Source organism: Haemaphysalis longicornis, unplaced genomic scaffold (genome assembly GCF_048455015.1).
Source record: "Haemaphysalis longicornis isolate Haplotype H1 unplaced genomic scaffold, Haemaphysalis longicornis Haplotype H1 scaffold_4, whole genome shotgun sequence".
In the NCBI taxonomy this organism is placed as follows: Eukaryota; Metazoa; Arthropoda; class Arachnida; order Ixodida; family Ixodidae; genus Haemaphysalis; species Haemaphysalis longicornis.
In genome coordinates this window covers 182,221,762-182,337,542 of record NW_027526361.1, presented here as the reverse complement: position 1 = coordinate 182,337,542, position 115,781 = coordinate 182,221,762, and the positions used below count along the sequence as shown (strand labels likewise).

Sequence of the window (115,781 nt, the reverse complement as noted above, 5' to 3'; positions counted from 1 at the left end):
TTGCCTCAGTTGAATGCCGTTTGCCCGTTGGTCTCGTGCATGCCAATAGCTGCTGCCCGTTTCCTTTTAGGTAAACTCCTATTCTGAAAACGCTACTTCGGTGATGATCCTCAACTTAATAAACGGTTCTACCTTTTCTTGATAAAGCTTCGCTGTTTCTTCGAGTTGAACAGCAGTGACGAGCAGCGGTTGTTGAGATTTGCAAGATGTACCCACTTATTTTGCCGCACGGGTGCAATCACACATTTCAGCGATTGAAGTTAGTTGGGTTTCCGGAATTCTCGTTGAGGATTTGTCGTTCGTGAAGTATGGAGCAAAGATGTACTCGAACTCCCATGATGTCGTTTCAATGTGTGATTCTTGAGGAGATCCTAGTGCTTTTGATGGGATAAGGGACGTTTGAGATTTTCCTAGCTCCATGGTTGATGAAAAGTCCTCGCCGTGTTTAATGACAGTCTTGGGGGTAACCTTTCAGAGAGCGATTGCAAGACGTCTCCGGGTGTTTCTAGAAAGATGGCCATTTCGGAAGAGCCTCTACATTTCATATTTAAGAGCTCATTGTTCTCGAGGCATTGTATCAAGTTGATGAGTCAAGCGCTCGCTCGTAAAAAGAAAATCATTTAGCGATCCTCCCCATGAACTTTCTGCTCATTTTTATCTTCGATTAATTCAAAAATATCAGAGTCCAGTTCTGTGAGATCGTTTCTGATTTGCCGAAGGTTCTTTAGGTTAGCTTTCAGCTTTGATACGGAGCGAGATGCTGAAATTAACAGTCGGTCGCTTGTAGTCAAAATTCTCCTAAAGTCGGTACGGATATGGTTCGGCAACGTACGGAGAGTGTCCAGACCACCAGCTTGCTCCTCGATAGATGTAGCGTTTGCGCCAAGCATGGAGGGCTGGACTGGTCGTGGCTTGTCTGCGAAGGTAAAACGTTCTGGTTAATCTTCGCTGTCGGTGTTGGTCGAGTGTACGTAGTCATTCGTCCCTTAAGGCCTATGGTAGGAATGTCAGTGTTGGCGTCGGTGCCTTAGAGGGAGTCGGTGGTCAGTATGCAGTCGCTATCAGCCATGGTAACTGGTGTCTCAGGGCGAGTCGGTGGGGAATGGTTCTGGATCTCATTTGCCGGCAGCCGCTGGCATCCCTGCTCGTTTCCCCGTTGGTCACTGGCCTCCTTCCCGTGTTTGTCTGCAACAAACGTTAAGGCAAAAGGAGAGAAGCAGCCGGATGCGGGGTCATGGCTTGATCCTCGGTAGCAATACTGTATGTGCCAAGCATGAAGGGCTGGGCGGGACGTGGCGTGTCTGCGTCGGTTGAAGAGTTTCGGCCGGTTTTCGCTGCTGCACCGGGAATGGCCAAGCACGGTGTCGGTCGAGCCTGGTCAGTCGCCCGTACCCAGAGGCCGGCGTATGGAACGCCAGTGTTGATGTCGGTGCCTTCGAAGGAGTCGGTGTTCAGTATGCGGTCACTGTCAGCCGTGGTGGCAGGTGGCTCAAGGTGAGTGGGCGGTGAACGGTTCTCTGTCTCACATGTCGGCAGCCATTGGCATCCCTCCTCCTCTCCACGTCGGTGCGTGGTCTTCTTCGTGGGTTTATCGGCGCTAAATGTTAAGGCAAGAGGAGACAGGCAGCAGGATTCGGGATTATGGCTGAAGGGAACGTGGTCTGCTGCTTTATTAACTGTGTTGTTTTCAAGACGACGGTGAATGGGAGGTTAATAAAACATACCCCACATGGGGGATTAAACAAAGGTATTGTGGCCGCGAAGAAGAAGCAAATCGGTTCCAATCGTATCCTTAAACATTCATGATCGTCGTGAAGGTTGCTTACACCTTCGCTATCTCAAGTCGTATTAGGTTAGTGCGAGCTTCCTTCATTTTTAGTGCACTCAGGGGTTCCCGAGTAATTCAAATTTACTGATACTACTTCGCACGTCCAGGCACGACATCCTTTTTATAAACTGGTATGCACACGAGGTTCATTACGTATTGATGAACTTGTTTACAGTTTTTCCCCATCCTAACCTAGTGTCCGATGCTAGGGAAAGTCTTTCCGAGCTTTTCCAACAATCTTTAACCCCTGCGTACCGGATAATATTATTTTATTTCATAAATAACCACGACGGTTAGGTAGGTTAGGAATGGCGTTATTGCGATTTGGTTATATCGTGTTTCAAACAGCGCTGTTATTATTTCGCCATGCCTTGTTTTGAAATGCATTTCCAATACAGAAGGAGCATATTTAACCCGTTTCAACTGTTTAAATTCCCTACCGGCTGGGGTACTTGCTTATGCCTTTATTTGTACCAGCGGTTTTGGCGATTAGGGCTACGGCGGCTGTGGTTGTTTACATTTGCGCGTGTGGCTGTAACTTTACTCACATTGTACCCAGCGAGCTGATGAAATTTCTATAGTATCCTGGCAGCCCAGCGATAACGCGAGTTCGTCTTTTAGGAGGCCACCCTCTTGCGAAGTTAGCTAGGTTTGTTTTTCTTGTCCTAAAAACTAACTAAACGCAGCCACCTACACAACAGAAAAGGAGAAGGTTATATCTATAATATAATAAATTCTTAAATTCATTCATATAATAAATTCATAACTTGGTGTAAAGACGTCCTACAATGTTATTTATGGGGAATGGGACATCATTCGAACGTAAATGATCGATTTCCTGACGAAAGTTTGAAACCTCGTGCCGCCCCATGTAAAGACGTCCGACATGGCAGGAAGCTTCTAGAAGCTGAACTTGCTATGTGCCACAAGAAACTAAAGAGGAGGCAGGTACGATTATCACAGGAACGGATAAAAGGAAAACCTGAAGGCGACGGTGGCAGAACCTTAGATATTTTGAAGGAGGAAAAATATATTCTACTGGAAGCTTGCTGTACTGTTTCTGAAATGCTTGAAGGCTCAAAAAGTACAAATAGCTTGGAAAAACACCGAAATATTTCCCATCCATAAGAAGGGAGATACCAAGAACCTCAATAATTACAGACCCATCAGCCTACACACAGTTGTTAACAAGTTGCTAAACAAAGTTATAGTTAGCCACATAGGTGAGAGCTTCAATTTCAGTCAATCCAGAAAGCAGGCAGGGTTAGGAATGGGTACTGAACTATTGATTAAATCTATGTTGTCAATGAAGTGATAGAAAAATCCGCATCATACACTAAACTCATTTACATGGCATTTACAGACTATGATGAGCTAACAGTAAGACGTAAAGCAGAAGAATTCAGGATCGCGCTGCAGAAGCAATATTCAGCTCTAACGATGAAGCCGAGCTTACGACACAGGAAGCCAGCGACAACCTTACACGAATTATCACGGAGTGTGCAGTAGAAGTCGGGGGCACTATGGATAGACAGGGTACTGGTAAACTTTCACAGGAGACGAAAGATCTAATTAGGAAACGGCAAACCATGACAATCTCTACCGCAGCTGACAGAATAGAACTAGCGGAGCTTTCGAAGTTAATCAATAAGCTTAAGACAGCTGACATACGGAAGTATATTATGGAGGGGATCGAATACGCTGTAAAGAACGGAGGTAGCCTGAAAGCAGTGAAGAGGTGTCTTGGCGCGGGGAAAAATCAGATGTATGCACTTAAAGATAAGCAAGGCAATGTCATCACAAATGGGGATAAAATAGTAACAGTGGCCGAGGAGTTCTATAGGAACCTGTACAGTAGCCGGGACATCCAGGATAATGCCGAACGAGACAGTACTTCAGAGGAGATAGACATCCAACCAGTAACGACCGAAGAAGTAAGGAAGGCTTTGAAAGAAATGAAAGGGGGCAAAGCACCTTGAGAGGATCAGATAACAGCAGACCTCTTGAAGGATGGCGGAGAAATTGTACTTGAAAAATTGGCAAACCTGTACACGCAATGTTTAACAACCGCAAGTGTACCGGAATCTTGGAAGAACGCGAACATCATCCTAATCCATAAGAAAGGCGATATGAAGCACTTGAAAAATTACAGGCCGATCAGGTTACTGTAAGTCGTCAACAAGTTACTTACCAAGGTAATCGCTAACAGAATTTCTGCAACCTTATATTTCAGTCAACCTAAAGAACAAGCAGGGTTCCGTAAAGGTTATTCAACAAAGACCATATTCACACGATCAATCAGGTGATACAGAAGTGCGCTGAGTATACTGAACCCCTATATATAGCCTTCATAGATTATGAGAAAGCATTTGACTCGGTCGAAACCCTAGCAGTCATTCAGGCATTACGGAACCGGGGGGTAGATGAGCATTAAGTAAGAATACTAGAGGATATCTACAATGGGTCCACAGCTACCATCATCCTCCATAAGGAGAGCAGTAAAATACCTATAAGGAAGGGTGTCAGACAAGGAGACACAATCTCTCCAATGTTATTCACAGCATTTTTACAAGAAGTATTCAGAACGTTGGATTGCGAGCAGGTGGGAGTAAGGGTTAATGGAGAATACCTCAGTAACCTCAAATTTGCTGATGACGTTGTCTTGCTAAGTAACTCGGGGGACGAATTGCAAAGCATGCTTTCCGCACTGGACGAACACAGTAGAACCGTGGGCCTGAAAATTAATATGCAGAAAACCAAAGTAATGATCAATAACTTCGGGACAGCACAGCGGTTTGAGATAGGTGGCGAGGCAGTGGAAGTGGTAAGCGAATATATCTACTTAGGCCAAGTTGTGACCCCATATCCCAACCATGAGGCAGAGGTAATTAGAAGGATAAGAATGGGGTGGGTGCATATGGCAGACATTCTCAGATAATGAATAGCAGCCTACCATTATCCCTGAAGAAGAAAGTGTATGACAGCTGCATCTTACCTGTACTCACCTACGGGGCAGAAACCTGAAGACTCACTAAGAGGGTTCAACTTAAATTGAGAACGACTCAGTGGGCAATGGAGCGGAAAATGATAGGTGTAACATTAAGGGACAAAAAGAGAGCGGAGTGGGTCAGGGAACAAACGCGTGTTAAGGACATATTAGTAGAGATTAAGAAGAAGAAATGGATGTGGGCAGGGCATGTAATGCGAAGGCAAGATAACCGGTGGTCAATAAGGGTAATAGAGTGGATCCCTAGAGAAGGCAAGCGTTGAAGAGGGCGGCAGAAAGTTAGATGGGCAGATGAGATCAAGAAGTTTGCGGAGATAAATTGGCCACAGTTGGCACAGGATCGAGGTAATTGGAAAATAATGGGAGAGGCCTTTGCTCTGCAGTGGACGTAGATAGGCTGATGATGATGATGATGACCGAATATGAGAAAACGTTTGATTACATACTCAACGCAGCTGTGCTAGAAGCACTAAGAGCAAATGGAACAGAGGAGACATACATAATACTTCTACAAGACATGTATAAGAAATTAACGGGAAGAATTCCCCCCACAAGCAAAGCGATAATTTCCCGATCCGAAAGGGAGTAAGCCAGGGCGACACCATATCGTCAAGGCTATAAACAGCTTGTAGGGATGGTGTATATAGAAATCTGGTGTGGGAAAACATAGTATTATCAGAGTCCTTCAACGCTTCTCTGGTCATGAAACTACCGGCCAAGTTTTGTACGTGGACAAAGGCTACCGCGTGTGGCGCAACCGCAGATCGGAGGGCATTGGGCGGCCGCCGCTGCTCTGTAACCAGACCGGCAGGCAGGAACGCAGTAGCAGCATGCCCGTTCGCACCAAATTTTTTCGCCACTCACAACAAAATGATAAGTCTATTGTTGCGGCCAACGACGCGTAAAGCGAAAGCGCACTGCTGATACGGCGGCGAGCTTCTGTTTTATCTTACTCCGTGGTCCGTTCCCTGCCAAACGCGCTCTGACCACGCCCCCGGCTGCCCTCCGATCGACACCAGCGCCGCGGCGCGGCAGCGAACGAAGCTCTCCCATATCGTGACAGCGAAGTTTCATGACCAGGAAGGCATTAAAGGACTCTGGTATTATTGTTCAAGGGGAGATATGTGAGCCACTTGATGTTTGAGACGACATAGTCCTGTAGAACCCCTGAAAACAATTATTGAGGAACTACGATAAGAAAAGAAGGGCCACGGGGTTAAACCTAGTTTGAATAACTATAAAGTAATCGGGAATAAGCGTGCCAGAAATGTCGTCTTTAGCAAAGGAAAGGAATTCCGGAAGCCGTGAAAGAATATCACTACCTTCGATAGATGGTAATGCTGACCCTACCCACGAGAGAGAAATCCGGCGCAGAATAGGTACTAGTTTGGGAGAACTCGGCAAGAACTCCCAAGTAGTAAAATATTTAACAGCTTTGTCACTTACCACGACACCCACAATAATTGCCCATGCGACTCATTTGAATTTACACGCGTGGCTCTAAATGAATCAAACCAGAGATTCGGCCTGCGGTTACCTAGAATTCGCAGGGCGGCGTCCCGAACGCAGAGGCGCCAGCAGCAGCCGGGCTAGAGCGGCGTACGCCGCCGCTGTGGCCTAGACGTCCATCGGCAGAACGAAAAGAGTGAGAAGTGTCATTCGAAGGGTGAGACAGCGGAGCCTAGCCAACCTGATTTGCTAGCTCGGGGCTACACCATCGCGCGAGACAAGCGCGGACACCGAAACAATTATGCATGTCAGCTTAGTCATTACTATTTATAGCGATTTAAATTTGTTTGTTTAGAAAGGGTGAGAATTCCGACAAAGCTGAACGAACTCGTATAACCGCTATTTATCAGAACCAGTTGCTCCTTATGCCTTTTGTAATAGCTGTTAAAACACAACCGAAATGTTATTCCCCAATTTAGAGAATGGAGTCGCATTCGTGGCAAACAGTGCGCAAAAGATAATGTTTGTCCAGTGGTCAGATGTCTGTATGTGGTCTATACGTTTTCTTTTCCCTCCCTGAAAACCAATCTTTAACGTATCTTTGCCGTACGACCACTCAATTCCGTCGTGCCAGGGTTACCCAGGGGGTTCTGCCGAACAATTTAATCAAGTCGTGTGAAGGAAATGCGCAATGGACGCAAAGCTGCGCCTAAACCGGTCCAAATCAACCGTCTATAAAGCTGACAACAAAGCAGGGTCGCGCCGATGTGCCCGCCGGCGTGAGGCATTTCAAAAGTAAGAAACGTAAATGGGTATGCGTAAAGCTTCCCAAGAATTTCAACCCGAAAGCACAGCTTGACCTTCTAATGATTTGGTGCTAAACTTTGTGTTGAATTTGTATGTCGCTGTCGTCGGGCAGCTGTCAAAGCTTTCATTCGCAACCGCTTCCTTCCTAGAGTGGAGATTCTGAGCTATTCTTGTCTGTTCCACTGTGGCGTAATTGCACTGCAGTTCTTGCTGACGATTAGTGCCTGGTCCACCGTAACGCCAAGCTCAGTGGGATGATGCACCCACCTCACACGGTGAAATACTCTAGGCGCGTCTAGCTCGTGCTATTTCCTTTCGCCCTTCCCCAGATCCCCCCCCGCACCGCCCCCCCCCCCCCCCGTCACTGCTCTTTCTTTTTCGCTGCGTGCCTCCCTAGCTCAAGTTTTAATTTTCTCTACAGCCAGTTTGTTGTATGTTTCCTGCAGCTGACGCATTTTGTAATACAAACAGTTTTTGGGCTTTCTACTTGGAAGTTTTGTGACCCTAGAAGAGCAACTTCGTTCCTCTCAGGAAATAACAACAAGCATGCCTACATAAACAGCGGATGGCTCTGTCCTTCCACCATGGCATTTAAGGCTCTGTCCTTCCGCCATGGTATTTAAGGCTCATTCCTACGCCCGAGGCATGATTTCGATTACTGCAATGAGGGCTCATCCCGAACCAATAATCAAATACTGATATCAGACCCGGGACAGAAATTCGATAATAGCGTTCCCAATGCTATGGTAAAACATTTAAGATAAATGGCAGTGATTTGTGTATCAGGCATGCACTGTCTGCCTATACCTTATCACGACAGTGCGAACACACGCAGTGCGCTTAACTGTTATCGTGCTCTTGCCCATATAACGGCATACCAATAAGCCGTTATTTTATTCTTATTTCCGCCATCATGTAGTTGCCTAGATTATTTACGACACAGATTGTGCTAACATTCCATGGTGTCAGAAGTTGACCCAGCGTTTCGGTTGCAGTGCGGTTCGATCATCAAGAACAACGATGTAACTGCTGAATGCTGAAGGCTACGCCACGGTTGCAACTGAGCGGCAACCTTTCCGTCCAATGGAAGCGCTTCAAACAGTTGGTTAATCTGTTCGTCGTGGCGACGACAACGAAAGAGCAACCTGGGTGTGAAGGTGAAAAAGCACCGCTTTTCGTCAGCGTGCGGGTGACGGCACCCTCGACGATTTTAAGAAGTCCAAGTTTGAAGCACAGGAACCCAAAGAAAACTGCGTGACCATCGTTGGGAAGTTCAAAACCTACAGCTCCGAGGTGAGAGAGAGAGAGTGAGAACAACTTCATTTAGCCACACAAAACTGCGGCGACTACGTGCCGGATGGAGTGGTTCCCTCTTCACGGGACCCATATGCTTCCACGGCTGTCTAGCCCCTGGAGGTCAGGACGAGCTGGTCTTCCAAGGCGGAGCTGGTTAGAAAGGTCTCCCATCGCTCGTTAAGGGGTGTGGAAAGGGTGATGGACGGTTGGGTAAGGGGTGGGGGGATTGCCTCGGTGAAATCGCACTCTCCGATGACGTGCCGGAGCGTGCCCAATTGCCCGCAGAATCTACACTCTTTCTCGTATATCTCGGGGTACATTCTGCTTTGGAGATAGGGGTGTGGCGAAGGGCACGAAAAATGTGTGTTCCGATCGACTTAGCAGGCAGAAAAAGATCTGTTCGAAAAATTTGTTCGAGACCTCAAGAAGCAAGCTGCACAGTGAAATTTTGCGGAACAGCGTGATTCAATGATAAGAGATTAAATAATGTACCGCAAGAGTAACGCGAAGTTGTGCGAAAAATTTGTTCTTGAACGGAAGTAAACGTTAAGGAGGGAAGAAGCATTTAGCAAGCTTCCCTAATCTGTGGAGCAGTGAAATGTTCTTGGAAGCTACGCACAGCAACATCGATGCTGTTGCAGGAGGCTCATCCATATCAAAAAGCGAAACGCCCAGGATAGCAATACTCAGTACCACCACAAAAACTGCGACCGGCGGCACAGACCACGACAGTGCTCGGCATACGGAAAGAAATGCAACTTGTGCCACTTCTTCCACCTACTTGCTGTGTGCAGTCAAGGCACGTCTGAAATTTCGGTTGCCCCCAAAGACCGCTTTGATGACGAAGGAAGGAAGGAAACACTAGATGGTAGAAGCTGAGGTTGCGGGCAAAACGATCTCTTTCAAAGAAGACACCGGGTCACAGGCCCGCCTTCTGCCATTGCAGCTTACGGCGGAACAATCCGCAGCTGGCACCTCGGTACTACGGACCTGCAAAAGAGGCGTCATGGCACACTTCGGATCAACGTCACAGAAAGTACCATCGGCAATGCTTTCCTCACAGAGGGATTCTTTCATGTCAGACGTGATCGCCAAGCCATAACAAGACTGCATGCGAGAGAAGCCTTGAACATTTTTGTATATGTGTACAGTCGCGGCCACTGATACAGGGAACGCGGAGTGGCTGGCCCCGTTCCGCGGAGCGCCACGACGGGCGCCACAGGAAGTATTTTGGCGCAAGCAAAATCACGGCCAGCGGCGCAGGTAGCTGAGCTTTTTCTGCTGCGGCTCCTCCCATTTCGCCAGGAGCGGCGAAACCTAGACAACCTGGCTAAAGTTATTTGTACCAGAGCATGTGCGGAAAAGTGGAAGGAGCAGTGGCAGAACACGAGCACCCGGGTATCGCCTCTGGCTCTGATTGCGCTTGCACAGCAATACTTCGCGCGGCACCCGCTTGGTGGTCCGAGAAGCGCGTCCAGGTGTGCCGTCTGTACATCGATGGTCTTCTGGTGTGGGAACAAAGAAGACGAAAATGTCCAGGTCTTGATGCCGGCCGGAAAGGCACGGTTAACGTAACGCCAAAAAGTGCAAGTTTTAATTACGGAAATATTACCTTGGCGATATCATTGGACCTGATTGTCTATCGCAAGGCCCAAAGCTTCTAAAGGGTTGCTTGGAACCCCGGAACCGAAAAAATACCACCTTCAGGGTGTGCTCGGTGGGCTCAGTTACTTAAGCCAAGTACGTACCGCGGTTGTCTGAGAGGACTGTGTTCCTGCCAGTGCCTATCAAACATCGTGCGGTTTGATAACCGCACCCAATATTGACGATATCTAACCATACGCCTGTGCTCGCTATTTTCGATCCTCGGAAGCAGTCCAAATTGACATGCGATGCATCAAATACGGCGTGAGTGCAGCGCTTCTCCAGTGTCGCAATGGTAACGAGTTGCGACGAGTTGGCGCTTTGCTTCCCGTGCGCTAGTGCAAACGTAGCGCCGCTACGCCCAGGTTGAGACGTCCATCATATAATTGGGTTGCGAGAATTTTCATCCAGTCGTGTACGAGTACAAGGTCTTTGTGTATACCGACCACAAACCACTCCTATAAATTCCTGCGAAAGGGATTTGTAGCATGCGTCCCCGCCTTCAGAAGTTTTGCGAAAAAGCTTTGGTATTGAAATACGTAACAATAAAAACACCTCATCTTCGCTGAAATGCTGCCTAAGTCGTCGACGGCTTGTCTGTACAACAGCTCCACCGCAACGGGCGACGGGACGGTGCGCTCTGTGCAAAACCTGGCCTGCTTGGTCACGGATGCTACACGTCAGAAGCTGGTGCATGAAACTGCCCGTGACTGCTACATAAGCACCATGATATCCAGACTGTATATTTGGCGAGAGAATACAGGAAAACTAAAGCCGTTAACGCCAGAGCTTTCCGTAGTGACCGAAATACTGCTAACGGGAACAAAACTGGTCATACCAAAAAACACGTGGTTTGAATCGTTAGGACACACGCATGCTGGGTATCTGAGATTGCAGAAATACAAAGATCACGACATCTTCTTTTCTGTACTGGGCTCAGAAACGACGTCTCCCTGCTGTTTCAGAGTTTCTATACCTGTCGGCAGTATTCCTACAAGCAACTGAAGGATTCAATAATGATGCGCCCAGTCAACTTCTGCGCATGGTTTCTCTTGGTATGAACATTTTTTTTGTTTGGGGGAAGTTCGTACATCGCAGCGTATGACGCGCATTCAAACCCTCTGAAGTCCGGAAACTACGGGACACCACTGCGAACACATCCATTGTGGCACTCAGCACTATGCTTTCCACGTATGGCGTACCTTTAGAGGGGTTGACCGACAAGGAACCGCAGTTCTGAAGCCGACAATTTGCAAAATTCGCAGAATTGTGAATACTCGAGCGGAGACATGTGGCTGGGCTTCCAGGCCTACCTGTCTACACTGCTTGATACCTCGAGAAAACGTCCACCGTAGAACTTCCCCCGAGGATATTCTCCCTGGCAGAAGATCCTTGGAAGAACTTCTTTAAGGCATGCATTTCACATCTAATCTGCCAGACTGGCTACGTGCAATCTACGGAGGTCAAGAAGCATCTGCAGAACAGCGGCGGAAAGCCATTATTGCCCTTGGATAAGGGGTCGATCGTACGGCTGAGGGACACAACATGGTCACCGAAAGGAGCTGTGGGTGGAACAATTTCTCCGGGATTTTACGAATTGGAAACAGATGTTCAAGTGTTTAGACGTAAAAGACGGCACCTCCTTCAGGCTCGCGAACAGTATGCAGCAGGCGTAAGTCATGATGAGGAATACGGTTGTTTAAAAATACCGCAGAAGAGGGGACTGAGGAAGGAACAGTCTGATTGATTGTAGGGTTTAACGGGCCGACGCAACGCAGGCGATGAGGCGCGCCGTACTTGAGGGCTTCGGATCAAATTTGACCACCTGTGGATCTTTAACGTGCGCCGAAATCTCGCATACACGGGTGTTTTTGGTTTTTGCCTCCATCAGAGTAGCAGCCACCGAGGCTGAGGAACGAACAGACGACACAAGCATGGCGGTTCGTCCCGCTGCGGGTGGCCCGACAGCACGTCCGTTGACACTAGTGCATCCGCATCGATCACCGCCGTTGGTGTCACAGCGCGCGGGCCTAAACAGTCGCAACAAAAGCGAGTCGTCCACCGGTGTCCGGGACCCTTCAACGGCAGCGCAGCCCGTGCTGGCAACTCCTCTAAACCGATGCTGTTCCCGAAGAGGTCAAGTCAAACAGTCAAGCCTCCAAAGCAGCTTCGTTAGGATAAGACCTTAACCAAGTAACCTAAAATGTTGTGCATATTTATTACCCCGCAGAGGATTTATCGGTCATGCGCTGCCTGCCTATACCTATCATGGCAGCGCAAACTCGCGCAGTGCTATTGACTGTTATCGCGCTCTTGCCTATATAACGGCATACCAAAAAAAACCCTTTCTTTCTTGTTTCCGTCATCATGTAGCTACCTCAATCTTTTAAGAGCCGCACGTCGCTAACAGTACAACCTGTATAAGTGACGCTTTTTGCGGCATGTTTCCATTGTGATAAGAGTGTTCATGCAACCATCACATTTGTCAGATCCTACGACCGAGAGTTGGTACAGTGGAATACCACAAGGCTGCAACCACTCATTTGCCCATCAATGTCCATATGATTGGGCTTCGAAATATTAGACTCTTTAGAAAGCCTGAATCATACCCTGCACACTAACGGCATTACTGCTTCCTTCACTCCCCTAATGGTAGCAAACACAACACGCCATGCTTGAAACGAAGGCGTCTAGCATTGTTGCCAAAAAAAACGAGAGCGTTTGCTTTATCGCCCAACTCTGTGGTTTTGCAATGTCGAAACCCCAGTTTTATGAATGGCAAACTAACGCTTACTATAGAATACGTACCGGCCCTGGCTTCAAAGTTCTCGTGGAAAAGTGGACTTCTGAAACTGTCATGCTTTATGACGTCTTGCATGATAACCAATAGACAACAAGGAATGAAGGAGAACAACTACTCCAAACTAATGTAATCTATACCATACTTTACACGTTTCTCGGGGCACATCGTGTACGAAAACACCAAAAGTAGGACCATCTTGGAAAGATCACTAATAAAAGCTTTAGGCATACTCATTACGGTGCCGACCAAACATTTCAAGGCAGAAGACATCCACAATACCTTAGACAAACTCACTGGGACGCAAAGCCCTGCGGAGATCGCGATTCTGGAAGAAACTTCGATGACCATCACTTTTAGGCATCTGGTACTGGCCACAAATCAGCGGCAACACAATATTTGTCGGGAAGTACGAGAACCTGCGCGCGTTCTCCTAACAACAGACGAACAATTACCCCGACCTTAATGGAGAAAGAAAATGAGACAGAGTGGAAACAATACACACTAGATTCTGAAAGAGCAAGGGTGCGGTCTACAGATTAGCTGCGGAGTACGCGGCCCCCAAAGACACAACGAAGATGTCCGCAAATTGTCAATGCTTCTCCTAAACTAGAGGCAAGATATTTATGTTGTCGCTGACGGCTGCTTTTGTGTTAGCGATGTCTTTTTCGAAAGTGACATTCACTGTTAACGGATAAAAAGCTACAACGAGGCACTTTGTGAAAAACAGGTCTCATGCGATGAGCTAAGCATTTGGGTGGGCTCGAAAGTACACAAGGAAGTATAAATCTTAAGCGCACGTGCACACTACTCTGTTCCCATGAACGAAAATGCTGATTTGACGGTCGTATGTGTGCCCCGGCTATTCCGAACCAGATGGAAGAACTTTGGCCGCAGGAAGTTACCCGTGGGAACGAGCGGTCGCTTCGCTAAGGACACATGATTCGTCTTTGCCTCGGGGCGAGCCAGGCTTCCTCCTGCTCGACCCGCCATTGGCGGGTGGTGTTGCGACCGGGCGGGGGAACCCGATCCGATCTCCGTGGCCTCCGACATACGAGTGGTAGCGTGTATGATGCGAGCGGCCAGCCGCTGTTGGAGCCGTGAAGAAGTCCAGAAGCCGTAGGCTAACGTAACTGTTTACTTCATAGCGAGAGGTGAGCCGAAGCCAAAGAACAATGCCCCGACGGGCGAGGTTACAATACAGGACTCGAGCAGAGCGACAACATCGATTCGCTGCTCTAACAGGAATGGTTTACAACGCTTTGGCAGCTCTATTTATACCCAAAAGCGATAACGGTCAAACGCAACAGGCTGGAACACGCACAACACTCTTTCCAGAGTTCGTAAGCCGTTCATAGCCTCGGGCACGTTGAGTCCGAGAGAGGGGAGAGGAGGACTCCGTTGCGATCGACGGGGCCTCTGTGTCCTTGAAGAGCGTGGAGACGAGCCACGCAGGCAGCCGCCGAAGTTCAGCCGCCGCAGGCAGCCGCCGAATGCGCAGAGAACGAAGCGTCTGACGCGGCTTGTCGCTACTTGTCACCGACATGATTCGGCCTGTTTTCTAAGGCGCACGAGTGGCTTCGCCGCACAGCCGAGGAGTGATGCGGGGAAGTACTGCGGCGCTGGCCGATTCGTAACAGTGGACAGACAGCCACATCGTCCACAGCAGCTTGAAGCGGGCCCTTCTACCCCTTTTCCAATCAGCTTTTCGGACGTTGGAGGACGATGAGATAAAGATGAGCGAACAGAGAAGGTGAGGGTTAGACTTGGGGCGACCCTCGTACCATTCGGACGCTGCCATAGGAACAATCCCAAAGTACGTTCCACCCAAGAGCCTGCATGCTGCCTGCGTTTCCTGCCCCCTCTACTTCTCGAGCCCGCCAAGATACCGGTACTGTGCGGCCTCCCCTCGCTGACCGCGGCCTGCACACCGAGCTCGCCGAACTACCGGTCCGGTACTGCCCCCCGTTCCTGCCCTCGGGTTTACCGCACAAACCTTTCGAGCCACCGGCCCCGCACTGCCTCCATCTCCTGGCCCCGAGACCCACTTGGCCCGTCGGCGTCCCGTCTTCGATTGACCACCCCTGCAACCCGAACGATTACTCCACACCTGGTGAGGAAGCCGGCACCACTGAGGCACCCTATTATAAACTAATTGTTAATGTTTTTCGCCCGCCTCAGTGTGTCTCCTTTCCTCCAAGCTCTGCCTGGACCCACCTTAATATCGTGGGTGCAGGTACCATTTCAAGTGTTACAGAAGCGATGATCGTTTCTTGTTGCTGCTGCCGGACCCCTTGCCTTGCACATGTGTTGTGAATTCATTGCTGTGTTGGCTAAGAATGTTACTCTTATCTCTGGAGACATTGAGTCTAATCCTGGACCACCGCAGATTGAAGATATGCTAAAGGAATTGCTTGCCGGTCAGCAAAAAATTAGCCAGGACATTGCCAGCCTCACTACTACAGTAGCGTCTCTCGATTGTAGGTTACAAACCGTGGAGGCAATGACATCTGCTGCTGCGGACCTGGTTCCCCGAATGAGCGAGCTCGAAAGCACTGTTAGGGACCTAAAAAGCACGGTTGAAATTCTTGACCGCCGTAACGACGATTTGGAAAATCGCCTTCGCAGGAACAACCTGATCATTTAGGGACTAACAGAAACGGTGAAAGAGACTCCGGAGCAGCTACTGGAAACTGTGCACGAACTCATAAATGTCAAACTGGGTGTCACATGCGAAAACATTTAGCGGTGGCACAGGCTAGGAATGCAAAAAAAATGGTAGTCCACGTCCTGTTATTATTAAGCTCATTGATTTTCGCACGAAAACACAAATTTTAAGCAACGCACGAAAGCTTAAAGGGAAGGTGAAGCGGTTTTAGAATTAAAAGAAAAGTTGACTAGCAGCAAGTACACATTGAATAGTTCCCGTGTACGAGATATATTCGCAATACATGCAATAGAAGTGGCGCAATGCGCAAACAAATGTGGCCCGATGCCCCGCCCCCATTTCCGTGCGCGATGCCGGAAGACCGAAGAGCGCGGGCGAAAACCGGCTGAAAAATGTCATACCTGGACTTCCGGCCGGATCGGCCGCCTCTGCCATACTCTTTTCGCCGTGTTTCCTTGTGAATGATAAACGAGGCGTACAGTCGGTAAAACGCTTGTCTACAACAGCGATTTCAACTTCAACCAGCCACATCCGAAAACTGCCGAAACATACTCGTTCCAAACATGTCGGAGGCAAAAGCGAAGGGCTAAGACTTCAGAATTCCGCAGTAGTTTTATTCAAATCCCGCACCGGCAGGGCAGGATAAGGCTGAGAGTACGAAAGCTGTGTTATAGACAAGCCTTTTATAGGCTGTACGTTACCATGCCGTATTCTTAAGCAGGATAATGTCATGCCGGGATGTTTGATAACATACGGAAGCGACAACCGAGATGGCTGTGCTTGATGACAGAGAATATACTACGCCATGTTAGATACTTTGTAAAACGCTCCAGTGCGTTTTTCTTATTTTTTTCTCTTTTTTAATGTGACGACGTGAATTTTCAAATTAGATGCTAGATTTATGAAGGATGGTGAATACTGCTGTACTTTGGCCCGGGATGTTTCTGTTTCGTTCAGTTCCAGAACCAAAGTCACATTTGTTCAGGAAATACCTGTTTCGTTACACGCGTTAGTTTTCTTTCCCCATGGGCTTAGAACAGTGTTCAAAAACCCAAGCCAGTAATGCTGCGGAGGCACCGGTATGCTACAATGTTTTCAGAATAAATGAACTCAAGCAGTAAGACGCCACTCATCGAAGTGCAGCTAGCGATCGCGGAGGCGAATTAGCGCCCTACCCAAATGGCGCACGCACGCGCGCGCACGCATGTGGGTCTGTGTCGACGTTACTAAAATAGTAACGTTGGGTCTGTGTATGGGGATGAGTAACGGGGCTGGGGTAAGCGACAAAGAACAAAGGAAATTAGGAAGCAGAGTCCGCTTGTTGGTTTATGCGTGTACTGGCAACGTATGTCTCGCATATACGTTTACAGCACATGAACACTATTTTTCGCGCAGTACACGTCCGTGCGTTTTGCTGGTAGATTGTTTATAAAACGCCGCTTAATCTCCGGCATAAATAGTTTCGTATATAGTAACAAACACTACAGGCAGTACCTAATATTAACATAAGGAATAGAAACCCCCTATGCTGGTTGCCTAATTCATAAATATTTTACGGAACCCTCTAGCCAACGCCACAGTCACTGCTTTGGGGTTCTCGGTCGTATAAAGCAAATTTAAGCTCCAAGATAATTGAACTAACAGCACGGGAAGGTATAAAATAAACTTGCAGTCATGTGCTAACAATAAACTGCAAGCTAAATTGCCAAAAAGGCAAGCGCCGCTGCCGTGCGATCGTTCCCAATGCTTCCGACAACCCGCGCGGCCGAAGTGTGTCCTCCTTTGATGTCATGACGGACGCAACCAATCAGGGGCGTCAAAAGGCAAAAAGCGTGCGTCTTTCAAACGGGACCCCACGTTTTGCAAAATAAATGCTGGTTGACTCGTGTGCGATAAAATTCAATTTGATGTTCGGATTCAGCGCGCAAGAAACTATATAAACGTGCCTCTACCTCAATTTTTTTGGAAAGCGCTTCAGCTTCCCTTTAATATATACATAAACGAAGACTTCTCGGCATGTGTTGGACAAATACGCAAGTCTTTGTGGCAGCACTCGGCTGACCTCAGAAAAAATGCAGATAAAGTTCGACTTCGCCACGATACTCTTATCGTTGACAGCGTTCGTTATAGCTGGTACGAAGCCAGCGGTACCCTTGTTAAACATTCTGAACCCGCGCCTGAGAGCCCACCCGCGCATGCGCTTTAACTTTCATCTCAACGACAGCTTCCAGAATGACTGCGTACTGATGAAAATTTGGTCATTTTGAATATTAATGCACGTAGCTTCCTAAGCAAGATTGATAGCTTCAGTTGGCTTATTGAATGCCACCAGTCCTCAATTATTTGCGTCACGGAAAGCTGGTTAGATGATTCGGTCTTAGAGCTTGAAATTTTGCCCCCTTGTTACGTTGTTTTACGCAAAGACCGACGAAGTGGTCGTGGAGGGGGTGTAGCACTTTTTATCAAAATTCAGATTGAATTTTCTTTGCTTCCTGATCTGCCAAACACCGAATCTATCTGGTGCAAGTTAAAAATTTGTGGCCAGGCTATTGCTGTAGGAGCTATTTATCGCCCTCCAAACGAAACTTCTGACGTTTTTTCTGATATTACCAACTTGGTTGTGGATCGCAAGCTTCACCTAGGTAAATTAATTTTGGCTGGCGATTTCAATGCCCCGTGCATTGACTGGAACAATTTTGCATCCTGTGGTCATGACAAAAAGCTTTGTGACTCGCTCGTTAATATGGCACTATCATTTGACCTCTCTCAAATCGTCACTTCTGCCACCCGTGAAAATGCAATACTTGACCTTGTCTTCATAAGCGAGGAATTTTGCAAAAAGGGATATCATAGTGAGGTGGTCACAGGTTTGTCTGATCACAATGCTGTAATAATGTGCGTAAATGTAGTGTGCCCGCCAAATCGACCAGCATTTAAGCGTGCGCTTGATTTTAGTCATGCCGATGACAACTCTATTATTGATACGCTGGCATCTAGTTTTGATGATTTTTTCCTAGCTGTGAACACAGTGATGTAAATGGACTCCTTGGTCATTTTCTTGGCATTGTGCAGGAGTGCATATCAAAGTTTGTGCCTCAAAAGTGTATAAAGCGCAATCGAAAACATCCGTGGTACACACGGGAAATCATCCAACTGACTTGCCGTATTAAGCGACTTCGCAAAAGTCGTCCTCTTTTTTCAGCTGCGCGATCATCAATGCTTATTTCTTTGAAGTGTACTTTGAAGACCAAAATGCAGGAAGCGAGAAATTTCTATTTCAACAATACATTGGCACAGTTTATGGTAGAAAACCCGACCAAATTCTGGAAGTCTATCAATCCCAAGTCATGTGTTCAGTCTTGTTTCCTTATGAATGACCAATCATGTTCCGATCCTAAAACTATTGCAGAAAGCTTCAACAGTTATTTCAAGTCTGTCTTCTCTCGTGATAATGGCACTATCCCAGATTATGCTTGCAACTTCGCTCAGTCTACAATTCCAGACATCACAATCTCTTGTTCAGGGGTTCACAATTTGATACTAAAATTAGACGTGACTAAAAGATCCGGTCCTGATGGCATTCCTAATATGTTCTTGAGGCGGCACTCCGAATGGTGCGCTCGTTACTTGACTGTCATTTTTGAGAAATCGCTAGCGTCGGCCACTGTTCTCATATTTTGGAAGACAGCTGATGTTGTCCCGTTATTGAAATCTGGCAATAAGCAGCTCATTGCAAATTATAGGCCAATTTTCTTAGTTTCAGCAAGCTGCAAACTCCTGGAACATATTATTCATAAACATATTGTTGAGTATTTGGACGCAATCAACTTTCTGTCCCGGTGTCAGCATGGCTTCCGAGCAGGGTTTTGTACAACAACGCAGCTTCTAGAATTCACTCATGACATCGCTACATCACTTAACAAAACACGTCAGACGGACGCAATTTTCATAGACTACTCCAAAGCTTTCGATAATGTATGCCATAAAAAACTTCTTCTGAAACTTAGTTCTTTTCTCAAAGACCCTAAATTACTCGGTTGGATTGCGGATTACTTGCGTTCTCGATCACAATTTGTTACTTTCAACCAGGTGCAATCATCCCCTGTTGAAATCACATCTGGTGTGCCGCAAGCAGGGTGTCGGATCGAAATGTTTTTCATTCCGGTTTCTGTTTCGTTCCATAAATAAAAGTTCCGTTCCTTTTCATCTGCGGAACAAAAAATAATAATGGTCGTAACGGTTCATAACGGTTCGGGTTGGCGCGAAAAAAATTTATATTTGTGAAATTGTTGAAAAGATCGATGATTATGAAATTTCGTTAAAAAAGGTGAAGTCATGCCCACTAGTATGTTATTTGAAAATATAATTTCTGAGGACCTCATACAGTTGTGATGTTATTGCTAAAAGTATAAAATTGTCTGTCTCTTGGAACACTGTAAAACTCCTGTTTTTATTCTTAAAAAGATTGTATAAGAATATGTAGCAATGGATAAACATCAGTACCTCACGCAACCCCCCCCCCCGATAAATATCCAGACGAAGGCATAACAGTACAAAAATTGGTGAATATTAATGGCACACATCCGCATTGGAAGCGTATTTTTCGAAGAACCTTAGAGATAATACTGCCCTGCCCAAAACTGTTGCTACCGCTGCTTATGAAATGCTTTCTGCTGCACTCTCGCAGCACTTGCGCACAAGTGCAACATGAGCTGTAGCTGTTTGCATTGAGTGCGGCTGTAATCTGCTGTTCGCGCTGGTAGTGGTGTATGTTCCAACCAAAAGGTTGTATTTTTACTCATTGTTTTTATGTCTTGTTTTAGAATATTAGTGTTTATTATACACGTATCACACCCTCTAAACAATGCGGTTAATGTAGGTATTTTTATTAAACTAACCAAATAAATAAATAAATAAGGCCGCGACGTCTGCATCAGATGACCGCGGCCATCACGCGTGGAGCTCAGCACTGCGAATATCGGAACAAACGGGGAGAGTATGGGAGCAGGCAGCAAGCCTTCCGAAGGAGAGTTGGTGCCAGAAAGACGAAAGACGATGTTATGCCAGAGAATCAACGCAATTTTCCACCTCGCTGAATGGAAATTGAAATGATTCCTGAAATACCTGAAATCGCCACTCAAACCGAAAACCGAAACGAAATTTTATCGGTTTCGCTCCGGAACGAAATAATTAATATTGTTAAGTTTTCGTTTTTGTTCCAGTCAAAAGATATGGATGTTTTCGTTTTTCATTTCCGGTTTTCGTTTCGTTCCGCCACCATGGCCGCAAGGCTCTGTGCTGGGGCTCTCTTGTTTATTATATTAATAATGATGTTGTTAATGTCATCTCTAGAACTACTGTAAATATGCGTCTGTATGCCGATGATTGCGTACTGTATAACTGCAAATCTACTTCTCAAGACCAGTTAATGCTCAACGACGTATTCTCATTATTCTGCGATTGCAGTTTCACGTGGCAAATGCCCATAAATTACAAGAAAACTGTAGCTATGACTTTCTCAAATAAAAAACAGCCTCTCAGTTTCAGTTATAACTACAGTGGGTTCACCATAGCGCATGTGAGCGAATTCAAGTATCTCAGTGTCACCTTTTCACCTGACCTTAAATGGGGCAAACATGCTGACCAGATAAGCTCTCAAGCTCTAAGGAAACTTGGGTACTTAAAGCGTAGATTGAAAAACTCGACTAAAGATTGCAAGTTAACTGCCTACAAGACTTTAGTGAGACCGATGCTTGAGTACGCCTCTGTGGTTTGGTCGCCTCATCTTGAACAAGATAAAAACAGGTTAGAATCTGTGCAGAAAAAGGCTATACGGTTCATTTTTAATCATTATGATCGAGACTTCTCACCGTCTTCACATGCACACTTGTTGTTACTTCCTGCACTAGAACACCGCCGTACGCGTGAGAGTGTTATCTTGTTGCACAAGATTGTACACAATACAACCCGCGTTCACGCACCCTTATCTTTCGCTGATTTACCAGCCGGCACAACATGTAGTACAGATGCTTTGAACCTTGTACCCTTCAGGTCTCCTTTGGATTGTTTCAAATTCTCTTTTTTTTTCGCGCGTGGTGGAACTGTGGAACAAGCTTGATGGTGCTTTGCGTAGACTGAACACGGTAGAGCTCGGGAAGAACTTTAGGTGTTAGCCACAAAATTTGTGCGCACTATTCTTTGCTTCTGTATTATTGTTGGATTTTTTCCTTACCCGCTCCTGCAATGTCCCAGGCATGAGACAGCAGTATTTATAAATAAATAAATAAGTAAATATTAAGGGTGGGTCTCACTATAGTATGTAATTTGTTTCCGCATGATCTCCAATTTTTTTGCGGCGCAGTGAACTAAACCGTCGCTCCCGCTTAATCCCGGCATGGCGTTGCTTTTTCTGGTGCATTCTAAGTGGCGTGGTTTGCGAATCGGTTTCGCGGATCCAAAACAAAACTTTTTGGTTTAACTCTTGAACTACCATAACTAGCGTCAATGCATCGTTCTAGTCATCGGCACGATTTCTTCAGATTCAAACTGATGCTTGTATACATAGAATGGCAATTGTACTTTCGCAGAACTAAATACTGATGTGTGTATTTTGGAAAACTAGTATGTCTTTACAAAGAGTAGACATAGTGTTTTCGAACCCTAATAAACAACACAGAAGCAAGGCTTGACGGGGGAGGGAGGATATAGGGTTGCACACGACAACCCAACCCTCCACACGTCGCAGTTGGCAGCAATGAGTGCGTACAAAATAAAAGGACAGCCTTTATAGATAGAAAAGGGGCTGCGGGCCATCAGGGGAAAAATCTAGGGTGGTATAACGGTTTTGGGTAATCATATGCACAGTTGAACATGCAGGCGTGCACAGCCCCGAAACTCACACTACCCTTCCGAGACCCCTCGTAATTTCGATTACGGTGTACTTGTCTAGTAGTTGGAAAATACAGGGTCGCGAGACGTTTTCCGGAAATTAAGTGGGTGGGGAGTGGAAAATGGAATACAGGATGCACGCTAAAAGAAGTGCCTCTTGCATGCCGTACAATTCTTCGGCTGCTTTTTGTTACGGTTATAAATGTTTAGAATGTAATTATTTACAAATGTTTAGAACCGTTCGGAATAATGGAATGGAATAGGCTACAGCTGCCTGTGTATGCTTGTGAATGGCCTAACCACAACACGACCAAGCTCGAAATTGGTGCGAACGAGCGGCCACTCAAGCAATAATGGCATGACGCCAAAGATTTACGCAGTTGTCTTGAAGGAAAAACAAGCTTATTGGAGCGAAATTGTGCTCTCCTAACAACTAAAAAAATACGCAGGTGGCGAAGCAGCAGTCAACAAAGTGACGTGGGTAAGCGAGTATCGGCGAGTCGAATACCGCGGCGTCTGCTCTGCGGGCATTTATCTCTCGGCGACAGTGTTTCTCGAACCGTCGAGTTGTAACCAGATCACTGCAGACCAAAGAGGATTATTCTAGGCTGGTGACGTTAGTTCGAAACACTCTCCCTATCAAAGGAGATAACACATACGGCATAAAAAATAAAGAATGGAGACGCGCTTCGCTTGGCCCACGGATAATGCAAATAACACTGCCCGGCGCAGCCGGTCGGCAAAAACAAAACATAAATATACAAACCCGATGCATGGATCGCGGAAATATAAACCGAAACCGGTTAGAAACGCATGTACATGCTCCCTCTAACCAATGGTGAGGCGATTCTTCAGTAATTGGCTCACATATTTTAGACTCCCTTATCTTTTCGCGTGAGTTTTCGGCATGGTGTGGAAACGCAGAAGTCCCGCCCCCATTCCTTCCATCAGTTTTTCCTGCCGTAAGCGGAGTGCAGGATTGATAGGCAAAATAATAAACGGCGCAAACGAACGCATAAAGACGGCTCCGTCCCAAAGCGATTCTGCGGATGAGGATTTCGCATTAGCAGACGACACGTGCCACTGGATGTTCTTGCAGACGTCACCGAGAAGCGAGGCATCGTGTGCAACCGCGCTCGCGTGGGGCGGAAAGGTGGACGAAACGAGGGAGAATCGTGGCGCGGGCGAAAATGCGATGGTTTGATTTTCATTCACTCCACTAATACTCGTCACCTTAACAAAATTATTCAGGGAGGTTATTACTATCACATTTATTTACCTAAAAATGTGAACACCTATGCATCGGTAAAACCTCTTTCAAGGCCCCTTGAACAAAGCTATCGAAGATGCAGTAAAAGGGCATCTTTGGACGCCTCTCTGCTGCTGACATTATGTTACCCGCGTTATCATTGGTTCGCATTCGGAACTACGTCAGTCACGCGCAGCCACAGAGTAGGGAGGAGAAGCTAAGCCTAGCAAAGTTCACCGACTAAAACGCATAATCAACAAAATGGCGGCGCCCTTGAACAGTCGCAGTGTAAACAAATGTCACGTAATGTGAACTGACGAATGATCACGGTGGCGGCACGGGACAATAGGAGAAAATAGTGCGGATCTTCTGTACCTTTATTGAGTGACACTATCCGAGTGCGACCGAAAAACCCGCCTAGACGTCCAGAGAGATTTTATACCCTCCTCCATCGCCATTTTCAGTGGTTCACAACAGCTTTGCTGCAAATCCACTTTCACTGTGGGAGATGGATACGATGCTTTCTGTCTCTGTTTAGCAACCAGCTAGAATTTATGTTCAGCTGTATTGGTTTCGATACGTGGATAAGTTAATGCCTTCGCAATATTACCTTCAGTGGAATACGTTTTTTGCGAACGTGAAGTGACTAAATGATGGTCCGCAGTATGTCGCGCAACGTTGACGCGTCGGGCAGAATGATTTTATTTGGTTTGAAAGCACTGGCGCACTGCTACCCTACGAAAGAGAGAAAAGCGAGAAGTAAGCTCTCCAGGATGTCTTAATTGCTACGAGCCAACTTATCCACTCGGCCTTAGCCGAAGGAGGACAGATGGGGCATTAGCTCGACACTCTGTGTATCGCTCGTGCCTAGAAGCAGCCGACCATTACGAAGTTGGCTGCGTAGGCTGACCGTGTGGCTGCATCATGGCAACGCCGAAAAATTGCGAGGTCATGTTCTACGGTGTGAGAAAAGAGACATTGCTCCGAGAGCTGGTAAGCGGAGGCTCTGGTTATCAACGAAGTAACACGACGGGAGTTCCGCCTTCGTACAACGTCGGGTTTATCATAATGCCCGCCGGGGTGAGAGCGCTCCTCTTGGGATGCAGATTAGCGCCTGGGAATTACGAAAACTTCCGTGTAGGACGGGTCAGCTTGCTTTGGTGCTTCCTCCAATGTTGGGACAAGAAACCTTGATATTCTTAGGGTTATTTTGAAGTTGTTTGTGCTCCGAAAGACCGTATCGTCGGGCTCCAGCGTAATCTCTGCCTTAAGGCTGTTTGACAAGCCCACTGTAAACCGTCTTCAAGGAAGTAAGCTTCAGTTATCCGCATATTTGTTTTTGTTTTTCTTGTCTGGATAAATCAAGCACTCCTTACCTTACCCATAGTTAGGTGGCCTCGCGCACGGCTTACGCGTAACTTAAAGTGGTGCATTTTTTCCATTTAAATGCGTAAACCAAAGTATGCCGTACGATCTTGTGCAATATAAAATTTCTGAGTACTCGCACCCTACAAAACCTATGTTCAGTAATTGTTAAAAACGAGACGTTTCTACTGCCCTTTTTAGGGTAAAATGGTATATAACTACACCGGGAAGCCGCGGCATTTGCCAAGAGACAGAAACTTTCGTTTAACTAATTAAGCAATGGTAAAAAATCTATGCTGACAGAATTCGGGTGAAAATTTCCAATTCTAAAGATACCCTTAAGGTACTCAATTATCTTTAAACAACCTACTCCGCCATTCGAGTTTGTTCGACGGAACACCAATATTGAAACTTCAAGCTGCATTCACCAACAGGAGGTTGATGACAAAAAGAGACCACGGTGTTTAAAACAAAAAAAAAATTACCCACAGGATGCCACCGAGGAAAGGTACCACGAGAAACACGGAGAATCGCTTTAAGGATGCTTAGGCATCACGCATAACAATTTCCGTGCTATTTGTTGGGTGCTTGGCGCGTAAAACCATTTTCCCGCCGCAACATGTAGCAGGAGCGATTTACTGTACAAGCCAGGTCAACCTCCCAAGCGTTCAAGTAGCACGCAATGGCCGAGCACCAGGCCATGGAGTCGCTTGTACTGATTTTTCCGGTTGTTGCGCGGCGTCACCATGGCACGCGAATGCAGATGGTGACTTTCACAGCCATGGTAGACGCTCCACTCGGTAACCGCCTGTGGCAGGACAAACCGCCATACGCACCTCCTGAAAAAGTGGGTCAGCGTAATGCAGTGCAAGACGCCATCGCGGCTCGCAACAAGTTGCGTTCTGTATGTTGCAGGTGAAGCGTGGCAAGGGATCGCTTGCTGTGGTGAGCATGAGTACGTTGCGTGTGCAACGGATGTTGTGTATACATAGCAGTCCTTTACCCTGTGGCCGAACAGCCTTGAGGTTGATTCAATGTGCGTTTGAGAGAGCATGAATTGTCATTAAGAGGCCGCCCATCTTCCAATATTTCTATTGTAATTAGTGTACCGGCTGTAAACCCAATTTTTCTGCCCCACACATTTCATTTAGGCAACGACGACAAATTCCCCGCGAAATTATGGACGCATTTCACATTATAGAAAGAAGTAGCAAGTGTGTTACCCAGGTGAGTACACGTCTCCACCCAAAAAGATTGCCTATCTTCGTGGGTCTTGATTGTGGCCGGTTTTTATCTAGATGACCCCTCACCGTGGTTTTGTCAACTAATTGTTTCAACCATGCGCAATGTTTTTCGTGGCTTTGTTTTGTGCATTTTTATTTACACTTCTTGATATTAAACTTTATTTCTGAGACGAGCGGTTGTCCTTGTTGAGCTATCTAATGATGATGATTTATTTTTAATGGCGCAAGGCCAGCTAAGGCAAAGACCGCCAAAGACAAAGGTATTTGATGAGACAGTTGTAAATTGGAATACTAACTTATATCCGTAAAATGAAAGTGAAGGGAAATAAAATCCAATGGAGGCGGCTTCTGTATAGGTACAGAATAAGCATGCAAGATATGCAAGGAGCTGTAACAATTTTACATCGATTAAAAACTGAAAAACTACTTGATAGAAAACACTGGGTTGTCCACTATAAAGTATTGGTGTAGCGCGATGCGTTGTCTATAAAGTTCAGGAAAATGTCGGTGTCGTGTTGTGTCGAGTGCTTTTATTATAATTAAAATGTGAAGTACGGATAGGGTATCTGCACACCTGCTACACAGGGGTCTTGAAGATCCCGTGAGAATATACGAGTGTATTGCATGTGTGTGCCTTATATGAAGCCTAGCCAAGGTGACTTCTCCGTAGCTGTTGCTCATGTCATTGGTATATGGTCCCAAGTGTGGTTTTATTACGTGTAATTTGTTGTGTGTTTGCTCCCTCTAGTGTGTTTGCCATGTTTTATTTAATTATTTATTTATTTATTTATTTATTCACAATACTGTAAGCCCTGTCGGGCTGTTACAGAGTGGGAACTACATCATACAATGACAATTCTAATTTACCAACAAAAGATTCAACTGTGTCTACATTTTCAAAGAAATCAGCGGCAAGGCAGTTCCAGTCGACAATCGTTCTGACAAGAAAAGTGTTTTTAAATGTGTCAATTCTTGGTGTATAGGGCATAATAGCGTGTGGGTGATTGGTTCGTGATGAGACTCTTCCTGGGGGACGCAAATAGAGATTAGGGTTTAAATTGAGCTTATTGTTGTAAAGCTGATATAAAAATTTAAGTCGAGCGATTTTTCGGCGAATGGCAAGTTGAGGGAGTTTAACCTCAGTGAGCAGGGTTGTTATTGACTGCCTCCTCTCATAAACGGAAAAAATAAATCGCGCTGCTAGCCTCTGAACACGCTCCAGTTTATTTATTTGATATTGGTGATGCGGGTCCCAAATTACACTAGCGTATTCTAAGGTAGGCCGAACAATAGTTTTGTACGCTTGAAGTTTAACCTCAGGAGGAGCACCTCTTAATTTACGTCTCAGTAGACCAAGTTTGCCCTGAGCTGATCCGCAGATATTGTCGATATGTGCATTCCAATTTAGTGTATCTGTAATTGTCATACCAAGATATTTAATTTGGGTGGATCTTTTGATTTGGTTCATGTTCACTGCATAGTCAAACATTAAAGGCGTTTTCTTGTTTGAGACTGTCATGCAGGCAGACTTCTTAGGGTTGATTTCCATATCCCATTTTGCGCACCAATTGTGAATAATGTTTAAGGCATCATTTAAACAAGTTTGGTCAGACACAGTCTTGACGCGTGTAAACAAAAGACAATCGTCGGCAAACAATCGCACTTAAATGTTGGGATGTACACCACTTGCAATGTCATTAAAGTACAGCAGAAACAAAATTGGGCCTAAAACCGACCCTTGCGGCACACCAGAAGGGATGGACAAAAAAGATTAATGTTCTCCGGCTATTTCCACAAAATGTTGACGATTCGTCAGGTAGGCTTGAATCCACCTAATTATTTGTAAATTAACACCGTAACCATGTAATTTATTTAGAAGTTTCGCATGACATACCCTGTCAAAAGCCTTTGATAAATCTAATGAAATAACATCTATTTGTTCTTTCGAATTCATAGCTGCAGCAAAGTGATGAACTGTTTCAAATAACTGTGTCACAGTTGAAAGGCGTCGGCGAAAACAATGTTGTTTGTTGTAAAAGAGGTTGTTATTTTCAAAGTACGCAACAAGATGTTTACCAATTATATGCTCTAAAAGTTTACACACTGTACATGTAATGGAAATGGGACGATAGTTTTCAACCATCAGCTTGTCTCCAACTTTGGGCAGGGGCACAACCCTTGCTAGCAGCCAATCACTCGGTACAACACCAGTTTCCAATGAGGAGGCAAACATTTCGACTAAGAATAATGCAACCCATTCGCAAAAGCGCTTTAAAAACTCGTTCGGTATTTTATCAGGCCCTGAAGACCTCTTGACATCTAATTTTAAAAGCAATTCAATTATACCTTCCCTAGAGATAACAATGTCATCTTCATAGTGCCTACCATGTTCTTCACTTATCGAGGCCATGTCCGTCGGGCTAGTATATGTACTGTTAAAGAAATTGTTAAAAGCTTCAGCAACTGTAGCTGGATCACTGCAAATATTTCCATTTAAAAGTACACTGGTTGTAGCCGGCTTTGACCCAACCAAGTATCTCCAAAACTTCTGAGGTGAATTTTTCAAATAATCAGCCAACGTTGTTGAAAAGAAATGCTTTTTAGCAGTTTTTAACTCCTTCCGTACGTCGGTACTAAGCGTAGCGATGGCAACAGAGTTTCTCGGTCTTTTTTGTCGTGCCCGGCGCAGTCGTCGTTTCAAATGAATTATATGTCGATTAATCCACGGGTTTGTTTTTTGTAAGCATTTCTTTCTTTTCGGCACAAAACGAGATAAGCATTCACTCACAGTACGTGTAAAGTATTCCCAAAGTTCATGAACGTTATTCCCTCTGGGCATCTTATCAAAAGAAGTTTCTAGTAAATCAAGAATGGATGTGTCATCGGCTCGTTTGAAATTGTAAACCTTCACGATCGGATTCTTTACTACGCCCTTATTGGCAATTTGAACCGTGGCCACGACAATCTTATGGTCGAAGGTGTACTCTTTACTTTTACGAAGGTGTACTCTTATGTGTAGTTTCAAGTCAGTGTACAGTACAGTTATTATGCCTACTATATTTCATAGTCCCGCAGCAGTGACTTTTTCATCTGCCACCTGATTTCAAATATTTCCAGCCTGTCCCTGGACCCAGCACAGGACCAGTTTATGTTTGTGCATACACACACACGATGCCGATAAAAACCAGATGAACTACGTGTTGTTTTCTGGGCTTTTGTTATGACCGTGCGCGAACAACACTTAATGAATCTGTATAGATGATGGACTTCAGAATTTGGTGTTGAAGCATGTGTTGTGCAATGAGTAAAATTTCACATGATTCTGCCTATAAAATGTTGGTGTCTACGCTCATGATTCTGCCCGCCTAAAAGTTCCGACCATGAGCAGCACAACAGAACATAGTAGAGGTTTTAGAAATATCACTGTCAAATTATGCACATGTGTAGTTATAATGCAGAGACAGAAAGTGCCGCAACATTGCAGTTCTTCATACCATATTTTATCAAGTTTGATAAAATATAGATCACAAAATACTGCACGAACTTTCTAAGTTCGAATACCGAAAGCGATAATTCAGTCAGAATCGCCGGAGGAAAAAGATCAAGTACCTCAAGACATACGGATGTACTTCACCTTTAGAGATGAACTCACCGTTGAAGACGACGTGATCTTCAAGGCAATGCGAGTAGTCATCCCAACGTCACTGCGAGCCTTCATCAAGCAAAAGCTCCATGCGTCCCACATGGGAATAGAAAGCTGCTTGCGACGGGCCAGAGAATGCGTCTTCCGGCCAGTACTCAATCCAGAACTGGAACACTTCATCTCAAGATGTGAGATATGCACACAGCATGCTATCTCTCAACAGCGAGAAACTCTGATTATGCACCCGCAACCAAGCTACCCATGGGAACGAGTAGGATGCGACATCTTCGAGTACACGTACAAGAACTTTTTAGTCACCGCGGACTATTATAGCAATTTCTGTGAAGTAGATGAACTGAAATCTTTGACTCGAAGCTAAGTGATTCTGAAATTGAAAGCTCACTTCGCCAGACACGTTATTCCGCAAGTACTCATCACGGATAATGGACCACAGTTTTTATCTGAAGAATTTCAGAACTTTGCTAAGACCTGGAGCTTCAAAACGTCGAGTCCCGCCTATCCACGTTCCAACGGCAAGGCCGCATCACCAGTGAAAGGGGAACAAATGCTGCTAAAGATTAAAAAATGCTCAAGATAGCACATCAGACTAGCAGATGGCAATCTTGGACTTCAGAAACACCCCTTTGCAAGGCCTGAATGCGAGCTCAGCGCAACTGCTGATTGGTCGTCGTACAAGAACAACCATACCGACAAAATCCCAAATGCTGCAACCAAGGGGAGTCGATGTAAAGGACAAGATGAAATATAAAGAAGAAGAAAGGTTATCATGACAAACAAGCTAAGGATCTGTCAATGCTCCGTACTACCGGCTCAAGCAAAGTATTCTAGACCGAACCACGGCGTCCGAGAGTGTGCGCCTCCGGCACCTGCTCGCCCACGAAGAGCTCGGAGATCGCCGCCCTTCCCAGCTGCTCAATATCATGCGACAGCTCGTGGGCGCGAGCAACGTGGACTCGAACGATGTGCTTTTAAAGGAGCTCTTTCTGTAGCGCTTGCCATAGTCCACTCGCATCGTTTTAGCTGCTGCAGGGGACTTGACCCTGGACCGCACCGCCGAGCCTGCTGATAGAGTTCACGACGCGACTTCACTTCCCTCAGCCGCCTGCTTGCCCCTAAACACTGCCGCACCATGTTCACGGCATACCATCCCTGTACCAACGGCATCGTTGAGCGGATCCATTGCCAGATAAAAAGTGCTCTCACTGCGCGCCTGGATTGAGAGTACTCTGTCCATCACCTTCCTGTAGTGCTCCTTGGCCTGCGTGCCGTCCTTCGTCGTGACCTCGGCTGTTCAACAGCTGAACTTGTCTATAGCGCACCCCCGCGGCTTCCTGGTGACTTGTTCGTCCCTTCTGCCTCCTCGACCCACCTCCAATGCCTGTAGGACTGCATGCAGCACCTGCGACCGGTCCTGCCTCGGTCTTCTCACCACCGCATCTTTGTGCATCCCGACCTTGCTTCTTCGACACACGTTTTCCGCAGGCGAGATGCTGTAAAGGCGCCTCTTACCCCCTCCTACGATGGGCCGTACCATGCCCTTAACAAGACGCAGAAGTCCGCCACCATCCTGTTGAATGGCCGCGAAGAAGTCACCTCGTTGGACCGCCTCAAACCGGCCTACCTCGAGACGCCACCCAGCGAACTCCGCTCAGACATCGCAGCCCTCAACACTCAACTGCTCGCCCCCAACACCACCGCCCATCTGGCTTGCCGTCGAGTGAAGTTCGACATTCCGTCTGGGCGGGGGGCCCTATAGCCCCCTTTGGTCGGTGCTCTTAGCCGGCGCCTTGGCGCTGGCTATGAAAGACGAGGAGAATAAAGAAGGAGTTGCGCGTGCTTGGTGCGTCAGCACGGCACGGGTAGTTTGATTCCGAGAGGCTGCTACGCTGGTACTCTTCCTCTTGCGCTGCTCTGCGACCCCGCGGTTCCCGACAGGCAAAACGTGGGAGGAAGCAAGTGTGACTGAACGGCAGGGCGACAGATCATACAAGGTGAAAACTGGTGACAGCATCCTGCGGAGAACTAGTGTCTTCATTAGAAGTACACTCAAGCCTTCCGATGAGAGCCAGCCGGGATACACCCCACCTGACCCGCCTGCGAGTACGTCGAACAACGAAGCATCGACAAGCCGAGCATTACCCAACTCCTTGCCTACGCAAGTAAACGGATCCATTAGCCTAAACAGGGAGAACATCAGACCAGGGAGGCAGTCCGGTTAGACCAAGAAGAACAAGGATGCTCTCAAAGAGGTTGCAAGACTTCGTCGTCGGATAAAGCAGACAGCTCTTTCAAAGTAGAAAAGATGTTACGTGAGAAACTAACAGCTGGCGCCACGCAGTCAATCGAAGAGCGTAGATGGCGGGAGCCAACCCAAGGTGTGTGAAAGCCGCCGGCGGGAGCATTCCTTAAAGGAGTACTGACACTAAATTTCTCGCTTTTGGTTTTTATGCTGCAAGGGATACCTAGTGGTCCAGTAATAACAAAAATCGAAACAAAAGAGGTCGGCCGCCAGCGAAGGATTAATTATAGCGCATTTATTCTAATCACTTTCGAATTCGGTCGTCGCGCGCAAAATGGCCGTTCAAATGCAGGACGGCGAATCTTACGTCACGGTTTCCTTGACGTCAGGGACGTTTGCCGCATCCTCTCCTAGGATTGCACATCGTCCGCACTCTCCTACGCAGTCGACATGTCGTCTGAATCGTCAGACTCAGATGAGTCGCTGCCACCCGACAGACAGACACACAGACAGGCAGACAGACAGACAGAGAGGCAGACAGAACAACCTTATTTGGCCAGGCGATTAGGCCGGCGACGTCTTCACCGTCTCGAACCGGCGCAGACCGCGATAGCAACAGTTTGTCGCCACTCTTCTAAACAATCTTCTTGCGAAAAAGAAGTTCCACATGCGAGAAAGTAGATGTTACTGTGGTGAAAAATTGTGCTAGACGTTGTTATCAGCGCTGAATTTAAAAGCGGCGTTCAGATATTTGCCGCGATGTTAAGCCTACGCTGACCAGCAGCGGAGGTTCGGCGCTATGACCCAGCACTGCCGGCACCGCGGTGCGGCGAGCGGCAGAAAGATGGCGCCACCGGCGCGCTAGAATCAAAACAGGCCACGGCAGATGTCTTGGTCACCGGTCGCTGAAACGGCAATTATCGCCAAAATAAAGCTCCACATGCGAAAAAGGGGATGATAGTGTGGTGAAAAGTTGTGTAAGGGAGGGTCATTCGCAGTTGTACAGATATCGGTGATCAAATATTCGCCATGCTACTATGCCTAAAGTTCCCAACACCCAAGCTGACCGGAGAAACGCCAAGCCCGCTGGCTTGGGCAACAGTTCTTGCGGCCGCCGCAGCGCCCGAACTCAGTCCACGTTTCACGCTGCATGTCGTCGCGTGGAAAATAATGCATCTTGGCGTCATCGTCGATTTGCTCGGACAGGCTACCACGAGCAGTACTTCGCAGTCCGCGAGCTTGCCATAGCACCACTTGGGCGAGCTCGGCGTCGCGCACAAGCCGCTCAGATAAGACAGCGTGCAGTTTTCGGCACCAGTGCAACAGAACACCATGCGCCAGCCAAGAACTGAAGAGCAAAGACGTCGAACGCGCAAAGTGCGCAAAGTTTACAAGCATTGTTCGCAGAGGTACACCCACGTCTCCTGCCCAAACGAATACCACTGACAACAGCAGCGCAGGCTATCGTTCCCGGTTCCGAAAACGACTATATGACGTCACCCTGAACCCAGCAGACACGCCGGCCAATGTGTCGTCACGCCGAAAGCGATTTCGCTAGTGCTGCCGATTTGTGGAAGCTCGCGGCCGGGACAATCAAAATCGATTTAGGTGTCATTCCGGTCTCGAATCGCTTGAAAACTTTCTGTTAGGCATCGTACAAACTACTGAAACCAATTACATCATTTTTAGGCGTGAAAATTTGGTATCAGTACTCCTTTAACACGAGGCCCCACGAGTTTGACTCCTCTCTATCTCCCTGTGGCGGAGCGCAGTAAGAGCCTTCGATGCGGCCCCTTTGCACGGGCTGATCATGTTTGGGGAGTGGAGGTTAGAAAATACCATATGCTATAGGATAAAGCAAGAGACGGGGGTACTTTATTCGCTCGGTTTACCCTGATGCCGAGAAAGGTCCTGGAGCTCTCTGCCTGCTAAACAGACAGGGCGCCCTCATGCCGGAGCTTTACCACGACTCGACTGTCCGCATTTGTGGTTTTTAACCCTCCACCTTTAAGCACATCGTAACGGTTGGCTGCATTTTATATTACTGGGCTCGGGGCCCGCGGTGTCACAAATGCCGCCACCATGAATACTTAAGGTGCCCCGTGCGGGGTTGTTAAACTTTCTCTGTGTTCGTTTAAGTACGCGATGGTTCCATTCACGAATAAATCTTTCCATCTATCCCAATTTTGCAACGCTTTTGGGTTTTGGTAAGTTAACCAGAAATGAACTAGGTATCGCAGGCAAGCCCTTCTGTACAGCTTTATCGTAGAACAACCACCGCAATCCCGTCTCCACATGGAAGCGGAAGTGTCTCCGCAAATTTGGAAGATTTAATCCATTGCTGGGGAAAGTTCTGTGTAAGGTGCTTGTGCGGTGGCAACATTTTCTCGCGACGCTTCGGTTTTCCTGAAGCTTTCTAGTCATGTTTGCGTGTTGCGGCATTCAGGCGATTTGATTGGTGTTCGCCCTTTCTCCATGCATAGTGCAAAGTACGAATGTGCTTAACTGTGCTCGCCTGGCATTTTTGAAAAGCGTCTTGCGAGCTTCGGCTGTCGTAGAAAATTGGCTAAGCTGCACAGAGGATGACCGGAATTTCCAGACCACGAACCATTGAGGTGTTGTCTACCTCAACCGACTTCGGTTGCTCCTCGTACAGATTGTGTCAGGCCATGGTGGCGCGAGATCTTCATGTGAGATAAGCGACACTCGCTGACATGAAGATCCTTCGACGCAACATCCACCTTCTCGAGGCTGCCGAATTTCCCTTCTGCGTTACGCCTCAAACATTTCTTATTTTCTGATGTACAATTTGTTTGTGGGATACTTCTACAATTTAATATGAATAAATGTTTTCACCTAGTCTTACTTATTGTACACCTACAAATCGGTGCAGGGCCTTACCCAAATGCTTGTGTTACGTCTCGAAATCTAGATTGTTGTTTAGTTGATCATTTTTCTCGGTCATAACAACATAACCTTTAGAGCGCGCAGACGGTTTTACGACGCTCATGCCCTGTGTTCGAAGCGAAACTGCGGCCCAGTAATCAGCGCGCCGCGCGGCGAGGACGTATTCTTCACTATGCTACCCATGTGTCTTCGTTCCCGTCAGCGTTTGTGTCTTCATCTGCATTTCGACCAACCCAAATGCTGAATTTAAGGCAACGTAACTGCACCCACCCCGTTTGTTGACATGCAGAAATGTAAAAACAGTGGAACGCGCTTCAATACGCTCCAAGACGTTAAAAGAACAAAGATACAAAAAAAGCTCGCTTCACACAACTCGTACATGCTTTGTGGCTTAACCAACATTATATCAACCATTTCAACTAAACCACGCAATCTCCTCACTTCACAACCTTTCATATTCACAATACGGCACTCTTCGTGCCGGAACGCCATGTTTCTGGCCGTTTCCCCCCCTCGGAAGCGGCGTGCGAAAAATTCAACAGATAACGCTGAAGTTCTCTCCCGCTGACACGCCGGCGACAACTGGCGTATCAGACCTCCGCAGCAGACATTGGTCGCCTAATCCCCTACCCGGCTTGAGGCTGCCCAATCACAAACGACGAAAGCAAGACGACTGATTGCATCTTGGTTGGCGGTTTCAGTTTCGGGAGGGGTGGCTTAAAAAAGCCGTTTCCCGGCGAGAAACTCGGAGTGCTCTCGACGCTCACTCAACCAAGCTCACTAGGCTGGAACTTGGTCGCGGCTTCGTCGACGGCTGACGAAGTAGGTAAGTAGGCTGGAACAGAATTTATTGCCTGACACTGTTACGTAGAGTTCGGAACTGCACTGTTAAAACAAAACCTCCCGAAAGGTTTTATTTTAAAACTCTCCACCTACTTTTAATCTCTCTGAGTCGAAGGTTGGTGAGAACACGAAGAGCAGGGAGAAGGCGCGCCACATAGGGTACTTTTTTGTCTTTTAGAATAAAAGCCAGGGTACGCAGTTTTGTTGTACGTCTATTCCTCTGGTCAAAACGTATGCGCAGAGGATGCAAAACTGATGAAGGCAGAAATTCGTTTCTGTTGTTTGTTTCTCGAACGAAAGAGACTTGTGCTAAAATTGATATGCCAAAGTAAAACATTGGTTTATATTCAATTTTTAGCATTTTTTCTGCACACTGACGGGCAGTGGCGTCTAGCATAGACCAGTGCATACAAAGACATCTTTACTATTTGTCGGGAAGCTTTAATTGGTCAGAGAGCAGTATGTCATTCGAAATGCTTTGTTTAATATCCATGATTCCAGTCATTTCTGTTTTAAACGAAACAGTGAAGAGCAAAGAAATAAATGATACGTTGCGTAGAAAGGCAGTTGAATTTATATCTGGCAAATTCTTACTGACTGGATTATCAGTGGAAGTTAATGCAATTAAATGACATTTGTAATTTTCTAGCCCGCACAAACTACAGTCGCCAGTTATTTCTTTATAATTTTTTGACATATAGTGGTGGTGGTGAAACTAATTTATTAGCCTTTGGTAGAGGAGGGGGATCGGAAGAGGGGGCTCGAACTCTGGCTCAGAGGAATCCGAGTGCCATGGATGCGGCCTCTGCTCTGCCGACCAACAGGAGCTGATCCTCGAGGTAGGGGCTGCTCAGGATAAGCCTTCAAGGCCTAGGGGCGAGGCAGAAGGGAAAGGGGATACATCTGGGTGTGGTAGCTTGTTGTGGTGCCGGCTGTCGCCTGTGCTGAGAGCCCGGAATGACGAGATCCGGTCGGAGGAACCGAGAGAAGGGCATCCTTGTTTCAGTCATCCTTGTTTCAGTCGTTCAAAGTCCTTGTTTCAGTCCTTCAAAGGGCATCCTTGTTTCAGTCCCCAATGGGTGTTGACCTGCTGTGGGCATTCCTGCCCCTCGCATGTCAGGTGCACTCTATTATCTTTATAAGGAACTGTATTAACTCGTTATCTAATCCTTGTAGCTTCAGCATTCTCCACAAGATTTTCTGTTTTCTTTGTCATATGCCTCTTTAATGTCCAAGAACGTAATCCATAAATGTCTATTATGAGCTATCGCAATTTCAATGCATTGTCTTATCCCAAACAAATTATCATCCAATCGCCTGCCTTGTCTACATCCATTCATCAATTCCCCAAACATTGTATTTTCTTCCATCCGTGCTTGAATTTCTAAATTTATCGCCCGCATTATGAATCTATACACCACTGACGTTACTCTGAGTGATCTGTATGAATCAATACTGGCTTTGTTGCCTCTGCCTTTAGATGTTAAATCCATCCTACTTTCTAGCCAATCATCCGTTATTTGTTTGTTTTGTATCACCTTATCTATTTCCTTCATAAACGATGACTTACTTTTAGGTCCCAGCAGGTTTATCAGCTGCATTGGTATTCCGTCCGCACCCACTGCGGTTTGGGGGTAAACCTTGTGCTCTGCCTTTTTACAAGCAAGCTTGCTCAAACTTATTTCCTTTTCTGCAGTCTTCTGTGGCGCTGATGTTTTCACTGCAGGCTTCCCAGCCTCTATTTCCCTAAAATTCTGTCTAATCACTGGATGAATATGCGCGAACGACTGCTCTCCTTCGAAATGTTTCTCGTCCTCATCAATCAAGAATTTTTTACGGAGGTTGTTTTTCAGCTTAGTGATTTTACATGCTTCCAAAAACTCCTTAGATGCGTTTTTCTCGTTCTTCCGTATTTCGGCCGCCTATTGTAACTTTTTTATAATCTTTGCTTGCACTATTTTCTTCACCTCTAGTTTTTTCTCCTAGTAGCTATCTCATTTTCCTTCACTACCTCCGGTTCCATACCGTTTCTCTTTGTCTCTCTATGTTCTCTGTACGCATTTTACGCCGGTCAAAAGCCCCTCCTATTTCCTTATTCCGCCAGCTTCGCGGCTTTCTCTTTCCTTTCCATCGGTTTCGTTGCTTGGCTTTATCCATCTTCTGCTTTATGAATCCGACCATTTCGCCGTAATCCCAATTTTGTCTTGGTACTTCTTTATTTGGTCTCCCATCATATCAGCGATATTCTTTCAGTGTTCATTGCTGAAATTAGATACTCCGGCTCTACGGCTTTCTAAATTTGTCAGGGTTGCGACTCCAAAGTGCAAGGTAAGCCGCTTCTGGTCGCTTCCTATGCTGTCTGTCCGGTTTTCATCTATCCTCGTTTCCCGCAACCTTTCGTATAATGTCCCGAAGACTAGACTATAGTCTATGCTGGATTGTCTGTTACCGCTCTCCCACGTTATATGTCCGTCACACTTGTTTTCTTTGTTTACTAGCAAATATTTCATTCGAACTGAATAGTTCCGGTAGCAAAGTTGCTCGTTTCCAAAAGCGTTTGGCCAAATCCCGAAGTGGAGAAATTTGCCTTTAACAATTGAAGACTTGTTAATATGTATTCCTTCGCTACGTGCTTGCTTCTCAAGACGAACGTTGTCTCATATGACGTAATGCTAGCGTTTTTTTATCCGAAGCCGGAAGTATTTTGTGCAGTGTTAGCCTTTCGTTTAGCGCCTATAAAAAGCTCCTACTCGTGAATCCCAATAACATCTCTGTCCTTGTTGTGGGTTTTGAGAAATAAGTGGATGCTACGGTAAATCTCTGGCCAGAAGGCAGGGTAGATCTCAAGACGTGAAATAAAAGACAGCCTTTTTGTCCTGATTTTCGTATGCGATGCATGCAGTGAGCCTACCGTTTAAAAATGCCTAGGTTTACTGCACAAGAGCACTTTACACCATTTGCGCTTGCTGAAAAGTTATAATAATTGCTGAGCTGTCGTGTGAAGCCTCGTAATCTTTGTACGTGGCATAAAGACGTGCACACCGACAAGCAAAAAGATTAATAGGTGATGATATGAGCTTCTCAGAGTGGAGCAAGTTTGCAGCGTGTGAATGGGCATGTCAGAAAAAGCAAAGCTTTCGGCTCCTTTTTCGACTTACATTTTTTCCACTCACTCGACTTTTTCGGACTTCGGGTTCTACTCTCATATACAAAGTCAAAACACTTTCATAGGAAGCATTTCGCATGCGTTAGGCCGTACTTTGCCTTACCATGAACTTAGCTTTAAACTTAGTTAGCCTTGAACGCGTTAGCCTTGAACTGAGTAAGACAACTTTGCAAAAGTATTGATGTTTTCTGTGTAATTAGTCGCCGAAGTTGCTGCCCTTGCAGTAACGCTTGATGACACCTGGGAGAGTCTTACCGTCATGTGACTGTAAATACGCTTTCACTTTCAATGTCAGCCTTTACAGAGAAATGCGAAGACAGTCGGAGACATTGCGACAGTTAATAAATTTATTAACCCGTTCAGCCTGGATTTTTTATTTCAAGCAAGACTCTTTTTTTTTCTGTGTTTTCGTACGGCTTTGGACCCCAGAAGCACAGAAATAAAAGTTGTGCTAATAGTGCAAGTATTTATTAATTTACAGGCGCGACAATTAATTAGTTCATCAGGCAATTAAAAATTTTCTTTCGTGTAAAAAGATTTTTTTCTTTTTGTTGTGAAACCTAGAAGACTCCTATCGCCCAGAAAAAAGTATAAAGCTGTTTATACAGGTATATACAGATTTATAGACATTTTGACAAACCGAACTTTCTGTTACCTTACCCGCCCAGTCGTCATAACCTCTTTTGTTTCGTATCGTCTAGCCCCGAGAAAACGCAACAATGGTGATGTCTATTGCAAGAGGGACCCTTGAACAACCCTCGCCCAGAAACCAGCAGTTTTCGGGTTGTTCTTAAAGAGACACTGAAGTGATATGTAAACATTGCGGGATTACTAGCGCAAATTTTATTCCGGAGTTCCCAGGCCATGTTTCGGACACTCTGGGCGCGTTTACGCGATTTTATTTTGTAGAAAAATTAATTCAAAAATCCTGTCCTCCTCTCTTTACGCTCGCCCATTTTCTGCGGCGTTTTCGTGTCACGTCGGGAGGAGCCGAGCTCGCAATTGGCTGCGCTACTGCACGGCTCCCCGGCCTTCAGACAGAGTCAGTCGGCCCAGCGTTTCGTCCGCCGGCCGCCGACGGGTGGTCGCAATTCGTTCGCTCAGTGGAAACGAAGCCAGGACACGTTTGTGAATGGAAGAAGGTGCCTGTCTTTACTTGGTTAGTTTGTACTCTGTATCTAGCTCCAAGTCAAGGTCGCGTCACACACGCGCTGCACAAGCGCACATGCGACGCTTCGCTGACTGGTACGCCAGTAGGAAAAGATAAGGCCTCTTGAAGGCGGGAGAAGAGTCAGCGAAGTCAATATAGGTACTAAGGAAATAAAATCAACTGATATTTTTACCGTACAGCGTAAAACTACGGTGCGGGAAGCACTTTTTTGCGCTGGACGAACAAGCACAGCGGCCAGCAGCACGACTACGCATCTGCGAACGCTTTTCCGTCTAAGAAATGCAATTGCTAGACGTGAGATATTGTGGAAACTTGGGGGATGCTTACTGCACGAGCGCAAAACAACAAATAGTCACCTAAGCTGCTTGGAATGCTAAAATAAATAAAAGTGTAAACTGGTTATACATTATATACCTTATATTTCCAAAGTCGGCAGCGCGCGCCCGTGGCCGAGTTGTTTGGAGCGCTAGGTATGTCAGCGGAAGTGTTTTGCAAGTCATAAGTTTGAATCCCCACGGGGACGTGCTTTTGTTTTTATAAGTTAACTTTTTCGTTTTCCGCCGATGTTTTCTATACTGAGTTCACCTTTTTTTGGGCCGCAACGTTGATTGCCTTCACGAACTAGTTCACAGAACGCGCGCAGGCTGGCACTGGAGCGTTAGGGAGTTCTCGTCGGCGTGCTGTTTCCATAAACACCGACGGCTTGCGGGCAGTGGGCACAGGACAGAATCAACAGACCCTTGGCCTGGTGCGAACACGTTTTTTACTATACAGGCATGAGTGAGGCAAGCTCCAAATATAGGGAAAAAGCGCATGGCATTTGAGTGTCTGCGGGGACGCGGAGGGCGTTCATGCACTGCGTAGGCCTCGGCTAGTGAAGGCTACGACTCCAAGCCGTCCTGGGAGGCTTATCTTATGCCTTTTACAGCCGAAAACATGGCAGAAGCGCGGTACGATGATTACTGAGATATTGAGAATGCCCATCCAACAACGCCATCGGTTGTGTTTTACAGAACCGAAACCGAAACTTCTTTGATTGCTAACCTTGTGCATCGTCCAATCACGGTGCCCCCTCCTCCCGACGTCACAGCCTTAGTTGGTGCGGCCGCCGCAAACCGCGCATGGTAGTTTTTCTTTCGCGCTTTGTAAAATAATTACCGATTTTTCAACCGGATAAACGATGAAAAGTGTGCTAATTTGAGCCACTCTACGCAGTCCAAGCAAAAACGGGAGCTTGACAAATTCACTTCAGTGTTCCTTTAAGGTGCTAGAGGATATCATGTGTTGTGTCGTCAAATGACGACGCCAGGGCCGAACGGGTTAAGTTCCCAAACCGCGGTGCCCCACAAAGCAGCACATGATCTCGTAAAGAAACTCCTAGAAAATATAAAATTCCGTTTTACTTGGCAATATGTACAAAGACATTATGGGTTTTTTGTATTTTGAAGCCTCAGGATATGCACTCCGACTTGCCTGCCGTTCATTTTTTTCACTTTGCAGAACCAGCCATGAAGTTTCAGGCGGACGGGATAAGAGGGCTGGTTGTCGTCCTGCTTGCGATGGCCTTACACGCTGCCAGAGCCCGTCTGGTGCCAAGAAGCGAGCGCGAGAATGCTGAAGAATGTGAGAGCAGGTATTTGCGCTTCAGTCCTAATCACGTAATGTGCAAACAGAACACCGGCGCGTGCCATCTCATGGTGACCGGACTCGCCGACAACGACAAGGAGGCCATTCTCGCTGCTCACAACCAGTACCGCAATCAGATCGCTCTTGGAAACACGTCGGGGCTCCCTCCGGCCTCGGACATGCTCGAAATGGTGAGTGTCTAAATTTAAACTGCGTCTCCGGCCAAGGCATGAAGCCACCCACCAAGCTTCATGTATCCCACGCCGTTTTCAAGATATTTAGTGGCTGTCGTCAATGCATGCAGCCCCGCCTTTCAAGATGGATTACTACTACAGCACTAACTCTTTACGCTGATGAGGTGTCTCCACGAGCTTCATAAAAGCTGAAGTAGATATAATTGCTAGAAGAATATTTTCAAAAATCAAGAATTAAAAAAAATGAATGCTCTAGTATTGCACAGAAGCTAAAAAAACCAGAAATACGTATCTCATTTACCGCTACAACAAAACCAAATAAAAATCCCGGAATACGACGATGGGAACACAAGAGTGATTATTAAAAGAGACCAACTAGGTTACGCCCAGTTTTTGCAAAAAAAAAATAAGCTTAATTTGCTGGGTTCTCCCTTTTATTCCCTGCGATAGCCCGAAAAAAGTTTAAAGCCCTAAAACACCAAATACAATTTAAAATTCTACTATTAACCAGGGTGTCGAACCGGAACCGGAACCGAACCGAAAACCGGAACTGAACACGAATTTTCAACCGGAACCGGAGCTGAACCGGAACCGTATTTTTTCCGCCATTTTGGAACTGAACCCGAACCGGAACGAATTGAAGGAACCGTTCCGAACCGCTTCTGGGGCTTCAAAACTGTAATTTCTAGTTTTCGATTATGGTGCCCCACCTTGTGTTTGAAGATATTTTTACCACTCGCCCGACAGCACCACAAAATATTTTGCATAGTCTGCAGTACCACAATAACCCACTAGGTTCTCTGCTTATTATTACCATCATTTAATGTAAAGTTGACCGTATATTCTATCAGTTTGCTTTAGATACTGCTTATCTCCCTCAGTTTGCTTTTTCATTCAGAGAAATTTAAGCTATAACGCATATTCCGAAGCAGCACATCATGAATTGTTCCTCATGATTTCAATCGACATGGTGTTTAATATTCTGTAAACTTGTTAATGTGTTGTTAATTTGAGTGCATTCCTGCCCCTTTGTGAAGGCATTCAGAACCATTATCAACAATGAATCCATATCTTCCACTCATTTTAGTTTGAATAGGCAGTTATATAAAAAAAGTGGTGAGACACAAACACTCCCAGTTCTCTAAGTCATCGGTACCTTTTCTTGTACAGGGCTGTTGTGTACCTTCTGCTCTGAGAGAGCATGAGAACTGAAAAAAAATTGGGGGGCTTTTTAATTTCCACTTTCAAAGTAGATGCGCCCGAATTTCTGTATTATCTTGAATCTTCTCTACTTTTAAGTTAAGGGTAGCATGAAAATAAAAGTCGAATAATGTGGATTAGCAGGTAGACTGGAGTGGATTTCCGAGATGAGTGGATGAGCTAATGTGATTTAGTAGGATTGGTTTGTTGAGTAATTTGGATTAGAGTAATTAGCGGGTCGGTTAACGTGGACTAGAAGGTCGTACCAACCAACCTTTGGGGTCCTTGGCATTTGTAAATATTGCGGCGGTCTCCTTCTCGACCAATCAGGCAATTTAGTTTCGCAGAAAATGGCCGGAAAGTTATGTGACAACCACCTGAATGCTATAAAATGCCTTTCTTTATGCATGTTTTGCGCTGTTACGTTGTTTCTGGTGCAAGAGCTTGAACTGAAGTTAGTAAATAATTACCTAACGCATATTTTATGCTCATCTAAGGATTTTCAAAACAAATATAGGGGGTGTTACGACGATAATTAAAGCATTTTACAAAATTTCATGAGCGAACCGCTGCTCTGTTCGGGCTCAAACTTCACACAAACGTCGCATTTTGTGGAATATTTTGTTTTACTCCGGGAACAACGACGACACTTGCCTGCTTATTGTGAAAATAAGTAAAAACGATTTTGGCCTATGGGAAAATCGCTGCCGAGGAAAATGGTGGTCTCAGAGTCCCAAGCTGTGGGGCGTGCCTGGGACCCTGAGACACTTATATAAGGCCAGCTGCAACAAATCTACCCTAGACCCCACCCCCTTAAAACCTCCACCTTTCTACGGAGCTTTGGGAGAGACCTTTGGGCAGCTCAAGCCTCGAAGATCAACTGCGCCTGATCGAAAGGGCTGTCGACTCGGCACGAGCTCACGGCGTCCTTGAATGAGGACGCCTCTCTGAAACTTTTCTTCGATTTAATTAAAGTTCATTCTCTCTCTCTCTCTCTCTCTCTCTACAAGCGACCATTACCCCAGCTAGCGACCTCACTAAGCTCTTATCTTTCCTAGAACCCAATCGCCGCCAACTAAGGCTGAAGTGTCATTAGCAAGTTGTGATCGCTGATCAGTGAGCCCTTATCCTTCCTTCTAAGCGGCATGTTAGCAGATGGAAGGTGTGGAGAATGACATCCCTTCAAACGCGGGAGGTTCCCGTTTGAACCCATTCCCATTTCACCCTTCCCGCTTGTTCCGTCCCGTTTCAACTGGCGCAAAACGACCTTCCCGTTTCGCCCTTTCCCACTTGACCCGTTCCCGTTTGTTCCTTCCCATTTCAACCCGGGGCGAAAGAACCTTCCCGTTTCGTATTTTCCTATTTAGCCCGTTCCCAGAATAACGTACCCAGTTTCTGAAACGTTATAAAAAATATTTTCATACTATTTTTCATTTATTTCCGTTTCTTCACAGCCGCTGCGATAGCATGCTCAGTACATCCAGAGCACTTTACTGCTTTTCAAACCTTGGCTTCACTTTTTGAATCTAGAGACGACGACATTTGGTTACAATTAGTCCTACCAATTAACAAATCTTTTAAATATTTTTTGAGGTGAGGTATCTTTTATTTATATTTATCGTTATATTCATCGAAGGCTGACGATATAAGCTGCATAGAAGCAGCTTTTATAACAATATAACAAAGCCTAACAAATAAATTAACAAATAACAAATTATTAAACAAATCTTTCAAATTAACAAACAAGTCTTTCAAATTAAGAAACCGAAAAAGGATAAAATTTAAAAGCCCTTTTAGAAACGCGCCGCGGAAGCACAAATAAAAAATCGCAAAAATACCCTCACTTTGAAAGAAATCGTATTTGGCGGACTAACACATTTAATCGTTATAATAGCGCGTGTACATCAATGTCGAAAAGAAAGAGATGAAAACTACAAAAGATAAAAAGATGTATAAAAATAAAGTAACCCTATGTATCTGGATACATATGCCACATCTGGCTATAAAAAATCGCAGTAATGAGAAGCGGCGAAAATTATAAACTTAGCTTTGCGTTTTATTGATTCTGTTTATTCCCGTCACTCTAGCGTACTCAATTTGCATAATAGGGCAAACCTTCAAAAACTTAAGCAGCGCAGGATCGTCTCTAGCCTAAATTTTCTTTACTACAGAAACTTAAAATTCTCGCGGGAATACTACCTCCAAGGGCCTTTCAGACGTTCAGCGAGAAGACATCATAGTAAGACTATTAGGCAGCCAATCAGCTGAATTACTAATCGAAAGTTCTCTTTGTTTCCTCATGCAATTTCTTACTGGAATACGTTAACTGAACGAACAGTGATCTCGGTATCGTTAGAAGAATTTCCCTTACGTATTGTAAATATGTGTTCTGGTTGAATCGTCGTATTTTAAAATTGGAATACATTACGAATGCATATCCTTGTTCGGACCCCTTTGCGTGTATTACATATTTATGTATTTTACTTATTTGTGTGGGGCGTTTTTAAACTACGCCAACCAATACTGATGTGTTTTTATGTTCACTCCTGCATGAGCCCGACCAGGCCGTGAAGTATCAGTAAATAAATAAAAATATCTGGCCATCACTCACGTAGGAAAGGCATTTGTAGCCAATTCTCAGATTTCTACACATGTATGTGTAGAAATGTAAGCAAAAACATATATGTTCTTCCTTTTTTTAAAGTCTCTCCTACGGACATCTTTGATCTACAGATCTCTCGAACCCGAAGACAAAACTAGGCTCCAAACAATGTGCATAAGAACGGCTGATAAATAAATTTCAGCCGCACGTACGAACACCAACTGCAGAAAAATCCAATGCGTGCATTCCTCAAGATATTGGGTATCTTTATAGTACACTTTCGCCACTACAAATTTTGTGTCAAGAGAGCAGTATCAGCCTAAGGCATTCGGAAACTTTTATCGGCCGGAAATATCGGTCGATTCCGGAAAATTTGGTGCATACGTTTTTAGTGCAGGACCAGTTGCTTGTTAGCACATTTTGGGGAACAGTTTCGAAGACGGTAATGCATACTTTCAGAAATTCAAATGGGTTGCAACGATACGGGTTCAAATGAGAGGGCGCTTTGGGAGTGGGTTGAAACGGGAAGGGCGTTTTGGGAACGGGCTGAAACAGGAAGCGCCCAAACGGGAAGGTCGTTTCGGGAACGGGCGCACACGGGACGGGTCAAGCGGGAAGGGCGTTTCGGGAATGGGTTCAAACGGGTAGGGGTTAAACGGGAATGGGTTCTTTCGGGCTACACCCTCAAACGCCACCTGCAACGGTTTACAGTGGAGGCTGACGCCGACGCGGGACAGTTTTTTATTTCTAGCATTGCTAATGATCGCATGTTAAAGCTAAAACGCCATTGAAACTATGGGTAAGTAAAAAGCGTAACAGACCAACCAATTAATTTTAAATGCGAAAATACGTGTGCGTGCGCGCGTGCGCGCATGCATGCGTCGACATCTGATGACAGCCTCTCTGCTACCCAGATAAGTTTCCTTCCCAAAAAGAGGCTTCCCGCTTGCCGGTAAGCTACCTGTCTGCCTGCCGGCCGGCCGGTCGGCCAGAAGATTCCGGTGAGGTTGCGAGATTTGGAGACGAGGGGCGGCCCGCCGGCCAGTGGGGGAAGGGGGGGTGGGTGGAGGGGCGCGAAGCCGCTTTACGGAGACACTCGAGGGTACCAAAAAGCGATGGTGGACGGACGGGTCGCCTGCTTAGTTGACGGACGGGGCAATGGACATCCTGAAGGGAGGCTCTCCGGAAGGTTCTGGCGAGGATGCCGCACCGAGGAAGATGAGGAGGAGAGGAGGAGGCACAGGGGCGCTTCCAACTGATCAGAAGGCTAGCTTGCGTTCCAGAAGACTGAGGCAAGGATACATCATTTGGAAACGAGGCGCGGCCTGTCACTCGTCGGCGAGGGGATTGGATCACAAGGCAGTACAGCCGGTACAGCGACGGCTACGTGGAGCCACGTTTTAGAGCGCAGCTCTTAAGAGCCCGCTCCTGTGGTTTCGCCTACTGTTTTAGCGTTGCCGTCGTTGTAACCGAGAGAACGAAAAGGCCACCGAAAATAGAGTAAGCAGCAAAGCGGGAGATGGAAGTACGGCGTAAGTGTGAGGGGAAGGGACACGCTCACCGGTCGAGACGCGCAACGAGATAACGACAGAGTATAGCGTGTGCAATCCTGCGTTCGCTGATGACGCGGTAGGCTTCCTGAGACGCAGCAGCTATGCGCCGTCGCCGAAAGTATCGTAATTGTCAGCCATTTTTTTGTTTCCTCCAGAAAACTTCAGGATATGAAATTGCAGGTTTCTGAGCCAAGACAAAAGTTAGAATAAGTTCTACAAATGAATAAAACAGAATAAATAACAATAGTCTTGCGGCCATAAAGACTACTGATTTCACCTACATATATGCAGCCTTAAGTGTACCAGCGAACCCTTTATTTCGTTTCAGTTAGTGTTTTAATCGATGACCTACGATAGAAAACGTTTTGTAGTGGATTGTACAGTTAACAGGACTCTTGAACACTGTCTATAAACGTTTTCACTCTTTACGTCGCTTCTGGAAGCGCTGAGAAATCTATAGCCATTGCCAGCATGGGGCGGCACTGCGTGATTTGCACGTCGCAGCGGATACGCCTTCGTTTCTGCTTTGATTTTGCGACCTTCTTTTTAAATTGGCTATCAAGTGCGTTCTTTGCTGTAATTTAGGGAAAGCCGGAAAATAGCCGCTTCACCCAACGTAATTCCATGGGCCGAAGAACGCGAGACTGGGAAGAAGAGATAAATATTTTGAGCAAGTTTTTAAGTTCTCTGATGGGCATAGAGCAGTAATTTTTGGTCGAGGTACTTCGCGACCCCGTAATATAAGTAGAGGATGTATTGGTTGGCTACGTTCTGCAAGCATTCAAGATTTAGAAAAAAGTTGACAAAAGTGTTTACGGCCCTTTAAAGAGTGACAAAGCAAACCATTTCCACAAACAATCCTATATTATGATTTCGTTTTTTATACCGACGTCACAGAGAAACGAAAACCAAGCACACAAAATAGCAAAAAAAAAACTCATGCCTTTTCTTTCCGAACCCGTTTGAACCCGTTTGAACTGGTTTGAACCGGTTAGAACCGGAACGGAATGGTGCTCCGGAACGGAACCCGAACCGAACCCGAAAGGCTTGAACCCGAACCCAAACCGAACCTAAAAAAATACCGGTTCGACAACCTGCTATTAACAATTCAAATAAAGATATGTATTAAAGATATGGTCGGCAGATGCCTTTGTATATATGCTATGTTCGAACCCCCCCCCCCCCCCCCCCCGTTAAGTAATACCCCGTCAGGGGCCCTTAAGGGCAAATAAATGATGAGCATAGTGATGTACCATACACACCTCCTTTACAACATCACAACAAGGAAAATGCCAGAAAAAAGAAGGAAACTCATAAAGGAGTCATGTGGACGGATAAATTGCGTGACGTACTATACTTGCACAGAAATTCGCAATCGGTGGAGATAACACAGTTATTTGTTAGAATATCTGAAACGGAGACAATTGATCGAACCAAATTTAACAAGCCAAAAATACTAAAACAAAGACATCTAGAAAGAAATAACAAAATAAAAATGAATCCTATATACCACCCTAAGAAAACAAAGGCAGAAACAAGAACGCCGCTAAAACAACACAAACCTAAACAAAGTTCGTTAAATTCTGCCTACCGTGCTACGCCCTCCACTTACACAAAGTGCGTAATTGGTGGCGTTAGGCGTTTATTTGCAACTTAAATGGAGGTAAATAACTGAAGAAGCATTAAAAAACATTAAAGGCAAACCTGCAAGAAGAAACCCACTTTTTGCAGTCGACAAAAGTCGGCTAAAATACCACCAAAAATACAAGAGGCATATCCCCCCCCCCTCCAAGAGAGACAAGCACAAAACATTTATAGGGGTAATAACTGTTGACCTGCTTTAAAGGCGAAAGCGTAATTGCTTCGACAGGCGTTTTTACTGCTATATCGTGTTTCTGTCTTCAATTTTGTAGCTTCGCCGTACGGTGCGATCGAGTTCAGCAAGAACGCGTGCACAACCCAGTACATCATAGAATTAGATTTTTTCGCGGCTCGTATGCAATTGTTCTGTTCACGTACCCTCACCCTCAAGTCTCCCACGGCATGCATTACTCTAGTATTTTTACGTTTCGAAATATAGTTTTGTAAAGCGGGCGATTTTTTATCTGTGCAAACACCATTTTGTAAAGTGGGCGGGTCGACCCTTCAAACCTCTGGAATACAGATTAATCCCTCAAGTGAGTGTGAGTACCGAAAAAAGGAACAGCAACGACCACAACCTTTATTCCGCCCCTGGCAGCGTGCGTAACTAGCGCAGCGGTAGCGCACCTTGCTTCTGCTTTGGACACATGGGAATAAATCCGTGCGAACTAGAATGCGTGTACAGTTAATCTGCCCACGGCGAGGACAAACCGTCTGCATCTTGTCGGGCTTATACCTCTTTTTTCTGAAAAGTCTTCCATTTTCAGGTGTAGGTTACAGTTTCATTTCTAGGCTGTTATGCTCCAACAGCCATTACTGATTGCGATTATCAATATTAGGTCATCATTCACGACTTGCACGCCATCTTCCCTCTTCCCTGCTAAAAGCGCTATCGTTTTATACCCTTTATCGGGGAAGACTCAGGCTCATTCTTTGGCTCAGTTTCGTTTTGTTTTCTTTTTAGGGCTAGCCTTATCCATCTTCTCACTATACTGTGGTCACTGCTCTTGATGCAGCCTAGCACCTGAACATCCTGCAGTATACCTGAATCGTCGAAAAGAATGAATTTGACTTAGTTTTCCGTTTCCTCATTTGGGCTTCTCTATGTCGCGTTTCTACAGTTTCGTTTCAAGAAAAATGGATTTATAACCTTCAGGTTGTAGCTATCCACAAATACGGGGATGAGGACGGGGGGGTCTCGTCTCGGCTGTTACTGCTACCCATACAAAATTTCCTACTGCAAGTTGGCCTATTCAGTTCTTTCAAAATATATTGCTTCCAGCTTCAGACAAAAATTCACGGCTGCCTCTGTCAACTTGACCAACATTATTGATACGGCAGTTGCCTATTTGCAGGATATTAACCATTAGAGGCTATCTTCTTCTGCTGCGAAAGCCCAGCATTTAAAATTGTGACCATTCTTCACTGTTACAACACTTAGGTCTGATTTGCCTTTTCGGACTGTAACACTGGAACGAAACTCGGAGCAAAATATTTTCTCCAGATATTTAGAAAACCACCTGAAGCACCTGTGCAATCAAGGACTTTTCATAGTTCAAGCGGGTCCTTGCTTTGCAAGCCGTCGCGAGCTAACTTTCCATTCAGAAATCTTCACTTTCGCATTTGGTTCCAACTACGACTGATGTAGTTGTACACCTGCTTTATTTACATGACCGTTCATTCAAACATTCCGATGAACATACACGGAAAAGTGTCAGAGGCACTTCATATTTGTAAATATACTGCCTCGTGCGTCCGCCAATCTTCCTTACGTTGAACAAAAGTGCAGTTTATTTTATAGCTGAGAGTGTAACTGAAGGAGAAGCGGGACTCTAAATTCCTCTTATGAAGTTGACCTCGCTAGATATGCGAGGTTTCCTCAAAGAAAACGGTGGTTGTGATTGCAGCACTGGGTTTGTTTTACTCCCGAGTTGTCCCTGCATTTCGTGCGATGTTTTTTTTTATATGAATCGCATTGTGTTATTGTACAATTACTATGCTAGGAGTTACTCCGGCATGCTTCGATACAAGTCTCCAACACAAGGTTGTTGGCTGTGTGTTTGGCTCCCTTGTTTTCGCATTGCTTTATCGCCAAACGTAATTTCTTAGTGTAGAGGGAGAAAATGAATGAATTTATTTTCTGTAAGGGGAATTAATGCCCCTGGTGAAGAAGGAAAAGCTTAAAACGGTGCGATGAAAGGATGGCAAAAGCGTCACAGTTGAAAGTTTTATGGTCCATACAAGTTTGGTGAAATGATCAGTGACTTTAAGCTGCCGTGATTTGTTAGTTTATTAGTTGAAAATTTAAAAGCGCACAAATAACGGGGACAGTCGCTTCCCTACACACACAAGCGCTGTCTAGGGAAGCAGGTACGCGTGGACTTTTATGAGGTCGGTCCTCAATATAACACCAAGTTGTACATACCACTAGTTCATGTAAATTTTATGACTGCCTTTTTAAAGAAGGGTTGTGCGAACGCGTAACGTTCGAGGGATACTAAAGACTGAATACCTTTTTGTTTTAACTATAATATCACGCCTTTTCTACCTCTCTCGGCTTTTGTTTCACGAACAACTATGACGTCCTTGCTTGGACCCATAGAAAAAGCCTGCGATTCTGTCAGTTGTTTTCCTTGCATTTTGTGGCGTTGAAGGGAACGTCTCAAAGCACCCAGAGGGAAGCAGATTTATTGCTTGATCCCGCTAATCTTTACTTCATCCTCATCATCCAGCTGTTCTAATTAGCTTTCTGAAAGCCTGTTCTAAAAGCCTGTTCTAATAAGCTTTTGCCTTCGTTGCAAAGATTTGAAAAGCAATAAGACATGGTCTTGTTTGAAGCCACCGTGGTATGCTGATGTTCAGGAAACCTGTCCTGAAGCTCCGCCTTTAATAGTCGGAGTCTCAGGAACTTCTCACGGCCGCAACCGTCAAAGCAAGACAGTGCCAACTCTGTGGCGTTGTTGTGCAATGTTTGCGAAGACAACGTGACGCTTGCTGAGATGAAAGCAGATGTTCTCACACGAAGGAGGAATTTAAGGCAAGAAACCATGCGCGACTCCTTCAGTCTTATTTAAATAAAATAAAGTTCGTTTTTAGCGACTCACGGTAGTTTCGAACTGCTCTTTTATTCACCTCGAAGTCAGAATAATCGACCGGCTACTACACAGGGAAATTAACTTTCTTATTCAGTGTGGGATAAATATACCATGCTGAAAATTGGAAACAACCGAGCGTAACATAAGATTCCGAGGCTATCCCTGTTAGCTAAGGTCTACTGCACGGAATGATTACACAGTAACGAAGACATTGTAAGACAAACCTGCATTCTACCCGTAGCCATTTTAGCCTTCTACAGGTAATGCGTGCTGTTTTTTCGCGGTGCTTTTGTATGGCAGTACTGCTTTCTCGTTTTAGCTGTGTTGTCGCCGTGCTGTTTCGTTGTGTGCTGTTGTGGCGCAACCGTGTTTTTTCTCGGTGCAGTTTTCTCACGTGGTGTTCTGTCATGGTGTAGTTTATTTTACTTTCAACGATATTGCACCTCTACGTCTATTTTCGTAACCACATGCACACCTGTATAACCGGTGATATGAAGAACTTTAGTGATTGGTCTGGTTTGATTAGCACGAGTAACGCTTCTTCAATTTCTCTGTTTGTGGTGATCAATTTGTATGCCCGGCGTTGGACGTCGGACAGTCTTTGTCAACATTTTGTGGGCCACGGCGACCGTGGCCGGAGCAGGCGCGCGGCCGAGCAGGGGCGCTGCGCCTGTTGCTGTCGGCTGGTTGCGCGGCTAAAGAGAGTGAGGGGAACTTTCGCGCTTCCTTTCGTACTATGGCAGGCGCGATCAGTGCAGCGGGGTCGGTTTCTCAGAGCAGGTGAAGGTCGCTTCAGCGCAGGCACTTTGAGAAGCACTTGTCGCGCCGGACACACTACAAAGGCAAGAGAAAAAGTTCCCCTCCCTCTTTTTAGCTGCGCAACCAGCCGACAGCAACAAGCGCAGCGCCCCTGCTCGTCCTCTCGCCTACTCCGGCCACGGTCGCTGTGGCCCACAAAATTTTGACAAAGACTGTACATGGACAAACACACCGCACACTGGGGAAGGTTTAGCAACACAGCTACTGCCATAAAAAGACTGTCACGTGGTCTTGTACTGCGACATGCACAAGTTTTCCGGAAATTCAAATTTTACTTTCCGAAAGCACACCGGGGGCATGGCGGTGCGTAGTATTGGAGTAACTTAGACAACCTGGTACTTATTACGTGCGCGGAAACCTCGGCATATCGGTGCTTTTGTTTTAGCCTCCATCACAAGAGCGCCCCACTGAGGATGGTATTAATCTTAAGTTTGGTGTCGGGCTGCGTTGTCGAATGTACTTTGAAAGGGTTATGCTCGAAAATTAAAAATACAGACATGGAAAAGCGTACATATATATATAAGACATAGCTACTGTAGATCGGTCCTTTTCGTCCGCCTGCTATGGTTAATGCTTTACGCTGGGGAAGGAGCAGGTTCCCCGACCTGCCGGCGGCGTCTATGAGTGGGTCTGGGAACCTCCTCTCTGGCGGCTTCCAGACCCACCGATAGAGGGCTCAGTGGTCCCGCAGGTAAGGTTTCCTCTCCCTCCCGCTACTGGAGGAAAAGGGCGGGGGGTCTCCTGCCGCTGACGTTTAGCTGCCACCATCTTTGCGCGAACCGTAGCATTTGCGCGGTGACGGTGCTGACATTCGATCCGACACGCGAGCACCCCATCTCCGCTGTTTAGGCAGATTTCACACTGTGTGTAACTCCGTTTATTCTTTGATGTGTCTTTCTCTCCAAAAAGTACCCACGGTACAACCGTATCAACCCATGGGTTTTATACAACGGTATCAAACCCACGTTCTTAGGTGCAGCAACATGACGGCATAGCCAACGAGAGACCGCGGCTAATTTATGTGCGCATCTTCAGGTATTCTCTTCTTCCAACAGTGATTGTGTAGAATACGTTTATGGGTATGAAGCTGCATGATTGTCCCTGGTGTGTATAATATTGCCGCTATTTGTAAGAAATGCATGAAGTTGTGGGCCATACCTTCATTACATAAACCACAGGCATTTTTGCAAATACTCACACTTATGATCACTTGGGTATATGGCATTAAGACGATGGTGATGATGATGATGAATAAACTTTTTTTGAGTCGAGGTGCTGATGTTAGGGCACCCGCCCGGTGGGAGGCTTCCTTAGCCCGGGATGCTTAGGTCCTTGCAGGCCATCCGTGCCCTTTCCACCAATTATCGCTGATCTGAGAGGTCGGAGCTGGTCAGCAGCTCCACCCTGTGCTCATAAGTAGGGTTGGGGCTCCAGAAATAAAAAAAAAAACTTAGTGTTCTGGCTTACCGCAAAACGCTGTAAATTTAATTCTCTTTATTGTATTTTGCATCACTATTTTCTTTGGGTAAGCGGGATGATTCCACTGTAGAACTGGCGTGCTCAAATATCATCATTATCACCACGACCACCAGCCTAGCTACGCCCATTGCAGTGCAAAGGCCTCTCGCAATATTCACCAATTACCCCGGTCCTGTTCTAACTGCGACCAATTCATCCCCGCAAACATCTTGATCTCATATGCCCATCTAACTTTCTGCCGCACCCTGCAACGAACACCTTCTCTAGGGATCCACTCTGTTACCCTTAATGACCAACGGTTATCTTGCCTTCGCACTACATGCCCTGCCCACGTCCATTTCTTCTTCTTAATTTCTACTAATATGTTCCTAACACGCGTCTGTTCTCTGACCCACTCCGCTCTCTTCTTGTCCCTTAATGTTACACCTATCATCTTCCGCTCCATTGCCGCTGAGTCATTCTCAATTTAAGTTGAACCCTCTTAGTGAGCCTCCAAGTTTCTGCCCCGTAGGTAAGTGCCGGTAAGATGCAGCTGTCATACACTTTCTTCTTCAGGGACAATGGTAGGCTGCCATTCATTATCTGAGAATGTCTGCCGTATGCACTCCACCCCGTTCTTATCTTTTTAATTATCTCTGCCTCATGGCTGTGATCGGGGTCACAACTTGGCCTAAGTAGATATATTCGCTTTCCACTTCCACTGCCTCGCCACCTATCTCAAACCGCTGTGCTGTCCCGAGGTTATTGAGTATTGCTTTGGTTTTCTGCATATTAATTTTCAGGCCCATGGTTCTACTCTGTTTGTCCAGTGCGGAAAGCATCCTTTGCAATTCGTCCCCTATGCAAGGCAACGTCATCAGCAAATCTGAGGTTACTGAGGCGTTCTTCATTAACCCTTACTCCCACCTGGTCCCAATCCAACGTTCTGAATACTTCTTGTAAACATGCAGTGAATAACATTGGAGAGATTGTGTCTCCTTGTCTGACACCCTTCCTTATAGGTATTTTACTGCTCTCCTTATGAAGGATGGTGGTGGCTGCGGACCCATTGTAGATACCCTCTAGTATTCTTACATAATGCTCATCTGCCCCCTGGTTCCGTAATGCCTGAATGACTGCTGAGGTTTCGACCGAGTCAAATGCTTTCTCATAATCTATGAAGGCTATATATAGGGGTTGAGTATACTCAGCGCACTTCTCTATCACCTGATTGATCGTGTGAATATGGTGCATTGTTGAATAGCCTTTACGGAACCATGCGTGTTATTTAGGCTGACTTAAATGTAAGGCTGCAGAAATTCTGTTAGCGCTTACCTTGGTAAGTACCTTGTAATCCTCTGACAGTACGCTGATCGGCCTGTAATTTTTCAAGTCCTTCATGTCACCTTTCTTATGGATTAGGATGATGCTCGCGTTCTTGCAAGATTCCGGTATACTTGCGGTCATTCGGCATTGCGTATACAGGTATGCCAGTTTTTCAAGTACAATTTCTCCGCCATCCTTCAGGAGGTCTGCTGTTATCTGATCTTCTCCAGGTGCTTTGCCCCCTTTCATTTTTTTCAAAGCCTTACTTACTTCTTCGCTCGTTACTGGTGGGATGTCTATCTCCTCAGAACTGCTTTATCGTTCGGCATTATCCTGAATGTCCCGTTTACTGTACAGATCCCTACTGAACTCTTCGGCTACTGTGACTATTTTATCCCTCTTTGTGATGACATTGCCTTGTGGGTCTTTAAGTGCATACATCTGATTTTTCCCCACGCCAAGACGCCTCTTCACTACTTTCAGGCTACCTCCGTTCTTTACAGCGTATTCGATCCTCTTCATATTATACTGCCGTATGTCAGCTGTCTTACGCTTATTGGTTAACTTCGAAAGCTCCGCTAGTTTCATTCTGTCAGCTGGGGTGGAGATTGTCATGGTTTGCCGTTTCCTAATGAGATCTTTCGTCTCCTGGGAAAGTTTACCAGTATCATGTCTAGCCATCGTGCCCCCTACTTCTACTGCACACTCAGTGATAATGCGTGTAGGTTTATCGCTTGCTTCCTGTGTCGTAAACTGTGCTTACTCGGTAAGAGCTGAGTATCGGTTCTGCAGCGCGATCCTGACTTCTTCTACTTTACGTCGTACTGTTAGCTCATTAACCGGCTTCTTTCAGACTATCTTGTTGCGCTCCCTGCCCATATCTAGCCTAATTTGAGATCTTACCATACGGTGGTCACTACACCTTACTCTTCCGAGCACTTCCACATCCTTCACGATGCCAGGGTTATCGCATAATATTGTCACAAGACGACGTCGAGGATGAGAACAAGAAGTAAGGCAGGCGCGCAGCCAGCGCCGGTTCGGTCTCATGGCCGACATCTTGTAAATAGTTAGAATACATTGTTTGCCCATCTCATGGTTCCTTTGTCCTGCAACCACGTAACATGTTTGGTGGAGTGTGCGGGGCAATCACCTTCATCCTGGCCCACAGCATCTCGCCGTCTTGACTCCTGAAGCGATCTTCTGCAGGCTCTTGGAACGCGTCGGCATGCCCCAGCCCCGGTGAGCCACCACGGCATCTGTTCCCCAGCCCGAGCACCAGCCTTTGACGAGCCGAAATCAGCCGAGACGTGAGAAGCCGCGACCAGACAAGACGACGATGCCATCCCCCTGCCCCGTTCACCGGCGCGTCTTCTCAAGGGCTTTGAACATTGTTTCATGACGTCGGCGGGCATGGGTGTTCTGGGGCCGGTGTTCACCAAGCTCTTCATCCTCATCGTGGTTGCAACGACGTATTCACTGTATAATATAATTTCATCGTTCGTACTCACTACACCCGCTTATCTACTAAGGCCTCGACCGGGACGGTCTCCCTCGACGGCGGGGTATTGTTACAAGACGACGACGAGGATGAGAACAAGAAGAAGTAGGGCAGGCGCGCAGCCAGCACCGGTTCGGTCTCATGGCCGAGATCTTGTAAATAGTGAGAATATATAGTTCGCCGATCTCATGGTTCACGTCTTTGTCCTGCAACCACGTAACAATATGAAGTCTATTTCATTTTTACGCTCCCCATTCGGGCTCCTCCCCGTCCACTTCCGGCTCTCCCGTTTGCAGAAGAAGGTATTCATTATGCGTAGGTTATTCCGTTCTGCGAACTCGGCTAGGGGGACCCTGCTATTTCTACAGCCCAGACCATAGTTCCTAACTGCCTTGTCTCCAGCCGGATTCTTGCCTACTTTGGCATTGAACTCCCTCATAACAATGGTATACTGTGTTTTTACTTTAGCCATTGCCGATTCTACATCTTCATAGAAGCGTTCCACTTCCTGGTCGTCGTGGCTGGATGTGGGCGCGTAACCCTGTACCACCTTGTGTTTGTACCTCTTATTGAGCCTTATTACAAGACCTACTGCCATATCGTTAATGTTATAGTATTCTCCTATGTTCCCAGCTATGCTTTTATTGACTGGAAATCCCACTCCCAGTTCTCTTCTGTCCACTAGACCACGGTAACATTAGACGTGGCCATTTTTCAGCACCGTAAAGGCTTATCCCATTTAATGCCCTTTCATTTCTGGAACAAAACCTCTAGACTCGCTTCACTAGATAAGGTTCGCGCGTTAAACGTTGCCAGGTCCAGATTCCATTGGTGACCTATCCGGGTCCAGGTATTCTTAGCACCCTTTGCTGCGTCACAGGTCTGACCGCCGCCCGTGTCAGTTGCTTCGCAGCCACTGGAGACTGAGGGCCGTGGGTTAGTTGGCGTATTCATGGGAGGTTGTGGCCGTTACTACACCAGGGTGGCCAATCCTGCTCTTGTGAGGGATTGCGTTACCAACAATGGTCGCCGGGTTCAGGCCGCACCCCAAGTCCCATTCTGCAATTCCATCAATACGCGGATTTTTTTTATTCCGGTGAGAATTGCCTGGCACCGGGATTCGAACCACGGTCCTTCTGCACGCGAGGCGAATGCCCTGCCTCTACGCCACCGCTGCTCAAATATACATGTAGCCATTTTGTATGGTCCCGCTGCAATTCAGCGCGTGTAAACTTTCTTCATCTGGCCTGTGCTGTGCATGCGCTGCTAGCAGTCCCTGCCGGGTGCAAGCATATATTATACTCCAGAGCATATTTCTCAGTCGTATCCGGCAGTCGTAAGACTGTAGTAAATCAATCAATCAATCAATCAATCACTCAATCAAACAATCAATCAATCAATCAATCAATCAAAAATTCTTTATTCGAGAAACAAACTGGAAAAGCTTACATGGCTAAAAGCTGCGTTACGCAGCTTGACGGGGCACGATAGGCCTTTACAAGGGATGTAGGCGACGATAGACAGTGATATATCTTCGAACACAGGAGTTAATACTGGCACTGTAGTTGAACCAGCCACATTGTAACAATACAAAACATTTTGAAAGTACTAACAATTTTACACGACTAATATACACACGACCCATTTGTACTAACAGGATAGCAGAGGTCTCAACGAATGGAGTCCTGGAAGTTCACAAAGCATTCGAGCAGACTCCTAAGTGTGAAATTATTAACGCACCTGTATGTATTTAAAATCAGTGGAAGATTATACTGAAGCATTTGCAATTTATAATTCGTTCGAAAGCGAGGTATTATCCAGAAATATGTGTTTCGTGTGTGTACGGGATGAGTGTGTTGTTTTAAGGATGCCACAGTTACAAAATCCCGCATTATGCCAGATGAGAAATAGTACAAATTCGAGGCGCAGGTACCGTAAAAATACATATTATAATAGACTGCGCCTCGGAGACTCGGACAGTAGCCGGAAAGTCTGATACTCGCAAGTTACGAGTACAGTTGAGGCATTGATCTTTTCTTTGTTTATATTTTTCCAGGAATGGGACGATGAGCTTGCAGTAGTGGCTCAAGCTCACGCAAACCTCTGCAGCAGCATCTTTGCGGACATGGTATCCATGAACATCGGTAGGTGAAAGCAAGTGTTAATGACTGTGGTTTCGCATTATTTAAAGCTTCGAATCTTGTATCACCAAATGACTTTGGGACGGCAATATATAGTTTACGGGCTGCTGAACGAGTGCTTATTTGGTATAGAAGAGCGTCTGTTTATACACATACGTTTGCCGCTTATTAGTTTCTGCGTACCACCAGCTTTGAAATATCGTGGTCTCAATTTGAGTGCTGTGTTTTACTCTTCCTTGCTCGTTATTAGTTCAGGCAATAACGACAAATGTTTGCGGAAGATATCTGTCGCTCGGGGCGCATAATACCGCACAGGGCTCGTCCTTTTAAGACAGTTCAAGCACCACTGCTTTGATGTTTTATTACGTTTTTTTTTTTTGTTGCCGATATGAAATAACTTTTTTCCTAGCTACCTGTGACTGAAAATTGAAAACAAAATTTTGCGCCCTGGCCAATGAATCGCTATTGCCCTATCACCACCTTCTAACGCTAATTTGTACTTGCTTCCGCGATTGTTCTGTGTTAAATAATCCAATTTAAAATACTTACCCACTACAAGCAGTTCCGTTCCAACAAAAGTGTTGTGCACGAAGAAATACCTGTGGGGGAAGCTCAAGAATGGAATGTGTGTTTAGCTGCCATAACATTTTCTGCGTGATAATTTTTTTTTCTGTGCGGCTGCTGTGGTGAAAAGCGAAATCGAACTTTTTTTTATTGCACTTTTTGGCCCTTCTGACTTTCAGAGAAATTTCCATTTGTCGGCGCCCGGACCTACCAGACACGTACGGATTCAGAGAACATCAACCGTTACTGGGACAGATACACCCGAGACATGTACGAGGAGACTAAAAATATATCAAGGGCCTCACCTGATGCCCAAGTCACAACAACAGCTGACGTCGGCGGTTTCTACCACGTAAGCCATTCCTGTCAATGCAGCGCAATGAAGAAAAAACTTCGTTGCAACTGCTTATGTGAATGTTGAAACTCTAGCCGCAGGTTTTAATGCGAACACGCCACATTACATTAGTTGAGGTCATCATTAAAGGCCAATAATTAATATATAAACACCAAAATTAGCGTTCCAGTTTGCCTTGGCATTCTGAACGTAACTAAACAAAAAGTCGATTATATATGCCTATGCGAGAAACGACGGCTGCTGAACCCGGTACTCGCACGGAGGAGGCTGAATAAATGTCACCTCTCTCTCTCTCTCTCTCTCTCTCTCTCTCTCTCTCTCTCTCTCTCTCGCCTCCTCGCGTACCACGCGGCTGCACGTCAGCCTTCGCGCGTAGGCTGTCGGGCCAAATGGCCGAGGCGAGGGTGTCGGTTGCGTCGAAGGGATGGTAGAGTGTTTGTACAATGGTGGAATGGTTTGTACAAGCGGTGCCGTTACGAAATCGATGGAGATTTGGGGGTGTAGAGAGGGGGACACGTCTCTCTCTCCTTCCTTGCCGGTGCCGTCAGACCACAGTGTAAGAATGAATGGGTGACCGAGAAAATCACGAATTCGCGAAACCACAATTTCGACCTTTTCTTTGGTTAGGAGGGCAATTTCTGAAAGAAAGTGCTACGAGTTGTGCCGCGCCTCCGCCAGATGGCGCCACGGGTCCCGCGACCAAGAGAAGACGCAGTGAAACATCCCCCTCGCGAGGGGCACGATCAAATGCAGAGCATTTCTGGGGGCGCACGACATTAAGTAGTTTGCGTTAAGTTAATCTTGTTGCACTTGTGGCAACTGCTGACGAGAGAGCGCTCGTCAGCAGTAATTTGAATGAGTCAACGATATAAGGCGCGATCGTAGCGTCCCATTCTTTGTCGGCTTTGTGGCGCAGTGGGTAGAGCACCATGTACATTGCGCTCCGCCCACAGGGTCGAGGGATTGAAACCGGGCGCCGGATATTATTTTTTTTATAGTAGGGAGGGGTGCGGTGCGGACTACGGACGTCAACGCGGGTGACTTCGTGAGTTACTGAAATGCTCTGCATTTAAAACAGGACAGAAATTTGAGTTGAGAGACAGATGCATGAAAAGAGGATTTATTTAGGAGCAATGTGCTCTTGTTGCAAACTTCTCACGCCTTTAAAGGGGCCCTGAGAGTCGTTTTGAGCACACTAAATAAACTAGTGTTACGTTGGGTGACCAACGTCATTTGTGCCAAGTATAACATTTTTACGTGCAGCGGAAAGAGTACACTTTCATCGCAAAGTTTGTTGCCTCGTTCTTCCCCCCCCCCCCTTTCCTGCGTGTTTTTGGGCTCCGCCATCTTTCCACATGCACGTCATCCATTTTCCCACGTGCGTCACGAAGCATGAATCCTGAAATTGGGCGGCTTTTTCTCTCTCTACCGGTGAAGAGAAGCGTCGTTTGCGCACGGTCGACGGGTCGCCGTGGCGCCCTTGGTTAATTAGCGCTTCCTGCAGCCCCTCCGTTTAGATCTTTTTTATTCTATTAAAGACGATAGTCTTTCTTGGGCTACTTAAACCCAGAAATTTTGGTCTGTCTGCCTGTCTGTCTGTCTGTCTGTCCGTTTGTCTGTCTGTGACTCGATTCAGCCACCCGGCCAAAGTAATACAATGCTTGCGCAATAGTCTTATATAGTCGCAGCTAAATCTACCCGCCTAAGTCCGGTGGCGATCTTCATACTTGTCAATATTGTTGAAGAAGAACGGGACATTACGCAAATATAAGACAGGAAATTAGTGCACAAGAGATATTTGCAGTATTCCTTTATTAAACGAATTCATGGATGCTTGATTTTTTTAATAGAAAATGATTTTCTACATCTACTGGAGAAAACCGCCGCCTGCTGTTGCCCTTGCAACCTACTGGCGGCATATAAGAAATCACGCGGTAACAGCAACGAAAGGTTTGACTAGCTAGGTTCCACGTTCTGCTTGGAACGCACGTGGAGCACGGCAACGCGGTTCTATAAAAGTTGAAGTCGGCCGCCTGGATTCACGCGCGTCTCCGCCGTACTGCAGCGCTGGCAACAGCCTGTAGCAGTGGAACGCGGTAAATTCTAATCGCCTTGAGCAAACCTTTAGCGTGTTTACCTTGGGATGAGCGTGGCGAAACAGAACAGCATGAGAGGCGAGTGGGAAAGCAAAGGGGGGCATTTCCTTGGCAAATGTCTATCGTCTTTTGACGACATTTGCAACGAAAGGAGCGGATACGCGGCCAATTTTTACCTCGCTTCCCGTTAAGCCCCTTTGGCTTGGCCGACACGACTATGACACGACGGCGACTCTGACTTCCCAGTTGTTGGCATACCGCCTTGTCACACGACGCTGACGGCGACACGAACGCGTCGGCCGATCGAAAGTCCGTGGTGATGTGACTGGCTCGCTGACCGAAGAAGCCGAGAATGCAGAATGAATGGCTGTCGGGAATTGATCGAGAGGCGAAAACTGCACCCCGACAGCATTCATACCGTAATGAATGCGCTTAGCATGAATAAGCATAGTAAGGTTCATGAAGTCCATGCAGCTCAATTCACACATTCTGTATTTCCGCTTAGGACGCCCCGTCCGTTCACTTCGGCGACAATTCGTTCCTCGGAGTAGCAAACTGCTTATTCGTGCGCGCCTAGCAAAGCTTGTAGACAATACAGGCGCACTTACGCAACGCTTGTAGACAATACAGGCTCACTAAAGAACGCTTGTAGACAATATAGGCTCACTTAGGAGCACAAAAAGAGTTACGGAATGTGTATTAGGTAATGAGGAATCAATAGAGATTAAAGTTTTTACCGTAAAGCATGAAACAAAAGCACGGCGGCCACTATTCCCGCCGGGTGAAATCGCTGTCGCAGCTGAAACAGTGCGGTTGCTGCAGAGTTCAGTCATAGTGGTCCTTTATAGAACGTTACTGAGCAACTGTTATTCAATAAATGTTCAGTTAACCAGCCAGGAATTCTTTAAATCAGGCAGAAAATATTCATGCGACACAAAGGGTGGGTCTCGTTGTAGTATACAGGTTATTTCTGCTCAATCTCTTATTTCAGGACGCGGTGGACCAAAGCCTTGCGCCCGCTCCTTCAAAGTCTCGGGTTCAACGCCCCGCAGATTGTTGCTTTTTCTCTTTTTTTCTGCCTTCTAAGTAGCATGGTTTGCGAATCGTATTCGCGAACGCAAAACAAAGCGTTTTGGTAGAACTGTAGAACTACCAAAGCAAACGTCAACGCATCGTTTAAGCCATAGGCAAGATTTCTTCAGTTTTCCACTCGTGCTTTGTATATGTATACACGCAATTGTACTTCCACAGGACAAAATACTGACGTTATTATTGGTATTATCATTTTGCCCGTACTGCTAGCCTAAGAAAGGCATTGGCAGGGAAAGGGTACAGTAGTGAAAGGGCAACAACACACATGATCATTCACATAGCATGAAGGTTTGGCCTCGGGTCAAGCACTCGTGACGATAAGACCCGTGCAGTGACATACGCAATGCAACATCTTCAAGAGAACAAAATTTAGAAGCAAAAAAGCAAGGGTACTTTATTACGTAGTAACAAAGTATTGACTAGACAACCGAGACAGAAAAGAGGCAAGGGACATACAATCAACAATATCTTGGGGTAACATACTCCATTTTCTGATGGCTTGCAGAAACTAGGAAGACCTGAAGGTGTCACTGTGAAATCTGTATTAGAGTAATTGATTTCATGTTGTTCTATAATTCCTAGAATCAGAACTTGTTAGAAGCGGTGTTTGTCTATTTTTAGGGGATTGCTCTGGAGAAGAAACAGAAATTAAAGCAATTCTTTCTACCTCTACCACCCAATTGTTCTTTCGTGGTGTGTGGGACAAGAAAATCCCAAAGCTGCTGCGGTGGGAAGGGCGGTTTTCACTCACGGAGCACATTGTAGAAGGCGCGGCTAATTTTACCCAGAGTTCGCCGCGCGCTCACGCCGGCGGACGCATGGGCGCGACCCGGCTTCGTCGCCTGATTTAGCGACGGTGGTTTTGGGCCTGTTTTGGTGCACCTTCGCGTCCATTGCGCGCTTCCTTCGCATGGCTTGAATAACTTGATCGAGAGCACCTCTTGGGTAACCCGGACACGACGGAATTAAGTGCTAGTACGGCAAAGATACGTTAAAGATTGGTTTGCAGGGCACGAAAACAAAATGCAGAGACCACACACAGACACCTGGCCGCTAAACAAACACTACCTTTCGAGCACTGCTTGCCACGAATGGGACTCCGTTTTCTAAATTAGCGAATACCGGTTCGGTTGTGTTTTAAGAGGAAGATTATGGAGTAACAGGCGAATGGAGTAACTAGTTTTGATAAATAGCGATTATAAGAGTTCTCTCAGCTTTCTCGAAATTTTCAAACTAACTAGTTTAGATCAGTATAACTGGGAATCACTAAGCTCACATGCCGAATTGCTTCGGTGCCCGCGCTTGTGTCGCGCGGTGATGTAGCCCCGTGTTAGCACATCGGGACGGCTAGGTTTCGCTGCCTCACACTTCGAGTGACACTCCTGGCCGTTTTTTTTCTGCCGACGCACGTCCGGGCTACAGCACCCGCCGCTCTAGCCCGGGTTGCCGACGCTCCTGTGTTCGGGACACCGCCCCCGGAAATTCTAGGTAACGGCAGGCAGAATCTCTGGTTTCCCTCTCTGTAGAGCTACGTGTGTGAATTCAAGTGACGTCGCATGGACAATTGTTGTAGTTGCCGTGTACAGCTTTTTTTTCCAAATACATTCACCGCGTGAATTGGAGCCAAGTTTTTTTTTCCACGTAGGTACCTTGCGCGATCGCTGATTGTTGGCTGCCCGGCTAATCGTAACAATTCAGTTTGTGTATTGTCACGACGGTATTTGTTATAGATCAATCTTGCTGCTGTCCTTTGTACACCCTCTAACTTTGCTATTGCGCACTTAGTGTATAGGAACCAGCATACGATGCCATATTCGATTATAGATCGAACGAGTGACGTGTATGCAAGTAGTTTGGTTGTGGTCAAAGTGTATCAGAGGGACCGTTTGAGGGAAAGAAGCGCTGAGAGAGATTTAGTTGGAATGTATGATTCTGTTATGATGTACGATGTACGAGTTGTGGTACATTTTGAAAAATTGCTATGTCTTTATGAAGAGTAAACATAGTTTCCTCCAATCCAATTAAACAAGGTACAAGGTAGGCTTGTGGGGGGGGGGCATAGGACCACGGCCGGCGGCCGAGCCCTCCACATATCGCAAGTGACAGCACTGAGCACGCGAAAAAATCAGCGAACAGCCTCTATAGAGAGAAAGGCGGATCCAGGCCATCAGGGGAAAAAGCGAGGGTGGAATAATTGTTTTGTGCAATGGTGTGCACAGCCGAACAAAGAGGTAGGCGCGCACAGCCTCCAAACTTACGCTGCTACTCCGAGACCGCTCGTAATGTCTGTTACGGTGTGCTTGTCCAGTAGTTGGTAAAAGCAAGGTAGCGAAGGAATTTCCCGGAAAGTAAAGGGGGAGAGGGGGAAGAGAATGCCCGACGCACTCTAAAACATCGCTGTGGCGTACCGTGCAAATTTTCGGCTGCTCTTTGTTACGGTTAAAAACGTTTAAAACCGATCGAAACAATGGAATGGAATGCTACAACTGCTAGCGTACGTGCGTGTATGGCGCCATGACATCATGACCAAGCTCGATTGGGGCACGAACGGGCCGCGAATTAGGCTATCTATAAACGCACGTCTGTTCGGAACGCATGTACGTGCTCACACTAACAAATTTTGAGGCCTTCTTTAGTAATTCGCTCACATATTTTAGACTCCCATATGTACTAAGACATGCTGTCGCCACGAACGCGTGGTGACTGGGTCGTCGTTTTTCGCGTGATCGTTCGGCGGAGTGTGGTGTGGAAGCCTAAAACTCCGGCCCCATTCCTTCCGTCAGCGTTTCCAGCCACGAGCGGAGTGCAGGGTTCATAAGCAAAATGACAAAGTAACGGCCCAGACGGCCCCGTCCCAGCGTGATTCTGCGGCGCTGAATATTGCAATTAAAAGACGAAACGCACACCCAGATTTTCTCGCAGTCATCACCGAGAAGCGAGGCATCATGAGCAGCCACGCTCGCGCTGCGCGAGGAGGTGGAAGAAACGAAGGAGAATCCCGCCGCGTGCGGAAATGCGATGTTTTGATTTGCAATAATTCCACTAATTCTCATCGCTTCAACACAATTATTGTAAGAGGTGATTACTAGGACATTGATTTACCTGAAAATGCGAACACCCGTGTATCGGCAAAACCTTTTTCAGGGCCCATTTAAATAAATAACGACAGCGTAGCATTACATAAGCTTTTTACTCATTGTGAAAGCGTGGAATGACGTTGAAGGTCGGAAACCCAGCTTCATGGTTGAAATATTGCCGACGAAATGTTTCACGGCACAGAGAAAACAAAGGTAAAGCGATTCAGTAAAAACGAAATTGAGAAATGCGGGCGTAGATGGCCACAGAGCACAGGTAGTCTGAAATCAGCGCGCATTCTTAACGTTGCCAGGCCTCGAAGGCACTAGCCGAATGCTAGCTGACCTTCAACTTGGAAATGTGTTGAGACATTGACATGGGTAATCTGAGCATGCGAATCAGGGAAGTAGTGGATATGAGAGGAGGAGAGCGTATCTACGGCTTTATTGCCGGTGCGAATGCGGCTATTTACAAAAGCGGCGATAGGCTTAACTTTGCGCTTTGCGTACTTGTGTTTGCACCTGGAGGTACATCCAGGTACGGAAGCCAGCATCTGTAGCTTCGCGTACAGTGAGTTTGATGACACTTGACACGCCGCATTGTTCAGCGTTACTGGAAAACTCCGGAAATCTTCATTCGCCGATTTAATAAGAAGGCTTTCTGTTGCCGTAACCGAGCGATGTATATATATAGAGAGGCAGAAAACTCATGGTAGGACGGTGAATATAAGGGAAAAACTGATTTTATCACGTGCAGCGCCTGACCTTGCACTCACGTCGCTGCCGCACCCAGCGCAGCCGCAGCCACCAGGTATCAAGCCCGCTGTGATGGCGGCCGCAGTACGGTCCGCACCTGGAAACTCACTTTTTTTGTCCCCAATATATCACGAGGAGTACCTTGCTGTCGGTATTTTAATTAATATGTGAGCATTTCCTGGAGCCCCCTGTGCAGTGATCGAGGCCAATGTAACTATTTATTAATAAATTAATAGGAAAGCATAGCTTTTTGGCAGCGTTTCATCGTTCAATAAATAGCGTATCATTATGTCCAGCCTCCTTTAATGGTGTTATTGTTCTGTGTAGCTTGCGTCTGCGCAAACCTGGAGAGTCGGCTGTGGATTTGCGAAGTACCTGTCGCAGCGCCGTGGTCGGGGCCTTGAGAAGCTGTACACCTGTGCCTACGCTCCCGGGTAAGCGGATTTTTATATGTTATAAAATGTATTTCTACAAGTGCAGTTCTCTTCCGCAGCCAGTGTGACGTCGGTTGGTTGTTAGGCTCGTTAGCCTTGTTAGAGGCAATCCATCGATTCCACGTAAATAAATATTGCAGTTACATTGCGCGATTTCGGAAATATAAAGACGGAAATTTGTCAAGTGGCCGGCGGCGCCTTTTGTACATTATGATTGCTGGTGACGTGACAAAAGGCGTCATTTATGCAGGTAATTTGAATGTCCTGTCATTATTTAACAAAACGCAAAACCTTTTATCTTCACCTCCTATTTTCGCTTTCACATTATTGAAAAGGAATTTAAATTCACGGCTTCAGCGTGAATGCCTCCAATTGAAATATGGATACTGTTATAAAGTTCAGGTTTAAACCGTATAACGCAATATCGCCTCCATTTGCCATTGTGCCACTTAGAGGCGGTGACAAAACAATCAGTGTCAAACAGCACGCGTTTACCAGCACAGCGACAAAACAGAGCAGTGAAAACACAGCTCAAATCAAATGGGCACGCTAACATAGAGCAGAGTTACAAAAGGTGGAACGGCCAAACAGTACAACGTGAAAACATCGTGTTGGCGGTATCACCTTAGAGAGCATATCTCTCTAGTTTAAATGAGTTTACAAACGTTTTCAACAGCCATATGCATTTTATTAGTTCCTTACGCTTGATTTTTCTTACTGTAAAAAAAGAAATAATTTTATTAGATGCAGCGAACACTGCGTATGACCAAGGCCACTGTGTCACATTTGTGGCACACAATTGAGCAAACATACAGTTTTGCTTTTTCCATATTATTCAAGCGCAGTTCTACTTTTGCCACGTAAAGCTTTTGCACACTTGTCGTTGGACCACAAAATACGTGCTCTTTGGTTTTATGCTTGGCGTCGTAACGGTGCACCAATTTTTCTCATCTGCAATGTATTTCAACAACAGTACTTAGGTTTTCCAATAACTTTTGTAAGTCCTCAAATATTTAAACGTAAACAAATAAAGCTCTGTTCTAGAACAATTGATCGTATACCTAGCATGTCCCACTTGCGCCCTCTTGATGTTGGAGTTTTGTTTTTGAATGCCGATGAATGCCAGTCCGACCCGAAAGAATTGTAATTTCTTCGACAATACAATCCTGGCTTCAATAATACAAGTGACACGTCCTACTACTAGGGTCACTTCTGCGGCCACTACGGCTTCTAAAAGCATCAATGAAGCCTGCTCTTCCCAAATCTACATTGTTATTTCAGCATACGGCCCTCCTAGAATACGGGTAATGCCACAAACCATGTCTTCTGACTTGGCTATTTGTGGTGTTAACAGCGCCTGGCCGCAGCCGGCTCTCTTATCTTTTGTTCTAAGCGAAGTGCTTGTTAAAGTGCTCGCACCGACGACGACTGCAACGCGAAAACGCCCTGTAGAAAAGCCAACTTTCTCTGACGGCGATTTTGTACGGTCGTGGGTGAGTGAAAGAAAAAGTTGTGGTTGAGTCCTCTGCCATAGGAATCGGTAAAACGCGAAAGTGAAATGTGTAGCGAAATCTGCAGCGGAACATGATTTGAGGGTCAGCGGCTGTCTTGTGGGTATGCTTGGCGAGCGACATCGTGCTGGCGGGTCGCTTCAGCAAAGGGCGGCGTCTATGCAGTTGCTTCATTTCGACTTTTTTTGTGGTTTTATAGCGTGGAAGACAACCGGACCTCCTGTTAAGCGTTGTTTCGTAAAACAAGAATCACTCCCCCAACCAATCATGTCCACTGGGTTCACCCTGAACTCAGTTTATTAAACTGCATGTCGCACCACGAAGTCTCAATAGGGTACAACGTACACACAAAACACAAGTTAGCCTGAATGGGAGTTTCTTGGCTGGAATACGTCTTTTAAACTCCTCACGACAGGCGGCCTGCTCCCACGTGTGGTAGTATGATGGTGGAAAAACTGCCAGTTTACACCGGGGCCCACAAGCCGTCGTAAATAAGCGCATTTACCACGGTTGTACCTCTTCACAAAACGCAGTATCTGGCTGTGATTACTGCGTTTGTCCTAATGGGAGTATTAAAAACTCCCACGCCACCTCCATTTCCTTCTCCTCCTCCTTCACCCCTTCCTCCTCTACGCGTCCTTACAAAATGGCTGCCAGTTGGTGTCGTGTGAGCTCCAGCGTCCCCGAAAATTTATTGCCAGTGTGAACTTGCGGCCGGACGAACGGATGTGAAGTGCTTCCCAACAACCGAAGCTCGTTGCGAACATTGTGGAACCAGCCTGGACTGACGTGCGACGGACTGCAACGTCGCCTCCGTGTCACCGACCTTCGAGCCGACGGAATACGCCAGCGAGCCGACGCGAGGCCTAAATGCAGTGATCGCTGAGAGTGGCTCGTTAAAAAAACAACGCGGTTGTGCCTCTGCGAGGTGGTTGAAGGTGAGATTTTCACGTTTTTTATTGTACGCAACATTTGGGGAGACTTGTGCCCCTTCTAGCGTCAAATAAACTCAACGTGTTTCCCGCGCCACTGCACGGGCGATTCTCCGCCACTGGAGGTGAGCGTTGTGCGTGAAAGACGGCACCATGCCCGGAACATCATTGGGGAGGCCGAACGGTGTGAAAGCAATGCGTATTTGCGCAGGTCTCGAGCAGAACACTCACTCATTCACACTCGCAAGCAGAATGAAAACTGTCCGAACTCTGGACGGCTGTTAGGCGTTTTTGTCAGGCTGTGTCTGTGGCTTAGTGGCAGGCGAGGTTGAAGTTGGCCGGTCAAACGTCGCAGTGCGGCCGCTTTTCTTGAGAAGTAGGTGTGGTGCCAGCCGCGCCTGCTACGAGGAGGGTGACTGCCGCGTGCCGCCGGCGATTAATTGCTTTCACTGGAAAGGGAGAAGGTCGGGGCCCCGTGGGAGCTCTCCGTACGCTAGGCGCGTGTAACTATAACCAGCAAACGCCATTCGAGGGAGCATTCTGTAAAGTCGACAGACGACTGCTTATTTTTTTTTTTTTTTTTTGAAGGGGGGCACGCGCAGGCGTCACACCGACCGAAATTTTTCCTTAACTTTCGGTGAGGGGAGAGAGGGCCAGTGCGGGGGGTAAAACCTGAAGCTCGTTCCCAGATCACTACACGCAAGGAAAAGAGGGAAAAGAAGCATTTTGAGAAGTTGGTCGCCACAAGGGTCGCGCACCTTTTTGAACAGCAGAACACTTCGTTTTGACGAACTAGTGAGCGCAGGTGTCTCGGACAGAAGTGCAATTTTGAGTAGCTTTAAAGAAACATTCAGACATTACGGAAAATTGGACACAAGAGTGGCAAGTTCAGCGTCTTTACAGTGCCGTTTCTTTTTTTTTTTTTTTCAGGTCAGATGCCCAATATACTATGTATTTGTTACCGCAGATTTAAAGCGTTTTGCTATCCCTCTAAAGAATGTGCTGCTGTGGCTTCCAGAAGAACGTGCCAGGGGGTGCGGCAACGTCAGCGTTCGGGAGGCAGGTGCAAGCAAACAGCGCACCGACGACATGCTGACCTCATTGTTTGCAAATGGCTTAAATTTTTTTCGTTGAGGAGTGTTGTAGTAGATAAAGTTCTGACCAAGATACCTTGTGTTCTCGATGTAGGTGTTTTGTTGATTCAGTGTTTTTATTGTCTTATTAACGTGTTCACACGTATATCGTATTCATGTAATTTTTATGCAATAAATTGACTGTGCAGAAAACAAACTTTTCACGTTTCGCCATTCAACGTTTGAAGCGGAAAAAGACCAGAAATTACGTGATCCCCAACGAAAAATAAAAACGCGGCCTGTGCCCTTATTAAGAACTCCCAAATGCAGTAATAAATTCCACTGCAGCGCATATATATGAAACGCACAAAAACACACACACAAAAAAACCTCGAATGCAGGTCAACACTGCTCCCAATGCGCCCCCTGAAAACTCCCAGTTGGAGGAAACAATACACTCCCAATGGTACCCCTGGAAACTCCCGTTGTAGTGGCAGTAAAATGAAACTCCCATATGCTACTGAAAAAACTGCCGAAATAATGGGAGTAAGGCGAAACTCCCATTGGAAGGAGTTTTGAAAACTCCGAATTGGTACTGAGTTATGACACAAGCCATTTACTCCCATTCCGGCTTATTTGTGTTCTGTGTGTACAGTGTTCATAAACACAGTTCACCGACCTATTGAAAGTTGGCAAGTGTCCGCATTTCTCAGACCCTAAAGTACCCACCTGAACACTGAACTGCACAATTCACATGACATGCCGAACACCACCCTATTCAACTTCTAAATGAGCCCAGGAACTATTTCATATACAAATTCGAACTGGTTATAGCATCTGCGCCTACGTCTTCCTTCCCATTCATCTGATCCCAGTGACTGTACTCATAAGCAGGGCTACTCTCACCGCAATTCTTTTTGAATACGAGACCTTCATGCGCTGTTATCGTCCACTCTTATCATGCCTAATCTACTCCGACAGTCGCTCGGAGACCCCCTCTCCTCGTTCCGCGCACCTTGAGTTAACACCGACTTTGGACGAAACTTGCTGGCAAACGTTGCAGGACTTGATATTTCCTTGCATCACTTTGCATGCCTGGCCAAAGGTAATCTTCTGTGATTCTCCTGATGGTTTCACACACCCCGCGACGGCCCGCCATGAAGCTTTTGCGCGCTATTGCCAAGAGCTTCTGCCGTTGAGATCTTGTGGTGCTACAAGCTGCATGACTACTCGTTCTATTAGAATAGTAAAGAAGTTCATTCTGAAACATAAACATGTAAACAGCATGATGTCCTCTCCATTCCACCTCCACTTGCTGATAACAGCCCTGCAGTGCCTGATCTTGCATCTGATGCTCAGCCAACTCACAAGAGTTTAGGGTAAGGGGTTGATTTAGTGAATTTTTTGGAGTGGTCTGCTCCTCTCTCAGCTTGAAGGTAGTTTCAACGGCTGCTGACACCACTTGGGCATACACTATATGTGGTAAATCACCATTTCTCTTGCGTAGTTCTTGCGATATAATGCACGGACTCCCTTTCTGCATGATTTCTGCCTTGGAAATCCTTTGATGGTCGGGAGCGTCTGCCTCTCCAACACTTGGAACATTCCCATATATCAGACCATGTAAAGGGTTGTCAATGCATTTTGCATAAAACCTTCCAAAAATAAAACGGCCTTGGGATCTCTATGATGGCTTCAGGTAACCACTTCATGGTACTGTCAACGAAAATAAGTGATGACTTCTGTCCTGTCACGTCTTCATCACTTACCGAGCTCCTTCTAATCAGCACCGTGTTAGCACCATACCTCGGCAAAGTTGGCGCGGCTCACTCAAACTCACGCACAATTTTTTTTTCGAATCACCACTCACTCAAACTCAGACTCAATGCTGAGTAGCACATCTGCGCTCACTCAAACTCAAACTCACATTGAGCGCAAAACTCAAAACTCACTCGGACTCAAACTCAAAATGTACTCAGAACTCAAAATGTACTATACTCAAAATGTAACCAAAACTCAAAATGTACTCAAACTCAAAATGTACTCAAACGCAATATGGACTCAAAACTCGAAATGTACTCAGAAATCAAAATGGACTCAAACTCAAGATGTACTCAGAACTCAAAATGGACTCAAACTCAAATTGTACTCAGAACTCAAAATGGACTCAAACTCAAAATGGACTCAAACTCAAAATGTACTCAGAACTCAACATGTACTCAAAATTTAAAATGAACTCACAATTCAAAATGGGCTGAGAACTCAAAGTGAATTCAGAACTCAAATGGCCTCACAGAGATTGAGGCAGTGAGAGTGAGAGTGAGAGTGAGAGTGTGAGTGAGAGTGTGAGTGAGAGTGAGAGTGAAAGCGAGAGTGAGAGTGAGAGTGAGAGTGTGAATGTGAGTGTGACTGTGACTGAGAGTGAGAGTGTGAGTGAGTGAGAGTGAGAGTGTGATTGTCAGTGTGAGTGTGAGTGAGAGTTAGAGTGAGAGTGTCAGTGAGAGTGAGAGTGTGAGTGTGAGTTGAGTCTGAGTCTGAGTCTGAGTGAGAGTGAGAGTGAGAGTGAGAGTGTGAGTGAGAGTGAGAGTGTGAGTGTGAGTATGAATGAGAGTGAGAGTGAGTGTGAGTGAGAGTGAGAGTGAGAGTGAGAGTGAGAGTGAGTGTGAGTGAGAGTGAGAGTGAGAGTGAGAGTGTGAGTGTTAGTGTGAGTGAGAGAGTGAGAGTGTTAGTGTGAGTGTGAGTGTGAGTGTGAGTGTGAGTGTTAGTGAGAGTGTGAGTGAGAGTGAGAGTGAGAGTGTGAATGTGAGTGAGAGTGAGAGTGTGAGTGTGAGAGTGAGAGTGAGTGAGTACCTTTTGCTATGTCCTCATAATTATAACCGGAAAGCATTTTATATTTGTCCCACGTGATCCCCCTCGACGAGACCTTTAATTTGATACCCCACACACCCTAGCAGGGTCATAAGGAATTCATACCAGTCAAACTAACCATGACTCTCATGACTGTAACCAGGACGCATTATTTAAGTGTCCAACGTGATTCCCCTAACTGGAACCTTTCATTTGACTCCCCACATCCTTCTGCGGCCTCAGCTTGAATTTAACCCAATCTATGCCTCATAATGACTATCTCATGATTCGAACTACGAAGCCTTTTTTTATTTGTACCACGTGATTCCCCTCGTCAAGACCGTAAATTGGATACCCTACACGCCCTAGCAGGGTCACTTCGAATTTTACCACAATATAAGACTCGCCATGACAATCTCATGGTTATAACCAGGAAGCATTTTTGTATTTCTCCCACGTGATTCCTCTCATCAAGACCATTACTTTGATACCCATCACATCCTAGCGGAATCAATTTGAATGTTAAACCAATCAATGACTAACCATGACAATCTCATGATATAGCCCTACGACATTTTTGTCCCACGTGATTTCCCTTATCGGAACCTTCAATTTGATGCCCCAGACACCCAGTGGCATCATTGTGAATTTTAATCTAATTTATGACCCATTTTAACTGTCATGATAATAGTCAGGAAGCACGTGATTACCATCATCGAGACCTTTAATTTGATACGCCACACGCCCTAGCGTCATGAACTTGAATTCTAACCGCTTCTATGACTTACCATGACTACGTCATGATATATCCATAAGTCATTTTCGTCCCGATCGATTCCCCACATCGAGACCTTGAATTTCATTCCCCACATGCCCTCGCAGCGTCGTTTTGAATTTTAACCCAATCTATGGCTCATTATGACTGCCTGATGACTACAATCAGGAAGCATTTTTTTATTTACCCCGCTTGATTCCGTTAATCCGGACCTTTCATTTGATACCTTACACGCCTTAGCCTCATCAGTTTCACTTTTCACCCAATCTAATGTGGTCATTATTCTGTCTTAAGGGGCGCTGGCCAGTCAATTCAGCTAATTCATTTCAAGCAGCAGAAAGAACAGCCCCCGCCCCCATTTCCCCCTGGCTCTCACCTCTTCCTTTGTGACCGCTAGTATTCAAGCCTTTAACAGTAGCAGGCGAACAACCAGCACGCCAGCGCCGCCGTGTGCTTTCCCACCACCCTTTCCCACGCTCTTAGTGGATTCATCAGGAGGAAAAGTTAAGAAAACCCTTTTTTATGACCTCACCAGTCAATTGTCCTTCACGCGCCCAGCCGCGAAAATTAGGTATACAGCAAGTGCTTATGGCCATGAAAATTCAACAAGAAAGTAAAAAAAAATCAGACACCCCCTCCCTCCCAACCAATCATGCAGATTGCGATTGGTGCCGTACCCGCAGGTAACCTGAATTCCGAGCCCACCGTGACGCATGAAACTTAAAAGCCAACCATAGCTGCCTGCTAGCTACTCATATGTACTCAAACTCAAAATGGACTCAAAACTCCTATGTACTCAGAACTCAAAATGTACTCAAAACTCAATATGTAATCGAACTCAAAATGTACTCAAACTCAAAATGTACTCAGAACTCAAAATGGACTCAACTCAAAATGTACTCAGAACTCAAAATGGACTCAAACTCAAAATGTACTCAGAACTCAAAATGGACTCAAACTCAAATTGTACTCAGAACTCAAAATGGACTCAAACTCAAAATGGACTCAAACTCAAAATGTACTCAGAACTCAAAGTGGACTCAAACTGAAAGTGTACTCAGAACTCAAAATGGACTCAAACTCAAAATGGACTCAGAACTCAAAATGGACTCAAACTCAAAATGTGCTCAGAACTCAAAATGGACTCAAACTCAAAATGTACTCAGAACTCAAAATGGACTCAAACTCAATCGGACTCAAACTCAGTCGTGATCACTCGCAATAGTTATACAATTACTCTGATAAAATTGCAACAGCTGATACTGCCTGCGTCTCTGCCTTAAACCCCTTACATAAAGTGAGGCGACGTGCACTGCTGATAATTTGCCCATACGGATCAGCTAATCACTCCTCTCAGCGAAAGAAGGAGTCACCCTGGTTTTTGACGGCCGCTAAAACTGCCTCCGTGGGGCTGGGCGCACATTTAAGCTGTTAGCTGACTTAGCTCCCTGATCTACGCCTGCAACTGCTGCAAAGTTAGGCGCCTGCCTCTTCTCTGCACCAGAACAAGTTTCCTCTGAATAAAGAGAGGCCGGGCGCTTCAGGGGCCCTTATACAGCGTCCATTATATTTTAACAATACGGGGAATCATCAGGCCACGATGCCGAAGGCGAAGCATTAGGCTGCGAATAACCACCCTCAGCCGTCATGAAGCATGCAGAAGAAGCGCGGTCTTCCCTAGCCACTGCGCCGCGGGGAAGAGATGCGCTGTCGCAAGGAGCTCTCAAGCAATTCAGCCACCTTTGACGGGCCCACATCATCAAAGTCCCTGGAGTCTTCCGTTGAAGGCAGGCCCCACTGTTGCCGACTTCCTTGAATCTGGAAACCCGCACGGATAGTTTTGGTTCTCAGAGCAGAGGTTCATGCTGTGTGGTCTCCAAGTTGGCAGAAGGAGAGTGCTGAAAAATGGTGGCCGGGCCTGGAGTAACGCTGACTTCTCATGAAGCATCCACCACTTCAGATGCATCCATAAAGTGTTCGGAAGTTTCATAATCGGTAGTCTTCACCTGGCCCTGATGTAGTTTGTCAGCATACGTCATTACACAGTTTCTACCGTACGCACATAGTGCCGGCGTTGGTAGCCCCGAGGTGTACTGCGCTGCCGACACACGTGCCTAACCCTGCTACAACGAAGGCACAGCGGTGGCCTTCCCGGAATGAGTACCAAGCTCTGGATCCCATAGACATCTAGCATGTGCGGAATACTGCTCACGGAGACACCTTCTTTCAACGCTAGGCAGACATCCCGGTTCGAAGTTTTCATGTGGCCAAATTACCCGGGTTACAGACTGGAGAGTGCGGCACGGTTCCAGCGCTTCCTCAATCCGTCGGCTCGCCATATGGCGGGGTAACCAAAGTGCCTTTACCTCGACCTCCCACGAATCCAGGTCAAACACTATACACTTTAAGGACTTCACGGGGAAACTTCCGAGGTCTACAAGCGTCTGCTTCTCAAGAGCACTTATGCACATTACCATTCATACATAGCTAATCTGGCATAGCATAATTCTAATAATGTCTCTAAGATCCATAACTCGAGCAGAACATCCCTGAAGTCAGGAGCACAGTAAGGACAGCCTTTGAGATCAGCATTCAAAACAATGGTACCAGTTGCAAGACGGGAAAGGGCGAGCATATGTTTTCTTTGGGTCCGGAAGCTGAAATACTTCGGGCAAAGGCCGATGCGCTGTTTCCAGCTTGCATCATTGGAAAAACAGCCGCACCGAACTGCTTCTTCCATGGTCCAAACGCAGCCCAAACTTAGACGACAACCGAAGAACCCGTCACGAAAAGGCTTCGCGTTCAACCCTCGTCGTGGTTAGTCGGAGGAGCGCATGATTTTTTGCTCCTTCTTTTCTACTCCGCACCAGAAGTCTCATTTTATTAGGGAAAGGGTGTTACGTTGTGATCGCTCTCCCAGACTGCTCTTCTTTATTCTAGAATGCCCTGAATGATGTTTTTGAATGATGTTTTCAGTAACAGAGTACTGTAGATAAATGCATGCAGAGGAAACGCTGCGCCAATCGGTTCGCTGAAGTTCTTCTCTGAAGGTCAGTTTGTTGACTACTTTTCTGCCGCTGCTGTATTCTTTCGCACGTTCACTCCTATCAACTTTATTCTCTAAAAAACTTCAATGTACCTTTTATTTATTGCGGACGCTTGATATTCAGCATAAGGAAAACATTTTCCACGGCCTTTATTTGCGCACACGCTTGAAGGAGTCACCAGTACTTTTCGTGGCTTTTTCTTATCAGAGTCATAATGTTTCATACTAAACACTAGAGGAGCCACTGGTGCTGGCATCGTTCTACCACCATGTAACTGATTGTGTGGTGCAGACCTGTGGTGTTTGAACTTGGTTTAACTTGATGCTTGGTGGTTGGTATGTGTGCTTGGCTATAGATTTTACTGCGCCATATGTTTAGGTTTCCGCGTTGAAAGCATCGACGGCTCGTTACGGGGTGCAATTGCTGTTAGCGCACGAGTCCAGCGCCTCCAATGAGCGAATGCTTCTCGGCTGTAATTAAATGGATGCGAAAGTAGTAGCATCGCCGTGTATCTTCTACATTACCATTAATCAAGTTCTGCGGCATTTCTCAAAAGCGACGCGAACTCGAGATACCACACAAGTAACACGGTATGCGCACGCAGTTCGATCCTAGTCCCGTTCATGACGACATTTGTGAAGTGAACGCGAGCGTGGTAGTGGCTAAGCCAATAAAAATCTTTTACCAGCACTCAGTGCGTCTGTACAGTCGTCAAATGTTTCTTCGCGTAATAGTATTGTGGGAGCGCTGACCGGCAGGTAGGTCCGCAATTTGTCACCGTAGAGAGCCACGAAACAAGCGAGTGTATGGTGCCTGCATAGGAAGATTCCGCCAATGCAACCATCTGCTTGTTTGTTCGCGCAAGCACACTACAGCCCTTTTGCGCTGGTAATCAGCTGCCTGTAATCATTGGCGTGTACACGGCATTCGCTAAATCGCTGTCACCGCCCTTCCCCATGTAAACGTGTGGATTATAGTTCAGCCGCCCTGCTTCAGCCGCACGCTATCGCCGATTCGCACGCAAAAAAAAAAAAAAAAAGAATGGTTCGCCGCCTAGTCGCCCGCTCCGCTAAACTCACCCGTGTATTCACTTTACAAATATTATCCCGTCTAATAGAAAAATTCTCCTAAACCTCAATATCAACTTAGCATAAAGTACAAGTTGTTTACACCACTAATAGTTTTAAACTCTTCACTACTTTGCTGGCATGATTAATAGGTCGAAAGCCTTAAGGGCCGGTGGAAAAGCACCGCTGTTGTGGTAGTCATTTATTTCGTTTTTGTGGCTGTCGGGTCAGAAAGTAGGGTTGTCACTGAAAAGAGTAGAGAAATAAAAACAAACGAACATGTGCGATCCAAGGGGATGCGGGCCAGGAACTGCAACGTAGCAGCCCAGTGCTGTCACAAGTGTGGGATCTCCGCTTCTTTTATTCATTACCTTTTTTCGCACACAAGTGACGGCAACCATGGATTAAAAACCGTCGGTCGAAATAACCAAAATAAACACGAACCATACACAAACCGTTCTTCTACAACAATCAGCCATTCCAGATCATGCGCCTCCAACCTATTCACTTCGGCGAGCAAACTAATACATTGTGCAAAGTATTTGCTCCCACTGAACACGTGAGGGTAAGCGTTGGACCACTGCCGTCCTCGATTTACAAATGGTAGGGAAACATAGATCCATGACGACGTCATACGGCACAGTTTTGCTACTAGGTACAGTCGGGGACTTAATTTTGCAGACCACGCGAGCGCGTGGCAAAAGCCACCGATGCGCGCTCTGGAGGCCCGGCGCCTGTTGTCGAGACCGGCGCGGCGCGCATGCGCGTCCTGTTTTACTCGCAGGCACGCCGATTTTCTCGCTTCCTGCTGCGGTGCTTCGATGGTCACTCAAGCACCGCATAGCGACGCCTTTGCAGCACTCCTGTCTTCCCGGTGGCACATTTGGGGCCTAACGTGACGATTGCGAGGGCTTTGGCGCAAGTGCTCCTCGCGTCCTGATAAACAGTTGCGCGCAATGTTTTATTTGTTTTTTTTTTGTGCCTTATCGTTTATAGACGATGAGACTAGCGGCTTTCGAACGGCGTACCCGAATGAAGCGCCTACAAAGCACAGTCTCGCGGTACGCGCTACCGACGACGAAATGCCGGCTATATGAATAGCGAACTTTTATTCACCTTGTGTATTGTGTAATTTGGCCACTGAACATATATATATCCCAGCTCGCTCTCCGCTGCCCATAAAGTAGGCGATTTGCAAGTTATAAAAAAGAATTATTTCGGCGTTTTTGCCGCCTACTTCATTACTTAAAAATGATAGAAATACGTACTCACATAAATTGTCTGTTCGCTCTGCCCATCGCATTCGTAAAAATGGCACCTCGGGCTCCCATTGAATGCCGTAAAATTATTTGCTACTTTTCTCCGCAATATTAATCGCTACTTAGGGCCTTCCGAATGTTTTCTCACTGTTCAACGGGTGTTTAACCACTGAAAAACAATCAGCTTGTCCTCCTGTTTCGTTGTTGACCTGGTCCTTCTGCTCCGCTGGGCATCTGCAAAGCGGCCCTTTTCTGATGGAGGCGAAAGGTGAAAATGCTCACGTGTGTTCGGAATTTTGGTGCATGTTACATATTATCAGGTAATCAAAATTAATCCGGAGCTTTCAACTACGGCCCGCCTTATCGGCTGTGTAGCATCGGCGCGTTAAAACCTCATAATCAATCAATGCAAGCCGACCTTGAAGAATTGCTCCGGCCTTGCAGCAAGTCATCACCGTAGGCATGAATTCCTGGGCTAACAGCATCTCTTGGGCTATTATTAAGCTGGCAAATGTCCCTTTGAAAAACAGCTTCTCAAAAGTAGCGAATAATTTTACGGCATTCAATGGGAGACCGAAGTGCCATTTTTACGAATGCGACGGGCAGAGCGAACAGACAATTTATGTGAGTACGTATTTCTATCATTTTTAAGTAATGAAGTAGGCGGCAAAAACGCCGAAATAATTTCTTTTTTATAACTTGCAAATCGCCTACTTTATGGGCCGCGGAGAGCGAGCTGGAATATATGTTCAGTGGCCAAATTACACAATAAACAAGGTGCATAAAGGTTCGCTATTCATATAGCTGGCATTTCGTCATCGGTAGCGCGTACCGCGAGACTGTGCTTTGTATGCGCTTCATTCGGGTACGCCGTTCGAAAGCCGCTAGTCTCATCGTCTATAAACGATAAGGCACAAAAAAAAAACAAATAAAACATTGCGCGCAACTGTTTATCAGGACGCGAGGAGCACTTGCGCCAAAGCCCTCGCAATCGTCACGTTAGGCCCCAAATGTGCCACCGGGAAGACAGGAGTGCTGCAAAGGCGTCGCTATGCGGTGCTTGAGTGACCATCGAAGCACCGCAGCAGGAAGCGAGAAAATCGGCGTGCCTGCGAGTAAAACAGGACGCGCATGCGCGCCGCGCCGGTCTCGACAACACGCGCCGGGCCTCCAGAGCGCGCATCGGTGGCTTTTGCCACGCGCACGCGTGGTCTGCAAAATTAAGTCCCCGACTGTACGTGAAGAAATCGTACGCCTTGTGGTGAAAGGGTTCTTTAAGGTTCTTTAAAAGTGAGGGGGGGGGGGAGGGCCGAGGAAAAGGAGAGGCACCTACGGAGAAGTGGCGGGGAAGGCTATCGTCTTTCGACGGTATTTGCTGCGAAGCGAGCCATCACATGGCTACTTTATCCCTTTAATCTATATACTGTGCTATCTCCGCACTTCGCCAACATATAACAAGAGATTTTGCGGTTGTTCCTTTCTTTGTGGTATAGAGCTTCATACTAATATATACTAGAGAGAAATCTGGCGCTGCAATGGGGTCGAATTGCAGCTAGCGGCCTTCCTCGCCTACCTGGCTTCTTTAGCCACACGGCTTCTTTTTTGTCTTGAAGCCAAGATCAACAAATCAGGGTAACATTTTTTTCTTGATCGTCTTACACGAAGCTTCTAAATAATCACTGGCAAATAAATCTTTTCGAAGCTCGCTTTTTATAATAGCGAAACAAATTTCAATAATCTTTTACAGCAATATAGCTTTTTTGCCGCCCGAGGCAACTTCTCAGCCTGTTCATATGGCAAGGACAAGTGGAACGGGCCTGCCCTGTAGCGTATAGGCGTTTCCTAGTCGGCACAGCCAAGCGACGTGTGGCGCCATCCAGGGGCATGTTTTAAGCTATGTCCATGTGCACGTGGCCCTCAATTTAATCGCTCAGAACGGCATGGTCCCGTAGTGTAGCAGTTTCGCTCCTGCGAAGCAAACGTCCTAACCCGGGTTCAAATCCTGTTACCGATTTTTTTTCCATTTTCAAAGGTTTGTCATATTTGTATATTAACTTTTGTTATCGCGCATATAACGTATTTATGGCCTCTTTATGGATTATGAATGGGATTTCGGGTATTTTCGTTGCCTTTTGGCCAGTTTCAGCTACTGCTTCTTGTACGTTTTTGCGGGTTTTTCTTTTTATGTCGGTTTCGGCTGTTCGTGTGGAATATTTTTCTACACCATGGTTTTCAACCATTGCAGGTGTCGTTTTGGTTGTTATTTATTTCAGTTCGGGTGGTTTTGTATGTACGTTTATGCTGTGATATAACCCCCATTAGCATGTTCAGGTGACGGCTAACTGTACTGACTAGGAAACGCATATACGCCTCAAGGCCAGGTGCCTCGATGCCAGCGCTGCCTTGCAGCGGAGACGCGCGTGAACCGAGGCGCAATACTTGTTTGTTTGTTTGTCTTTATTCGCATCTTGCACAACGTACATGACGCTGGGAGCGAGCAGTAAAAGCTGTCAAAAATCGACAGCTTGACAGAGCTGCAAGCCCCCAAGCACTGGGCAGCGTAACGGCAACATCAAATACAACTTGTATATTGAAAAGAAAAGAAGAGCAAAAGAGAGAGAATAAAAAAAGAAATAATAAAGAAAATGGACCAAATATTAACTGCCAACACAGTAAATACGCAGAAGCCGTACTGTGGTACTACACGTAATTCGGCATTACACAAACTGCACATGCTATCAGGTATTATACAAAGAATAACAAAGAATATAATATCATGTATCATACAAAGAATATAATATCATTTATTATACAAAGAATAACACAGTCCAAGACAGGGCTATACACTGGGAAAAAAAAGAAAGAACAAAAATGAAAATAAAAACCATACAATTTTGTAGGGACATCAATACAAGCGAGGGAAGATGCGCAACAAACAATCCGATGCGCAACAAACAATCAGTACATTCAACATTTTTTAAAATAATCTCGTAGTCCTCGGAAAGTCGTTTCGGGGAGTCTAATGTCCTGGCGATTTAGTTCATTTAATAGTCTGGGAAGTTTGTTTTGTAGGGTTTGCAGTCCGTATGTAGTTTTGTACGTTTTGACACAGAACGGTTCAACATGTCTTGTTCGGTATGTTTTGGTGCTCTCTTGAAGTTTTGCTAACTTAGAAAAAAAGGGGGAGTTGTTAAGCGTAGCCTGCTTTACAGCTTTACACAGTAGGTAATCGAACGTTTTTGCAATAGGCATTATATTATATTTCGGAAATAAATGTTGCGTAGGTGAACGCGTAGGAAGGTTTTCGAGAACTCTAATAAACTTTTTTTGTAATCTGTGTATACTCTGTAGATTCGTTTGCGTAGTTGATGCCCATACTAAGTGGCAATAATTAATTCTGGATAAAATTAAAGTATTATATACTAACAACATAATGTTACGTGGTAATATGTGCTGGTGGCGGTACAGTAAGCCAACTACCTGCGATAACTTCACGATTAGGGAAGTTACGTGACTATCCCATGAAAGGTTTTCGTGAAAAATTACCCCTAAAGTCTTAATTCTTGGTACAATTTCCACAGCGGTTGATCTTAAAGATATTGTGTTGTTGATTATTACGGTTTTATTTCTGGCCCGGAAAAGTACAGCTTTAGTCTTAGCAATGTTTATTTTCAGACAATTTTTTTGCGTCCATGCATCTAGTTTAAGTAAAATTAGGTTTGCATCATCAATTAAATCATCGGCTACGCTACCAGTTAAGAATATAGTGGTGTCGTCTGCGTAAATGACGAATTTAGCATGCGGCCCGATACTGACTATGTCATTCACAAACATATTAAATAAAAAAGGTCCTAAAATGCTGCCCTGGGGTACTCCTGCTAGAACTGGCAAAGGATCAGAGGAAGAACCGTCCACAGTAACTATTTGGCTTCGGTGTTCAAGATAAGATCGCACCAGTGATCCGGCCTTTCCCCGAATACCATACCGCGCAAGCTTTTCAAGTAACAGATTGTGATTAATGTGGTCGAATGCCTTTGACAAGTCGATGAAAATTCCTAAAACAAGCTTTCCCTGCTCAAGTTGTGTGAGTAGATGTTCTTTTTGTGTCAGCAAAGCGTATTGTGTACTGGAACCCTTGCGAAACCCAAATTGGCACTCCGATATTATGTTATGTTTTTGTTCAAATTGCGATAGTCGCTTTAGTATTACTTTTTCGAGAATCTTAGAGAAGACGGGAAGTATCGATAATGGCCTATAGTTTCCCATATCATTTCGGTCACCTTTTTTAAAGACAACTGCCACTCTTGCAATCTGCATCCTTTCAGGAAAGATAGCCTGACTTATACACAGATTGAAAATATGCGCAATACATGGGCCGAGTAGATGCGCGACGTGCTTTATTGGTTTCACTTGGTAACCATCAAAATCTTTGGCGTTGCTGTTATTTAAACTCAATATTGTGGTACTTATCTCACAGTGATTTACCGGATCAAGAAAAATGGTGCTGTTTATGTGAGGTATATCCCTAAGGTCATTACGCACTGTAGTGTGAGAAGCAATATTAACAAAGTGCTGATTGAAGGCGTTTGCAAGCGCCTTTCCCGTGACCTCCACGTCGTTTATTTTTAGACGGTGTATTCTTTCAGCTGGAATCTTTTGGTTTATTATTGTGTTTAGTTTTCGCCACATGACGTCTACACGGCCAGCAGTTGAATTAAATGAAGCAGTGAAATAGTCTCGCCTCGCCTTTTTGAGGTCTTTATCTAAACGATTACGAAATACCTTGTAAGTTTTAAATACTTCTTGGCTTCTATTTTTGAGAAATTCGTTGTACAGCGCATTCTTTCTAGTGATTCTTGCTGATAACTCAGCCGTAACCCAAGGTTTTCTTGATTTTTTTCTTTTCTTAAAAGATGTATACGGAAAACTAGCGTCGTATATAGATTTCAATGTTTTACAAAATTCATCATAGGCGCTGTTCGCGTTTTTTTTCCTAAATACAGTGTCCCAACGGGTTCGGGCTACTTTATCATAGAAAGTAGCAAGAGTTCTTTCTGTAATGTGCTGCACCTGATGAGTTGTATTTGTTCGCTTAATTCGGACGTGTTCCTTAGAGCATAAAAATATAGGGAGATGGTCACTTAAATCTAATACAAGTACTCCGGTTCGAATGTTTTCCGAGTGTAAATTTGTGACGAATATGTCAATGAGTGATGATGAGTTGACCGCGAGTCTGGTGGGTAGTGTAATTACGTTCCGGCAACCATTTGACTTTAACAGAACCTCTAGCTTAACCTGCGCGGTATCACATTTCAGCATGTTAATATTAACATCGCCACCACAAATTACATTAAGCTGATTATTATTCACAAAATCAAGAAGTGTCTCAAGATATTCTAAAAAAGGTGTCAGGGAACCGCTTGGGGGACGGTAGCATACAACAAGAAGAGTGCCTTGAAGTTTTATGGTCAATATTTCGTAGTCATGCGTCATCGCAGAAAATTCAGGTATCATTTCACAAGAAAATGCCTTTTTAACCAAAATACAAACTCCGCCGCCACGGCCTGTGGGGCGATTCAGATAGAAAGTGTGATAAGATGGTTTACGAAAGACTTCGGATTGTTGTGTGCACCATGTCTCAGTTAACATAAGAACATCAAATGATGGCTTTATTTGATCTAAGAAAAGATTCAAGTCGACTGCTTTGTTTCGAATGGATCGTACGTTTAAGTGTAGACATTTAAATGACTTTGAAAACGGAGTACCTAGGTGCTTATCAAAAGCGTGCGGTTGCACGTAGTCTTCGGAATGGGCGGATGCCATGGCATTTCCAGTTGGCTTTATTTTTCTTCATCTTATCTGAGCCGGTCGCGGTCGCAAGCATTAGTAACCACCACCACTGGGTCGCCACCTACTTTGCGCATGAGTACTTTGTTGTTGTGGTGCCATACGTATTTGAAATTGTTAGCCTTGGCCCAGACTTTTGTTTCAAAAAGCAGAGTGCGTGTTCTTTTCGTCAAATTTTCCAGCAAGAACAAGTCCTCATGCGCATCAGACAGTTTCTTCCTATTCTGCCACCACATGTCCCTGTCGGTCTGTTTCGCAAAGCGACAGATTACGCCGGGTATCTTATCTTTCTTGGAAGGGAGGCGGTGGATGGCTACAATGTCATTTTTGTCCAGAAGGGGCAATTTTATTTTGGCTGCAAGCTTATTGATTTCACTGACCAAGTCTTCGTTTTCTGCTGTCTGTATACCGTGAAATTCAAGATTAAGTCGCCTGCTTCGCCATTCAAGGTCATCGACCTCGCGTCTCATCTGTACAAGCTCGTCATCCTGAGCTTCCACTTTTTCCAGCCTCCGCTTCAAATCCCTTACTTCCTGCTCGTTGCGCTCCGTGCGTGTTAATAGTTCGTCGTAACGTTCGCTCATGAATTGTACACTGTCTTCAATGCTTTCCACAGTTTCCTTCAATGGCATCAAGTACTCGAGTTTTTCATGAATTGATTTCAGCCATGTCCGTATATCCTGTGTATCGGGGTCAAAGCTAGGTTTCTCGGGCGGCTGTGGCCGAGACTTGGAACGTCTGCATACTGCGCAACGCCAAGCGTTGCGATACGGCTCGCCCTTTGACTTTATCGTTGTGTCCGAAACTCCGGCACATTTCCCGGTGTGATACTTGCTACTGCAGTCACTGCACTTTATAACCGAGTCACTCGCGACAAGTTGTACACGGCAAATTTGACATTGTTCAGTTGAAGACATTGTCACACTTGGCAGCAGCAGCAGCAGCAAGAGAAGTAATGAAGGAAAAAACACACGAGAATATAACAACTAACCTGCAACAACGCAAAGCGCTGCATCAGACGATCGTTCTTTGACGCTGCCGCTGCTGCCAATGTGGTGTAGCGGGGTCCATCGGGCTTGTTTTATAGTGCGTCCTTGACTTGCAGCGCTGTTTGCTTGTAGTGGCGGGATTCCTGGCTTGATTTCAAGCAGCTCGGTGTACGCCCACCAAGAACACAGGGGACGGGGGGGGGGGGGGGTCCTGATGCTCGTGGTGTTGACGTCAGCTATTTCCTGGCAATCTGCAACAACGCAAAGCGCTGCATCAGACGATCGTTCTTTGACGCTGCCGCTGCTGCCAATGTGGTGTAGCGGGGTCCATCGGGCTTGTTTTATATTGCGTCCTTGACTTGCAGCGCTGTTTGCTTGTAGTGGCGGGATTCCTGGCTTGATTTCAAGCAGCTCGGTGTACGCCCACCAAGAACACAGGGGACGGGGGGGGGGGGGGGGGGGTCCTGATGCTCGTGGTGTTGACGTCAGCTATTTCCTGGCAATCTGCAACAACGCAAAGCGCTGCATCAGACGATCGTTCTTTGACGCTGCCGCTGCTGCCAATCAACGTATAGAACCACGTTGCCCTTCTCCACGTCTGTTTCAAGCGAAACGTGCAACCTATCTAGTAGAACCTTTCGTAACTGTCTCAGTTTGATTTCTTAAAATGCCGCCAGAAGCTATAGGGGCGCTGGCGACAGCAGGCGCCGGAGTGAATTTTTGTTTTCCTGCAACGAGTGTAGTATTTTATTTGCACTGCGATCATCAAGCACACATGAATATTTTATAAAGGAACAGTGCAAATATCACTTATGTATTGATTTTCTGTCTCATATTTGCGTAATGTTTTGTTCTTGTTCAACCATGTTGACAAGTCTGAGCGTTGCCACCGGACTTAGACGTTTAGACGTGGCCGTGGGTATATAAACCTATTGTGCAACTTCTGTTTCACTTTGGCCGGGTGGCTGCATCGAGTTACAGACACACAGAAAGCAGACATACAGACACACAAAAATTTCCGCGTTTTAGTAGCTCAAGAAAGATTATCGCACGGCTAGGTCAGCTGGACTACTTCCCAGGTTAGCGAGAATTGCGTCATTAGCGCCAATTTGTCCCCTGGTGCTTGGTAGGCCAAGCTGCCAAACCGAAAAACAACAAAAGAACACGAATGCCGCTTAGACAACGTTTTCGTTTATGCGCGAGGAAGAAACGCCGTGCCGCTTGTCGTCTGCTATGGGTTCAGCGACCGCGATTGTCTTGGTGTGTCGCAAGTGGGAACCATCACCGCTTGCATTTTTCTTTTTAGATTGTGTTGCTGCTCATATTGTTTTTGACCGCTTTCAGTTGCTAATTTGCTTGCACTCTCCCCGCGGGCACAGAACGTTTGTTGGGAAATCTTTCTCGGTTCAAAACGCGCGAGCCACATCACCCTGAAGCGTGACAATTTTGTTTGGGCAAGAAAAAGGAGTAGACGGGCAATGTGGTTTATTAACTAATTCATTAGCAACGGGTCTCAAACGAAGAAATTTAATACCTGCCACAATAGCATAGAGCTGTGTATCTCTTATAGTAGGTCCAAATGTTGGCCTCCTTTGTCGATCACAACAACATAAGAGACACCTTCGCACAATTCATCGTAAACATAAAATTGCTACAAAGGTCACCGCGTTCATTCGCTGTACACACTACAATTCTACAGAAACGATGTTTCATAATATTACACGTTCGTGAATAATAAAATGAATATTAAGTGCAGATGACCAGCCCATTTCGCACACTATTAACAACCGCTTCTTTTTCTCAATCATATGAACTTGCTAGCCCAAAAAACATTCTATAGCTAGCGAATTTTCTGTGTAATTGAGCCATACAGCATACCTAGAAAATGGAATAAATACCACCATGGATATCAATAAACAACATGAAAAGCGAAAGAAATATCGACAGTGCAAAGAAGGTACAAAAAATGTGTTCTAGCACGGGTTGACAAGCGAAGCTCAGCTCGGCCGTCACGCAGGCAACTCGAACTTCTTGTAACACCAAATGCAAGCGGTTAGCTGCTACGTGAATGATTTTGGGGGTTTCTTTCGTGTTAATAAGCATTCAAAGGTGGTAATGTCACTGTAAGAAGCTGGTCGTCCGAACTCTCAAGAGCAAACCAGTTCGTCACAGAAGCATTTAGCATATTCCGCAAATATGCTTTTTTACCGTGAAAAAAAGAAGAGCAGCCGTTCTACAAACCGATGCCGAAGTGAAATTTCTGTCTGTGCGTTCGCTGGTATCAGACGGCTCACGAGAAACTCTAGACAAGTCGCGTCACACGGCTACAACATTACTGAAAATTGCGTTGTATCAAACAAAAATAAATTCACCGTAAAGCAACAGAGGAAGATTTTTTTGGTTCGCCCTGCAGTTTTTTTTTTTCAGATAACGCTTGCTTCTTCATAACTTAGACTGCATAAAAAGTGTTCACTGGGAGGTGGGAAAATTTCGCTGTGCTATTACTGCCTTAGTTGTCGCACCACACAGCTGCGCCGCCCACCCTGTATCCCTTTCTCAATTCCTCTGACATTTTCAGCCCGTTTTGACTAACACACACCAAAAGTTTCACGTTCAAGGCATACTAAAAAACTTCTACACGTGCATACAGTGACAGAGGCAGGAGCAGACAAACAGGATGGGAGCAGAAGAGATAAGGGCGAAAGCGCCGTCCGTCGGCGCAACGAATTAAGCGACTAAATAAATAAATAGGTTGCCAAAAAAAGGAAATACCAAGAACACATTTTATTTCTACACATAAAAATAAAGCCACATCTGCAGAATGTGCTGAATTTTCGCTTTGCTACCAGCGTCATGGCGACACTTTATTTCCGCTACTGAAACTAGCTGAAGTGCCCGGGCCCTGTATATCGTACTTAAAGAACTGCCTTATGCAGCTTGAGCACCCCTACCGCCTACATAAGACAACAGCAATGATGTCGGAAACAAAGGCAGAATGAGTAGACAACTGAAAATGTTTACGCAATAGTAAAGGTAATATCGGCACTGTACATTATTACGAGAAAAAAGAAGCAGCTACAGAAGACGAAAGCTTACAGAAAGCGAAAACTGGTCATTTGACAAGCTTATCAACACATATAATCAACACGCTTATCAACACGCTTAATTAACATTATCCATCGCAGCAGGAGTGCCCGGTTCGCAGCTACCTCATAACAGGATATCGCATGCGGCTGACAACTCCAACACGCATTCCATTTTAGTTTTGCTTCGTTTTTGATTTGCGCAATATTCAATAACGATCTTTGCAATTACGTTTGTGACCCTTTTTGTGAAATTGTAAATATAATATTTACCTCAACCTAAGTATTCTGCAGGAATCACACACGGCCAACAGAGGTGTACAAGATTGGGCAACCTTGCTCACAGTGCCCGGAAAGCACGTGCTGTGGATCGTCTTGCCGGAGATATGGATTCTCACCGCCATTTGAAGGCCTTTGCAGTAAGTTAAGCATGCTATACTCCCCGGGCCATGGGGGGGGGGGGGGGGGGAAGGAGGGGGAAGTGTTGTGCACAACGTTCACGCTTCTGTGGCTAACTTTGTGGCTGCAAAAGGGTCATCACAATTTTTCAAGAGACCTGGCCAACTCGTCTTGCTGGCCTACGCTGGGGCCTAGCATTTAGTAGACGTTCGTTTAGGCTTTACGACGTTCCAGGCAATTTAAAGCTCATTGTACGTCAAGGCGGAGGCACCCGTTGACGATGCAACTCCTCAAAGAAAAGGTTAGGCCTAATGTCCTTCGCATACCGGACAGTTGCTGTAGTTGCCATTGTTCCCGTCGTTTCCGATTCCTGTAGTCGCGATAGGCACAGACATCGGAGATGGGGGTTGATCGCGTTTACGGCTGGTGCACTCGGCGCGCTGTCACGCCAAAATCTCAAAACGCTGATCTACTAAAGTTTCAGCATGAAGAGTTCGGTCACATGGCTACCACAAGTCCTGACGCAAACTGGCAGCTGCAGAGTGGGCGTTCGTGCAGAAATGCGAGATGAGATCTCGGCTGCGTCGATGATAACATTTTTAACGCCCATGCCACTAGGGAGAAGGCTTCGACCAATAGCAGCCAACCGTGTAAATCATTTCTGATGAAGTCGCCGCGTGTCGATGACATTTGATGTTCCCTTGCATCGCGCCCGAAGGGGTAATAGCTAGTGTATCCTTCAATAATTACAAGCTTAGTAAGTGTTGCCGCAACAATCTGCATTACCTACTGCCCGTTTTCACCTATCGCACTGCCCATTTACCTATAAATATTTTTATTATGCCCTGACTCCTAGTAAACTACGCTAGCTTCACTGCTGCCGCACCAAAACGCTTATTATGGCATAGCTGCCGGACACAGGTTCTTTGTTCATTGACTCAAATTTGTAACAGTGCAACGTTCTTTCATTCCTGTCATGATTAAAATACCTACGAGCATGCTATGTCTTATCATCTATTTTGTACCTATTTTCACAACTTGTCTGCATTAATCTCAATGGCCTTTAGTACGACGTTCTAGATTTCAGACTGTGTTCCGCATCCCCAGAAAGCTCAACATAATTATCACTATTTTTAATAGCTAATTTAGGATGCTCTCGTGCCCCAACAGTCTTCTGATACAGAAGCCTCAGTGCCTCATATTTCTTTGGGAAGGGTATGAAATATGCTGCAGCTGACAGGAGCAAATTGCCATATGAATGAAGGAATAAATTCATTTTATAACAATCGCTATAGGAAAGAAGGATGGTTAACATTTTTACTGTCATTTCATTACCACGACGCGTGCCTCCTCGGGGAAGTTCCACGTGTTGAGCAGCACCCCATCAACTTATATATTTGGTTTCATCCATTAGTTGAGGCTTTGGACTTTCTGCCACAGGAAACCACCTAACCTTTGCCATTTTCTCTGGTCTTGCCCGGAACATGCAGATATCCGCAGCAAACACGAGCATTACAATAGATAAGCAAAGCTACCTGGGTTACCGTACCACCTCACGACCACACGTTTTCAAGTCCGAGGCCACATCCCTCTTGCTAGGTTAACCTTCACTCAGCAGCAATCGGGGAGCTGTGCTGTTCCTGAGGTTCTGCGCTTGTCTCACATTACGGAAAAGCCCGGATTTCTTACCACGCAGCGCAAAATTTACTCAGTGTTCTTTCAGTGAATGCCGATCATTCATTGAGCTGCTTCTCTAACAGTTTTGAGCAATTTGGTTTTTGAACGGTTGACGCACGGCACTTTGCGTGCCGTGCGGCAAAGACTTTGTGTATCACCGGCGGCCATATTGTGTGCCATTGACACCGGATGTTTGAACAACACAGGGAATTAAAGCTGTAGCCATCAAGGAGCAAGCAACGCATGGGTCCCGTGTACTAAACGCATTAGCTATCGTCTGGTCCCTATGTCTCAGTCATTTCAGCAGTGTCAGGCAGTAATCGCTGGAGATATCCAAAGTTCAACACCACACAAATAATATATAGTAATTCTCCACCATCCTAATTCATCCGACCGTTTAACCATACGCCAGGCATCCCAATATTGGCCTGCACGTTTAGACCAGATTTACCACAGAAATACCTGACACTTAACTCGTGCCAGACAGATTTGGAAACACCCACAACCCACGGAGGATTTCGCACTTCAGCACTGGCGTTTCTCATGGGGCAAGAGGTACTATTATGAGCAATATGAAAGGGAACACAGGAACGCGTAGAAAACACCCTCAGACCCAGCTATCAGTGATACGCAGCGGCCGCCGTCGGAAACAAAGTGGAAAGGGGGACGCTGTTCTAACAACTGTTCCCATTCCCGCCATGCGTCTTATCGGCTGTCGGACGATACCATATTATCGGCGAAATGACATAAGCTGCTGCTTTGTAGAAATGCCAGCGTGGTGGGAGTGCCAACAGCTAGTGGAAGAGCGCCCTCCTTTCCCCCTTCGTTTTTCACAGCGCCATCCGCGTATCGCTCCGAGTCTGTTTCGAGGCTGTTTGCCACGCGTTCCCGTGTTCCCTTTCATATTGCTCATAATAGTACATCTTTTCTTGTTAACGTGTTAACCGGTTAATTCTGGAAGCTACCTGGATAGCGCTCGTCCTCGTCCCATCTCTTGTCTTGTCCTGCGTCTGCCTCGCGCTTTGCCTACAAGAATGCATCACCAACAAGCCCAACTTCACCCTTTCGTTTGGATTTCAAGTTATCAGACTTTACCATTCCCGAGCTCTCCGGGGTAATGACGTTTATAAATCGTAATAGACAAACATACTGCAATGAAGCTGCACTCTAGGAAGAATCACTGACCATTGAATATGATCTCGGGAAAAACTGCTAGCATTAATTCGTGAGAAATACTCAGAATGGAATGACTCCGAAGAGCGTTAGGAAGGACCTCTAACCAGCCGGAGCCCCGATACACCAAAACGCGCCGTGGCTTCATTTGCACATTTGCACATTGCACGAGGTTTCCGTAAATATAATTTGTAAATTGCCCGTGAACCTAAAAGCAAGTTGCGTGGTTAGCTGGCTAATTTAAACGACAGGCGTTGGGGTTGTAAAGTCCCCAGTGTTATTTTTCATCGGATTGTTCGCGGAGGCGGCTTAGGGGTACACATAGGTGAATCCGGGAATTTGTGCCTACGAATCAAGCAACCCCGTACAATTTTCAAAGCGAAAATCCTCTCCAATGTGAATCCGGAATACGGGAAGCAAACAGGCAGGAACTAAACCGGGATGACGCCAAGAAACTGAAAAAGGAGTGCAACACATATTCAGTTATTTTAGATTACCCAAGGTGTTACAAAAATGACTGCAGTCACAGGACTGATGGCGTCATGCACGCCGGCTACGCAAATCTGGTAAATGGCTGCTGAAGGCTATCTAAATTTTCGCCTTTCAGTCACTGCTTTGATTGAGAGCAACGCATCCGCACTTATCTCGGAAGGTTTTGGCTATTTTCTCGTGTTTTATCTTTTATATTGTGCTACTTGGCCAGACGGCATGCCGTAAACCCATCGATTTCATCAAAATCATCCAGCCTAAGCACGGCGATGGTTGCACGCGAAGCTTTCTTGTGAAGGACTCTTTGGTTGTCATATGAGTTTGGTCGAAATAGAGCGATCGGATATACTCCGGCTTCATAACGCGAAGGACCCTGGTTCGATTCCAGCGACCGAAGCGTCTTTTTTTCACTTCACCGATGATCATTCATCATGTCGTCAGAGACAGTTGGCTTTCCTGCATGGCGTTGTTGTGTTACAAACGCCATCATTCAGAACACTAACGCTTCGCTTGAATAACCAGAGCAATGCTTTGGAATCTCCATGGTGGCTGGCTCCACTTAGGGGAATGCGCCTTTTTTGCTACTCGAGAGAGATAAAGAGAAAATATTTTGTTCACATTTTCGAAGGGAGAAGGAGTTGTAGGGAGAACTGCGAGATTCAGAGGCCTCGGTTCAGGCTTCTGATGGCGGCTTCTTGAATGTATTCAATCAAACCGCGTTGCTGCTCTTCTCTTCTAGGTGAGGTCAGCCACTCTCTAGTGTATTGTTTTCTAATTTGGATGCATTGAGGGCACTGCCAAAGAATGCGGTCTTGGGTATTTGTAATTTTAGACTGTGAACACGCCGGTAAGGGTATTTTTTTGCCATATCTGATGAGATGTAGCCTCGCAAGTGTTTGGAGTCCTCCGGCTTGTGCCTGTCGAGATAGGGTTTGCTGCTGTCTTGTTAGGTTAGGGTGGGGAGCTGAAAGTAGACGTTTCGCTATTTTGTATTCTATAAGGTGAAGAACTTCTCGAGCTGGCAAGCGTGGGACGGAGGAGCGCTGTCTTTTCTGTGTATTTTTAATAGCAGAGCAGTTTACACCCAACTTTGTCCACCCGAAAAACAAAAAAAAAACTCAAAGCCGCAGAAAAAAGTGGTTATTTAGGTTCCGGGTATCAAACGCGGGACCTTAACGCCGAAAAACGGGCGTTTTTCCACTGGGCCACCCCAAAAGCACGAGGGGTACGGGGTTGGCAGAGGGGAGGAACAAAAACATCTGCAGCGAACTGGAAACTCGAAAGAAGGCTTTCCGTGATCGGAATCGAACCTCGGTCCCTCACGTCATGAACCCGGCGTACATCCGATTGATCTATCATCGCATTCCGCGCACACAGCATTTCCTTTGGATTCGTATCGCGGGTGTTGGCTTTGTAATTGGCCATGAGTACCGTGGTTCACATTGGGAGGGATGTGAAAGCCTTCGGACGAAACGATCCATGCCTGCCAGTCTTGGACAACTTTCCGCGGTTAGTTCGGAAATCTATGGGAGGCGCAACAGCCTGGTCTCCGACGAAGGGAGGGTTCCGTCAGCTCTGCTTTTTCTCCAGCCTTGCAGCACTAATGCAAGCAGCGCCAATTGTTGTAGACGACACTGTTTCTATGGCTACTTAAAATAAAAAAAATTTGCTCTGCTTGTCTCTCTGTCTAAAAGAGAATTTATTAAAACTAGTTAAAGCTAGAACCCGCTGTAGTTAGCTACTACACGGGTCGATAGGGCACAGGATATACGCAATGAGAGGAAATGAAGTAAACATCACACAAGTTCACAAAAAGCAAGGTCCACCAAACCGAAGGCTCTTTACGATAATGTTGACGGGACAAGGTCCAGACACCAGAGTTCACGCGTGGGAGTGAACATAAAAGCCAGAACAGTTCACACACATCAGTTATACTCTGTACTCATGTCTATGTCCGTACATAGAGGCATGCCCACCAAGGCTGCCTAAACTGCTCCTGGGCCTCCAAACATACAACTCCCTTCCCTAGACAGCACGCAAGTGTTACACCTTATTAATAAGGCACGATACCCCACTGCACGGGGTTATTGGTGACCTTGATGAAGCGAGTCGACCAACGCAGCAAGAACGATTGTCTCTCTGTCAGTCTGTGACTCGATTCAGCTACCCGGCCAAAGTGAAACAAAATCTGCGCAATATTCTTATGTACTCACAGCCAAATCTAAACGTGTAATTCCAGTGTCAGTGTTTCTACTTGTCAACATTGTTGAACAAGAACAAGACATTAAGCAAATTAAGGGAGCAAATCAATACATAAGGGATATTTGCAGTGCTCCTTTATAAAAAAATCATGGATGCTTGGTTTTCGCAATAGCAATTCAAATACTACACCACCACCGAAAACCGTCGCCTCCTGGTGCCAGCGCTACTTCCTAGAGGCATTTAAGAAATCAAACGGCAATAGCAACAAAAGGTTCCACTACATGGGATGCACTTTCCGCTTGGAACCCTCGGGGAGTAGGGCAACGTGGTTCTATAAATTTTGTAGTAGGGTGCCTCAATGCACGTTCCTTTCCGCCGTACGGCAGCGAGTGGCATCGAGACACCCACCTTGGAGCAGTGGAACGCGGTAAATTTAAATTGACTTCAGCAATCCTCTAGTGTGTTGTCTTGGGAGGAACGAGACGGGAGAGGAACAGCGTGAGAGGTGACAGGAAATAGAAGGCAGACCTTTACTTGGTATGGGCGCCAGTCGACTATCATCTTTTTGGCGACATTTGCAACGAAAGGAGCAGATACGCGGTCGTTTTTTTATGGCAGTAAAATATGGCGTTGATTTTTCGGTCTTCTTCGGAGCGCCAATTTTTTTGTACTGCTTGGCTTTCGTACTATGAGGCAACTGTATTTATGTACTGGGCGTCGGATTTGTGTTGTACAGTCATGGAGAAATGAAATGAGAACACGAAAATATGAACTAAAGCACGCAAAATTGAAAACTAACTGCAGAATGATTTCTGCTAATTGGTACATAAGCTTCGATGAGTATCAGCTTAAATTTACACGAACACGTACATGGCAGCGGTGTGTCGTGTTTTTTCCTCTTCCTTCGTGTTCGGGTACGTTTGAGCTGATTCTCATCGATGAAAAATACTGTTGGTTAAAGCCGAATGTTGGGGCGCCATTGGTCTACCATATTTCCCACCTATGTTACTGTTATTGATCCATGCGGCGATACAATGGGTAATCTTCTTACTACTAAACTAAGTCTTGTCTTACCTTTCAATAGTTTTAAACACAATGGATACCAAAATGTGTACTGTTAATTTTGTTTCAGTAAGAAACCTCCCGGTCAGTCATACCAACGAAAGTGAACGTTGTAATTGCGAAATATCACTGTCCAACATTTTTTCAGAGGTTATTCGGGAGGGTCCTGGTCCCGCCATCGACGAGGATAATCTTCTCTGGACATGCCAATTCAACCGGGACACCCAGCGGGGCTGCCGAACCCAGAGCGAACCAGCTGATGCCTTCGAAACGAAAACATTCTTCGCCAGTGAGTGCACGTAAAGTGGTAGCATGCTGATTAGAATATATGTTATTATGGCCACGAGAGATTGATTGGTTGCTGTAACACTCCTCTGATAAAAGCGTCAAACAGCTTTACCAGTTGCCTTATTGTGAATTTTGAAACTGCTCTAATTAGCGATTACAAAATGTTGTTGTGACGCCTTAGTTAGGAAACGAAGCTTTCGCCCAAGCACGTAAATAGTTTTTTTTTTGTGCTTCCATTTTACGCGTTCGTGACGGCAGCCAGAAAATATCCTGCGCGATCAGTATATGTTCCTGCTTATAAGTGGTTGCCAAACACTGCATTTTGTTGTGTACCACCCTTTTTGCGTGTAAGACGTCGCCAGAGTTCAGAGTACGTATACACGATTCAGAGCACGGGCACTCAAGTTTTTTGGGAGGCCCTTTTAACTGTTGCCTATTAGTTAGATAGCTCATTCAATGAGTTATTGGTTGATTGATTGATTGATTGAAGAATTGTTTGACTGACTGACTGAGTCATTGGTTGTAGGGTTAATTATTAATTAATTAGTATAATTATTTAATTAAATAAATGTGTAATCGGCCAATCAAACATCACTTCAATATTTATTAATTGATAGTTGGTAGATTGGTTGATTGATTGGTTTGTTGGTTGAGTGAGTGAGTGAGTGATAGATTGATTGATTGATTGATTGATTGATTGATTGATTGATTGATTGATTGATTGATTGATTGATTGATTGATTGATTGATTGATTGATTGATTGATTGATTGAATAAATTGATTTATTGTAGCCCCACCCATATCAAGAGCATAAAGAGATAAACACTCACACTCCGGTGAGTATTTATCACCTAATTCGCTAGTGGGACAGCAACAACTCTGCGGTATCAGCTTGAGCCCTGGAGATTCCGTGTAACGTGCTGCTTGAAGGTGTTAGGCCGTAAAGCAATGCTAAGGCTTGAAATACTTTGAATGCAATGAGTGCATGTTGTAGTAATACCGGTTAATTTCTTATCTGAAACTGTGACGGTAAGACCATACGTTCAGCACTAAGGTGACGTAACCCTACGGTAAGACCCTACGTTCAGCACTAACGTGACGTAACCTTCAAGTTTAGCGTTACACTTTACAAGACAGCGTCCTAATCCTTTTCCGTCCAGCCGCGGCGTCAGTTTGAATGAGTTTCACCTCAAAGAGTAGCGTAACGTGTAACGTCGGGTCATCGCATACCTGCATCGTCCCATCACATTGAAACTACTCAACGTTTCGCAAGGGTGTTATAAACTCCACAATACGAAGGCTTTAGGCGCACCCACACCTAAATAACAGACGCGCCCCATATGCTTGCAACAAGGGAAGCAATATGCTTAAGTAGATCAATAATGCCGACAGGAAATTATTTAATATCTAGTTTACCGCGTACAACCCGATACTCTGTGGTTTCAAGGAAAGACGAAAAAGTTCAATATCAGAAAAAGGATGCCCATAATCGAATAATAATTAACTTTGCGTGGAAAAAATTCACTAACGGTAAGCGTATGTGTATAATATATGATGCTAATGCCGCTCGTGTGTATCGTGGCGATAGGATGGCGCCACATCTCTGTTTTATCACGTCTGTTGTAAGAAGAGCTATTGTGCCTGAGTTTGCGCACCAGAGCAATACGCAAAAGATTTAACATGACAGCACAGTCGCTTTATTCTGACCTTCACGCCCAGCCAAGGTGAAGCCAGCAGCGCCTGGTGTGGTTGCGGAGTGAAGGCGTCGAATTGCTCATTCGTTACAAGGGAGGTAATTAAAGAGGATATCCTAAACGAGTAAGGGCGAGTGCCACCGGAAAATATTACAAAGAGGAGCCAGCCGCATCCAAGAAAAGTGCGCGTTAACGCTAGACGGGCGCCCGTGCCGGGCACCTGTGTTTTGTTGCGCGGTGCAATTCTGTGCGCGTTCACTGCATGCTCCACGCTCGGAACGCGAAAAGCGATATAACGCTTGACAAGCTTGGTGTAACAAAGTTTACCCACCGCAAAATTTCTGGGTACGGTTTCATGCATATATTGTGTCCGAGAAGCAAAACTGTTTCTTTGGAATGACCACCGTCAACATTCGAGAGAAACAAAATTTGCTCACACCTTTCGCCCAAGGGCTGTGTCACCTCTATGCCACATGCCAAAATGCTTCGGTAGTCATTAGCCTCTTCAGAGTAGAATGATTTCCAGTTTCTTAACGTTCTTTTGCAAGTACTGTCGAAGAAATGTATTAGCATCGTGATTGCACCGTCACACGTTGAAACTGTCAGTTACATTTTTATAACGGATAGACAAACATCTGCAATTGATCCCTAAATTTGATATGATTACACCACAAACAAAGCAAAAGTTGAAGAGAGGCACACGACACGGTAGCCGCACCTAGAAACGAACCGATAAATTTGGCAGTTTTCATCTGGCACCACTCACTCGCGTAGCCTGACGACGAAACAATGCCACAGAGTAAGAAATGTTTATGTTCACCGTGCTTCATTTTATTGTTTCTTGGTGCGTGCAGCCGGATACGCCGAGGCAGTACTGCAAGCCGGCCAGAGTGCAGAAATGACCTTCGAGCAGATTATCCGGCCAACGTCTGGCTCTCTATGTGCCATAGTTGACTACAGCAAGGGACCTGACGTGGCCGGGCAACGCGATCGAGGTCTTTTCAACCTCCTCGTGACGCCCGTGGAGAGACCCGAGCAACAACGAACCATAAACCTGCCCGGAAATTCAAAAGTTGCCCTCCGAAAATGGGTTCACCTGACGATCAATGCTCCTGTACAGGTGGGTGTACTCGTCACCATCAGCAATTGTACCTTTACTCAAGAAATAAAGCGCCTATTACGAACTCAAGTCAATGTTGCCCAGCGGGACATAAGGCGAACTGCGTGAAAATAACATATGACTATTTATTTAGATACCCTAAAAGCCAAATAGGTATTGCATAGGGGGAAATTTCGCATCAAATGAGAAATTTCATACAAGTCACCAACCAACTGAGTTACCGAATGAGTGTGGATCTCCTTCGCCTTACTTATAAATCAAGCAAAACGCTATGCTCATCGTCCTTAACCTGATCTTCATCGTCGTTATTATAACCTTGTTTCAGTGCTGGAGCGAAAAATGGGGCATTTCAGCAGACCTTTCGTAACTCTGTGTTTATTTTCGAGTCACGGTGTCAACAAAGCCAGCGCTAGAGCAGCATGGGGTGACAGAGGTAGCAAATGGAAAAATGTGTTGCCGTCACAAAGAAGCTCGGCGCGCAGCCGCCTCAGCCTCGACAGGTTTTGAGTCCTACGGTGGCTTGTACGTGTTTTGGAGTGGAACCAGAAGTCAGTGCGGACGCCAAAGGGGAATTGCGAATGGCGGTGGCGGAATACCTACACTGGCGGGCAACAGAAGCAGCCGTAGGAAGTGAGCGCCGCTGTTGTGACCACTGAGACGGTTACAGCGCTACGCATAGCTGCCGCGGTTGCAAGGAGCACGCGGGAAGCGCCGCGCTGCGGACTTGATTAAGCCGGAGCGTTCGCCAGCGTCGGGCCGAACCTCAGGTTCGGGAGAGAAAGGAACGAGATGCGCACGAATTCCTCAATACCGTCCCACGGATATTCAATCATTTGAAAAATCTGTTCGTAACTCTTTAAGAATCTATACGAATCTCTACTCTACGCTGACAAACGCCACCGAGGCGCTCGAACACGTACTGAAACCCCGCCACTGGAATCTGGACCTTACGTTGCCCACAGGCCCGTCACCTTCCTAACATTCTTTGTAGCGTCCCACAGAATTTCGCGTCATGCGCTTTCTATGAACGATAAGCATCTTGAGCACGAAATTAACACAGGCAACCCTATCAAAAGGGATCTTGGCATACATTGCCGGGGTTGCAAATGTTTTGGAATTGTTAATAAAACTGATGTGCTCTACACAGGCCGTCACTGGTTTACAGTGGAGCAAATAAAACGGTGGTTTCTTCATAAATGTGGCTTCAATATCTTTAACTTGCAAAACAACTGCGCCTTTGGATGACAGGCGTGTTAGAGACTGGTTGTATACAATATACGTGCCCGCTTCTCGGTAGGCTCCGCGTTTCGAAACCATGGTATCCTGCGCGTGTAAATTAAACCCAGTCTTCCCTGTAACGCGTCTTGTTTCCGCTCGTCCCGTCTTTTTTCCGCACTTTATCCCATCCTGACGGGTGCTGCTGCTAAGGGCGTAAGAGTGTAGATTTGCGTTTATTCAATATACTTCTTGTGACGGAATCAACGCTGGTATTCGAGAATATATAAGAAACATTTGGGGAGGTCCACGTGAAACTAATCAATCTAGCGGACGTAACTGCTCGCTGAACAATGAACAACACAGTTCGTCTGCAGATTCTGGAGGACCTGCATCTGGTACAAGACCAGGGGCATATGGCAAGTTAATGAGGAGCATTAATTTTCGTACTTAGTAAAGTATATTTATGGTTTTATTATTTTCGGAATGTAAGGATATAGGTGCGTGCGTGCGTGCGTGCGCGTGCGCGTGCGCGTGCGTGTGCGTGCGCGTGCGCGTGCGTGTGCGTGTGTGTGTGTGTGTGTGTGTGTGCGTGTGCGTGTGCGTGTGCGTGTGCGTGTGCGTGTGCGTGTGTGTGTGTGTGTGTGTGTGTGTGTGTGTGTGTGTGTGTGTGTGTGTGTGTGTGTGTGTGTGTGTGTGTGTGTGTGTGTGTGTGTGTGTGTGTGTGTGTGTGTTTAAAAAATGGGCATAATAGAAATGAAATAACTTCGAAGTTTCAGACGGGGGCCGCCCTTGTTCAAGAATTAACAGGCGGTACACATCAGCGTGGTAAGGATATAGGGAAAAAATAGGGCAAAAAGAATATACGGGAAAAAAAGCTAACGTGTCGATGTTACATTCCAGTCTATGATCTCTAGACTTAACCTTGCCTGATACGGTAACGTTGAGGTTTTATTCAGTATCAGTGATCTCAAATTTCAGGGCTAAAATTTACCAGAGTCTTCTTTCAGCTGCTTTCTACTGCCACCGCAATCATTATAGCAGCTAATGGATGGAACGAGTGTAATGGTTGGTACTGGTAGTACTAACCGCTGACATTGCGCCAGAAACAAGTCGACGCTGGAGTTTAGTGATAGATGGTTACGAAATTTCTGTAGACGACGTAATTGTTATCCGTAATTCTAATTTTTTATCTACCTGGAAGGTATAAAACTCCATTTCAATAGCTTTGTTGGTCTCACAAGACGTTCCACGTATGCTAAGTGGGCCTGTATTATTTCACCGCGCAGGCACAAAGCTAACTAACTCGTGTTCTTGAACTCACTTCCCACAGATCGGGTTCTCCTTCGTAGTGCCAGGAGGAAGCCCAAACCAATACCTCAAAATCCGCAGCGTCACCATCTACGACAAACCTTGTTCTCTGTAAGACCGTGTCGAAATAAAGTCTGAGGACCAGTCCTCGCCTTCCGTTCTATTCGTTAAGTCTTCCCACAACACTGATCCGGCCATGAATGGCCTGCTGCTACCTATATACAGGTATATATGTATACTCTTTTTTCTAATCACGACATAGAATATGATTCAAGGTGTGTAAAGGCTTAAGACAACACTGCTTGCCTTAGTCTAATTAACGATGTGTTGTTTTGGGGTGGAGGAGAAGCTGCAGCAAGAAACTCCTGTTGTTTTCGTACCCATGCCAAATCTCTCGAAATTTGCGTCTTGAAAATTTATTCTGAAAGGCCTTTCCGATGATGAAACTATTATTCCTAGCACTAAAGACAACACGAAAGATTACCTGACCTTAGTTCAAACAAAAATGTTCATATGGTGTATGGTGAGTTTTGCGAAATACGCAAAAAAAAGTGAAATGGGCGTGACATACAATTACTTATTGAGAGAAGTAAACGTGACAGTTTATGTTGGCCTGAGAAAGCGGTGTAGTGAACAAAACACGGACATCAGCAATTCTAAACCCTGCGCTGACAGCGTTTTTCGCCTGTCCTGGCTGCGTTTGCGCTGTAATGGCGATTCATTACAAGTTCCCCCAAATATGACCATTATAAAACGTGCATTCATGATTCTGTGCTAACCGGCCTAACGCAGTAGCAATCAACACCAGGCATGATCCTGCCCCCATCAGTACATCTGCGTGTCGTTCACTGGGAGGAAGAAGAGCAGGGATTGATCGAGCGCTGCCGTGCACAGATGCGCGAATGCGCGCGAAAACAACAAAAAGTCACCGCGGTAATAGACATTTATTTCTCTCCAAATTACTCCAGATTTTATTCCCTTGTCGTGAGTAGTTCGTTCAGAGTGACGTGGTGAACGACACTCTGAGCGAACTACAGGTTTTCTGGCTCAATTTAATCCAACCGCCATATAATTTAATCCAGGCGCCAGCCAATTTAATTCAGGCGCCATCTAATTTGATCCAAGTGTCATTGGAATTTAATACAGGTGCGAAAGAATTTAATATAAGTGCCAACCAATTCCATCCTGTCACCAGCCAAATAAATCCCGCTGTCTGAAGGTTGTTCAAGAGTGTTTTGTGAGAAAGTAGGCGCCGCTTTGCGGACTTTGTTCCGCGTGTCGGCGTGAAAACATGGTGTTTCTTGATCCATTATGTGCAAAATATCTTATGCGCACGTCCTAGTGGACATATACTAACACTCGCTGACTAGGAGAGTGGTCTTGTTTGATCCGCTGGTGCCGCGTGCTGATAATCTTCGATGTCATCAGAAGTATTGTCTGCTCACGTATTGTTACGCCGGCAGGCCTGCCAGCGTACTGTTATGTGAGCAGACCATACTTCTGGCGCGAGCGGGTAATATTTTTGACGCGAGCAGACGATATATAACGAAAATAATACTTTACACTGCATAAACGCATTCACTGATTGTAAATAAGAACGCGAAAGGCATTTAAATAATGCGTTTTAACAAAGGAACTTCTCAAGGCACTGTAACGCGCGGAGAAGACGATACTTCTGACCTGAGTTATCTACGGCGCTCGGTGGCCAAGTGACTCAACAGCCAATGCATAGTACTTTTGTAGAGATAAAAACAAGCTCAAACCTCCTCCAGTTCAAAAATCTCTCGAGGTTGAGAATGTCTCTTGGGGTAGATCTGTCTGGGTAGAAACCATTCCCGAGTTTTCTCCGAGTTCTGGTGCTAATTAAACACACCCAGTTCATTCGTGGGCGTGTCTGAGCGACCGAAGCCAAACCCACCCATGGCATCAACCTTGTCGATGGCGTAGCATGGTAGCCCTGAAGTAGTTATTTGAAGCCCGCTAGCAGCAACATGAACTTAGCACCAAACAAAAATGACGTCCCCAGCCCGTCGTGAGCCAATGTTGCCACAGTCGCGGGGGTGTTTGGTCCCAACTGGGGTTCACTCTTGTGCGATCCGATAGGAGCGGCCAAGACGACACGATTCATACACCGTGAAAACACAGTCGATGAAAAACGATATATCTACCAAGTCTGAAGCGCGCTCGCCAATACTCAAACACGGTCTTGACACGCGGATTGGGCCAATTTCTGATAAGCGCCCGCCGTGCACAGTCAACCAAGCCGTAAAAAAGACACATTTGATGGTCGGGAGCGGGGCGAGGTCTGTTCGCTACAGTAAAACCCTTTGCTTACATGGTTACTGCTTCTGGAGAACTCCACTGGGTCTACCCTCAAGTGGCGTAGCAAATATAATTCAGTGGGAGAACAGAACATTGAGAAACACGGACCGCGCCGCCCTGGGCGTGGCCAACAGCCAGGCTGGGGATTTCAAAGTAGTAGTAGGGTAATAGTTTATGCTAGGGAATGAGTATTACAGATCGATTTCAGATGGCGCTGTATCCTGATGCTATAACCAGCCGTATTTTATCAACGTAAGTGCCCCAATACGGCACGCTGAATTAGCAGGGCGGGTTGTGCGCGATTGCGCCGGTTTCGCTCGAGGTGTATCGGATGCTCCACTATCCCTACTTTTACAACACAAGTAACTGGAAACTCGGGCGTCACAAAATAGCGCCACAAATCTGGGCGACATTCAGGAGATCTTACCGAAGGTCTTTAAATGTTCACTTCCAAGCAGTGACCGAGAATTTCAAACGCACTTTTAAATGCAACCATTAGGCAGGAGTAACATTCTCGGCCGGTCGTCGGATGAGGCGTGCCTCACGGAACTACTCACCTGTTCTCGATTTCACTTGCCGGTGAAAGCTCATTCCTGAACAGTTTGCTCGCCGAAAAGGCGTCCTGAGACGCGCGTAACCCATCAAAGGACGTGATTCTTACGAAAGTTCGAGCTAGCTTCGTTGTGGCGGTGGCTATCGCAGTCCTCCGATCCCCATGGTGGGCAATCAATGCCAAAACGGACCTCTCAACCGTAAATGCCGTGGCTACTGTTGTGCGTAAACTCGTGGGCTCATTGTCCGAGTGCGTGTTCCATTTGCATGCATTGACGTTGAAAACAGATATTTACCCACGAACTCTCTTGACGTAGATCCAATGTATCGCCGAGTTACTGCCTGCAGGAGTTGCCCCCCGAGCGGTCGCCTCGATTGTTTAGATTCCAGCTGCGCCTAGTGACGGCGTAGCTGCCGCACCAGCTTCCTCAGTATCGGCTCACAAGGCCCTATTGCTGCCGGCAGCAGCACGCGCTGCTGTCCAGCAGGTTATACTGCAACCGTTATAGCGCGGCTCCTGCTATGAACCTAGAGGCGTGCGTGCGCCACATCCCAACACCCAATCCGCTTCCCTGGCAAGAGAGAGAGAGAGAGAGAGTGAAGCCCTTTATTAAAGAAGACCTCTAGGCGAGGGAGGTGGCCGGCAGCCGGAGCTGTGCGGCGACCTTCGTAGCCCGGGCTATGATGATCTTCTGTCTCTCCGGGTCAGAGCAGCTCAGCGCTGCCTCCCAGAGCTCCGAGGAATTGATTTGAGGGATGGGATCATATGGACAGGCCCACATGTGATGTTGCACCGTGGCCTTGTCTCCGCATAGTGGCAAGGATGCTGGTGACGTAAAGCTAGGAGTTTCGCCCTCCTCTTTGGTATAAAAGCTTACGATGTCTCTGCAGAGAATCGTCGCAGAAAATCATTCAAACCTAATATTAAAATTATAAAAACTCTGTGCAGGCTCTCAGTCACCTTAGAGACAAACTACAAGAGATGATATACTCAGCGCGGTTCGACTTCCCATGGCTTGTATTCGAATACTCCAGTAAAATTGCTTTTCTATTTTTTCTGTATACCCTTATCGCTCCTGTATCGCGTCTCAATGTAACCCCGTAGTCATTATTTAAAAAAAATGTGGCTTTCTCGCAGCAAATCTCGCTTTTTTCCAAGTTTTCGCCCTTTCCATTTGTAGCGGCTCGAAGAGGGTGAAGGACTTAGTATCAATTTCTGTAAAATTTTGCCATTATGCACACATGTCCTTTGTTTTCGTCTGACCTGAGAGTGCAATTTTTGCCATCCACTTTGACCGGAGGGGAAGGACATCGGTATTTTTGTGTGCACTTCCCGTAATAGGTGACCTCGAGTCGGTCATTAGGTGCAACCTCGGAGGTTTGTCAAAATGAAGTCATATTCACCGGTGATTTCAATTTACATCACGCTAATTGGGAATCACGTTCCGATGCTTGCGCGAGGCGCGTGTGGGAGTGGGCTAGCTACCGCTCTCTCCTGTCAGAACTTTATAAGTGTTACAAGCCTGCGCGTGTAAAGTTTTTTGTTGTAGAACTGACTTACGGGAAACAATTCCGCTATTCGTGGTTGGTCTACGGTGCATTGTGATAAGTATAGGAGCTATATGCTGTTTTTTTTTACGTTATATACGCACAAAAGCTCGTTACCCGCAAGGCATCCCGGTTCTGCCTCCCTACCGACCGCAAACAGCGTGACAGGTGGAATCGAGATGGGCGCTTCCAGTTTCGAGCCGACGCACGTGCGCGTGTGCGAGGAACACTTCGATTCCACGGATGTTATTCGAGCCGATGGGTTCCTAATAGGTGGTCAACCTGCGTCTTGCCCGCGCGAGACGCCAAAGCTCTGCGTCGGTGCGATCCCCCAGCGCCATCCGATATTAGAAATCCTGCTGGCATATCTGATGAAAAGATGACACGGTCGCCGTCACAAAGTAAACCCACCTGCGCAGCGACATAGGCTGCCAACGCCTAATAACGAAGAAACGAGAGCTACCGTATGTATGATGTCTTTTATGATATTTGTATAACGTCGCTCATTTCCCTACATCAACCCCGCAGTTGCCACCAACTAATGTAAATAAGCACTTATCCAGCACAGCCGTCCCATAGAAAAATGCCTTATGGGCGTCTATGGAAAAATGTATGGTGAGCTATGGCCGCCTATGGGTTTATATGGACACACATAAAAGGGCATCAATTAGGCTATAGCCAGCTATTGAAATTTTTATGCATCCTGCACAAAAGAATGTAAACCATACAATTCTCTTTAGACGATTATAGAACATCCTAGTGTGTTTAGTCCATAAAGTCACAGCTCTTCAGGTTACTGAAGCCAGCTAGAGGAAAATGTATGGCTTTAGTTCTATAGACCAGCTGCGACAAAGCGCTTTTGGCTGTCTATAGACCATTGTTTAGCTTTAAGTCTACAGACTTGAAACCATTCAGCTGTTTTTTGCCAGCTATTGAAAAGAGTTTGTCCTAAAGCTAAAGAGAGAAAGCCATAAAAGCTCATTTGGCTGGCTATAGCCCGTTGTTTAGGTCTACAGACTCAACTACAGACTCAAAACCATTCAGCTGTCTTTTGTTAGCTATTGAAAAGAATTCGTCCTAAAACTAAAGAGAGAAAGCCATAAAAGCTCATTTGGCTGGATATAGGCCGTTGTTTAGCTCTAACTCCACAGACTCAAAACCATACAGCTGTCGTTTGCCAGCTATTGAAAAGAATTCGTCTTAAAGCTAAAGAAAGAAAGCCATAAAGGCTCGTTTGGCTGGATATAGGTACTTGTCTTGCCCTAATAGTCTACATACTTCGAACCATTCAGCTGTCTTCTGCCAGATATTGGAGAGAATCTGCCTTAAAGCTGAAGAGAGGCACCCATAAAAGCTTCTGCGGCTGGCTACAGCGCAACATATAACTGTAAACCTTTAGACGTGTGACAATTAAGCAACACTTAGCCGGAATTAGGAAAGCGTTTGGCGCAGAATTTACAGGCCTGCATCCATTAAAGCTTCCTTAGCTAATTACATAGTGACATAAGGCTCCAAGTCTCCAGCCGCTAATAAAAAAGTGTTAGCCTATAAAGGTATAATTCGAGCAACCATTAAATCCTATTCCGCTGGTTTCAATATGACTTATGACGCATAATTCATGTACTGCTGATTTACCTAGCTACAGCTACAACACAGATTGAATAACGATGATGAGGTTCATCGGCCCGTTATATGAAAGTTTTTGTTCAATAACGTTAGGTACTTATTATACCAACAATACGGGAAAAGTACAATTAAAGGCAGCTACAGATTAACGCTCATATTCAGGTTGCAACTTTGGATACTGCGCGTCGGGAAAGCTTGCAAATGAACGTTGACCGAAAGATGTATAAGTTCGGAGAATTCTTCCGCTGCGGCCCTTCGCTGCCACGTTCAAGTAAAAAAGCGGGCTTCTCTGAAAACGGCCCTCTCAGCGTCGAAGCAAATTGGAAAGAACTTTCGCGGCCCACGGTACGTGCGGACACAGTCAGAAATATGGTGGCATCTACGAACAACCTCATTCCTTCTCTCGCGGAGCCCACTTTGAGATTAGTCAGTGAGAAAGGGAGACAGCGACCCACGCGGGACTGAAGGAAGCGCGGAAAGGAAATTCTGGGAAGCGATGAAAAGGTAGAGGGAACCATGGCTAGCCGGTCGTGGAGGGAACACCCCTGCTTCCTGTTTTCTTTTCGGTTGTTTGTTTGGCACACTGGTTTTGGCGATGGGTACCGAATGACACGGCCGGGGAGCGGCGACGTGGGTGCAGCGCGCGGCGACGCTGTAGCCCGCCAAGCAAAGACAAGTTTTCGTTGAAAAGAGGGTCAGGTGTTCCGCGCTGCGTTAGTATTCGTGCGCACAGCAATGATAGTGACAGACAATTTTCCCTGAGTACTGAGAACAGATACATTTTTTTAGGATGAATAAAACAAAATGTTTAGCGATGTTGTATTTACCAAATAAAATAATTGCCAGCGAACAAGTTAGAAAAAGGTAGAAAGATGGGAACGTAGTTCCGCACTATTTGCTAGCGCGATGGACCTGCTTATACCAGAATGTACTCAGTCAGCCACATCTCGTCTTCTTGCTCATGTGAGCAGACATGGCACCTGTTGCCTGGTGCTTTAAATTTACGATTCGACCGCAATGTGTTTGTGTAGATGGTGTGACGCAAAGCAAATGTGCCGCTTTTCACTGTCGGAAATTTTAGTGTTTACGGTGACAGTGTTATGAATAATGCAACATCAACTTGAAGTCATGCGAAAATGGATACCTGCGATACCGCGACAGGAATTTCATCGTACGCAAATTAAACTCCAAGGTGAGTGATTTTACTAACTGAAGAGGCTGTATAGTGCGAGAAATGTAGGACTTTTTTTGGTGTTCAAGAATACGTTTCCAAACTACCCTGCACCACATAGGCATTGCAACGTACACAGAAGTGAAGATTTGGCCGCGGTGATGAGACAAAGATAATGATTTTTTTTCGAAAACTGAGAAAACTTACAAGGAACTAATTGAGCGGACTTGGAAAACGTTTTTTATTATTACATTGTGTGCAACCGTCTTGATTGTTTTATTAAGAGGGCATTTCCATTTTAGCCACCGTACTTGCAGCTTTGTGCATTGAGTACTGAGTAAAATGAACGACTTCTAAGTTTTCTCTTTTCTGTGGACTACCCAGCACCTGTAGGTATATGTGTCTCAGTGGGCGTTCGCGGAAAACGTGCCGCGGAGTGTGGCTGTCGAGCGAATAACGTCAGCGCGAGCCAGAGTGTTAGAATGCGTGTGCCGTCTGTTTCGATCGGCGTATGGGAACAACTTTGTATTGGCGGTGAAGTAGCGTAGATAGTAGCCCTTTATGTAATGAATGAAATCAATAAACCCCTTGGTTTTGCTTTCCTTGGTTGCCTGTGTTTAAGCCTTTTGTGAATGAAAACTGGCGACGTGTTTGCAGTCGCAACCTTGCACTCCCCCTATATCGCTGAAGTGTTCACGGAGCATATATTACAGAATGCACATAGGCACACAACCTAAGTGCCACAGGAGAAGTTCTAGAGACCCGCAACGCTATATGCCAGCATAGCAGCGTGTTATTAATTTCTCAGCGGCTGCTGCTGTCGCTGCGTTTCAAGTAATGGTGATTCTCTTCTGACTGCAGCCTATGCAAAAATATTGTATGGTCGGTTATTGAAAACCATTCTTATGGTTGTCTTTAGCTATTTGGCCCAATTATCTTTAGAGGTTTCTATGGCTGTCTTTAGCCATTCCTATGGAGATTTCAATGGGTGTCTTTAGCTTCTTCTATAGCCATAGCGACATCTAAAGAAGAGCTAAAGACAGCCATAGAACCGGCTATAGATGAACCTAAAGACAGCCATAGGAATGTCGATACGAATAGCTAAAGACAACCATAGAACCGGCTATAGAAGAAGCTAAAGACAGCCATAGGAATGTCGATACGAATATCTAAAGACAGCCATAGAACCGGCTACAGAAGAAGCTAAAAACACCCATAGGAATGCCGATACAAAGAGCTAAAGACAACCATATAGCCAGCTTAAAAGACGCTAAAGACACCCATAGGAATGTCGATACGAATCGCTAAAGACACCCATAGAAACGTCTAAAGATTATTCGGCCAAATAGCTAAAGACAACTATAAAAAGGATTTTCTATAGCCGAGCATACAATATTTTTTCATGGGGTCGTAAGATAAATTCTGTAGTCTCTTCTGCACGCGCTTGGCAGCTGCCTGCTAGGTCCAGCCAGAGGTCAAAGCTTCCAATCATCTGGGTTGCGCCCTTAAAGGGACACTGAAGTGATATATAAACATTGCGGGATTACTAGCACAAATTGTAGTCCGGAGTCCCCAGGCCATGTTTCGACCACTCTAGGCGCGTTTACGCGATTTTATTTAGTAGAAAAACTAATTCGAAAATGCTGTCCTCCTCTCTTTACGCTCGCCCATTTTCTGTGGCGTTTTCGTGTGACGTCAGGCGGGGAGGAGCTGGCAATTGGCTGCGCCACGGCTGCGCGACTGCACGGCTTCCCGGCCGACAGAGTCAGTCGGCCCAGCGTTTCGTCCGCCGGCCGCCGGCGGGTCGTCGCAATCAAGGAGGTTAAAAAAAATTGCTTGGTCGCAATTCGTTCGCTTAGTTGAAACGAAGCCAGGACACGTTTGTGAATGGAAGAATGTGCCTTTCTTTACTTGGTTTGTTTGTACACTGTATCTAGCTCCAAGTCAAGGTTGCTTCACACAAGCGCTGCACAAACGCACATGCGACGCTTCGCTGACTGGTACGCCGGTAGGAAAATATAAGGTCTCTTGAAGGCGGGAGAAGAGTCAGCGAAGTCAATATAGGTACTAAGGAAATGAAGTCAACTGATATTTTTACCGTACAGCGTAAAACTCTGGGGGGCGGGAAGCACTTTTTTGCGCTGGGCGAACAAGCACAGCGGTCAGCAGCACGATTACGCATCTGCGAACGCTTTTCCGTCTACGAAATGCAACTGCTAGACGTGAGCTACTGTGGAAACTCGGGCGACGCTTACTGCACGATCGCAGTACAACAAATAGTCACCTAAGCTGCTTGAAATGCCAAAAATAAATAAAAGTGTAAACCGGTTGTACAATATATACCCTATATTAGCAAAGCATTCGCCTCACGCGCCGTGGCCTAGCAGTCTGGGGCGCTAGAAATTCACCGCAAATGTTTTGCGAGTCACGAGTTCGAATCCCCGCGAGTACGCGCTTTTTTTTTGTAAGTTAACTTTCTCGTTTTCCGTCGATGTTTTCTATATTGAGTTCACCTTTTTTTGGGCCGCACCGTTCATGGCTACCCGAACTAGTTCCCAAACGCGCGCAGGCTGGCACTGGCGCGCTAGCGAGTTCTCGTTGGCGTGCTGTTGCCATAAGCACCGACTGCTTGCAGGCAGTGGGCACAGGCCAGAATGAACAGACCCTTGGCCTGGTGCGAACACGCTTTTTACGATACAGGCATGAGGGAGGCAAGCTCCAAATATGGGGGAAAAGCGCATGACATTTGGGCGTCTGCGGGTACGCGGAGGGCGTTCATGCACTGCGTAGGTCTCGGCTAGTGAATGCTACGACTACAAGCCGTCCTGGGAGGCTTATCTTGTGCATTTTACAGCCGACAACATGGCAGAAGCGCGGTACGATGATTACTGAGATATTGAGAATGCCCATCCAACAACGCCATTGGTTATGTTTTATAGAACCGAAACCGAAACTTGTGTGATTGCTAACCTTGGGCATCGTCCAATCACGGCGCCCCTCCTCCCAACGTCACAGCCTTAGTTGGTGCGGCCGCCGCAAACCGCGCATGGTAGTTTTTCTTCTTTCGCGCTTTGTAAAATAATTACCGATTTGTCAACCGGATAAACGATGAAAATTGTGCTAATTTGAGCCAGTCTACGCAGTGCAAGCAAAAACGGGCGCTTGACAAATTCACTTCAGTGTCCCTTTAAAATATGTGGCGGCCACATTTTGATCATTTAACCAGTTAGTACGGGTTCCGAAAATCAGGGCACGGCCAGATGTGCCTGCACGTTTTTTTTTACTTCCCTTTTGGGTGGGCGAGTGATCGGCGCTCTCTCTGTGAGTTTTTGTCTTTTAGGCACCCTATTCATGTGCTCAGCCTACCAGAACCTTAGGCTGTAATGTCTATCCTTCCCCCACCACAAATCTGCGCGCACATTATGCTGCTTCATTTTCCTTTCTGTTCTTTTTTTTCTGGTGTCCATGCTCACATTCCATCCATACACTTCCATCATTTTTATATTGCCCCGCTATAAAATACCGCAGATGCAGTGGTAAACGTGCGTGCCAAGAAGCCGGGTTTGTATACCTGTTTGCTCAGCGCAGCAGGTCCGCTTGATCTCTACACCGCTTTAACTCCGGGGCGCCAGTTTGCTCGTATAATGTAGGCGAAAAATAAAAGGTTAATCGTAAACGGGAAACGCCTAATGTCCGCCCTCACAATGCAAAAACTTAGCCGTGCCTGTCGCAACTAACGAACACCGCAACATGCCTTCGTAACACGCGTGGTCTTGCCTCTACTCGCATCTAAGTTACGCGACTATGTCGTGCACAAAAATATGCATACTTTGTTCGGCTTTTTACTGGTGGAAATGAAGAGCTGAAGAATGTCGGTGTATTGCCGATGGAGAAACGGCCGGCCAGCAAGCATCGCAGGAGGACGCCACAGCCTGATAACGATGATGATGATTAGTGGCTTTTCCTTTGAATCGGGGCGCCGGTTTTCAGCAACCGACTTGCCTGTTTTATTAGGTTTACTTGCCCTACTCCCAGTTACCTATAGATTTGCTTCCTCCCTCTAATCTCTCCCCCTTTTCTGTTTTAAACACATCGCCCCCAGCCCCTGTTTTCTCCCTCGCTGTTCTAAATTCTCATCCGTATGATTACTCCGCCTGCGTACCCATCCCTTCCCTACTTTTCCTCCACCACCACTCCAGTCCCCTCTTCGTCACCTCTATGGCCTTGAAGTTGAGGTTCCTCCTCGCCCCAAACACCAAAGCCTCCGCCAGCCTTCATCACTGACAGGCGCGATCCTAGCGGCAGTTTGTGTCCGTGAATGAAACTTACCACACTGCCGGTATGGGCTACTCTGAAGGTATGCCCCAGTTTTCTAAAATAGCCACAGCAACTGTCGGGTATGCAATTCGTAGGCCTAATGTTTTGGTTTGGGGCCTATGGTGTGAATGGGTGCCTGCTGCATAACGGTCAGAAAGTTTTCGAGTGCCTGCTGATTCAAGGGGTTAAACCCCAAAATGTGCTGAAAATCGCAATGCGGCTTTTGGCCTAACGTCTTGCGACTAACAGTATACGACATGACGAGCAACCTAATTCTCATCGTACGTCGAGCTGTGGGTAACGGCTATCGACGTTCCCTTCAGAACATGACGTTATACATGATATACGTTACGCCATCCGCCCCCCCCCCCCCCCCCCCCTGTGTCATCTTCTCCCTCTGCTGCACATCAACCTTCAATCGAGGGAACCTAACGGAGCTGTCACGAAGCTTCCCAGGGAAACCTTTTAATTTTTATTCACGTCGCCCACGATCATCATCATAGCCAGGGAAATTTGGCTTTTCTGCAGGGCGTTTTTGCGTACGGACATCATAAGTAAGACGCTGAAAGCTTCGCTTTAAAGAGACGGCCACTCAAGCTAAATGCGCTAAGGTGAAAACTCCATCTAACGAAACCCTATTTTAGGAATTTCCCGATGTAACGAATAGATCGGATGTCAGCGCAGGCGCCTGTACGGTTCAATACTTTTATGAATTCAAACTAACGAAATTGATTCAGAGCCATTCCAGAGTTAACGAAGTATTTTGAGAAAGAAACCCATTTAAAGAAAGGAGGAATATCGAAAGTATTTCGTCAGAACGCCACGAAGATTATTGCGCCATGTCAGGAAAAAAAGAGGCATGTGATCTTGCTTTAATTGAGCTCTACGAGTTAAACTCATCCGTCCTGGTTTCATTCAGAGACGCCGCTAAAACTTCTCAAGCTCCTGTGCCCCATGCCAGGCTAAGTGGGGGACGCTGTTGACTTGCTCAGGCGCTTTGCCGGGGCTCACGGAGGAACCGAGGACGCATTGAACGTGATTGTGTGGTACGAAAAGTATGTCCGCCTCATGCTAATAAATCACACGCAGGCGAAAATCACAGGCTTATGGCCAGGAAATAAATTCTTGCCCCCCAGAACTCCTAGAATTTTATTGTCATTAATTTTATCGCGGAAGTTTAGTGCATTGCCAAATTATCGGTTGGCGAGTACCCCTACCGCGGCAATTACGATGCCATGGTAAAGGCTTGGAAACGCGTATCTTTAGACATCGACTTTATGGTATCCAGTGCTTGTAAAATGCAGTCCCGATTTTATGAACTTGTTGATGTAACGAAGTAATTCGCAGTTCATGGTGACTTTGTTAGATCGGGTTTTAAGTATATTTTTACAGTTCAAGGGCAGCCATGCATATTTTTTTGGG

The 115,781-nt window shown here is 46.0% G+C and overlaps 2 protein-coding genes across 2 annotated transcripts; one reads left to right on the top strand and one right to left on the bottom strand.

Annotated features, from left to right (window-relative positions):
* The first annotated feature begins 35,713 nt into the window (after positions 1-35,713).
* Positions 35,714-102,973, top strand: LOC144179550 (venom allergen 5-like). Its single transcript, XM_077707941.1, has 9 exons — positions 35,714-35,881; positions 41,736-42,052; positions 59,307-59,394; positions 60,135-60,307; positions 67,656-67,762; positions 90,487-90,611; positions 97,343-97,483; positions 100,032-100,297; positions 102,846-102,973. The coding sequence occupies exons 2-9, from the start codon at positions 41,744-41,746 to the stop codon at positions 102,936-102,938; spliced, it is 1,302 nt and encodes a 433-aa protein (XP_077564067.1). The 5' UTR covers positions 35,714-35,881; positions 41,736-41,743; the 3' UTR covers positions 102,939-102,973.
* LOC144179549 (uncharacterized) lies at positions 86,000-87,457 on the bottom strand. Its single transcript, XM_077707940.1, has one exon. The coding sequence runs from the start codon at positions 87,035-87,037 to the stop codon at positions 86,129-86,131; it is 909 nt and encodes a 302-aa protein (XP_077564066.1). The 5' UTR covers positions 87,038-87,457; the 3' UTR covers positions 86,000-86,128.
* Positions 102,974-115,781: the final 12,808 nt, after the last annotated feature.

Coding starts and splice junctions, on each gene's coding strand:
- LOC144179550 (XM_077707941.1), top strand. CDS start 41,744: ATGAAGTTTCAGGCGGACGGGATAAGAGGGCTGGTTGTCGTCCTGCTT. Junction 59,395..60,134: donor CATGGTATCCATGAACATCG/GTAGGTGAAAGC, acceptor TCTGACTTTCAG/AGAAATTTCCATTTGTCGGC. Junction 100,298..102,845: donor CGATCAATGCTCCTGTACAG/GTGGGTGTACTC, acceptor CACTTCCCACAG/ATCGGGTTCTCCTTCGTAGT.
- LOC144179549 (XM_077707940.1), bottom strand. CDS start 87,037: ATGTCTTCAACTGAACAATGTCAAATTTGCCGTGTACAACTTGTCGCG.